The 144,179-nt window shown below is 33.1% G+C and overlaps 5 protein-coding genes across 5 annotated transcripts; 2 read left to right on the top strand and 3 right to left on the bottom strand.

Annotated features, from left to right (window-relative positions):
- The first annotated feature begins 35,800 nt into the window (after positions 1-35,800).
- Positions 35,801-37,378, top strand: LOC120171985 (AAA-ATPase ASD, mitochondrial-like). The gene has a single exon (XM_039179574.1). The coding sequence runs from the start codon at positions 35,836-35,838 to the stop codon at positions 37,303-37,305; it is 1,470 nt and encodes a 489-aa protein (XP_039035505.1). The 5' UTR covers positions 35,801-35,835; the 3' UTR covers positions 37,306-37,378.
- Positions 37,379-38,801: 1,423 nt separating this feature from the next.
- On the bottom strand, positions 38,802-42,649 carry LOC120172000 (beta-glucuronosyltransferase GlcAT14B-like). The gene is made up of 4 exons (XM_039179585.1): positions 41,895-42,649; positions 41,650-41,725; positions 41,410-41,525; positions 38,802-39,489 (listed from the first exon to the last, which is right to left on the bottom strand). Exons 1-4 carry the CDS (start codon positions 42,484-42,486, stop codon positions 38,975-38,977), a joined length of 1,299 nt encoding a protein of 432 aa, XP_039035516.1. The 5' UTR covers positions 42,487-42,649; the 3' UTR covers positions 38,802-38,974.
- A 31,853-nt stretch (positions 42,650-74,502) lies between these two features.
- LOC120172005 (translation factor GUF1 homolog, mitochondrial-like) lies at positions 74,503-78,498 on the top strand. The gene is made up of 12 exons (XM_039179590.1): positions 74,503-74,850; positions 75,102-75,837; positions 75,915-76,071; positions 76,207-76,261; positions 76,353-76,420; positions 76,522-76,623; positions 76,705-76,776; positions 77,157-77,270; positions 77,636-77,776; positions 77,853-77,912; positions 78,008-78,200; positions 78,387-78,498. Exons 1-11 carry the CDS (start codon positions 74,548-74,550, stop codon positions 78,171-78,173), a joined length of 1,974 nt encoding a protein of 657 aa, XP_039035521.1. The 5' UTR covers positions 74,503-74,547; the 3' UTR covers positions 78,174-78,200; positions 78,387-78,498.
- Positions 78,499-79,383: 885 nt separating this feature from the next.
- On the bottom strand, positions 79,384-104,280 carry LOC120172054 (probable WRKY transcription factor 72). Its single transcript, XM_039179630.1, has 7 exons — positions 104,275-104,280; positions 103,914-104,015; positions 98,394-98,793; positions 89,406-89,623; positions 89,014-89,300; positions 88,797-88,983; positions 79,384-80,115 (listed from the first exon to the last, which is right to left on the bottom strand). Exons 1-7 carry the CDS (start codon positions 104,278-104,280, stop codon positions 79,384-79,386), a joined length of 1,932 nt encoding a protein of 643 aa, XP_039035561.1.
- A 34,506-nt stretch (positions 104,281-138,786) lies between these two features.
- Positions 138,787-141,103, bottom strand: LOC120172047. Its single transcript, XM_039179621.1, has one exon. It carries the CDS (start codon positions 141,019-141,021, stop codon positions 138,970-138,972), a length of 2,052 nt encoding a protein of 683 aa, XP_039035552.1. The 5' UTR covers positions 141,022-141,103; the 3' UTR covers positions 138,787-138,969.
- Between the last annotated feature and the right edge of the window lie 3,076 nt (positions 141,104-144,179).

Raw genomic sequence — 144,179 nt, 5'->3', positions numbered from 1 at the left:
GAGTCCTAAGAAATCATCCTTAATTCAAGTGGTAACAAGGTTTAATTTCATGCAATTTTGTGCTTTATATGATTTTATTTGTTTATATGCATGATTGAGTGTCCCCACTAGTGCTTAATTGCAATTAGTTAGGGGGAGTTATTATTACATGATTTATAATTTTATGGTCTTATATGCTTATGATGATGATTTTGGCCTTAAATTTGTAATATTTGATTGTTGATGTGAAATCGTGTTCTCCATGCTTTGTATTAATCATATATGTTGATTTTGAGAATATATGTTTAAATGAAGCAAAGATTGAAATTATTCATGTTTAGGATCTTTAGAGCCATTGTATATTTGTGTGACTTGATTTGGACTTGTTTTGTGCAAATTATGGACTAAATTGACCAATAATAAAAATTTACATAATTTGATATTTCAATTTGACATTCATGCACATTTAATATCATCTAAGTCATTAAAATTAATTTCCTATCAATGATATGACTTAGGTTGTATCAAATTTGAGTATTATGTCATCCAATGGATCGATCCCTTGTATTTTCTAGAAAAAATATCAATCCTTTTTTGTGAAGGATCGATCCCTTTAGACCAAATTCGTCCATGAGCCCTTTCAAGCCATATTTTGAATCGAAACACCAAAAATCATCCCAAACTTTGATTTTCACCAAGTTTGTTCATCTTAAATCAATTGTATCTGGGTTTTGTGCATAAATCAACCTTCTTTCATCATTTCAATGAATCATTGCATCAATTTGAAGGCATCATCATATTCGAGTAAGAATTTTTCTAAACTCTAACTTTTTAAATTTTTTAAATTCGAACAAGTTGGGTTGAAATAGGTGGTTAGAGAATAAATTTTAAATTGTTTAACACTTGTTTTGTTGCAGAGAGCATTACCCATAACTTTGTTTTTCAAAAATCTCAAATTTTATCCTACACCAATAAGGTGTTCAATGATTTAGGAGGAATTAAAAGTCCATAACCAAAACCACCACCAAAACCATTTGACCATACCATTATTTTAAGCTCAAAATTGGTTTTTAATTCCTCCTAAATTATTTTTGAGTATCCCTTAAACTTTCTTTTTGGTTCAAAAACTTTTTCTCTCCTTAATGCTTCAAAATGCCAAAAATGAAAAACAATGACGTCAAAGGGACAATCCACAAGCAACACGTAAATTGATTCTTGGATTGACCAATATTTTTGAAACTCTAAAGCCCGTAAGCGATATGATTCTTTCTTTGCATATTGTTCGATTAAGGAAACTCAAAAAATTGATTTTGAAATTTTAAAAAATTTGGGTTTTCCTTACGAAGAAAATTTAAAGGATATGAAACTTTTCACTTTTCTTAACTTTTATGGACCTACTTATAATTCTTTGGTTTTGAGATTTTTACTGGAATGCTCATGTGTCATCCATTTCTCGTGATAACACCACTTATCGGACCATTACTTCTTACCTTATGGGTCACACCGTCAGTATTACTGTCGACTTCATCGCCCAATCTTTTAACCTTTCTCTTACCAACAATGACAATGAAAAGGCCCTTTTCCTCCCAATATGTGCCTTATAAATAATAGAGCCACCCTTTTCTCCCTTAACGATTGTTTACTCCATCTCATTGTCTCCCACTGCATCCGTACTTGTGGCACAAAATTTTATACAGTTTGTGAGAGCGACTATTGGTGGATGTTTTGCATTCAACATAGTCACAAACTTTAATTTGATAATATGAACTTCAATGATATCTTGAATATTATCAAATCGATGGCTATACAAAACCTTGTCTATGAGATGTATCTTATTCATCTATTTGAGCTTCTCGACGTCGAGACTTCACATGAGCCCGACACATACCCTTCTAATGAGAGGACCATTGGTCGTGAAACCATAGCGAAGATCACTACACGGAGGAGCTTGAGGGATCCATGCGTTGGGCTGTAGTACCCACGAAGAGCATATGGATGATAACCACGATAGAGACGAGCATATGGATAATGCAAATGGTGACAATGTTGGTGAGGAGCCCAAGAAAGTGGCACATATAGACCCGACAACTCTTTCGGATTTCTTTCGAGGTTTTGAGGATATGATGTTTCATTCTTTTGATTCTCTTTGATCCCAGGTCGACTCTCACTTTGATGCAATCAAGTGGCATTAGGATATTATTGAGGCTTGTATGATCGAGGAGGTTCGAGTGATACAGCGTTAGCTTGACAGATTTGTATTCCCTCCTTCATCACCATCTTGGTTTATGCATGCATGTCATATCATTTTCATTATCGGATTTTTAGACTTTGTAACAATTGGATATTTAACTTTTGATTTTTGGTATTATACACCTATGTTGATTTAATATTTGGATGATTTTCATGTTGGATATTTGAACTTATATGCATTTGAAATTTTGGGATATTCATGCTTTTGGTACCTTAATATGCTTATTCTTGATTCTAGCTTGTTTTAATTATTGTATCTTGTTGGGATTTTTTGGAAACTCGAATTGGCAACTGAAGGGGTTCACCAAGAGGGGTCGATCGGTTTTTATGTTTAGGGAGTAAGGAGATTGAAAGATAGAAAATTGCACAGTGATTTATAATGGTTCGACTTCTCAACCAAGTCTACATCCACTACCTTATCTCCTCACCAAGGATTTTCCAACAAATTCACTAATTTGTTCTTTATTTTTCAAGGACAAAGAGATAACATTTACAAACTCCCTAGTTTTTCACAGGTTAAACTAGAACCTTTCCCTAGCTTTTAGCAGGCTTAGCTAGAGCCAAAAGCCCTTTACAATGAAAGGAAATATAAACAAGAAAACCTCTCTAAGGTAGGTGTTTACAAAAATTAATCTCACAAGAACAAAAATATTTACAAGAGAAAGATGAAATAAGAATGAAAAACTCTTCTCTTGTGTTTGATTGCTTGGATAATTGTTCTCTTTATTATTCAAGTGTCCCCAGCTTGTATTTATAGCTTGAAATGAGTTTGAAGTCGTATATAGCCGTTGGGGATGAATTGGAGCCGTTTGGGGATGATTTTTCTGCAAAACAAGGTTATCCATAACAGGGGGTATCGGTACCCCTTCAAGGGGTATCGGTACTACCTTTGTTAAATTCAAATTTAACTAGTTGGGGATGAATTGGAGCCGTTTGGGGATGATTTTTCTGCAAAACAAGGTTATCCATAACAGGGGGTATCGGTACCCCTTCAAGGGGTATCGGTACTACCTTTGTTAAATTCAAATTTAACTAGTTGTTGCTAGTCGTTAGAGCAAGGGGTATTGATACCCAAACAGGGGTATCGGTACCAGGGTATGGATACCCATAGCGATATCGGTACCCTTTTTGCATTCGATATTTGAGCAGTCATAGGGGTAATGATACCCAGTCTAGGGGTATCGGTACCCAGGGTATTGATACCCATTCATAGGGGTATCGGTACCCATTCATAGGGGTATCGGTACCCATTCATAGGGGTATCGATACCCATTAGCATTTTTTCTCAAATATGAATTTAATGGACTTTGAATTATATTTGAAAACTTTGAAAAATTCAATTCAATACAAAAATATTTTGCCTTAAATTTGTTATATCGAAACATAGTTCAACAATCTCCCCCTTTTTGATATAACAAAACATTTGAAAAATTGATTTTGGCAAAACTCCCCCTTAATAAAATGTTCAATGAAAAATATACCAATTGTTTACAAAAGGATGCCAATTGTTAAAAAGATACCAATTGTTATCAATTGTTGGAAAATATATGAAAATGTTAATTCTCCCTTTTTCATTAAGAAATTGAATTTTTCAAACCAAACTTCTCCCCATTTTTGTTATATAAAAAATAATTCAATCTTTAAAGTTATAAAATAACATTGGAGAGTAAGTGATAAATTTGACATTTAAAAATCATTTGAAAAATTAAAACTCCCCCTCAATAAATGCATTCCAAACAAAATTAAGCTTTTAACATCTTGACACTTAAAATTGAATTTCAACAAAGAATAACAAACATGTTAGTAGCACATGAAATTCAATATATCCAAGTCTAAAATTCTTTATGCAATATCAATTGTTGAAATTTAGTGCATATACATAAAGTTTTCTAAAAATGTTAACCAAAATTAAAAAAATTAACCTTAAAGGTTACCCATTCCTTTTCATGTGTGGCTAGAGAATCTTGAATATCATCACTTTCATCACCATTGCTCCCACACACCAACAAGAGACATTTAAGTAGATTTTGGTATCCAAATTACTTTGGATCCTTGAACGTTAGTTCCAATGCCCATTGTTCCTTTCGAAACCCATACTTGCCTAATTTTAAAACGTTTTCCTTTCTTCAAAGGACAAGTATGTTCCTTATTACCATGATAATGGCAATGTGAGCATTTTGTCATTTTTAAACATAATAGGTCATTTTTAGAAATTAATTCTTTTCTTTTGTTAAGCTTTCAATCTTAACTTTTAAATCAAACTTTTCTTTTTCTAAATCATTTATTTTAATTTTTGAAAGCTCTAAATCATTTTTCAAAATTTCATTTTGATTTTCAAAATCGACTTTTACTTTCAAAATCAATTCATCTTTAATTTTGAGTTTTGAAATTAATTTTGTATATTTGGAATTCATGGTCTCAAATCCCAAATACAACATATTATAAGCATCTTGTAACTCATCAAAAGTAAATGAATTAAATTCATTTAAGTTAGAAGATACCTCGAATTCTTCTTGAGTGGCCATGAGGCATAGATTGACTACTTCATCTTCATCATTGGAATCATCTTCATCACTCCAAGATGCAACAAATGCCTTCTTCTTGCTTGACCCCTTTTTCTTTAGAAGAGGACATTCATACTTGACATGCCCCTTTCTTTGACAATTGAAGCACACCGGAGGACTCTTTTTCTTGGTTGATTCATGTTTCACTTCCTTGGAAATCATGAATCTCTTGAGTTCCTTGGTCATCTCTTCTTCTTGTTCATCATCGTCTTCATCCACCTCATCACTTATATCTTGATAGCTTTCATTGGTGGATTATAAGGCAATGCCTACCTCGTTATTCTTCTTGTTTTTCTTCTCTTCATTTTCTTCTTCTTCCTTCATCATCATCTCATGAGTGAGAAGAGAACCAATCAATTCATCGAGAGTAAGAGACTTTAGGTCTCTAGCTTCAATAATGGTGGTCTTCTTCGATTGTCACGAACTTGGAAGAGAGTAGATAATCTTTCTTACAAGCTTCTCATTAGGGATTACTTCTCCAAATCCCCTGAGACCGTTGACAATCACGGAAAATCTATCTGTCATATCTTTGATGTCTTTATCAGGTTTCATCTTGAAGTTCTCGTAGCTATAGCTGAGAAGATTTTTCTTTTATTCCCTCACTTCGTTGGTTCCTTCATGAGTGACTTGGAGCATAATTTGCTCCATTGAATAAGGGTGGCTTGTTGACCGGTTGTGAATCCATAATAGGTAAATCTTCAAAGTAAAAGGCACTGGAGGTTAAAGCCATCTTTTTATCGGTTGCGTCGGGAATTCGTAGAGCTTCTTCGAGGATCATCTCAAGGATGTTAAGCCTTCTAACGAGTCAAGCTCTGATACCAATTATTGGGATTTTACTAAAGCTCGAATCGCCAATCGAAGGGGTTCGTCAAGAGGGGTCGGTCGATTTTTATGTTTAGGGAGTAAGGAGATTGAAAGATAGAAAATTGCACAGCAGTTTATAGTGGTTTAACTTCTCAACCAAGTCTACATCCACTACCTTAGCTCCTCACCAAGGATTTTCCAATAAATTCACTAATTTGTTCTTTCTTTTTCAAGGAAAAAAAGATAATAAGTTAAATTATTAATCAATCATTACACTAAATTAAAAATTAAAAATATTTATATTTAAAATCATTTTATGTAATATAATTTTTAATCTAATAAAATTAATAATTAATAAATGAATTATCTAATAAAATTAATTTAATGATTATAAGTAAATTTTTTAATCTAATGATCATAATTAAAATAGAAATCAAGTTTATTAATTAATAATTATAACTAAATTTATTAATATAGTGATCATAATTAATAATTTATTTTAAATTATGAATAATTATTTTCTATTAAATTTATCAATAATTTTTTTAATTTAATATAACTCTATAATATATTTATAGACTGCAATTTATAAATATAAAAAATAAACATATTAATTTAACGATCATAGTTAATTATGTACCTTAAATAATAAAAAGGTATTTTGTCACACTATAATATCATAAATTCATAATCTCGCAACTTTATCAATTGTAACTTACAAGTTAGGTAAATATGAGGCCAGTTAAATAATAAGTCAAATCACTTAAAGATTGAGTCAGTTACAGGTCAAGTTTATAACATGTATGATAATATCAATGATTTATCAGGTTAATCTCGGATTTATATCAGGTCAGATGCAAGTCAAGTTCAATTATCACATTATCAGGTTCAATTCAGGTCTAAGTTATTCTCAGGTCAGGTTTAGATAAAAAAATTATGAGGTTCATCTCGAGTTTAGGTCAACACAAATTTAGATCATGACCACCTCGAGTCATAGACAGCTTTGACTCAAATTAATTTTAGTCAATTTTATAGGTCGTATCAAGTTTTTACATCCCTAGCTATATGAAAATGATAAAAAGTCTATCAAATATGAGATGGAGAAAAATTGTAATTAAATATTATAAGAAACTAATATTTAGTAAATATGGGAAATAAAAATAATAATAATTTATATTAACTAAATATATTTTTAATTTACTTTTATTAATTATATACGATTATAGTTTGGGTAAAGTACATAAATAGTTCCTTGACCATAGGGTAATGGATTATAAAGTCCCCTAACTAATACAAATTATAAAATGATCCTCTGATTATAGGGAGCTACTTTGTTGAGTCCCTTGACTATTAAAAGTTAAAGATGGTCATCAAACTATTCATTATATTCCAAACTCGTCATTTTTCTTTAAAATTTGACGATTGTCTGAGCTTTATGTTAACTTACTAACTAATATGTGATAAAATCTGATATCAAAATCTCAAACGACTATCATATCTTAGTCAACATGTTTCAACTCAGATGAACTTTAAATCTTTAATGGAAAATGACTAGTTTGGAACATAATGAATAGTCAAGTGATCATTCTGTAACTTTTAACAATTCAAGGACTCAACAAAGCAACCCCCTATAGTTGAGGGACAATTTTTAACTTTTAATCGTCAAAGAACTCAATAAAACAATATCCTATAGTCGATGGGCCATTTATATATTTTACCCATAAAGTTAAAACTATCACAAACATATAATGATGTGAAATTCGATAATCGTTCAGGTTTCAGATCTAATCATGCCAGGTCAAGTCAAATCAGATACAATTTATGTCAGGTCAATTTAATGGTTCGAGTTGAATTAGCTCAAGTCTGAGTTGAATCAGTTCATGTCATTTTCAGGTTGATTTGAAATTAGATTTCGTTCAGATTTGAGACGGGTTCAGATGGATTTTAGGTTGGGTCTCGTTCAAATCGGGTCACATCATTGACAAATAAAATTCAAGTAAGATCTTACCATGTATGGATGGACTTCGGGTCAAGTCATTTTTTGGTTAATTATTTTTTGCCTTTCATGAACGTCAAATTGTAACTTGTAATTGTATAAGATTTGGAGTAAATTAAAAAATAGAAATAATTATGGGCTAATTTAGGATAAAAATATACTTCTAATGACTAAATTAAACAAACATGAAATTATAAATTGAAATTTAAATAAAATAAACAACACATAGGGATCAAATTAAAATAATAGTAAAATATAAAGATGAAATTAATATCAAATTGGATTAAATTACTTTCATTTTAAAAGTTGGCGAACAAAAGTTTAACGTCTTAATCAAATTGTATGTATGATGTATGTTATGTATGACACACATTATATACATACATACATATTTATATGGGCCAATTACGGATAAAAATAGAATTTGAAGATTAAGATATAATTTATAGGGTTTGGAGTTTATAATATAATTTATAAGGTTTGGACTAAATTACAAAACAATAGAAAAAATTATGGGGGTGTGGATAAAAATATAATTTTAAGGACTAAGATGAATACATTTTCTCTTCTTTATTCCATCCCTAATTTTTAAAATTTTAAAATAAAAGCATTCCCTCTTCTCTATTCCCTCTCTAATTTTTAAAATTCTAATGAAATTTTAAAACGGAAATATTCTCTTATCTCTTCCCTCCCTACAACATTAATAATGGTTTACGTTTATTGATATTTTAAAATCTTTTTATATAATCTAATAAAAATAGTAAGCAACAAATGAATTATTTAACAAAAATAATTTAAAAAAAATAATTAATAATTTAAAGTTATTATTATTAGTGGTATAAAAATATAATCGATTTATTTATTAAAATTTACACATATGGAAAATATTTTTTAATGTAATGATCATAATTAAACTCATTATTCTGATAATCATAATTATTTATTTGCCATAAATGGTAAATTATTATTATTATTAATATATTTATCAATCATAAATTATTAATTTAATTAAACTTTTGAATATATTTATACATTACATTATAAAAAAATAAATTTATTAATCTAATTATCATAATTAATCAAGTACTTTAAATGATGAAAAATTATTTTGTTGGTTGTCATATTATGATATCAGTTGTCAATTAAAATTTTATAACTTACAAGTCAAGTAAATATCAAGTTGGATCAATTATTACATTGTAATAATAATTTAAACTTATTAATATTTGAAATCATCTTATATATAATTTATAATCTAATAAAATTAATAATCACTAAATGAATCATTTAATAAAATTAATTTAATGGTTATAATTATAATATTTAACCTAATGTTCCTAATTAATATAAAAAATCATCAATATAATGATCATAGTTAATATAAAAACAAATTTATTAATTCAATGATCATAATTAATTGGGTAAAGTATATTAATGGTCACTGAACATTTTTAAAGCTTTCATTTAGGTCCCCCAACTTGTAAAACTTATAATACAGTCCCCCAACATTTGTAATATGGTCCCCCACAATTTAGTATGTTTGCAATATGGTCCCCCGACCATTTGACGTTGTTAAACTATCGTTAGTACGTTTGTAATATGGTCACTAAACTTTTCAGGCAGTTGCATTTAGGTCCCCCAACTTTTAAAACTTGCAACACAATCTTAAATTTCATTCTAAACCCCAAATTCCTTTTTCGATCTCAAATTTTCTTTTTCGCTTCTCTCTTCTCATTTCAGCGTAACTTTTCAGTCGGGGATGCACGGGAAATTCTAATATAACTTTGAATTATGTGGAGGTGTTGACTTGAATAAGGGTGCATTGAGAGAAGACCCGACCAAGGGACTATCGGGACCATCAATGATTCAAGGTGTAATGTTAGATACAAGTCATCTTAGGTGAAGCATAGATGTTCGATGATATGCTTGTGAGAAAAAAATGGGGTTAGAAATGCAGAGTTGACAAATACTACTGAGATGAAATAAGTATCATTGTTGAAAGTCACAAACAAAGCTAGAATTATTTTTGTATAAATGGAATATAATAATTTCTTCGTTTAATCCTTGTGCTGAAAGATTTTACAACAGATGATCAAATATAATGAAATCTCAAATAGCGCATTCTCCTCTCAGTATCTTTCACAACTCGAAAGGCATCATGATAGGGTCAAGTAGCTGCTCCAAATATACTACGCTGTCATGATTCCTTTCGAGTTGTATGCATGCAGAATTATCTTCTAAAGCTATAATTCAATGCAATTTGGCGATTTCACTATGTCGATACTTACAACTAATTCCCTAATTTAAAGAAAAACCAAACAAGAAGATAAAAAAAAATTAGCCTAGGACCTTATTTCACTTCTATTATGTGGAATGAATATCTTTCATAAGGATTACTAAAAGTTTTGATTAAGAAGAAAGAAAGAAAATTAGATGGTTTTGGTTCAAAACTAGCACTGAATATCCATATCATTAACATGCAGTTCCAAAAACATAAAAAATTCAACAAAAAACACACAATGCGAGCTGAAAATGGGAAAGTGTGAAAGAGGAAAAGCTTACTTCCAGATAACCCAAAAGAGGAAATAAATACCTTCTTGCAAGTGAGGGGAAAGGATAAGAAATAAACGCAATCGGTGTTGCGTTCAAGCAATTCTTCCTCTATTTTTTCTTTGTAAATAAAAACTGAAAGACATAACACGACTTGGGTTTATAATTTTACATGGCAGAAAATTGAAGAACAAAAACCAAACGAGAGGTGAATGCACTGTTTGGGATTTCATTATATTTGATCATCTGTTGGAAAATATTTAAGTACAAGGATTAAACGAATAAATTATTATATGTCATTTATACAAAATAATTTCATCTTTGTTGGTGACTTTCAACAATGATACTTAGTTCATCTTAGTAGTATTTGTCAACTCTGTATTTCTAACCCCATTTTTTTCTCACAAGAATTTCATCGAATGTCTATGCTTCTCCTGAGATGACATGTATCTAACATTACACCTTGAATCGTTGATGGTCCCGATAGTCCCTTGGTCGGGTCTTCTCTCAATGGATCCTTATTCAAGTCAACACCTCCACATAATTCAAAGTTAAATTAGAATTTCACATGCATCCTCGAGTGAAAAGTTATGCTGGAAATGAGAAGAGAGAAGCGAAAATGGAAATTTGAGATTGAAAAGGAATTTAGGGTTTAGAATGAAATTTAGGACTGTGTTGCAAGTTTAAAAGTTAGAGGACCTAAATTCAAGTGCCTGAAAAGTTCAGTGACCATATTGCAAACGTACTAACGGCAGTGTAACAGCGTCAAACGGTCGGGGACCATATTGCAAACGAACTAAATGTTGAGGGACTGTATTGTAAGTGTTAAAAGTTGGGGGATCTAAATGAAAGCTTTAGAAAAATTCAGTGACCATTACTATACTTTACACTTAATTTTATTAATCTAATGATTATAATTAATAATTTTTTTTAAATTGTGTATAACTATTTTTATTAACTTTATCGATCATAAGTTATTAGCTTGGAGACTCCGCTGGGGACTATCGAAATCGTCTTTCGGTTAGGCTCGGAATTGAGCTTCGACTTGGAAAATGTGGATTGGAGTCGCCACCGATCATTTATTTTATAGCAAATGGGTTGATCGGATACCTTATTTATTATCTGATTTGCGTCTTACCAAAGATATTTCGAATTCGGGAGTTGGTTACAATCAAGGAAGGGTTAGCACCCTTGAACTGCCCTTTCGGTACTATATAATTTCAAGTTGTCTTAAAAAATTATAAGTTTAAATTAAAAGGTAAAATAACGATCCCAACCACTTACCTCTGATCGATTTGAAAGTATACCCCAAAAAATCGAGAAACCTATTAACGGAAAAATGTAAAAAAATAAAAATAAAAATAGAGGAAAATAAATAAAAAAAATAGATAAAAAAATAAAAAAGGAAAGTAATAATAATGATAATATATACATAATAACAACAAGAAGAAAATAAAAATAAGTAAATAAATAAATAAATAAAATATAAGAAAATTAAAATAATAAAAATAATATATATATACAAAATAAAAGATATGAAAAAAAGATCAAAACATATAAAGATGACGTTATATAAAACAAAATATACCAATAATATAATAATAATAATAATAATAATATATAAAAAAAAAATCACCTAACACCATAATACACCTAACGGGAAGAAATTGGAAAAGTGGGCCCTATAAAATAGTATATATATACATATAATCTTTAATAATAATAAAAAATAAAGTAATAAAAAAAAAACAAAATAAATATAAAATATATGATAGATATAAAAAAATAAAAAATAAAAGATTAAATAAAATAGAAATAATATATATATATATATAATAACGTATAAAAATTAATAGTAATAGGAAATAAGAAAAGAACAAAATGAACAAATAAAAATAATAAAAGGACTAAATTAAAGGGAAAACAAAATTGGGGGTAAATATAAAAAGAAATTCAATGTACAAATTCGATTTAGGGGGCAAAGTAAAAGGATTTAAACTCAAAAGGACTAAAAATGGGATTTCCCCTTTTTAAACAGAAACACGCGGGTCACATGGTATTGGATCGAGTCGTGGGTCAGTTAAATGGGTACTATAAGTACCACTTATATGCCAAAATCCCTCATTTCCTTTCCTTCCAAACGAATGCTCCCCCTCTTTGTTCATATTTCCTTTGCAATGTTCATGGGGTGTTCTTCATTTTGAAGAACACCCGCCGTATAAACCCAGAAGTGGCCACCGCGCCGCCTCGCCACCGCCGTTCATCGGCGGAAAATAAAATTTTTGAAAGCTTTTCAAAACCACTTTTTTTAAAAGCAAAACATATTTTTTTAAAATATAAACCTCGGGGGCTATATCTAAAAATGAATATCTTGAAAACGCCCCTCCGTTCATCGGTTTTTTGAAGCAAAAACGGAAAAAGGGAGAGAAACAAGCCACGTCAAGTAAGAACCGAAGCAATATAGGTAAAAAAAATACCTCTTTTATTTCTCTTTGAACCGTACACACGCTTTGATTTGCTCATATTTCCTTTGCCTTTCTCGTGTGTATTGTGTGTGTGACTTGTTTGATTTACGAGCTTATTTATACACAAAAAATGCTATGTTTAAACTAATTTGAGTCTTATCAAACTCTACTATGTTGGTTGTTGGTGTCCCATACATGCACGCCGGTTGGAGGCCGAAAAGGTGGGATTGTTGCGTGAAATTCGGACACGGGTGAGAAGAATCCACAGAGGAAATTGCGTTGTGGGGGAGATGGGGTTAGGGTTCCACGTGGGCTGCTACTAGGCTTGTAGTTCCTTGGGCCAGCTGGTAACATGGGTCCTGAAAATATAAATAAAAGATTAATATATGCTTATATAATATAGTATGAACGTGTGACATAGTACATATATTACATACTATAATAAAATATTATGGATGAAGAATAATGTGTGTCTACAGCTGCCCCTCTTTGCCCATAGTCGTGTAACGGGTGTAGGGCAAAGATTAGAAGACACACTTTTCATTTAACATGAATGTATCCAAATTTAACACCACCCATTCATCTCTGTCAAATATCCTCTGTCGTAGAGTTGAAACCCAATGCTGAGACAGGTTTGTCAATTTGAATTGAATCCTGAAATGACTCCCTCGTCGTGAGGTTGGGTTGTGAATGGCTCCTTAGTTACGAAGTCGGGTCCATCTTGAAATGGAATCGAAGCAACAATTTAGAAATTGAATCAGAATATGGCTTATCGTTGCCAAATTGTAGTCAACTCCGGTCTTCTTCTCGGTTTAAAGACCTTGGTTTGAAAATTCGACTGGAAAATAATTCTTTAACTTTACCAAGTGGTTGATAGGCACTCGAGCTGAATGTGATCGAACTCGAAAGGTCTTCCTTGACAAATAGCTTTTCTCGACTTAAATTATGCTGCAACTGATGTGCGTTTGAGCTGAGCGTAACTGAACTCGAAGGTTTTGTGTTTCAAGAGAAACATTTTCAAAGATTTTTTTTGTGTTTCAATAGAAACTGTCTCAAAAGAAACTGTCTTGAGTGAGAGTAAATTTGTTTAATGAAAAACAGATTCAAAGATTTTGTTTCAAGGGAAACTATCTCAAGAGAGACAAAATTTAGTTCCAAAAGAAACTGTCTCAAGGGAGACGAAATTTGTTTCAAGGAAAACATATTCAGAGATTTTGTTTCAAGAGAAACTGTCTCAAGAGAGACAAAATTTGTTTTACGAGAAAATGTCTCAAGAGAGACAAAATTTAGTTCTAAAAGAAATTGTCTCAAGAGAGACGAAATTTGTTTAAAGGAAAACAGATTCAAAGATTTTGTTTCAAGGGAAACTTTCTCAAGAGAGACAAAATTTGTTTTACGAGAAAATGTCTCAAGAGTGACAAAATTTAGTTCTAAAAGAAACTATCTCAAGAGAGACAAAACTTTGTTTCAAGGAAAACAAATTCAAAGTTTTTGTTTTAAGGGAAACCGTTTCAAGAGAGACAAAATTTGTTTTAAGAGAAAATGTCTCAAGAGAGACAAAATTTTTTTAAGAGAAACTGTCTCAAGAGAGACAAAACTTTGTTTTGAGTACATTAATCTTGAGCGAGGTGACCCCTTGTTTTGAGAGAAATAATCTCAAAGGTGATCGATAATCTGCTTGTTCATGCATGTTAAAGAAATCTTTTCAGAAGCTTTAATCATTGACTTAAGGAAGTCAAATATGTGGATGGCATGTTTGTTGTGATACTAGATCACTTCATCGGGCATGATATCCTTCTTCGTGAATTTGAAATCGTGGATGGCTGTGAAATTGAGCTTTTAATTAGATGTTCTTCGTTATGAAGTTCAGATCCACACTTGTAAATTGCACTTCTTTTGAGTTCAATATCTTTCGCTTAGAAGTTGAAATTGACTCTAGCATGAATCTGTAAAATTATGCACATATACGATGCTCTTATGTATGCCTAAAATGTATATGCAAAACATGTTATTTTAGGGTTTGGATAGAAATCTCAATCCCTGGTTGCCAGTCTTAATGACTCTTGATGCTGGAATCTTGAATTTGTGATTCTTGATATTGGATTCTTCAATATGCTTAAAACAGAATGTTGATCTGTGAAGGGAATAATTGCGTGAGCAGTCTTCATTCTCTCAGTTTGTCTTCATTTCTACCAGGGTGTATTCTTGCAAACCTTGACCTAAGACAATTTATTTTCCTTGCTCCAACAAATTTTTCCCCAAAAATTTGGCCTCTCCTGCCCCAGTTTAAATCTTGAGCATTGGAGAGATATTCGTTGATTTCTAAGACATGCTTCCAGAGAACTTATCTTGTTTGAAAATGCTTTTTTCTTTGATTTTTCAAAATTTTAAAAAATATCAAAAGGAGTTTTGAAAAAAATTGCCTCCTTCTAGGTTTCACAATTGAAGCAAATTATAAAACAAGAGTTTATTGGATGTCAAAAGAATCAAATTCTCTTTTAAGCTTTGATAGCTGCAAATCTTTGACAAATATCAAGACCGAAAAGTTTGTTTAGAGGTGAGTTATTAAGGTTTGTTTCATCGATTTGATCATCGCGAAAACCATGGCATGCCCCTCTTTCTTGATTTGGCATCTTGATCGGAGGCGAAAAAAAACACAACTAACAAAATCAATGGCTAGACCTTTCAGAACACTTATGTTTCAGTTCTCTGAAATCTTCCATTTGTTCCAGTTTTGTAAGCTCCTCTAACAAAGGTAGTGCAGAAATATCGATCTAAAAATGAGATTCTTGAGTGCTCATGTGTATTCGACTATAACAGGTGTTCCTTAACTCACTTAGTCCATTTTTACCAAAACTCCTTATTTGAATTTGCCATTAAATGGCTAGCTAGATCCATAAAGCTGGGCGTTTTACCAATTGCTCTAGAGGGACAGCTCAATATGTAAATACCTTTATCAGGTTAACTGAATCTTATCCATAAAGCCGGGCGTTTAACTAATTGCCTTAGAGGGACAACTCAAGATTTATTGTATAGTATAATCACCTTTATCAGGCTAGCTGAATATTATCCATAAAGTCGGGGCGTTTAACCAATTGCTCTAGAGGGACAACTCAAGGTTTATTGTATATATATAATATTATAATGTGGGTATACTGGTCCAAATTTCTTAAGTTTGTTAAGAAGAACCTGTTATAGTCTAGGTGTTTTTGAAGGTTAGAGAATCTCATCGTTAGAGTTCAATTTCCAAGCAATTGACCTAAACTAGATTCACCTACTTGACCATTCCATCTGAGAAGATCATGATCATCACTGAACGTCTTAAAAAAAAGTATAAACCAATTAGTTTTGCAATCTCATGTGCTAGTTACCCCATTCTGTTCTCTCCTAACACATACCTGAATACCAAACCTTTGATGGACTCTTCATGAGAAGAGAAAACTAGCTCGGTCTCCGTAAGAGAAGAGTATGTAATCTGGTGTATCTTTTAAATTAGGATCAAGGGGTCTTTGTTTTGCAGGGTTCAATATTATCATTTATCAAATATTTACAACCTCAATTAAACAAGCTTTTAATTAAGGTGATATTCAAGGAATTCAAGATTAAAATTTGCTCATTTCCTCAGAAGGAAGCATTTTATTTAAAATGTTTGAACATCGAGTGACTCAAAAACATTTACACATAAGAAGTTCAAAAGAAAAACAATTTCAAACAAGATGATATGCTTGATAATGCAAAAAAAATTCTTGATGGATGTCCCTAATCAACTCGATCAGAATGCCCCATTACACATTGAAAGTAAATGCCCCAGAATCGATCAGATCTTAGACCTTACGTTTCAATGCCCCACATTTCTCAATGGTGTGTCTTGAGCTCCCAATATGACAGATGCATATGGCGTTAACATCATGACCTTCAGGATATGGGGTTTCTCTAGGTTTAGATTGAACCGGAGTCATAAGATTCTTCTCAACTAGCATTGGGAGCAACTCCTCATATGTCATTGGGATTGGACTGATGCGAGTCTTTTTATGGAAGACATTATGAGGTCTAATCCCCATATTAGTCAGGTAAGATTCCCTTTCATTCATTGGTTCTCTCTGAGTTCGTTTAGAAGTACCGGATGGTACAACTGCAGTGGTTGAGATCGTAACACCTTTGTTAGCGTTGTAGGTGTTGACATTGTTGATCTCTCGCTCTTTGTTCTTAATGGGAGGCTTCTCACTGGAGTCCCCTCCTTTGATTTTCCCTTGTTTTATGGCTAGCTCGATCATCTCACCAGCCATAAGTATATCTGAGAAAGTTCCCGATGTAATTGCCACCAGGTGCCCGAAGTAAGGCATCTTCAAGGTTTGTACAAACAACTTTCTAGTTTCCTTTTCATCCAAAGGTGGATGAACTTGTACAGACAGATCCCTCTATCGTTGTACGTATTATCGAAAACTTTCATTGTGTTTTTTCTCCAGGTCTTGTAGCATAACCCGGTCTGGTCTCATATCGTTAATATGTTTGAATTGCTCCAAGAAAGACTTGGATAAGTCTTTCCATGTCTTAATATCAGTTCGATTGAGCTGGTTGTACCACCGAATAGCTGAACCGGACAGGCTCTCCTGGAAGCAGTGGATCAGGAGTTGGTCATTTCCTACATACCCTGTCATTTTTCGACAGAACATAATGATGTGGGCTGATGGACAACTGTTCCCGTCGAACTTCTCGAACTCAGGGACCTTGAATTTCGGAGGAAGAACCAAGTCCGAGACTAGACTGAGCTCCGTGGCATCGACTCCAAGGTAATCATCGTCTCTTTTAACTACATTCATTTGGTCCTCCAATTGCTTGATTTTCTCCTCAATCTTCTTTGATTTGTCCTCTTCGTCTGAATCCGGTATATGGTAACTCAAGGCTAGAAGGGTTATCTGCCGACCAAAGACCTTCGAGTTCGATTCCGTTTAGCTCTAAGGAACATCATTTGTGGCATAGCTTAAGTCGAGAAGGGCTATCTGCCAACCGAAGACCCTTCGAGTTCACTCAGCTTAGAGGCAAACCAAATTTACAGCATATCTCAAGACAAGAAGGGTTATCTGTCAATAAATTATCGAGTTCGATTCCATTCAGCTTGATGACACCTGAATCACACTACTTTCCTGCTGTAATCGAGGTTTTCAAGCCAAGAGGAAGATCTGGGTTAGCCGTGCCTCAGTGATAAAAAAAAATTGTTTTCCGGCAACATAGCTTAAGTCGAGAAAAGTTATCTGTCAACGAAGACCTTTCGAGTTCGATCCCATTTAGTTCGAGGGCTTATCAACCACATGGTCGAGTCAAAGAGATACTTTCCAGTCGAATTTTAACCAAGGTCTTTAAACAGAGAAGAAGACCGAGGTTGATTACAATTTGGCGACAAAAAGCCACGTTTCGATTCAAATTCTGAATTGCGACTTCAATTCCATATCATTTCAAGATGGACTCGACTTCGCGATGAATGAGCCATCTGCAACTCAATACGACAGGGAGTTATTCTTAATTGAAACATCACAATCAATTTTCAACTCCACCGAACAAAATTTGTGTCTTTTTTTCTTTGTCCTATTTTTTATTCCATAAAAAAAATACAAAGAGGGACAGCTGTAGACACCAAATTTCGACCAATTAACATTATTATATTGTATAATTTCAAATTATATTATATAATAATGTTTATGTTTATGTTGTTTTTTACTACAAATTATGTTATATAGTTTTATTAATATAATATAATTTACATTCATTTTACAGGCTTAAACAAGTGGCCCAGAACTAATACTACATGAGCCCAGCAGACCCAGAAGACACAACCCATGTCTGCTAAAGCCCAAACACATAGGCAACCCTAATCTCATCTCCCATCTCAGCGCCGCATGAAGCCAACAAAGCCGAATCGTTCGCCGGTTCCCTCGCTCCATGCAACCGATTTCCTTGACAATGAACAACAAACCAATCAAGAGTCATTCAAGCACTAAAAGACCGAAGTAGTTGAGTCCAAATCGGACTCTAAAAATATATGTTCCTAGACTATAAATAGTGTGTAATCCCCATTGTATTTTTCACGATTGATATACTATAACACACGATTCTACGCACAAAATCAATCAAGAATTTACACAAAAAGCAAAGGTAATATCTTGTTAGTGTACGACTCAAAGAGAAACAAAAGAGGTATCTGTTTTACCTATATCGCTTCGGTTCATGCTTGCATGTTGGTGGCTTTCGTGCTTTTGGTTTAAAACCACTCGAAGGAGTGCTCGGCCGAGGACCGGGTAGGGGTGTCTTCGAAACTATTTTCCTAGATCTACCCCTCTCTAGGCTGTTTTTTGAAAAACCATCCAAATATTTAAAGCGGGGAGGGAAAAAGCTTTTGAAAAATGAATTTTTTTGGGGGGTTTTGCTGCTGATGACCGGCGGCCGGCGCCGATCAACGATGGCGGTAAGGAGGTGCACGGTGGTCGGATTCTGGGATTTTATTCAAGGCCCGTCGTGTTCATCAAATCCTGAAGAACAGGGGAGAGAACAAGGAAAAGGGGAAGGGGTTTTTTATCTGAGAAGAAGAGGAAATGAAGTTTAAAAAAAATGGTCTTTATACGTGGCCCATACAACCCGCGCGAGACCCGACCCGGTTGCTAAGGATCTGAGCGTTTTTGAAGATTTGGTCCCTTGTTTTTGAAGATTTGGTCCCTTGTTCTTTATAAGGGGTAAATGTCGTTTTGGTCCCTTGTTTTTTAAAAGGCCTCATTTCGAGCCAAAATTCGACTTCCACATCAAATTTCCTCTTAATTTGGCCCTCATATTTAATTTTTATTATAATTTGATCATTTTATTATTTTTATTATTTTTTATTTGCTCATTTTATTTTTTTCTTATTTCCTATTACTATTAATTTTTTATTTTTTTATACATTATTATTTATACTTTTTATTTCTATTTTATTTTAATCCTTTTATTTTTATTTTATTTTATTATTTTTTATTTTTTTATATATCTTATTATATGTATTTTATTTATTTATTTATTTATTTTTATCTTGTTTTTATTACGTATATATTATCATTATTATTACTTTCCTTTATTTTATTTATTTTATCTATTTTATTTATTTTTTTCTTCTCTTTATTTTTATTACATTTTTCCTTTAACACGTTTCTCGGTTTTTTTTAAAGGTACACTTTCGAATCCTTCAAGGTAAGTAATTTGGATCATATTTTTACCTTTTAATTTAAACTTACAAATTTTTTTAATTAAAGACAACTGGAAACTACATAGTACCAAAAGGGCAGTTCAAGGGTGCTAACCCTTCCTTGACTGTAACCGACTCCCGAATCCGACACATCTTTGGTAAGGCACAGATCAGGTAAGAAATAGGGTATCCGATCAACCCATTTGTTTTAAAATAAAATATCGATGGCGACTCCAATCTATTTTCCTTTGTCGAAGCCCGATTTCGGGCCAACCGAAAGACGGTTCTGACACTTGTGTTATAGAAAACATGGTTTAAAACAATTTTGATATAATATAACAAGCCAGCAAAGAACCAGCTTGTCCCCTTCATTCCAAACTACTAATCGTAACAGCAGCTTGCCCCCTTCATGGCTTTTGAAAACCCTTGACTGATGTCTTTGGGTATGAAAATCGAAATGCCTTGTTCAATGTTGTTGGCTTAGTTTTGGAAGATGCCAATGAGTTTAGTTTATTCAAGGTGATTAATGAATGTGTGAAACGGACAAGCCACTGACATGGAGAGCACATAAGTGATGTTTACATATTTCGGTGTTGGAGACGCTGCTAGTGTCAAATTTGGAGTCGCTACAAGATTGTGACTGTATGTATGTGTGTATGTTAAAAAAAAGATTTTTGGTGTTCTTATTTTCTAAAGAAATACTAATAATAAATTTATTATTATGATTTAAGGTTAAAGAAATTTGAAGGGTTCTGAAATAGATTTGTTGAGTTCGGGGTATTTTTGGTGAAAGTGACTATATTCACATTCAAGAGAACAAAAAGGAGTGAACTAATCATTTTGGGATATAACATTCAATAGTGACAACAATCAATAGTGAATGACGGTAATGGTAAGTGACAGTCAGTGACGAGAGATTTTTATTGAATTTAAGAGTTAAATTGATATCTTATCTAAAGTTTAGAGAGTCAAAGTGATATTTTATCTAAAGTTCAATATCAAATTAGTATTTCATCCAGAGTTAAGAGATCAATTAAAAATTAACTACTTTTAACTCATGTGTCACATCATTAAATCAATAGGAGTTAAATAGCTTAGTGAACAAAATATAATAATCAATAGTGTAAGTTATCAAAATTTAATAAATCAATAATATAAATGGTTGACATGTAATATTTTTAAACTTGACAGGTAAAAAATACAAAAATAAAAGAAAATGATCAATCTAATATTTTACCATTAAAAAATTTGAAAATCAATTTAATTGACCGACTTCAAAGTTTAATTGATTAATAGATCAATTTAGGTTATCAACCAAACCAAACTTTTTTCTTAAATGATTTTGTTCGGTTTTATTAGCAAAATACCGTATAAAACGACCACATAATCATGAACCTCTTTAAAAAATCTTTCCTAAATGTAACTGGAAAAAGAGTGCTTCATGGTTGCTGAAGAAATACAATTTGTCTTTTACAGTAAACGCAATTCTATCAACAGTTTACATCCTGAATTCAAAACCATATAAAACCCTTTGAACCCATCACTAAAGGATACACCAGAAGTGCCAGAAAACCACCTCCAGCAGACCTTCAACTATCGACTCCAAGCACACGCTACTTGTATAGACACCTAGCATCAAATTAGCATATGGTGCATCACTAAAACCAAATTGTTCCAGGCTTCCAGCTTATGCCTGAATACAGTCACATTCTTGTAGACCGAAAGCAAAGGGCAACAAACAGACTAGCAACCACAATTATTACTTAGCTTAAAACACTAGCACAAAATCAGCACTTCAAACTATACAGTATGAGAGCAATCAAACAGTCTACATTATACTACCAGAGTAGAAAGTAAAGATACCAATCGCCGGAAAAGATTGAGGCCAATTACTTTTGCTCCAGTATCCAACCCTTAGTGTTGCCAAATCAAAAAGCAGATACACACAGCATTGCTTTTTGATAAATATTACTTCATTACGGAGCAACCATACTGACCAGATAAAACCAAAAAATGACATATTCCACAGCGGTTTATTCTCCTTTCTGATTGACTGGGAGGAAGCTTCTAACATTTCCTGGTATGAAAAAATGAATATTCCATAAAGCACACCATCTAGCTCATACACTCTACACCACCTTGCAGTAGCAAAATAAATGATCGAGGGTTTCAAGCTCTTCTCGGCACAACACACAAAAATAAGAATCAGTAATCGAAACACCCCTTTTAGCTAACTCCATTAAAGTGGGAATTCTATGCATGATAAGTTTCCAAACGAACGCCTCTACTTTCAGAGGGGCAAGGTTCTCCCAAATTAGTTTCTAAACATGGTATTTTTTTTTTTGTCCGGATGCCCACAACAATTTCACAACAATTTTTTTTGGTGAAAACAGTCCCGTAGAGGCCCATCCCAGCACTATATATCTTCTCTTCGGTTACTATGCACATCTCTATTTAATGTGTTTAGAAATACTTCCCATAATGAGTATTCCTATTCAAAAGTGATTCTCCTCATCTCAATTCTCCAGACCCAATGACCATTAGATTTAGACCTATAAGCACCATATTTAACCCTAAACCCAAATAAAAAATCATACCCAACTAAGAAACCCAAATAAAAAATCATACCCAACTAAGAAACCCAAAACCCCTTTTACATAACCAAACCCTAAATCAGGCCCAAACCCCAAACCAACCTCGAACTGGACCATACTCGACCCTCAACCAGATCCGACCCGACCCAGGTCTACCCTAACCCAGCTAGGTACCCGCCCAAACGCCCCCAATCATCTCCTTCTGAGCCTTTGCTCAAATCCCTACCAGAGCCACTCCTCCACGCCACCTAGCCTCTAGCTGCTCCACTCCACGCAACTCCTGCAATAACAGAAAGGAAGAGAACAACTTGTAATGATTTTTCTTTGTAAAAAATGGGCATATAACCCATAACTAAACAATGTGCCAGGGGGTTCTTTTTTGTTTTTTTTGGGTATTTTCATTTTTCTCAGAGCAATGCAATAAGATCTTTCCCTGTTTTTTAGAACGCAATGCAAAAAATTTCTTCCCATTTAAAACAGAGAAAACACTTCCAAAGATAATATTCATTTTCTGCTTTACCTCTAGGCTGGAGTTCTGTTGGCGTTTGGAGTCTCCATCGCCAAATCTGAACCGTGGGGAGAAGCGCAAGAAAAAGGCGAACAACATATCATAAAACCGCCTTGATCTGACAGTGGGTGGCAGAGATCGGCGCGCTTGAAGCCGAAGGGTATCGTCTTTGTTTCAGGGGGTTGAGGACCCTTTCTCTCAAAACAGAACCTCGATTCGAGTTCACAATGCCAAAATGAGTAGACTGGTGAAATTTGGTGGCCAACGGCCACCGGAGACGGCAGTGGCAGCCGGGGCGACGGCTGGGACGGCAATGGCGAAGGCAGACGTCAGACGGCCGTGTTTAGAGAGAAAAGAGAGCTCCTCTCTCTACCCGAAACCAAAATAAAAAAATAAAAATGAAATTTGAGAAATAAAAGGGAGATTTCACCTATTTATAGGCACGCCGAAACGATCGATCCCTTTTCCAACTTATTTGAACATTTTCAAAAGAGAATATTTTTCAAAAAAAAAAAAATTAAAGAGTTTTGTTATATAAAAAAGGGAGAGATTGTTAAATTAAGATTTTAATATAATAATAAATTATAAAATTGATTTTGGACTAAATCGAATTTATAAAATAATTATAAAAAAATAATTCAAAGTCTAAATTAACTTGAAAAATATGTTTTAAATGTTTTCCAACTTACTTGAACCTTTTCAAAAACATATTTGATTGTTTTCGCATTTTAAAATTGAGTTTCCAAGTATTTTTTGCTTAAAGGATCGATCCATAGCAAAATGATCGATCCCCTTGAAAATAGATCGATCTCTTTTCAAGGGGATCGATCCATTGGATTCTAGAAACTCTTGGATCCTAGAAACTCTTGGATCGACCCTTTATAGAAAATGATTGATCCCTTGAGGAAAAAGATCAATCTCTTCACCAAAAGGATTGATCCCTCGATGAAAATAAACGATCCCTTTCTAACAACGGTCGAATTATTTGAAAATGATCAATCCCTTGTGTATTAAATGTTGTTTTTTTATTGTAGGTAACGACTATAATGATCCCCAACGGCTCCAAACGACTATAATTAATTGAGAATGTATAAATGGAAGGTCAAAGCTTCACAAGGTAAACAAGAATCATATTAAACCAACCTACAAACATTAAAGTTTTGTGTTGGGCTTAATTTGTCAAATTCTTTGTTGTAAACGCACTTGTGAGATACATTGTTTATTTTGCTCAAGTGTGTATTGGGTGAGTGCTTAATTTATGCATACATATTTGTCTTGTGAGGTTTTCTCTTTTGTTTGCTAAATTTTTATTTACACTTTGAGAGAGTGTGCCTTCAAGGATTTGAGGTATAAACCTTAAAATATTTGTAAGGTTACACATTGTCCTTAAAGGTAAGCAAATCTAGTGGATTTGATAAATCCTTAGTGTGGATGCTAAGGTAGTAGATGTAGACTTTGGTTTAGAAAATCGAACCACTCTTAATCGTTGTGCAAAAAGTTTTATTTTCGATTACTTCCACAAAATCTTTAAAAGACCAATTCACCCCCTCTTGGCATTTTTTTGTTTGTTCATAAGAGCTAACAGATTTAGGAAGATTAGAAGTGTTTACCTAATCTTTTTCGAGCTTGTTTTCTTTTTTTTTTTGTTGTTGATTTCTTCCAATCAAAGTCCTCAAGATCTCCTCCATATATCCCTTGTTCGTTGTTATCCTAACTCCAAACTGCTTATACTATTATCTTGTGTCTCTCACAACTAAGGAGGATTGATTTCATCAGTTGTTTCCTTCACCAACTTCATTAAATCCTCAACCTGCTTTTGTATTGCAGAAAGATCAGTGGAATATACCATGGCTTGGTTCTTTTTTGGCATAAATAGTAGGCAATTGTCAAGAATTGAGGTTCCGGTGTCAAATTGTTATAACCTTATATTGTTTAGAGAATAAAATAAAAGATAGAAGATAAAAAGTAGATTTGATGAAGAGAAACTCCACTCATCAAATGCATAAAAAACATTCCATGGTAGTATATTGTTTTATTTGTTTACGGGGTACCAAATCTATGAAAATTCCGGTTTTGTCTTTTTTCTAACAACCTCAACGTCTCTATAAAGGTATATTGGGCTCGTGATCCTGGGCTTGCTTTAAGTTAGCAGAACCGTTCTTTTTTTTTTAACTCTTCGTACTCCTCATGTGCATAGTAAGTCAAAATTCCCAATTCTCAGTAGACAATCCCCAACCTGTTTTTTTATTCTTAATTTCTTCTCGTCAAATCTCCCTTATTTTTCTGTCTGTGGCAAATTGCCATATTCTAGACATGGAAATACACACACTAACACTGAAATGATTAACATCAAGCACAAATTTTTTAGATGAAACAATATAAGGGCATACACCGAGTTATTTACACTAATGATTAATCAATATTTGTTTGTTGGTACAGTCAAATATATTCATATATATCTTTTGTTCGAGTTATTTAGTTGAGTTTTTAACCTTTTCCTTATTTAATCCTTATATGATCTCAAGTTAATAGTTTCTTATGTTAATGATTATAGGGAAATGCCCTAATTAAGTATTTAGGTTACTATTATGATTATAAACATTTATTGTAATTATGGATATTTTCTCTATTTAATAAAACTAACTACTTTTAGTTAAAAAATCTTGTTTAAATATATATATTAAAATTTTAAGTTATTAATCAATCATTACATTAAAATGACGAATTAAATTTATTGATATTTAAAATCATTTATGTAATATAATTTTTAATCTAATAAAATTAATAATTAAAAATGAATTATATAATAAACTTAATTTAATGATTATAATTAATTTTTTTAATCTAATGATCATAATTAAAATAGAAATCAAGTTTATTAATTAATAATTATAACTAAATTTATTAATATAATGATCATAATTAATAATTTATTTTAAATTATGCAGAATTATTTTTCTATTAATGTTATCAATAAAATATTTTTAATTTAATAATAACTCTATAATATATTTATAAACTACAATTTATAAATATAAAAAGTAAACATATTAATTTAATGATCATAGTTAATCATGTACCTTAAATAATAAAAAAGTATTTTGTCACACTATAATATCATAAATTCATAATCTCATAACTTTATCAATTGTAACTTACTAGTTAGGTAAATTCGAGATCAATTTAGGAAAAATTGAAAAGTTCAGGGATTTAAAGCGGAATATTATGGTTTTGGATTAAATAACAAGGAAGAAAAGAATGAAGGGTAATGTGGTCTTTTCATTTAAAGGATATTTATCTATTTATTAAGAGATAAGCATGTGGGGTGAGAGAGTTATCTGGAAGCTTGCCTTTTTGTCTCCTCATTCTTCTTCTTCTTCCTGTTAGTCTCATTTAAAAGGTAAGTTGAATTACAACTGTTGAATTCTTGAATTTCTAAGTTGGTTTTGATTCTTTGGGTGTTATATAAGCTTAAGGAAAGCTTATATAAGCTTAAAACATCAAGAAGATAGAATTTGAAAGGAAATTATAATAAGGGTGTAGAAATGAATTGCTTTATGAAGAGGTTTTTGAAGTTCTATTGGTGAATTTGACTTGTCATTAGAAGTATTAAGAAGTTTAAAGCATTAGAAATGAATTTAGAACACATGAAAAGTTTAGTAAAATTCTTAAATTCAAGAATTATAGTGAGTTATGAAAGATGATGAGGTGTTATAGTGATATATGATGGTTTAAGTATGTATAGATGAGTTTAAAAGCATGAAGAGAACTAAATAAGTAGAGTTTGGGGTAAAGTGTTTAAATTTTCGGGTTTAAGGAACTATATTCTAGGTAGTAGTATCGGTACTGGTTGAGTTAGTACCGATACTACAAGGTAATTTATGAGAAAATTATGTGTAGGGTATCAATACTGCATGAACAGTATCGATACCATAAGGAAGAAGAGTGATAGATCTTCATGAGGTATTGGTACTGAAGTGATAGTATCGATACTAGCGGTATCGATACCAATGGGGAGGTATCGGTACCATAGTATAGTAGTATCGATACCATGTTAAGGGTATCGATACCAGGTAACATCAAATCTAATATTGGTATCGATACCGGAGGGGGGTATCAGTACCATAGAAAGAAGTATCGGTACTGTGCTTGTAGTATCGATACTACTTAAGTTGGAAAGTTGATATTTGTATTTTATTTAGTTTACATTGGTATGAATCTTTTCGAGTAATTCAAATCCCAATATTCATTGGATTATATTCGTGTAAATATCGATCGGAAGCAAAGTTCAGATAGGTCGTCAAAGTAAGAATTACGAGATGGAAACAAGAGATTGGTATTGGCAAGTAAACCAAGGTGAGTACATGATATTAAGTGTAAGTTAGGTTAGAGAATTAAGACTTGCGATAAGTCTAATTCTGATATTAGATTATATGAGTACAAGGATAAAATTATGTAGTGATATGATGTTTATGTGTATATAAGTATATATATGTCTAGAGTTTAAGTGCATCTTTGTATGTGATCTATGTGAATGCATGTATGTGTGATAAATTAAGTAACTATGAGCCATGTGATAATAAATTGTATGACTATATGATTGTAACATCCTCAATACCGGGTTAGTGATCAAATTGTAAAATTTCAGAATTTGGTGATTAAAGTAGAATAGTTGAATAGTTCAATGATTTATTTAGGAATATTTCCTGAAAGTTGTTAGTAATTATCCAAGGAATTAAAGAGCAAAATGGTCATTTGACAAGAAAGATATTTCCCCCCTTTATATGAATGATTCACGTGGGGGGGGGAAGAGAGTTATCTTCTTCTTCTTGCTTTCTTCTTCAAATTGTAAAATTTTAGAATTTGGTGATTAAAGTAGAATAGTTGAATAGTTCAATGATTTATTTAGGAATATTTCCTGAAAGTTGTTAGTAATTATCCAAGGAATTAAAGAGCAAAATGGTCATTTGACAAGAAAGATATTTCCCCCCTTTATATGAATGATTCACGTGGGGGGGGGGAAGAGAGTTATCTTCTTCTTCTTGCTTTCTTCTTCCTCCCGTATCTCCAAGCTCAAAGGTAAGTTTTCTATTTAGTTAATTTCTGGTTGAATTTAAGGTTGGGTTGTGATCATTAGATGATAACTATGCTTAAGGAAAACTTAAGTTATCTTAAAATCAAAAGATAAATGAGTTAAGGAAGATTAAAGATTTGGAGTTCTTGAGTGAAATCTTGAAATAGAGTTGATGAGTTGAATTTGAAGTTAAATTTGACTTGTCATCAGCTTAATTAAGAAGTATTAAGTGTTAGCATTGGATTTGAAACATGTTGAAAATTTGGTATGATTATTGATTTCTATGTGGAGAATAAAATTTTGAGTTTTGAGATGTGATAAATGAGTAGAAATTGGTTTAAGTATGTATATTTGAGTTAAGAACATGAAAGGGAATAAAACATGAAGAATTGAAGCTGGAAATAGTGAATTTTCGAGCATGAATAGTGATTTATGGGCAAAATTTACAGATTTTTATAAGGGTACCGATACCCAAGGGGAGGTACCGATACCCCCTAAAGAAAAAATGAAAGTTTGGTTCATTAAACTAGATTAAGTTATTAACATCAAGTTATAAGGTTTAGGCTTCTGATAATTGTCTTAAAAATTATGTTTATGTAGATATTGAGCCTAAACAAGTTCCGGAACAATCAAAAAATTAAGATCAAGTCAAAGGAAGCAAGGCTTAGGTGAGTGCAATTTAATTTGTACTTAGGTTATTGAACAAACATTGGCTTGTGATGAGCCAGTGACGGAGTTACTATGGTAAGAAGTGACTCCTAAAATGTTATTCGATTTGTGATTGATATGATGTTTATGTGGCATGAGTGTATGTGATATATATATATGTTATTGCTTATGTTACATGAATGGTGTGAATACATGTTAGTGTGATAAGCTATGTGAACTAGTATAAATAGTGTATGTGAATACATAAGTTATATGATATAAATATGTGATATAACATAAGCTAACAAATTATACGATATGAGATAAGAAAAACATATGTGGTTATATGTTACATGATATGACATGCGAGTTTACATGAACAAATGAGAAATGATATAAATCATATGAACTATCTACGTGAATACATGCATTTGTGATACATGTGATATGATATGAGATATACGGTTACACATACATGTGGTATGTGACAGAAGAGAAAGAATAAGTGATATGAAATGTATAAATGAAAATGCCCATGTTATATGAAACGAGAGCTATAGGTATAGTTGGCATGCTAAGAGTCGAGGTGTCTACGCGGTCCTTTGGAACATAGTGGTCATTCGGGACATATACAGTGGTTCTTCGGGATATAGTGGTCATTGGGGAGAAATATTCAGTGCCCCTAATGGGAATTTATACGAGCTGTGATGACAGCATATGTGCACAACCTCAATGTACTCGAATACCTTAAGTTCTCAGCAATGTACATGGGCCTATAAAAGATATCAAAAGTATTTATAAGATTTATATATGATACTGTGTGTATTCCTAAGTAAAATGAATTTGTTATATGAGATTGAAATTGTTTATGCATTCGTGTGATTTAGAGTGTATATAATATGTTGATATGCTATAAAAAGAAATTAATGATGATAAAATGAGAAATGATAAGCATGTTAATGATTTTATGTTACATGATATGTGCATGTATGTATATGTTACAGAGAAGAAAATATATGCTTTGGTATTATAAGATAGTATCAAATCTTCATGCATTATAGAAGTTACAGTTAGCATATAATTATGTTTTATATGTCTCACTAAGTCTATGACTTAGCGTGTGATTGTTTCACACGTAGGTTTCGAGAAGAGGAAGATTGATAAAAGTTATGCAAGACAGGTCAGTTCCTCCTTTCCAAGATCAGATCAGAAAAGATTAAATAGTATGTATTTTGTAATAATGATAGTGGTTGGCATGTAATAAAGATTTGGATTCGATATGTTTTTGTTGGTTTGTAAAATCATATGATTGAGTTTTATAATATTTTAAATGTGTATATGTAAATAGAAATTTTATACGAATGGAAACTTAAATTTTTATGAATTTATATTGTTCACAGTATTGTTTATACCATATAGTACTGTTCATAAATACGTTTTTGACTTAAATTTTTATACTAAAACATAATTTAATATAATATTGTGGTATTTTCTTAAAATTAGTTCAAATGTTTTGATATTTTGTAAGAATATTGTTTTTAAAAGTTAATGTGACATCTCGGACTCGTATCCGGGTCGGGGACGGGTTGGGGTGTTACAATGATCATAAGAGATAAGACATATGAAAAGAGATATGTGAAATTAATTTATGTGATTATATGTTTATACGGATACAAGAACATGTGATATGAGACATATGTTAAGAAGATATGAGAGTATTACAAGATATATGTGATAAGAAGGCATGAGTTTATATGCCTATGTGATATGAATATGTGAATGTGTGATAAACATAAATGATAATGTCAATGTTATGTATTATGAGAGCTAGGGTATAGTTGGCATGCCAAGAGTCGAGGGTTCTACGTGGTCCTTTGGGACATATATGTAATCCTTTGGAACATATATGCGGTACTTCGGTACACCTATTTGGTCCATTGAAATATGTATGTGGTTCTTATGGAGTGGTCATTCGGGACAGCTATGTGGTCCTTCGGGACATTTCTACTCGATCCTTCGGGACAAATTCTATGTGTCCCTAGTGGGAATTATATGAGCTGTGGTGACAGCATATGTGCACAACCTTTATGTACTCACATATCTTTAGTTATCAGAAGTATACATGGGCTTTAAAGAAAACAAATAAATAAACTTGGTATGATGCTATGTGTGCTCTTTTGTGAAATGATATACATGTTTTATGATGTGTATAGAAATGATAAGTACATGCTCATATGATAAAAAAAGGAATTAATGATAATAATATAAGTAATGATAAGCATGCTAATGATGATCTATGTGTGTATATAAGCATTGTGTTGCATGATATGTACATGCATTTGTTAAGTAGTTATAGTTTTATTAATTGTTTACATGTCTCACTAAGTCTATTACTTAGCGTGTGAGTGTTTCACACGTATGATCCGAGAAATTCTAAAGAGAAGATAGGCAGCGGAGACAACATAACTTCAGCAAAGATCAGATCAGAAAAATTTACAGTAGGTTTCCCTTTTATATTATGTAGTGTTGGCATGTATTTAAAAGAGTAAATTGTATAAGCTCTGAATAGTTTGTAAAAGTTTTTGAGTTAATATATGTAAATTATTTGGTATGTTTAAATTTTTCCTCTATTTTAAATAAGTATATGATTTAAAAGGGTAATGTGACATCTCGGACTCGTATTTGGGTCGAATAAGGGTTGAGGTGTTACAAGTTAAATAATAAGTCAAATCACTTAAAGATTGAGTCAGTTACAGGTCAGGTTGATAACATGTATAATAATATCAATTATTTATCAGGTTAATCTCAGGTTCATATCAGGTCAGATGCAAGTTTAGTTAAATTATCACATTATCAAGTTCAATTCTGGTTCAGGTTATTCTCATGTTGGGTTTAGATCCAAAATTATGAGGTTCATCTCGATTTTAGGTCAACACCAATTTAGATCATCACCACCTCGAATCATAAGCAACTTTGACTCAAATCAATTTTAGTCAATTTTGTAGGTCGTATCAATTTTTTACATCCCAAGCTATATGAAAATGATAAAAAGTCTATCTAATATGAGATGGAGAAAAAATTGTATATAAATATTAAAAGAAACTAATATTCAGTAAATATGAGATATCAAACAATAATATTTTATATTAAATAAATATATTTTTTAATTTACTTTGATGAATTATATACGATTAAAGTTTGGGTAAAGTGCATAAATGGTTCCCTGACTATAGGGTATTGAATTATAAAGTCCCCTAACTATTACAAATTATAAAATGATCCTCTAATTATAGGGAGTTACTTTGTTGAGTCCATTGACTATTAAAAGTTAAAAATGGTCACCAAACTATTTATTATATTCCAAACTCGTCATTTTTCATTAAAATTTGACGATTGTCTCAACTTTATATTAACTTACTGACTAAGATGTGATAAAATCTGATATCATAATCTTAAACGGATACTATATCTTAGTCAACATGCTATTTTCAACTCAGATGACCATTAAATCTTTAATGGAAAATGACTAGTTTAGAACATAATGAATAAAAGAGTGATCATTTTGTAAGTTAGTTTAGAACATAATGAATAGAAGAGTGATAATTTTGTAAGTTAGTTTGGAACATAATGAATAGTCAAGTGATCATTTTGTAACTTTTAACAGTTGAGGGACTCAACAAATCAACCCCCTGTAGTTGAGGGACCATTTTCAACTTTTAATAGTCAAGGAACTCAATAAAAACAATATTCTATAGTTGATGGACCATTTGTATACTTTACCCATAAAGTTAAAACTATCACATACATATAGTGATGTGAAATTCGATAATCGTTCAAGTTTCAGATCTAATCATGCTAGGTTAAGTTAAATCAGATACAATTTATGTCAGGTCAATTTAATGGTTCGAGTTAGATTAGCTCAAGTCTGGGTTGAATCAGTTCAGGTCATTTTCAGGTTGATTTGAAATCAGATTCAATTCGGGTTTGAGACGGGTTGATTTCAGCTCCGATCAATATTAATTCAGGTTCGAGACGGGTTAATTTCAGCTCCAATCGATATCAGTTCAGGTCAAAACGATTTGGGTTCAAACCAGTTAATTCAGGTTCAAATGGATTTTAGGTGGGATCTCGTTCAAATCAGGTCACATAATTGACAAATAAAATTAAAGTTGGATCTTACCATGTATGGATGGACTTCGGGTCAAGTCATTTTTTTGTTAATTATTTTTTTCCTTTCATGAATGTCAAATTGTAACTTGTAATTTTATAATATTTGGAGTAAATTAAAAAATAGAAATAATTATAGGCTAATTTAAGATAACAATATACTTCTAAGGACTAAATTAAACAAACATGAAATTATAAATTTAAATTTAAATAAAATAAACAACACATAAGGATCAAATTAAAACAATTGTAAAATGTAAAGCTGAAATTAATATCAAATTAGATTAAATTGCAATCATTTTAAAAGTTTGTGGAAAAAAGTTTAATGTCTTAATCAATATTTTTATTTAGAAAATATTATAAAGACATATTGATGCATGAATGCATGTATGTTATGTAGTTATGTATGTATGATGTATGTACTATGTAGAACATGCATGTATGTATGATGCATGCATGCATGTATGTATAATGTATGCATTTATTACATACATGTATGCATACATATTCACATAGAACATGCATGTATAACGCACACATTATATACATGTGTGTATGAATGTATGTGTGTATATTTGTATATATGTTGACACACACACATACATACATCAATATCATACATATATACATACCTATTTATATGGGCCAATTACGGATAAAAAATAGAATTTGAAGATTAAGATATAATTTATAGGGTTTAGAGTTTATAATATAATTTATCAGGTTTGGACTAAATTACAAAACAATAGAAATAAATATGGGCCAATTGTACATAAAAATATAATTTTAAGGACTAAAATGAATAAATTTATCAATATATTAAAATTACTAGACTAGATTATTAAAATAAAAAGTAAATAAAGATCAATCTCAATTAAAAGCTTCAGTTTACTTATAAACTTTGATTAAATGTTAAGTATAATATAACCTATAAATTATAAAATTTTATTTAATATAATTATACACATAAAATTTTAGTAAAACTTAAAATGGAAACATTTTTTCTTCTCTCTTCACCTTTACTTTTTAAAACTTTAGTGAACTTTTAAAATGAAAACATTCTCTCTTCTCTATTTCATCCCAGGTTTTTAAAATTTTAAAATAAAAACATTCTCTCTTCTCTATTCCCCCCTAATTTTTAAAATTCTAGTAAAATTTTAAAATGGAAATATTCTCTTATCTCTTCCCTCCCGACATCATTAATAATGCTTTACGTTTATTGATATTTTAAAATCATTTTATATAATCTAATAAAATTAATAATCTTATATAATCTAATAAAATTAATAATCAACGAATGAATTATTTAAAAAATAATAATTTAAATAAAAAATTAATAATTTAAAGTTATTATTATTAGTGGTATAAAAATATAATCGATTTATTTATTAAAATTTACACATATAGAGAATAATTTTTTTAAATATAATGATCATAATTAAACTCATTATTCTGATAATCATAATTATTTGTTTGCCTTAAATGGTAAAGGATTATTATTTTTAATAAATTTATCAATCATAAATTATTAATTTAATTAAACTTTTGAATGAATTTATATATTATATTATAAAAAATAAATTTATTAATCTAATTATCATAATTAATCAAGTACTTTAATTGATGAAAAATTATTTTGTTGGTTGTCATATTATGATATCAGTTGTCAATTAAAATTTTATAACTTATAAGTCAAGTAAATATCAAGTTTGATCAATTATTACATTGTAATTATAATTTAAACTTATTAATATTTGAAATCATCTTATATATAATTTATAATCTAATAAATTAATAATCACTAAATGAATCATTTAATAAAATTAATTTAATGGTTATAATTATAATTTTTAACATAATGTTCCTAATTAATATAAAAAAATCATCAATATAATGATCACAGTTAATATAAAAAAAAATTTATTAATTCAATGATCATAATTAATTTTATTAATCTAATGATTATAATTAATAATTTGTTTTAAATTGTGTATAACTTTTTTTATTAACTTTATCGATCATAAGTTATTAATTTAATTGAACTTTTGAGTATATTTAATAGAATTATAATATCATAAATTTAAAATCTCACAACTTCGTCAATTTTAACTTCTAAATAAGGTAAATCAATTCAGGTAAATATTATATCAATTTAGTAACAAGTCAGATCATTTACAATTGAGTCAATTCCAAGTCAGTTTCATAATATGTTGTGTAATATCAGTTATTTACCAAATTGATATTGAGTTCGGGTTCATATCAGGTCAGATGTAGGTCGGGTTCAGTTTTTATATTATTGGTTCAATTCAAGTTTAGATCTAGTGCAGGTTGATTGTAGATCCAAAATTTTCAGATCCAACTCGAATTCAAATCAACACCATTTTAGATTCGAATTGATTTCAAATCAAGTTTAGATATGGTCTTAGAATATTCTTTTTAGTATCATAATTTTTTATCCCCTCAATATTACTGGCGGACGCGTCTATATTTTTAGAGTGAACACGTGTCTACACTAAAATGTAAATTTTTTAATTTTTGTTGTTTATTTTATTGATGTGTTTATCTTAAAATTTTTATTAATATTTATTTTTACAAAAAAGAATTCACTATTAATACATATGTGATCGCCTTAAAAAAAATCAGAATCACTGCTCAAGATGTTGCATATTCTTCACATAAATAACAAAATTTGACGTTAATCTTTGACCTAGTGGCGTGTTTCACTATTAATACGTATGTGATCGCCAGAGGGTGCTCTTTCCTGTTAGTTTCCGCCATTTCTTTTAATCTGATAAGACAGTGTACTGTGGTCGTTAATGGCGGCCTCATAAACAGACAAATGACTTTACTTGCAACTTCTAAAAGAACAAAAACTAGTGGATTACTTTGGAAACTGTATAGAAACTTTCTGCATGAATCTTGTGCAAAAATTACTATCTTGAACAAGTCATGAACAGTCCTCCATCAGTCTCTATAAATAGGGAAGATGACACAGTTATGAAACACTTCAAATAAAGAGTTACATAAAAATGGTGATGATGGGGAAAATGTTGAATCTAGGCTCCACAATGGGTACTTTGATGCTTCTTTGTACCGGTTTTAAGAACTTCTTCCCTCGTCATCTTCAATTCTATTTCGAGAAGTATTTCAATAAAATTGTGAGGTTTGCTTATCCTTATGTCGAAATCATCTTCGACGAGTTCACCGGGGAACGCATGAAGCGAAGCGAAGCCTATTCCACCATCAAAACTTATCTCGGCGACAAGTCGTCGGCGTCGGCGAAGCGTCTCAAGGCATCTACGGTGAAAGATAGCCAATCCGTAGTCCTTGCCATGGATTATAACGAAGAAGTAACTGATGAATTTCAAGGGGTTAAAGTTTGGTGGTCTGCAAACAGGACTCTTCCCAGAACACAACGGATTTCATTGTATCCGGATGATGATGAAAAGAGATATTTCAAGCTGACAGTCCATAAACGTTATAGGGAATTAATCACTCAGTCATATATTAGCCATGTTTTGAAGGAAGGCAAGGAGATCACGACGAAAAACCGGCAACGGAAGCTTTATTCGAACAATTCGAGCGACAACTGGTACCGCTATCGAAGGAGCAAGTGGAGCAATATACCTTTTGAACACCCTGCAACGTTTGATACATTGGCAATGGATGAGAAACTGAAACAGGAAATCAAGAACGATTTGATCAAGTTTAGCACGGCCAAGGATTACTATGCTAGAATTGGCAAGGTTTGGAAACGTGGATATCTTCTTTATGGTCCGCCGGGGACTGGGAAATCTTCGATGATTGCGGCGATGGCGAACCTATTGAACTTTGATGTTTACGATCTCGAACTCACCGCGGTGAAGGAGAACGCCGAGTTGAGACGGCTATTGCTTGATACATCCGACAAGTCGATCGTGGTGATCGAGGACATCGATTGCTCTCTCGACCTTACAGGGCAAAGGGAGAAGAAGAAGAAGACGGAGAAAGACGCGAACGATGACGAGCAGTCCGGTGATCCGATCACGAAAAAGGTAAAGGAAGACAATAAAAAGGAAAGCAAGGTTACATTATCAGGGCTTTTGAATTGTATCGATGGACTTTGGTCGTCCTGTGGGGGCGAAAGAATCATTGTTTTCACCACAAACTACGTGGAGAAGCTTGATCCCGCACTGATAAGGAAGGGAAGAATGGACAAACACATTGAACTGTCTTACTGCTGCTTCGACGCATTCAAGGTGTTTGCCAAGAACTATTTGGAGATTGATTGCCATTCATTGTTCGGAGAAATCGAGACATTGCTGGGCGAAACGAAGATGACTCCGGCTGATGTTGCGGAGAATTTGATGCCCAAATCGGACTACGACCAAGTGGAAACTTGTTTGAACAGCTTGATCGAAGCTCTTAGAGCTGCAAAGGAGGAAGCAAAGAAGAAGGCTGAGGATGAAGCTCGTTTAATGGCGGGGAAAAAATTAAGAAAAACAGAAGCATACATCTGAGGAAGAAGTGAAAGAAAACGGCGTGGCGATGGCTGCTGAAAAAAATGAAAGAAAATGGTGTCACAGTCGGCCATTAATCTATGAATTAATCACTGTTCATGTTGCTATTTGCGTTGTTTGTGTTTAGTTGTAGATTTGTTTAAAATAATAAATCACAATCCTCGTAGTGATGTATAGTGTATTGAAATTGATTGTAAAATTAGAATTATAAAGTTGATATTTTTATACGTACGGCATCATCAATTTTAATCATCTTTATGAAAACTTTTTCTTCACTTTGGAAAATGTGATCAGAATGAATTCAATTTTATTCAGATAAGAAGGAAAGGAAGACTGAGGTGGAAAAATTCGATGATATAGCATAAAATAATTGAATATAATAATTTCTCTGTTAATAGGGATGTGAGAGTAACCAGTGGAATTGATCAATTCAATTAAAAAATATAATTACCGGATTGATGACTTTCCTTTCACGTTTATATATTTTTACTCACCAAATTTAAAAAAGGTTGCGCTTCAGTCACTTATATTATCAATTTATTAAAAATTTTAATATTTATAAATATAAAAAAGTGACCAATTTTAATATTATATATATTTTTATGTGTGTAGATTTTATATAATTGTGTAATATTTATATTTTATTATCTATGTAAAAAATATAGTTATTAATTAAAAGTAAAATAAAATTATTATGATTTTAAAAATTTTATAAAATTATTATTTAAGATTTGATTTTAGGCTTAATATAAAAATAAATGTCTAAATTATACCTTTTTTTTAAATAGGTGTCTGAATTTTTTCTCGGTTAGTCCAGGTGTCTAACGTTCCGTTGTCTCAGCCATAACAACCATTAAAAATTTTCTTAAGTGACCCATCTCTAATTTATTTATTTTTAAAAATTTAAATTTTAGAAAAACGTGAACTTAATATTTAAAAGAATTGAAAATCTGAAAATAACTCCAAATTCTTATAAAAATTTATTCTACCTCCTTTTACTCTAATCGTCAGTCGTCTCCTACCATCAATACATCGGTGAACAGTCACTCATACATTGTTGTCCACTTATTGATTGATTATAACCCTTAAAATCCAAAATTTTTAAACGCCTATACTTCAATCCCTAATTCTTAAAATCCAAAATATTCAATCCCTTAAATCTCTTTGATCGATTGTGGTAATCGATCATTTAGTCGACTGTGGCAGCCGATTATTTGGGTAATTATGTAATATTTTTACTAAATATTACCCAGTGGATCTTTTATTTAGTCTTTTTTTTTTGGTGATTTTAACTCTTAAACGTTGGTTGTATCTCTTTTGATTATCATTTTTTTTATCAAACTGACTCAACGTGACAAAATAACAGCATATTGTTAAGCTAACACTGGTTATTTTGTTCTTATTAAAATATTAGTGTCAGTTATTTTATCATTTTCTGTCATGTCATAAAATATTAAAAAAATATACACATTAGGGATACTTTAATGGGGTAAAAGTGTAAAACTAAAACTTTTCTTCAGCATTTAATAGTTACACAAAACATTACCAAAAAAGGCAAAAATATCAGTGGGACAAACCTCCATTTCCATTTTCTGATACATGAATGATAAACCTACCTCAATCACCATTAGTGACTCCCATAGCTGGTGTCGTTCCGTGTAATTTCGTGTTATTTGCATTGTCGCGGTCTAAAATTGTCGTTGGATAGAAGAGAACTGATCAAAATTTCCAACCTTTTTGCTCCGGGGCCGGGCCTGATGACCGTTGTATTACCAATAACAGAGCACGGATCAGTCCCATTCTTCCCACTTCCTACACACCAACCACCAGGAGTAAACATATCTGGGCCCCGAGACAAGAGCTCAGAGTCGATTTTATCGAGTACGGGATCATCCCTGGGGAACTTTCTAGCAAAAGGGGCGTTGCTATCAATCATACGTTGCATGTCAGCAAGCCTGAGGTGATGAGGATGCTGCTTCGGAGGGTTATCCCACGATATAAAATGGAGATCACTGTTTACCGTAGTGTTTTGGAATTCTTGTGCATTGCAAACGACTGTGTGGAAGTAACCTTCTGGAGAAGATAAAAAGTTTGCATAGTACATAAGGACAGTTCGAGGTAGGTTGTCCCATCCCCAAATGCAGTAGTCGATAAAAGGGCGAGAAAGTGCCATCCAAGCAGAACCTGTGACAGAAATGATATGCTTAATCAAGATAATTGTGGACATTTATGGGCTGTCTAACAGATCCTGCCAACAATTTAGATGGAAAAACATTTTTCCAGAATAATGAATATATTTCCAGATCAAAGTAGCATGCATATGATCATACAGAAGCCGATTCATGATGTAATCCACTACTTCATGAGAATTTTTCGACATTTATACTGCATTCTAGTGTATCTTACCGCTAAAGGATACTAAATCAGAATATATTTTTCACTACTGCCAAAAAGTTTCTATACAACCATATGATTGATCAAAGTTATTGGAAACATCATGATGAACATTATGCAAAAGAATCAGAAGTCCGCAATTATATACATCATAAAAGTTCAATGAAATTACAAGTCAAACATAACATACATGCATTGTTTAGTCATTTACGTATCTGAAGCTAATTGGAACAACAAATCTATACAGTTTTGAAAAGGAAATCAAATGATATAGTGTCTAGCTTTAAAGCAATGCAGAATCAGAAAAAAGCATTTGGAAAGGCCACAAATGATCAAAAAGTAAGAAGAAATAAAGAATTTTAGTCAGCTGAACCAGGAAGCCAAAACTAAATGATCACATTAGTGCAAGCAACACGAAACAGAACAAGAATAATGCAATATTCGGTTATGAGAATACTATTTTAGGCTAAGCAGTTTTGGTTTTTAGTTTCTCATCAAAGAAATGACAAACTTCAAGGATTTGCTAGCATTCAGTGTCCACTATTAGCCATCCAATATGAAACTTAAATTTAAAATAAATAAATAAAAAATCCACACTCAGAATGTAATAAAACCTCTAGGTAAAATAAAAAAGAAATGAGGTCGGGTTCAAAGTAAACTTGACTGAACTTGCTGCTTTTACTTTCCATTCCAGAAAAGAGTGAACACTAGATAAATAAATAATGATGAATACACCTAAATTATCTTTTTGTGCATCCAAGTTTCAATAATGGATTTGGAAATATTAGTAAAATCAATGTTAAATGCATAGGAAAATGTACAATATGGACTCCAATTTCTATGTTTTAAGGGGAAGCGAGAGAGTTGACAGGTAACCATGGGTTTCACCATCTAATTGACAGGAGTGACATCAAGGGCATTCCGATCAAACATGTTTTATGGCTATTAGGAAACAGATAAAAAAATAAGTAAAAATAATTTAGTATCCTGACAGAAACTTCAGCTTATTACACCGGTTTTCCTGAACATTTCTCACCAACAATCCCCCGAGCCAAGCAGCAAAGCTTTTTTCACCTGAATCCATTCCTTATACTGCAACTAGCTACTTAAACAAGGGAAGCAGTGTAGGCATGTCGTTCTACTATACATATATGACACTTTCTTCGGATCATGAATTTCAAAATATCTTGTCATAATATGATAAACATTAAAAGCAAAACAATCACATCAATAAGATGCTTATACACAATCAGAAAGCTGAGAGAACATGATATGGGAAGTTATTTGTTCTCCACAGTCCAACCAGTCGACCTCAATTCAAATCAAAGCTCAGTCAAATATAATGTTCCTGGAAATCCTGGATTTATGAAGTCTTTAACTTTGGCATCTGACTTGATCACAAAAGAATCAAGTGAAAACTATATTCCAGTTTCAACCTCAATAACAGTACTCTTTAACAAATAAAGCAAAATCACCCAGCAAAATATTATCGAAAACAATCAATCAAATCTCGAAGAAATCATTATATCTAACAACTATCCTCACAAGAATGAAACACAGTTGGACCAATGCATAGAAAAGGGTAAACAGAGTGTCTATCTAAACACAATTTATCTAAAAATGGCAAATAAACAACATCACCGAACTGCCTAAACTATATACCATAGCTAAACACAACACTAAACAATTTGAAATTTTCAGCATATTTACCTGTAAAGAGCTTGAATGCAGTGGGCACGCTCCTCTTCTGTGTAACCCAAAACACGTCAGCTTTTCTCATACTATACAATCCTGGATCTATAATGATTGGCTTAGCCCTCTGAAACCTGCCATTACAACAACAACAAAATACCAACAATCAATCGGTATCTTGAAATAAAAGGTGAGCAAAAAAGGAAAGTTTGAGGGAAAAGTAAAATTTAAAAGCTCTAATAAAGGAAACGAACTCACTCTTTCCACCCAATATCGCTTGTATGATCAATGAAGTTCAGATCCCTTGGCAAGTATGAAAATGTGTGCAACAAATCTGAAAGATACCCAAAACCTCAAAGCCAATATCAAATAGCAATGCTAAAAAAACACAAACACAGAGGAATGTAGGGAAATAAGACAATTTGTACTAAAAATGAGGGGAAAGCCGTTGTTTCAATACCCAACTTGGAAAACTAATTAATTATTTGGAAGATTGAACTCACCATCTTGGGTAACAAGGGGATAATCGGTAGCGCTAAGATTAATAAACCAATCCCAATCTCCACCTTCTTTCAACAAAATCGCAGCAGCGTGAAGCGTATTAGCAACCATAGTAGGGCCTCTGTAAGTAACCAAATTAGCTTTCACAATCATCCTAACGTTCCCGGCTTCGTTAAACACTTGATTATCTTTCACAAACTTCTCCAGATCAAGCCTCTCTTCAGAGCCAGCTTCCCGATCAAGATGAACAACGTATAGATTAGACGGGTGGTAAAGGGCTAAAAGGGTCCTTTTCAGCATCCGACCGTCGCCAGCGGAGCCGGAAATGAGGTAGGCGAAGCGGGGAGGCGGAGGGAGAGTGGAGATTGGGATGGGTTTCAGTCGGTTCTCAACGAAAGGGGAGGAACCACCGGTTACGGCGGAGGAACGGTAGAAGAAAAGAAATGGGGAGCCATCGAAAGAGGTTAAGGTTGTTAAGAAGAGCAAAAATAAGGAAACGATGGAGCCAATAGCTAATGGGAAGATCCATCTACGCTCCATCGCTTGATTGTTGTTGCGACGAAACTGCATGTAATAGCTTCTTAATCTCTTCATTTTCTTTCCAGTTGTTTGGATTGAAGGAAAGAATTAAAGGGGAAATTGAGATTGTTAGATTGGCTGCTTTTGGACTTTGGAGTGAAATTTAAGAGAAGTTTTCTTCTTCTTTGGTACATGTTAGATACGGGGAGGAAAGCATTTCACCATGAAAATAGGGGAATTTAGGACAGATTAATCAGGGGTTCATTTTCTTGATTCAAATGTTAATTTAATTTTAGGGTAAGTTACATAAATAGTCTCCCACACCTTTAGATGGTTGCATTTTTGTCATTCAACTTTTAAACCTTATAATATAGTCATCAAATTTTTAGTTCACTTTCAGTGCGGTGTCTAATATTACTTTCTGTTAGTTTTATCTGACGTAGTAGGTTACCTACCGTTAATCCTCCTCCTCCTTCTCCTTGTTCTTGATGATCCCACTAACATTTGGAACCTCCAGCTTGCAACAAATAAGATCGGTGATTTTGCATGAATCTAGAATTTCTTCTCTTTTTTTTTCATTTCTGTTTCACTTACTATGAGACGAGTTAGGTAAATTCCTGTGCTTTCCAAATTAAATATTTATTTCATAATGATGCTACTGAAAAGATTGGGATCTAACTTTTGGTGAACTGTGTCATACATGGATATCAGTTACCATATTATTGTACATATATGGGTTGGTTTGCCGTTTGTGGGAGGTTTTTCAGCAAGTTCGTCGAGCTGGTAACTAAGTTGTTGACATTTTGCCAAAGAAGGCAAGACTTGAACAAGTTGAAACTCGATTCTTTACGTTTGATGAAACTATTTCCCTTTTGCATGAGGATGTTAGCCTAATTTATGTAGTAGATTTGATTTTATTACTACTCATTAAAAAATAATTTTAGGGAAAATAAATCACTTAATGTAATTTAATTTATTGTACTTGTGTAAAACATTTTTAAGTTTATTATAATTTTTATTTATTTAATAAAACTAGTAGGTGTTAATTTTTTACAAATCTTAAATCTAATCGTAATCATATTTAGAGAAGAACAAGAAAGAGGGACTTTAAGAGAATGAATGTACCGTGCTCTAATAAGTTTAGAATTCACTTAAAGTTGGTGTGTGATTCAATGAAATAGATTCAAATTCAAAAAATTAAATAGGAAATTTTGGTTTTTTATTAGGTAATTTATTTATTTTTCTAGTTTAAATAGTATGAACACTATTACTAATTTTATAAACTTGTAAGAATATAAGTTTAACTTATGTACGTAATGTGAGAGACAAAGTTCATACGCTAAATATCAACGACCGATTTGTTTAGTTGGTTTAATGAGATGGGCATTAGATTCTTTTAGTAATGTCAGATATTTGAATCCTAGTATTTGTGAATAGAGCAAATTAGGTTGGGAGGGTCATTATCGCCTCTACAGTGTTTAATCTAGATTAAATAGATCAAATACAAATGATTAATTAGAAAAAAGTTCATATGCTAAATAAATTTACATTCTTTACACTAACCAAGATTTCATCTTTCATTAGAAATAATATGTAGCAACACATCCTAATATTTAGCTTGATATTTGAAGGATATTTCTTGCTCCAAGAATTGGTTACAATCCCACATGTCTCTATACTTATAATACTTTTACTTGATTAAGCCAAACTTCAAACAACAAATTCCATTGTTAGAAGGGTAATTTTTGGCTAATTGGACCATTTAATGTGACATATATATATATATATATATATAATTTACAAGCACAATAAAATGTGAGGTTTTCCTCTTTTTATAATCGTCATCAAACATAATTAGTTTAGAGGTGTTAGAAGCCTTTAACTTTAAAAATATTAAGTATTTAATTTTTTCATCAATTTATCCTTTTTGACTAATATAATATTTTATTTTATATTCAATTAATGCTGATGTCGTGTCACAATATTTTCATATTGCATTTCCAAAATTTATTATTTTCTTATAAATTTTCTTTAAAAAAATTATAAATGTCATATAGTAGTATGTCACATGATAATAATTCCTCAAAAAATAAGTATTAGGATATAACAACCAAAGCTATTAAATGAATAAGGATGATCACGGGATAGGTTTTTGGTCCACTCATCACCCGAGACTCGAGAATACGACTCCTTCATCATTCAATTTGGATTTAGAGAAGTTTCACTCGATCTAGAACCTAACTCGATATTTTTGGATGAAATCTCAAGTATATTATAGTATTTGTCTCTAAATATATAAAAGGTCAATGATATTACTATTTTAGGGAGAGCATTTTTTAATTCTATAAAATTAAATTAAATAATAAACCATCAAATTTAAGCTCAATGCTCACCCCATATAAATGAATGATGATTTAGTGCCTAATATAAGTTCATCATATTTTTTTCTAATAAAAAAGTTCATATGTTTTTTCAGATTAATTCATGGGAAAATCCAAATAAAAGATTTGTATGTTGTTGCGAACATTAATGATTTTAGTTTGAATTTAAAGCAAAATCAATGCAAAAGTATAGCAAAAGTATAATTGTTTTTAACTGTACCAAGTCTAGCTGAGTTAATTGCACTACAAGAAAGATAATTATTCTATTAATTACATAATTGATAATTTATATCTTTGTTTGTCAATTTTTTCATTAATTTCAAAAAAATAATATATAGTCACTTTCGTGTTTTATTTAATTAAGATGTAGTCACCACATGTTAACTATCGTTAACAGATAACATATTAGGTGACGTGATATTTTATTACAATTATACATTTGGTATAAATTATTTACATATTCTCTCAATTTAGTCATACTTTTAATAAATTAAAATAAATTTAATCCTCCAATCGAATGATGCCACGTGTTGTGCCTTGTGTCACCATTAAGTTGGAGAACTAACTTTATTTTAATTTATTTACATTTAATATGTAAATTGGGACTAAACAGATTCAAACATGAATGTCTCGAGAGACTAAGCATATACCCAACCATTGAGTCAAGATCAACATTTGATCTAAAATCGACAACATGATATATATATTTTTGTATATTAGTGTATAAAAATACTTAAATTCATAATATTTTATATATATTAACTTCAAGAAATATTTTTATATTAACTTATTAAACATGTTTTATTATTAATTTAATTTAAAAATAAATTTTTTAATTTAAAAATATATAATTTAATCTTATCTAAACTTTTAAAAATATATTTTATTACTATTTTAATCTTTTCAAAGTATATATTATTGAATTAAAAATCCATAATTATGAGCACATATTTATAATGTATATTGCTATCTTAAAATATTAATTAATTAAGTGAACAATTATGTTATAAAGTCATAAGATATTAGAAATATTATGGAAATAAAAGTATAGATACTACTAAAGTTGTATTTATAATTTGGTGAGAGATAAAGTTATAAGTACAAACAATAATTGATTCAATCAGCTATATAAAGGGTTATGGTCCCCAAAAAATAGATATCTTATATTTTTTCTTGTCTCTGTCAGAGAGTTTATATTAAAGAGAATTATGTCTTCTTGGAAGATCAGAACTAAAGGGCAATCTTCAAGATCTCAACTTTCTAGGTGATCTCTAACAATTAATTCAGGTACACTTTCGCAAATCTAATATTTATTTTGTTCTTTATGATTCGACATGATTAAATCATGGTTAAGTTTTTCATATTTATTTATGATTCTGTTCTAACACGTGATATCAGAGCATGTCATGTTGAATCATTAAGAATAAATTAATTTTAAGGTTTATAATTTTATGTGATAAGACTCTCTTTACGATGAACGCTGTTATAATTACTTTGCGTTAAAGTCTCTCAACTTGCTTTAATTTATGTCGAATCTGGAAAACAATTGAAAGTTAAAAGCATGGATATTCTTTTTCCCATTAACTAATTGCGTGACAATACGTTTATATTGTTTGAAAATAATGCATCATGATTGCTTGGTTGAGATTTACTATTAGTAAATTGTTTATATATGTTTTTTAATGGATTAAAATTCATTGAATGCCTCCATGTCAATTACTTGTTCTTAATGCAATTATTATATGAATTAGAACCCAAATTGCTTCTGTAATTGATTTGAATTTTGCGCATTGCTTTAGTAAATTTTTTCCCTTTTGCGCATGAAAAATTAAAATTTGCTTAATTCTTGATTTTCTTCGATTTGTTCTAAGGTGAATATATATATTTAATTTAAAATATATATTAAATTTGGTTTGCTTAAAATTTCGCTTTTAATAGTTGGTTATTAAGGAAATTATTCATGAATAAATAAATTCGTATTTTGGTTATGTATGATATTTTAGTGAATTCGTTGAAACAAAATGTTGCCAAAGTAACATCTTTTGCGTAGATTAATTTATTTGAAATATCAAGATGATTATGTAATCTTGTAATTCATGCGTTTATTATGGCTCAAAGGAAAGTTAATATTTGGTCGGATTTCAAGTGACACATGTGGTAATAAATATGTAACAATTATAAGGTAATTTTTATGTGAGCATTACATTAGTTCAAATATTAGTCTTTTGTTAGATTAAAATATATAATTATGGGCACACAGTTATAATGTATATTGTTATCCTAAAATATTAATTAATTAAGTGACTAATTATGTATAATATCATAAAGTATTAAAAGTATCATGGAAATAAAAGTGTAGATATTATTAAAGTTGTATTTATAATTTGATGAGGGACAGAGTTATAAGTATAGACAATAACTGATTCAATCAGCTATATAAAGGGTTATGGTCCCCAAGAAATAAATATCTTGTATTTTCTCTTATCCTTGTCAAAGAGTTTATACTAAAGGGAATTCTATCTTATTGGAAGATCACAACCAAAGGGCAATCTTCAAGATCTCAACCTTCTAGGTGATATCCAACAATGGATTCAGGTACACTTATGCAAATCTAGTATTTATTTTGTTCTTGATGGTTTGACATGATTATATCCTGATTAGGTTTTTCATGTTTATTTATGATTTTGTTCTAACTTATATTTTATCTTAATTTGCTAAATATATTATATTATTACTTTAAATTATTAAATATATTTTATTCTTATCTTAACTTCAAAATATTTTAACGTAATATATATACTCAAATAAAAATAAAATATTTTTAAATTGAATTAATAATAAAATATATTTAATAAGTTAATATAAAAAATATTTTTTAAGTTAATATATAAAATATTATGAATTTAAGTTAAATATTTATATACTAAGATACAAAATATATACGTCATGTTGTCTATTTTAAACCAAACATTGGTCTCGGCTCAATAGTTGGGTACATGCTTGGTTTCTCAAGTGACCCAGGTTTGAATTGTTTTGGCACGAATTTGAGTTACTTTGTTTTCTTTCAACCATATGGTGACACATGTCACCCTTTAATTGGTGAAAAATAAATATATTAAAAAAATAAATTAAAATAAAATTAGTCATCCAACCGAATAGTGACATGTGACATCATTCGATTTAATGATTGAATTTATTTTAATTTATTAAAAATATGACTAAATTGAGAGAATATGTAAATAATATATCTCAAATATGTGATTATACCAAAATGTTTAATACAATTAATTCACGGTAACCATATTTTAATTAAATAAAACCAAAAATTACTATATATTATATACTTTTAAAATTAATAAAGTTACTATATATATTTTTAAATCATATAATTAACCCAATTTGTTATTATATTATTATCCCTTGAATTGTGTGTTTGTTGACTTTTTTTCTTCTCCTTTTTAATACTAAAAAGTAGAGAAAAACACTAAATTAGAAATATACTTCCAGCCAGCTTACCACTCAAGCATGCATTCATCGACGAACAGGGAGGACACCTCCTCTGACGTTTGTTGACTTTAATTGCTGATTTTTATCCCTTACTATCATAATACAAAAGTCTAGGTCAAACTACTAAACATTGATATTGAAAATTGATTGGACGAACGGGCTCTCTGGGTGCACATTAGCAGGTCTAAAGGAATCTAAGATTTCCGTCGATTCTCCGGTGATTTCATCAGACAATCATTTCGATTCCTCATCCTATCTTTTTCCTGTCTTCATAGCGTTCTCTTCTTCCTTTTAATGGAGTGGAGGAAATTGTTCGGGTGCTCATCAGGGTAGGTGTTAGAGTATTTTCCACCGAAATCGCGTGAAGGGTTCCCATCAGTTCAACCTCCTCCAGAGGTATTTGATGCCGGTATTGCTGAATGGAAACTCTCCTTGGTTGGGCAATTTCTTGGAGCTGCCCTTAATGGAGTGGAGGAAATTGTTCGGGTGCTCATCAGGGTAGGTGTTAGAGTATTTTCCACCGAAATCGCGTGAAGGGTTCCCATCAGTTCAACCTCCTCCAGAGGTATTTGATGCCGGTATTGCTGAATGGAAACTCTCCTTGGTTGGGCAATTTCTTGGAGCTGCCCTTAATTTTATTTCTATGCAAATGATTGTCGATAATCTTTGGAAAAAAACAATACAAGGAACTCATGTCAAGGTTAGTTTAGCTGGAAACAACCTCTATATTTTTTCTTTCAATTCCGAATCGGCTAGAGATTGAGTTCTAGAAAATAGTCCTTGGCACATCCTAAATAAACGTTTGATCCTCAGAAAATGGGAACCAAACTTACAAAGACTCGACTTTGACTTATCGATTATCCCAATCTGGGTTCATTTATATAACGTACCTCTAGAATTATTCTCGAGAACATGATTGAGTTACATTGCCAGTGCTATAGGAGTTCCACTATCCATGGATTCTATTACTGCCTCCAAATCAAGACTTCAATTTGCAAAAATTTGCATTGAAATTGGGGTGAATGAGGAAATCCTTAAGTTTATGGATGTCATTCTCAACAATGGAAAAGCAACATCAATTATAGTCGAAGTTCTCTGGTTACCACCTGGTTGTAGAAAATGCAAAATCTTCGGACATAGTGAGAAAAGATGCTTAGAAAAATATACTAATGCCCCAGAAACTTTGAAAGTTTGGAGGAAAAAAAGAGAAAATAATTCTTCCCTGTAAGCCGAATCTATTGGCGGTATTGATGCCCTACAGGAACCGGTTCTACAAGATCCAAATGGTGCACCGAAAGTCCAAGCTGCAGGAGGAGAACAATTAAATTCGACCCTACCTTTCACATTGGAGTGACACAATAATTTGAATTACCATGTGAATTCAACGAATAAACAAATGGGAAAAGCATTGGTCCCCACGACAACAAATGAAGCACCGATTGTCCAAGCTTCAGGACTTGAACAAATTAATTCGCCCCCACCTTCCACAATGGAGCAAGATAATCAATTGAATAGCTATGTGCATGCAACGAATAAACAAATTGAAAATGAATTGGTCCCCACGGCAATAAATGCAGCACCGAAAGTCCAAGTTACAGGAGGAGATCAATTAAATTTGACTGATCAATTAAATTTGACTAATCAATTAAATTCAACCCTACCTTTTATATTGGAGCGAGATAATCACGTAGACAAGCCATGTGCACTCAATGAATCAATAGTAGAACATGAGCTGCAAAGAACCGACTCTACTGGGTCAACCGAAGAAAATACCAACATTTCAATTCCAAAAAGGGGAAGAGGATGGCCACTAAAAGTCAAAGAAAAAGGCTCATTCACCGGATCACAAAACAGATTTGAATTGCTCAAACAAGTGGACGAAAATCCACCAATCAATGAAGACCAAGGGAGGAAAATTCAAACAACCTCTCAAGGTGTAGCAAGTTTGATTAATGATCTCAAATTCAAAAAGAAAGCTCACCTAGAAAATGCAAAAAGTCCAACATGTCGTGCTCATGGGGTTGCAACAGACCCTCCATCTCTATGATTATTAGTTTCTTGAATATTAAAGGATTAAATAATCCTTTAAAACAAGGAAAAGTCCTACAAAGGGCTTATCAAAATAATGTAGACACACTTTGTTTATTGGAGACTCGTGTTAAATTGGAGAAGTCAATGGAAATTTTTAATTCCAAATTTACGAAATAGAATACCTGTTCAAACAAAAAATTTACTTCAAATGGGATGATTTGGATTGTTTGGAAAAAGGCTTAGACATACCTCTTTTCCAAGCTTCAGTTTAGTCAATTACCATCAGATGCTCTTTTAAGGGTGTTCCTTTAATCATTACAGCTATTTATGCAAGCAATGATGGTATAATTAGAAGACAACTCTGGCAACATCTACGGGAATTGGAAACATATTTTGGATCCTTACCTTGGATCTTAGGGGGAGACTTCAACGTCATCTTGCAATCGAAGGAAAGCTCGGACTACGAGCTAATGGGTCCATCATTAACACCATACATGAAGGATTTTCAAGAAGTCACTAAAGATCTCCACCTGCAAGACCATCATTTCTTTGGTCCATCATTCACCTGGAGTAACAAACAACAACACATTTTTCTTTCAAATAAGCTTGATAGGTTGCTTATCAATCCAACATGGGCAAACACATTCCATAACTCATTTGTGGAATTCCTTGCACCTGGAGCATCCGATCATTGCATAGAACAAGTTTGGATCAGTAGAGAGGCCCAAGCTAACCGACCAAAACCTTTCAAAATTTTCAACTTCTGGACTCTTCATCCTAATTTCTTAAATACAGTCATGGAAACCATCCATTCAAGGAAATCCGATGAAGGTTCTCTTCTTAAAGCTTAAACGTCTAAAATCATGCCTCATAACCATAAACAAGGAATGTTATAGTGATATCTCTTCTCGGGTGCATTAGAAGAAAAAAAGAGCTTGAACAACTTCAAATATCAACTCTAAGTGGAGAAGACACAATAGGAAAAGAGTTGATTTTACAGAATGAGCTTCTATCCCTTGAAGAAGCAGAGAAAATGTTCTTAAAATAAAAAGCCAAAGTTCAATGGTTAAAGAAGGGTGGAAAATGCACAAAATTATTCCATTCAATCATCTCAGGCAAAAACAAAAGAGGCACCATCCGAATTCTGGTTGATGACCAAGATAGAAGGCTTGAAACCTTCGATGAAAAGGTTTCCGAGGTTACTGATTTTTTCTATGGTCTTTCAGGTACTGCAGATCCTAGGGTAAAAAACTGTGATCCTAATCTTCTGAAAGATCTAATGCAATTTAATTTTCCATTAGATTATTTTTCTAATCTAGTAAAGGAAGTTACGTGTGATGAGATCAAAGAATCAATTTTCAACCAGAGAAATGACAAAGCTCAATGTCTTGATGGATTGACTCCATACTTTTTCAAAACATCCTGGTATGTGGTCGGAGAAGACGTTATAAAAGCTATTAAATACTTCTTTCAAGAGACATTCATCCTCCTAGCGTTCAATGCTACTACTATTGTTTTGGTTCCAAAAGTCCCTAATCCTAACAAGTTTAGAGACTTTCGACCTATTTATTATTACTCTGTAATTTACAAGACAATCACAAAGATCTTAGTCAAAAGGTTGACTACATTACTATCAGGAATAATATCTCTCAACCAATCAGCTTTCGTCAAAGGAAGAAATATTTTTGACAACACATTCCTTGCTCAATAACTGGTGAGAGGATATAAAAGGAAAACCATCTCTCCAAGATGTGCCTTGAAAATAGACCTACGAAAGGCTTTTGACTCTCTTAACTAGGGTTTTATTTCTTCCATCCTTAAGGCTTTACAACTCCCTAATTTTTTCATTGGTTGAATTGAAACCTGCTATACTGAAGCAATATACTCCATTTCTTCCAATGGAAGTTTGATTGGCTTCTTCAAAGGTGCAAGGGGAATTAGGCAGAGTGACCCCCTTTCTATGATATTATTTGTTCTTGCAATAAATGTGCTTTCCAAAATCCTCAACATGGCTGCTGCTAAAGGTTGGTTTGGATACCATCCTAAAAGTAAGAAGATCGACCTCACTCACCTTTGTTTTGCAGATAACCTACTAATCTTCTGTAAAGGAAACATCGAATTTGTTGCGGGAGTCATTAGCGTCCTGGACCAATTTTATGAAATGTCTAGTCTAAAACTTAATGCTGCCAAATGTGAACTATATACTACTGGAATCTCAATCAGGAATCTCGACCATATTCTATAATCAACAGGATTCAAACATGGTCACTTGCCAGTCAGATACCTAGGAGTTCTTTTAGTCACAAGGAAACTCACTAAAAAGAATTGCGTAGTTCTTATCGGAAAGATCAAACTAAAGCTTCATCATTGGTCTGGAAAACACTTGAGTTATGCAGGCAGATTAGAAATAATCAGAGCTGTCCTTTTCAGTATAGTAAACTACTGGTGCAGACAATTAATCCTGCCGCAGACTATTATTTACAGGATTGAACAACTATGCTCTAGATTTTTCTGTAAAGCCACTGATAAGGCAGCCACTGGAGCAAGAGTCAGTTGGAAAAAATTTGCCAAGTCAAATATGAAGGAGGACTTGGATTAAAAGATATCAAACATGGAATAAAGTATATATGATTCAACTTATCAAGAATATCCTTGCTGGAGAAGGATCTTTGTGGGTAGCTTGGATTAAAAGCTACGTTATCAAGGATAAAGACTTTATGTCCATGGAAGATATTGCAAATTCTAGCTGGTGTATCATGCACTTATTGAAACTCAGGGCAAATGCAATCCCTATTTTAGCTACAGGTTCACAAAAGACAAATGACTTTTGGAAAGAACTTCGGGTAAAAGGAGCTAAAGTCTTATAGCACAAATTGATATGGTTTCCACTACACATTCCAAAACATAGCATGATTACATGGATGACGCTTCTTGACAGACTCCCAATTAAAGATAGGCTTTTTAGAATGGGAATCATTACTGACAACTCATGTATATTATGCAACGAGGCCACAGAGACTAGGGACCACCTGTTCAGCGAATGCCCTCATGCAGTTTCCTTGTGGAATGATATCCTAAACCTCTTCGGCTTATGCAATCCTCTTTTACGATGGGTTAGCATGTTAGACTGGGCCTGTAGTACTTGGAAAGGTAAGTCTCTCCTCACTATTATCTTGAAACTTGCTTGGTGCGCTTTAATCTATTCACTGTGGGAGGAAAGAAACAAAAGATTATTCCAAGGAAACAAAAGAAGTGTGAAAGAAATGTTGAACTCTATTAAGGAGATTGTACGTATCCAATTAAGAGGAATAAACATAAATAAATTAGATAATATTAATATTTATCTTTGTAATTGTTGGGATATTGACCATTAAATAATTTTGTAAGTAGGCAGTCCTTTATCCTTTATCCCAAAGTTGGGATAATATTTTGTATCATTTATCCCATTGTTGGGATTTTTTTGCAGAAGAATTCTACATCTTGGATAATAAAATTAAATTTATCAAAAAAAAAAAAAACAAAAGTCTAGGTCAAGATAAAATATTTGCGATTATAATTGGCTTAGACTTGATTTTTTTAAAACTACACCATTAGTTATTAAACTTTTATCTTTGTTTTGATTTGACTAATAAACTTTAAAATTATTCAATTAAGTCATTAACATTTGTATTTTGAGATTTTTTTATTCCTTTACAATTATATAGAATGATGTGATGGCATTGTAAATTTTCATGTTAGTATTATTTTCCTGAACAATTTTTACCTAGGGGAGGAAGAAGAATTTCACTCCTAGTGAGTATTGAACTCACAATCTAAGAGAGAGGTCAACTGAGAGATTTTAAACCTCATGTAGAGATTTTAACTGTTGATATTAAAATTTTTAATTGATATTCAAAAGAATTGTGAAAATTGATATAATATAAAAGTATGAATCAAGTGATCTTAGTTGTTAAAAAGATGATTATTTTTTCTAGAAGTCTCAGGTTCGAGCACCAGGGACTGTAAGATGTTTGAGCGTTCATTATCAAATGATTAAGAGTCTTTAAAATATGGGTGAACTCTAGAAATGGTCACTTTCGTTTGAGTTTAATAAATTTTTCTTCACTGAATTAAAAACATAAGATTCAATCACTTTTGTTTCATTTTAATTAAGATTTGGTCACTTTCTTTTCATTTTAATTAAGATGTGGTCATTGAAGGTTAATGGCCGTTAAACATTTAACGGTTTACTGATGTGACACAGTAAATATATAAAATTAAAATTATATCATTTCCATATAGATAATATGTGGATTAAATTTTAGTTACTTTCCTTTCATATTTGTACACTTTTGGTCACTTATGTTATTGTTTTATTAAGTTTTGGTCACTTACTTTATCATTTTATTAAGTTTTGGTCACTTGAACATTGAATACCATTAGTTTGATGATTTAACCCTTTAATAAAATGATTTAATTTTTATTTTTAACCCTAAACTTTAGACAAAATATTGATTATAAGTCTTTTTATAATTTCAAATTAGTTTAGGGACAACATTTCAATATACCCTTTTTAATATTTTTCTCCCCAACCCCTAATATTGTTCATCTTCTCTCGCTTCTTCTTGACACATTTATGTTCCATTGCAATAGCCTTCTTATTTGTAATTATTAGTTGTAATTATTTGAAGTTAAATTAGGTTAGTTCTTAGTTGTGAGAAAATGTATAAAAAAGTAATGAAAATCGTGAAAAATGCAGAGAATTCTCATCAAAACTCTAGAAAGATTTACCACTACTGTAACACCCTTGACCAGTACGACACACAATCGCCTGATCTGAATGCCACACGGAACCACCGAAGTGGCTAACCAACTTTAAACTTACTTTCTCATTCTTTAAAATGACCATAAAATAAACAGAAATATAATAAAAATCTTTTCACTAAGGAGCTCCAAAATAAAATATTTACACTTCAAAAATATTACAGAGCAACTTGACTGAATCTACAATTCAACTGGATAATAATGTTTACAAATATACATGCCCAATATAAAATCTGAGATGTACATCTGATTTACACTGGACTCATCTGGACCTTGGTTTTTCTACTTCTTCCCAGCTACTTGAACTACTAACCTGCCCACGAAAACATCCGATATACTAACGGCTAAAATATACTAATTGTAATTCACTGAAAGGCTTAAACATTCAAGTCTACTGGTATAAGGTCTATTGTTATCTGTTCTACTATCTGTTATGTTCTACTAGCCCACTCCTTGAGTGTTGGGCCTTGTTGTAACACCCCCAACCCGTACCCGACCCGGATACGAGTCCGATGTGCATATACTTTATAAAAGAAACCATAGAAAATTTAAAACTTCTATTCTATAAGAAATTCTTTTACATAAACATGTCAAAAACTTTAACAGACTCCATCAGAGCGTACATATTTAGTGACTCAGTTACATGCCAACATACTAAATTATATGACACGATGCACTTTACAAAAATATTTCTGATCTGAACTTTGCACGGAGATATGCTGCTTTACGGATCCCAAGCTTGATCTTCTGATTGATCCACACCTATGTGTAAGACACTTACACGCTAAGTCATAGACTTAGTGAGACATGTAAATATATAAGGTAAACTAACAATTGCATGAACATCTTATGTAATACACATTATACTTATACACCTATTGAACTCATCACTAACATGTTTATCGTTACTTATTTCCTTGTCATTAATTTCATTCCATTATATGAACATATATTGAACATAAACATATAATATAACTTCAACACACAACAATACATGAGTAAGTATTATGATCATACCATGCATAACCATATAACATCTCGTATCACCATTACACATTGCCTTGTTACCATTACTATCATATGGTCCTAACTTATTACTTATACATATCACATATCACATATCACATATCACATATACCTTTTCACGAGAAACACACATATCATTATATAAAATTATATTTCTTTTCAAAGCCCATGCCCACTATTGAGAACTTAAGGTATGTGAGTACATAGAGGTTGTGTACAATGTTGTCACCACAGCTCGTATAAATCCCACTAGGGGCGCGTAGAATTGGTTCCGTAGGACCACTATGTCCCGAAAGACCACGTAGACCCTCGACTCTTGGCATGCCAACTATACCTATAGATCTCTTATTATATAACATGAGCATTATTATTCATATTTTTACATATTCACGTAGGCACATAGTTCACTTTCACATAACATATTTCCATGTAATTCACATTCACTTATCACATAGCTTTCACTTTTTTGTATTCATTTCACATAGTTCATAGCCATGATTCTTATCTCACAACACATGTTCGCATATACATGTTATCATACAACCCCTTCATTCAATTATAACATCTAATCTATCTTATTATACTAACATGTATTTTATGTCATTCATTTCACATACATAACATATCATATAACCTTCTAATAGAGACACATATGAGTCATATTATTTTCACATATATTTTATCATATATCTCATGATCATATGACCTATTATCATACATACATGCATTTACATAGTTCACACATAAAGATACATTCAACAATTAGACATATTCATTTACTCATATACCATACATCTAACACCATATCACTATATTTTTATGCTTTAGTACTTATATCATATAATATCAGAATTAGACTCGTTGCAAGTCTTAATTCCTTAACATAACGTACACTTACTATCATGTACTCACCTGGTCTCAATGAACACTCTTAAGCTCTTGTTTTCTTTGCGTATCTTACTCTGCAAACCTATCCGAACTTTGCTTTCGATCGATGTCTACACAATCATATATTTATACTATCAGTATTCCATTGATATACTATAATCTATAATTTCTTAGACTGAAAGAAAGATTTATTTCATTTCCTATTGAAGTGCATCGGTACATTATACCATGCATCGATGCATCCCTTAACATGTGCATCGATGCACTACCCATGCATCGGTACACCAATCACCTTCGATGTTTTCATTTTTAAGGGGGTGCATCGATGCACTCCTTATGCATCGATGCACTAATGGCATTCGATGTTTATTTATTTGAGAGTGCACCGGTACACATTGAATGTGCATTGATGCACACAGCCCAGAAATTACATCTTGAGCACGAAAATGTCTTGTTTTGACCCCAAATTTTACTTATTAATCCCTCCTTGTACCTTAAAACTTATCTATACATATATAATAAACCTTCTTATATCACTATAACACTTTACCATCTCCCATAATCCACCATAATTCTTGAATCAAAGAATTTCATTAAATTTTCCATGTGTTCTAAATTCAAATATATCACCTCTAACTTCTTAATAAACCCTTTGACAAGTCAAATTCATTCTTGGAACTTCAAAAACCTTTTTATAACAAAAGTTCATTTCTTAACTCTTAATAGAAATTCATTTCTATTTCTTTCGTCTTGGTGTTTTAAGCTTATATAAGCTTTCCTTAAGCATATATAACACTCAAAGAATAAAACACAACTCAAATATTCAAGAATTAACCATCAAAATTAAAACTCACCTTTGAGGCTTAAGCATGAACACACGGGAAGAAGAAAGAAAAGAAAGAAGAGTTCCAGATAACTCTCCAAACCCACGTGTTTCATTCTTATAAAAGAAAGAAAATATCTTTTAAGCTAACATTACCATGCCCTTAAAATCCTTTCATATACCCTTTCATCCAATAATGAAATATCCCTATTAAAATTCTTGAACTTTCAATTTTTCCTAAATTGATCCCTAAATTTTAAAAATTCTCATTTTTATCGCTAACCCTGATTTCAGGATATTACACTTGCACCCAAGCTAGTCTGCTTTAAAACTGCTTTAGTGAGTATTCTTGAATACTCACTCTCTACGCTATGGTAGACATCATGGTACGATTAAGGGTTCTGCATTTCAGAGCTCACACACTGCTCTAGTCTACCCTGGATATGGCCCCATGAAATCTCTGCATCGGAAACCATACCCCTTCTAACCCACCATTTCTTCTAAAGAGTGTTAAGGCGTCGACAAACATAGTTAATTAGAAGGGCCTCAATCCTAACTAAGGATATCCGGACTGAATCTATACTATCAACTCTACTACCTTTTCTAAAAGAACTCGGGTGTCTTGGTCATTTTCCCGAGCATTCAAACAAGTCTAGTTTTATTTCTCCTAACTTTAACTTGTTTCTACGTTTGAAATTAACATTAACGTTCTCACTTGTAGTCTTATATGAAGAATTACTAATGTTTTGGGGGTACTTCGAGTCTAAAACACTCAAAATTGCCTTTACTACTTAAAACAAACTGAAAGTACCAATATTATCCCTTGAGTATCGATACTCTTGCTAAAGTTTCAATACTTTATATAAGTACCGATACTTTTAAACATTCTGTTCTGCCTAGTTTCGAAACTTTCTGAGAGTTTCGAAACTATAACCCAAAGTTTTGATACTCTTGAAAGAGTGTCGATACTCTTGCCCAGAAACTCACGAATCTGCCCAAAACGAAGAACAAGTATCGATACTCTACTTGTAACACCCATAACCTGTATACACAAACCAATACGAGTTAAGATGTCACATTAGAAATTTAAAATATATCTTTAATTGAATCGAGTAAAATTTTGTTTCATTCAAACATCACTAGTATCATAACTTGAACAATTATTATAGAATAATTATTCAAAGAAAAATTGTAATATAATATTTGTGGTTACCAAATCAAAACCAGTTTCAAGAGGTGATAGACAATTTTGTTTTGTTTCATAAAATAAATAAGATTGTCTAACACGTTTGATTTAAAACCCAAATTAATTTTTTAAGCATAGTTTAATATCATAATATTTGTTCATACTATTAATTATATTTAATACTAACTATATAAAGAAATTGCAGACATTTCATTCTCGTATACATCCCATCTAGAACTTTTAGAATGCAATAGGATGTCATCATTGTTACCTGTAAATATTTCCTTGGTGATTGATGTCAAGCTCAGCTTCTTACTCCTTTTATTCCTTTTCCTACGTGTAAAAATCATCACACACTAAGTATATACTTAGTGAGGCAATTATAGAAATATATTCAATGCAATGCAACACATAAATGTAAAAAAATAATAATATTCAATGCATGATGATCATTTTTTCAGTATTCCAACCATGTTACTATATATTAACATGATATAAACTAGATATAAAATTTCTTACCAATATACTTTCCATTTATCCCATAAGCTTGCAAGCTTATTTGCATGTTTTTCATTTATCAACCAATAAACCATAGCCCAAAATATAACTATATGTGGACCCCGATATATGAGTTAAATATTGCACCGTAGTGCTGAGGTCAAGCCTTGCTCACCTAATAATGCACCGTAGTTATGAGGTCGGGCTTTTCCCACCTTATACACCATAGTATTTTGTACCGTGTGTCTTCGCTAGACATTCTGATGTCTGCACTATGTGCCTTCGCTAGACACTCTATTGCTACCTAATATGCAACTACTAGACTCTATGGCATGCCATTAATACCACTGACCCTCATTAACATACTTGGACATATAGTCTATTTTTATTTGATCCATCCATGACAAAGTATATCATCACCATTTAACCTTTGGGCAGTTCATATCCGAAATAAAATTTATGATAAACATCATATGTATTCCTGATAACATCATATGTAATAAATAGTGATCAATTCATTCTATATTTACCTTTGACATATTTAGAATATATCAATTATGTGATAAATGCCATAAATATCATGACAATATATTTAAGGTAGACTTGTCACAATTCCTACCCAATGATGTATAAAACATCCATGTATAATGTTATACATGCATTGAACTCATTTTGAAATTATATAAAAGTCAAAATATAAACCTCACTAAACTTTAACTTGATCATTTGCTTCTAATTTGGTTAAATCCCAAAATTGGTCATAATTTCATATCCTGACAGTTTGCACTACCTTTAAAGAAATATTATTATGTATTAATATACACCTTTAAAAATTATTTAGTTTATACCAATGGAAACTAGACTCAAATATGAATCTATCCATATAAGGAAATCCTTCTATTTCAATTTTTACAATTTATGGTGAATTTTTAAAGTTGACCGACATAATCTATTTTGAGCAGAATCCGTCGCCCTGTTTTCTGACCTATCATCAGTTAAAAATTCATATCTTTTTGTATACACCTCGAAATCAGTTTCCGTTTGTTCTAAAATAAACTAGACTGGTATAGTAATTCAACGGTATAAAAATAATCTTCTAATTGTTTCTTTAGAATTTATGGAGATTTTCTAAACTTATTGTCCAAAACATAAATTCTAAGGAGATTTCACCAATTTGCATTTTCAACTTGTTCACTAATTCTATTAGGTCACTGAATGCACATATATGCATGCACCATGAGACACATAAAAATTAGGAGTCACTTCTTACCATGGTAACTCCTTCACTGGCTCATTTCAAGCCAATGTTTGTTCGATAACATAAGTACAAATTAAATTTGCACTCACCTGGTGTCCTTAGCTTGCAAACTTCCCTTAGGATTTCACATTCCATCCTTAAGCTTTTTCTTAGCGATTGCTTAATCTTGATTTCAAGCACTCAATCTAAATGGACATCATTACAAAACATATACAAATTCAAACCAAATGTTAGAATCTTACTAACATAGGCATACTTTGGAAAATAAATTCCTAACAATTTTTCCAATGCTTATTCGATAAAATTTCCATGTCACAACATAAATGTTGATCTTAATACATCTAATTGACCACTCAGGTTTCTTTTTATCTCAACTTCACAAAATATTTTCACTTAAGCTCCCAACCTTTTCACATTTGTGATTTAAACCTCAACTTTTTCAAGCTTTCCAAAATAATCCAATTTCACATCCTAACTTCAATTTCAACACTTAAACATTAATTTCCACCATAGTAGATAAACTATTGAACACTTACACAACAATCCACAACTTTTAAAAAATTGTTGATTTGGTCCCCTAACTTTTCAAAAATTACAAAATGGTTCCTAAAATTTTCTAAGGCTTGTAGAATACTTCCTACATCATTTCCAGCCCCTCCATAATTTTTCCATAATTTTTCTCACCCTCTATAGTCAAGACCTAATGCTTTGTATGTTCAAGATTAGGGTTTTCATGATTTTACTCGATTTTGATTCGATTCAAGCATTAAATCAACTTCGATTCAACCTTATAAAATCTCTACAATAATGATAGCGTTTTTCGAATAGAACAATTTTCTATTTCACGACATGATCCAAAATTCAAAGGAAATTGCTCAAAAATGAAAAATAAAAATTCTCTTACCTTGTCATGTGGAGCACGAAATGTTGGATGAAAATGGTTAAGTTTTCATGAAATTTCTAATGAATTTCATGTTAATTTAACCTTTATTTAAGCTTAAATGAATAAAATATTCATTTAATGAGAAATGTCCATTTTACCATTAATGAAACTTGATATTTACAATAATACCAAGTCGCATAACCTTATCATCTTTCCAAAGTCAAAGATCAACAAAATATTTTACCCTTTTTCCAATTTTACCAAGCAACTTTAAAAAAATTGCAATATTGCCATTTAAATCCAACGGTCCAAATTGAACATGGATATAAATTCTCAAATCCAATGCTCCATATTATTTTCCATCATTTTAAAACGTGGAAATAATATTTCTAAGCTTAATTTATCATCCTTCAAACTTTCCTAAATTTCTATTCGATCCTATTTACCAAATTTTTACTGGACTTTATCATTTTCTAGTTTTTACCACAATTTCCAGATCAAGAATCTTATTTGAACTCTCAAGAGTAAACTATCCATTTATGGAATAAAATGTTTTTGGGAAAATTACCACTTATGTCCCTAAACATTTCCAAATTTTCTACTTTGGCTACCAAACTTTCAAAATTTATATTTCAGTCGCTAACCAAAATTTTGGTGTAACATCCTCCATGCCGGGTTAGTGATTAATTTGCAAAGTTTCAACATTTGGTGATTAAAGTAGAACAATTATATAGTTTAAAAATAAAGGTTGGTAAATATGAGATTAAGGTGAGGACCAAATGGTCATTTGCAAGGGGAATTTTTAATTAAATAAAATGCTATGGGGTATATGAGAACACGTGTATTCCAGAACCTCCCATTTCTTCTCCCTTCTTCCTCATTTTCTTCTCTTCCTTCTCTCAACGTTGGGCTTGCATTTAAGGTAAGAATCTGAACTTGATAATTTCTTTGATGTTTTATGATTGGAAATGAAAGCTTGGATGTTATAAGCTAAAGGAAAGCTTATATGACATTAAAACAACAAGATTAGTGTTCTAGAGATAGATTTGGAAAATGAGTTTTTAGATGAGATTTTGATATGGATGAGGTTTTGATGTTTGAATCAGAATTTTGACTTGTCAATAAGCTAATTAAGAAGTATGAGGGGTTAGAATTCAAATTAGAACATATTGGAATTTGAGTTGGATTCTTAAATGCTACATGGAGAATTAGATTTCTAAGTTTTAGAGGTATTTAATGGATAATAATTAGTTTAAGTAAGTGTATGAGAGCTAAGAGTAGTAAAGGGATTGAAATATGTATGTTTGAGTTGAAATTAGATGATTTTCGGGCTAAAAATAGGATTTCTGGGTTAGGGGAATCGGTACCCATTCAAGGGGAACCGATACCCCTTCAACGAATATGATTTCCAGAATGCTAGAGGGGAATCGGTACCCCCAGGGGGGAACCGATACCCCCTCATCGTATATGAATTCCAGATTGCTTGAGGGGAATCGATACCCCAGGGGGGGGAACCGATTCCCCCATGAGAAAAAGAAGAAGAAAGAAAAGAAAACAAGACTAAGCTATTAATTCTTTTAATTAGTAAGCTATTAAAGCTTAATTTCACAGACGTCTGATGATCATCTTAAAAATTATGTTTATGTAGATACCGAGCCTACTCGAGTTCGGGAACAATCTACAAGTAGGATCGATCGAGGAAAAGGCAAAGAAGTATAGGTGAGTGCATATGCATAGCATGAATATAGTAGTATATTCAGTTCTAGACTTGTGATAAGTCTAGATTCCATATTTTGACACATGATTACCTTCCATATTATGATACATGACATGAAGTTGTATTAAATGTATCACATGACATGAATTCATCTTATATGTATTACATGACATGAATATGCAGAAAAGTTCTATGCACTATGTGATAAAAGTATGTAAATGATATGCCTATGTGTTAAAGGTATGGAAATACTATGTCTACGCGATATGAACTACGGGAAATGTATAAGCCCATGTTATGTAGATGAGAACTATAGGTATAGTTGGCATGCCAAGGGTAGAGGGTATACTCGGTTCTTTAGGACATATGTATATCCTTTGGAACCTGTATGAAGTCTTGAAAGACACATACTTGATCCATAGTATATGTATATGATTCTTAAAGGATTCTACGTGGTCCTTATGGACAAAATTCTACGGGCACTTCGGTGCAATTCTACGGGCACTTCGGTGCAATTCTACGGGCACTTCGGTGCATTTATACGAGCTGTGGTGACAGCATAGTGCACAACCTCACATTACTCAAATACCTTAGGTTCTCAATATGCTATCATGGGCCAATAAACTTATTAATACTGAATAATGAATGTTACAGTCATACGCTTACAGGTATGGATATTGTTAAAGTATACTACATTGATTAGTTACATGTTTGCATCTCATCTCATATGATCCTGACATATTCATTACAATACATTGCCTTATTATTGTTGCCTCACTAAGTCGATGACTTAGCGTGTGAGTGTTTCACACGTAGGATCCGAGGAAAATAGAAGAGACAGGTGAAGCCGCTTGACAGTATTACTCCTGCAACCATCAGATCAGAAGCAACTTATCAGTAGGTTATTTTATTATGTAAATAGCAGTTGGCATGTAATTAAAGAGTTAAGTTGTGTATGCTCTGAATATTTTTGTAAACTTATATTACAGTATGTATATTATTGTATTTTCTTAATACAAGTCCCAATATTTTACTATTATTTATTAAGAGTTGTGTTTTAAAATCAATGTAGTATCTCTGACTCATATCCGGGTCGGGTATGGGTTGGGGTGTTACATTTAATGGTATCAGAGCCATGGTTTAGCCGATTCTAGGCATAAACCAGAGTCTATGGAGTCTTTAAATGGAATACATGCCAACAAAGGGTGATAACTTCTGATCTGGTATAGTATGAGTATGCTGTTTTGCTAATAGAACAATGTGTATATTCTTATTAGATGTCCGGACATAATAGCTCCCGAAGTGAAGCGGGAGAAGATAGACATGCTGAAAGCAGTAATTCACCTGCCCTGGCCAGGCAAGGTGAAGAACAGGCATCTCAAGGAGTGCCTGTGCAAGATCAAGATACGTTCTTCAGAACGTTAGACGCTATTCTGACGCGTCTTCAACCTCCTGCTCCACTAACTCCACGAATTAATGTAGCAAAAGAATTGAGAAGTTTAGGAGCTCCCGAGTTTAAGGGAGAAGCTGATGAAGGTCCGGTGTCAGCGGATCTTTGGTTGAATGATTTGAAAATCATGTTAGATGGTCTCCACTGTTCCGAAGTGGAGAAATTAGATGGAGCTGTGTCTTTACTAAGGGGTCAGGCGAGGATATGGTGGACGAATGTCACCATGAGGATGTCAACCGACCAGTTGACTTGGTCTTTGTTTTTAGAAGAATTTAAAAGCAAGTACATTGGGGATCAGTTTATCCGCCAAATGAAGCAGGAATTTATGAGTTTGAAGCAGATGAGCCGCTCTGTGTATGAGTACGAATGTGAGTTTAATAAGCTGAGCAGGTTTGCAGCCGAGCTTGTGCCTACTGAGAAAGATGCTTGCGAATGGTTCGTGGAGGGCTTGCGCCCTAGGCTTAAGGAAATGTTGATAGTATTAAACTTGTCCTCGTTCCAGGAGGTGATCAATCGTGCAAAAGCTCTTGAAAGGGCTCAGAATGAAAGATTTGGGGACTCAAGGGTTCAGACATCAAAGAGGACGACTACTTATTCTGGTTCAACACCAACAAAAAGGGGAAGAGACTCGGGATTTCGATCACAAACTAGATCAGAATCAGTTGCATCGTCTGCTAGGGGAGCAAGTCAGGCAAGACCTAGACAGACGCAGTCAGTAGAATCTGGTGCTGGGAGATCTACTCCGGGTCAAAGGAAACATTGTGAGCACTGCGGGAAAAACCATTATGGGGAGTGTCGTATGGCAGCTGGGACTTGTTTTCGATGCGGGGATGCTGGACATTTTGTCCGGGACTGTCCCTTGATGGTTGGGGAGCCGGCACCATCTGGAAGAGCTGGTTCTTTTTCACAAAGAGGCCGAGGAAGAGGCAGAGGAAGGAACCCGTCTGAATTCTCTGCTCAACCTGAAGTTCGATCCACTGCTCGAGTATACAACCTAAAGACAAGTGAAGACCGTGATGACCCTGATATTATAGCAGGTACTTTTCAGTTGTATGATAAATTGGTATTGGTACTGATTGATCCGGGTTCTAATTATTCTTATATTACAAGTAAGTTAGTAAAGGAGTTGGGGATTCCCTTAGAAGCTACGAGTAATGAGAATATAGTAACAACTCCGTTAGGCCAGAGTGCCCGGGTGAATAAAGTTTGTAAGGGGTGTCCCATAAAGATTCAGGGAATTGAATTCCCTGCTAATCTGATGGAATTACCCTTTGACGAGTTGAAGTGATTCTGGGAATGGATTGGTTGTTTCGGTATTATGGAGATGTTAGTTGCAGATTGAAAAAGGTAACTCTGAAAAGTCCAGACGGAATAGAGATAAGTGTGAACAGTGAAAAGTTTAATCCGTTAGCAAATGTAATATCAATGATGTCTGCCAAGAAATTATTGCTACAAGGATGTCAGGGTTTTCTGGCAAATGTGATTGATTCAAGAGCTCAGAGAAAAAGTTAGAGGAAATTCCAATAGTTCGAGAGTTCCCTGATGTTTTTCCTGCTGAATTGCCAGGATTACCTCCGGATAGAGAGGTAGAATTCCAAATAGAATAATGCCGGGAACAGCTCCGATTGCAATGGCACCTTATCGAATGGCTCCGAAAGAATTGCAAGAGTTAAAGCATCAATTACAGAATTGCTAGAGAAGGGATTTATCCAACCAAGTGTATCGCCTTGGGGAGCTCCGGTGTTATTTGTTAAAAGAAGGATGGATCAATGCGTCTTTGCATTGACTATCGACAGCTCAATAAGGTGACCATCAAGAACAAGTATCCCCTTCCGCGCATTGATGATTTGTTTGATCAACTAAAAGGAGCTTCGGTATTTTCAAAGATCGATCTACGTTCGGGTTATCATCAATTGAAGATCCAGGAGAAAGATACTCCGAAGACAGCTTTCAGAACGAGATATGGTCATTATGAATTCATAGTAATGCCATTCGGAGTAACGAATGCACCTGCTGCTTTCATGGATCTTATGAACAGAATTTTTCAGCCCTACTTGGACCAGTTTGTTGTTGTCTTTATTGATGACATACTGGTGTACTCGAAATCCCATGAAGAGCATAGCACACATCTGAGGATCGTCTTGCAAATTTTAAAAGATAAAAAGTTGTATGCCAAATTGTCCAAATGTGAGTTCTGGTTAAGGGAAGTAATTTTCCTGGGGCATGTGATCTCGGCAGTTGGGATTAGAGTAGACCCTCAGAAAGTTAAAGCTATAATGGATTGGGAAGTTCCTAAGAATGTGTCTGAAGTTCGGAGTTTTCTGGGACTTGCCGGTTACTATCGAAGATTCGTTAAGAATTTTCGATGATTGTGCTGCCTCTAACAAAGCTAATGAGAAAGAACGTACCATTTGTTTGGACTTCCGAATGTCAAGAAAGTTTCGAAGCTTTAAAGAGAATTCTGACGGAAACTCCGATATTGGTTCAACCGGAATCTGGCAAGAATTTTGTAGTATACAGTGACGCATCCCATAACGGGTTGGGGTGTGTACTAATGCAAGAAGGAAAAGTGGTAGCGTACGCATCGAGACAGTTGAAAACACATGAAAGGAATTACCCCACACATGATTTAGAAATGGCTGCGGTAGTATTCGCTCTCAGGATTTGGCGTCATTATCTTTATGGGGAACGTTGTTACTTATATACGGATCATAAGAGCCTGAAGTACCTGATGACTCAAAAAGAATTGAATTTGAGGCAACGTAGATGGGTAGAGTTCTTAAAGGACTACGATGTGATAATTGACTATCATCCCGGAAAGGCTAATGTGGTCGCAGATGCTCTGAGTAGAAAGACGTTTGCAGCTTTACGAGCTATGGATGCAAGATTATCTTTAACGGGAGACGGTGGTCTTTGTGCAGAATTAACCCTTAAACCAGCATGGTTGGAACGAATAGGAGAATTGCAAGGTAAAGATGAAATGTGTTTGAAAAGAATTGAGCAAGTAAAGAATCAAGAGATTAAAGACTTTGAGATTAAGTCAGATGGAAATATATATTGTAAAGGAAGAATTGTAATACCTGACAATGAAGACTTGAAGAAAGAAATATTAACAGAGGCTCATTGCAGTCCGTTAACGATGCACCCGGGTGGAACCAAGATGTATATGGATTTGAAGGATCGATTTTGGTGGTCAGGGATGAAGCGAAGCATCACAGAATTTGTGTCTAAATGTTAGAACGGATTTCTCTATGGAAAAGTATGCAGAGCTGTATATTAGAGAAGTTATTAGATTGCATGGAGTACCTGTTTCCATAGTCTCTGATCGGGACCCTCGATTCACTTCTAGATTCTGGAAATCTTTGCATGGAGCGTTGGGGACTCGTTTAAACTTTAGTACGGCTTTTCATCCTCAGACTGATGGGCAATCAGAGAGAACTATTCAGATATTGGAAGACATGTTGAGAGCGTGCGTAATGGAATTTAAAGGATCATGGGAAAAGTATTTACCGCTGGCAGAGTTCGCTTACAACAATAGTTATCATTCGAGTATCAAGATGGCTCCCTATGAAGCATTATATGGAAGAAAATGTCGTACTCCATTAAATTGGTATGAACTCAAAGACCGAAGTGTTCTTGGTCCGGATTTAATTCAAGATGTAGAACAGAAAGTTCGAGAAATTCAGCATAACCTCAAAGTGGCCTCTGATCGGCAAAAGTCCTATTCTGATCTTAAAAGGAAAGAAATTGAATTTCAAGTTGGAGATAAGGTGTTTTTAAAAGTGTCTCCATGGAAGAAGGTGTTGAGATTTGGTCGGAAAGGAAAATTGAGTCCTCGGTTTATTGGACCATATGAGATTGTAAAGAGAGTAGGACCTGTAGCATATCAGCTAGTTTTACCCCCCTGAGATGGAAAAGATACATGATGTTTTTCACGTTTCAATGCTTCGAAGATATAGATCTGACCCTTCTCATATCGTGACACCAGAAGAGATTGAGGTTCGTCCTGACTTGACTTATGAGGAAGAACCGATTCAAATTTAGCCCATGAAGTTAAGCAATTGAGGAACAAGACCATTCCTTTGGTCAAAGTGTTGTGGAGGAATCACAGAGTAGAAGAAGCAACGTGGGAGCGTGAAGAGGATATGCGACATCAATACCCTCATTTGTTCGTGCAATGAAAATTCGAGGACGAATTTTCTTAAGGGGGAGAGATTTGTAACATCCTCCATGCCGGGTTAGTGATTAATTTGCAAAGTTTCAACATTTGGTGATTAAAGTAGAACAATTATATAGTTTAAAAATAAAGGTTGGTAAATATGAGATTAAGGTGAGGACCAAATGGTCATTTGCAAGGGGAATTTTAATTAAATAAAATGCTATGGGGTATATGAGAACACGTGTATTCCAGAACCTCCCATTTCTTCTCCCTTCTTCCTCATTTTCTTCTCTTCCTTCTCTCAACGTTGGGCTTGCATTTAAGGTAAGAATCTGAACTTGATAATTTCTTTGATGTTTTATGATTGGAAATGAAAGCTTGGATGTTATAAGCTAAAGGAAAGCTTATATGACATTAAAACAACAAGATTAGTGTTCTAGAGATAGATTTGGAAAATGAGTTTTTAGATGAGATTTTGATATGGATGAGGTTTTGATGTTTGAATCAGAATTTTGACTTGTCAATAAGCTAATTAAGAAGTATGAGGGGTTAGAATTCAAATTAGAACATATTGGAATTTGAGTTGGATTCTTAAATGCTACATGGAGAATTAGATTTCTAAGTTTTAGAGGTATTTAATGGATAATAATTAGTTTAAGTAAGTGTATGAGAGCTAAGAGTAGTAAAGGGATTGAAATATGTATGTTTGAGTTGAAATTAGATGATTTTCGGGCTAAAAATAGGATTTCTGGGTTAGGGGAATCGGTACCCATTCAAGGGGGAACCGATACCCCTTCAACGAATATGATTTCCAGAATGCTAGAGGGGAATCGGTACCCCCAGGGGGGGAACCGATACCCCCTCATCGTATATGAATTCCAGATTGCTTGAGGGGAATCGATACCCCAGGGGGGGAACCGATTCCCCCATGAGAAAAAGAAGAAAGAAAGAAAAGAAAACAAGACTAAGCTATTAATTCTTTTAATTAGTAAGCTATTAAAGCTTAATTTCAAGACACAGACGTCTGATGATCATCTTAAAAATTATGTTTATGTAGATACCGAGCCTACTCGAGTTCGGGAACAATCTACAAGTAGGATCGATCGAGGAAAAGGCAAAGAAGTATAGGTGAGTGCATATGCATAGCATGAATATAGTAGTATATTCAGTTCTAGACTTGTGATAAGTCTAGATTCCATATTTTGACACATGATTACCTTCCATATTATGATACATGACATGAAGTTGTATTAAATGTATTACATGACATGAATTCATCTTATATGTATTACATGACATGAATATGCAGAAAAGTTCTATGCACTATGTGATAAAAGTATGTAAATGATATGCCTATGTGTTAAAGGTATGGAAATACTATGTCTACGCGATATGAACTACGGGAAATGTATAAGCCCATGTTATGTAGATGAGAACTATAGGTATAGTTGGCATGCCAAGGGTAGAGGGTATACTCGGTTCTTTAGGACATATGTATATCCTTTGGAACCTGTGTGAAGTCTTGAAAGACACATACTTGATCCATAGTATATGTATATGATTCTTAAAGGATTCTACGTGGTCCTTATGGACAAAATTCTACGGGCACTTCGGTGCAATTCTACGGGCACTTCGGTGCAATTCTACGGGCACTTCGGTGCATTTATACGAGCTGTGGTGACAGCATAGTGCACAACCTCACATTACTCAAATACCTTAGGTTCTCAATATGCTATCATGGGCCAATAAACTTATTAATACTGAATAATGAATGTTACAGTCATACGCTTACAGGTATGGATATTGTTAAAGTATACTACATTGATTAGTTACATGTTTGCATCTCATCTCATATGATCCTGACATATTCATTACAATACATTGCCTTATTATTGTTGCCTCACTAAGTCGATGACTTAGCGTGTGAGTGTTTCACACGTAGGATCCGAGGAAAATAGAAGAGACAGGTGAAGCCGCTTGACAGTATTACTCCTGCAACCATCAGATCAGAAGCAACTTATCAGTAGGTTATTTTATTATGTAAATAGCAGTTGGCATGTAATTAAAGAGTTAAGTTGTGTATGCTCTGAATATTTTTGTAAACTTATATTACAGTATGTATATTATTGTATTTTCTTAATACAAGTCCCAATATTTTACTATTATTTATTAAGAGTTGTGTTTTAAAATCAATGTAGTATCTCTGACTCATATCCGGGTCGGGTATGGGTTGGGGGTGTTACATTTGGGGTATTACACTACATGCAGAAGTCATAAAACAAGTACTAAAAACTCTATTTCTCAATCCCAAAGACCTTAGTGAGGTCCCCAAACATGCTTAAAGTTTTATGTGAATACAAAGAGTGTAAATAAGGTTTATACCATGCTTATAACATCAAATGAACAATCTACCATGGAAATTGCTAAACACGCTTTAAACTTAACTTTCTAACACATCTTAACTTTCCATGATCTACACTTGGAATGAGAAAGGTATAAGTGTGTTACCTTATTGCATTGGCTGCTAAAACATCTCTTGAATCAACTAGAATTCACCCTACCTTTAAGAAAAACCCATTTTGAAAACAAATTCTAAAACTTACAAAATAGAGCTTAAAACAAAGCTTGAATGGTGGAGAGAAACATTCTTACCTTGGCTACAACAAACTAAGCTTGAATCCTTAAAGCTTTACACTAAAAAAATGAAGAAGAAAAGAGAAAATGAAGAAGAAGAAGATATGAGTGTTTGGTGAGAAAATGGCGGGGTGGTTCAAGTAAACATGATATCAAAAAGGGTTTTCAGTTTTAAAACAATAAGGGAAAAATTGCACTATTAGCCCCTCCACTTTCTCTTATATAAAACACTAATCACCTATCACCTAAACTTTTGGGCCCAACACAAGCCCACTAACATAAAACTGATTTAGCTATTTTATAAGGTCCTTTATGCTCAACTTTGGCTCTCGTGTTGAACCGAACTACTAACCTGAGATTCGAGGTGTTACAACCACCACGACGCCACCGCCTCGAGTTGAGAAAACTAGATCTTCTTCAATGGCGGCGCTTTTGATGACATAATACCAAGTTTCCATCTTCGATGCATTGTTGACCAAGAAAATCTCTATGATGTGAAAGATCATCGAGAACGTTCGTCGCATCCAAACATGAATCATGTTACATGATCGACCTCTATGGGACCAGGGCATTTACAAAGATCAAACTGACGTTCACTTAATATTGGTATGACCAAACTAGTCACATCCAAAAGTTTAGGGTTAAAATAAAAATTAAACCATTTTACTAACATGTCACGTCATCAAAATAAAGACATTCAAGTTCAAGTGATCAAAACTTAATAAATTGATAACATAAGTGACCAAAACTTAGTAAAACAATAACATAAGTGACCAAAAGTGTTCAAATATGAAAAGAAAATGACCAAAACTAAATCCACATATTATCTACGTGGAAATGATGTAATTTTAATTTTATATATTTATCGAGTCACATCAACAAACCGTTAAAGGTTTAATGATCGTTAACCTTCAGTTACCACATCTTAATTAAAACAAAACGAAAGTGACCAAATCTTATGATTTTTGAATTCAATGACGAGAAGTTTATAAAACTCAAACAAAAGTGACAATTTATATAGTTTACCCTTAAAATATATACTACCACTTTGATTTCTAGATTAATAAAAAGTATGTAATCATATGAACCAAAGAGGTGATAGACACCGTACCAAAAGTGTGTACAAACAACAAAATCTATAAATTATATCAAATGAAAACTAGCTAATATATCCACATAACACATATTTGATTAAATTGCTTAAATGGTCTTGAACACCTCACTGTTTTCTTAAATTCCTCCTTTGCCGTACCCATATAGATGCACACATTCCATGCTAGTTTAAGAACTCTAGCAATACTATTATGATTATGTAAAGTTATGGGTTAATAATCTCATATCAATTAAATTGAAATTTTAAAATATTAAGTCAAGAAAAGATGCTGAGAGACATCAACACCTATAGATAAACTCGGATCGCTTACATCAAATCTTTAGAATTAACTAAAAATTCCTTTTTTCAGATCAAATTCTAATCCACATATCAACTTAAGATTGGAGAGGCACCAATTGAGGCAGAGGAATGTTTTTCATAAGAGCTCATTTTGAATTAAAAAAAATTAAACTAGTTTTTTCCCTCTAAACTATGTACTTTATTTTAGGTCTTTAAATTATTTTTTGTCAAAATAAATCTTTTATTATATAATCACTTAGAATTCTGTCATTTTTTAATTGCTTTTTTTTTCTTCAACTAAATAATGATTACATATCATATAAAACTATATATTTGTTTTGATAAAAAACAATTTAGGTATTTAAAGAAAAAATACATAGTTTAGATACTTATTTTGACAAAAAGTAATATATATATATACACAAATGGTTATTATAATAGTTTAAGATTTTATTTTTAGAGTAAAGTACTCAAAATGATCCCTGATTATATGTCATTGCTTATTGAGCACACCGACTATTAAAAGTTATAAAATGGTCCTCTAACTTAGGACATTGTTTTATTGAGTCCGTCGACTATTAAAAGTTACGAAATGGTCACCCGACTATTCATATGTTCTAAACTCATCATTTTAGTTAAAAATTGATGACAATCTAAGTTGGATGTTAACCTGTAGACTGAGATATGATAGTCGTTTGAGATTTTGGGATCACATTTTTTCATATCACAGTCAACATGTTAACGTCCAGCTTAAGTTGTTCTCAATTTTTTAACAGAAAAGGGAAAGTTTGGAACACATGAATAATTAAATGATCATTTTGTAATGACTTAATACAAAAATAAGTGCCTAAATTATACATCGAAATACGATTTGGTGCTTAAAGATTTTTTTTGTTAAAAGTAGGTACTTAATATTTTCTACGTTACACTTTTAGATACCTACCATTATATTTGTAATTTTTTAATAAAATTATTTTTTAAAAGAAAAAAAATTTGAACCCCTTCCCCTCATCGTCCATCTCCCTCCAATCTCTCCACTTCCGACGGTGAACGGTCATCATCGTTCGAGTTTTGTTTGAAGTACGACGAGGAACACAACTGTGGCGACCGCGTAACCTATGGATGGCTATTGTCGTCGAAAAGCATAAACGAAAAATCTAAAAATCCATTAACCCTTTGTAACATTTTTTACGATGATTAACGTAATTTTACGATGGATGAGAATATTTTTAGAGTTTTATAGTCGAGAGACTATTTATATAATTTACTCTTATTTTTAACAGAAAATAATTAGATTTAAAGCAAAAATGACAAAGTTTAGGGATTTTTTTTGTTTAAGTAAAAAAAAAAAAAAGAAGAAGCAAGGCTAAATTGGTATTTGGACTAAAATAAGAAACATAAAACGACGGAGTTTTAGTACAGTGAATCGAGTTTTTCTTCATAATGTTGCAGCGCAGCCTTGACTCTCTTCTTCTCAAAAGGCTCCCTAAAACCCTGAAATGGGTTCCTTATTCAGAGCTTCAAAAACCCTTAAAACCCGAAAGTACTTATCTTCGTTATCTTTAATCAACAACCCATTCGATGCTTTTGGATTATGTCAAAGATACTGCTCCCATTCTCTTCAAAACAGCAATGAATCTGCTCCGATAGATTTGAGTCGATACCCCGTTGAAAAAATAAGAAACTTTTCAATTATTGCCCATGTTGATCATGGAAAGTCTACTTTAGCTGATAGGCTTTTGGAGCTTACTGGGACAATTAAGAGAGGCCATGGTCAGCCTCAGTACCTTGACAAGTTGCAGGTAATGTTCCTTGTAAATTCGTGGATTTTTTGTTTGGATTAAAGCCTGCATTGGTAATGTATCTTACGAATTGATGAAAAAGCAAGGTATTGACATTGCAGTAGTTGGTTTAAAGAGAAACTAGAATTGGGTATTTGTTATGTTTTCCTGTAAACGTTAAATTTGGTTTAAAACGAGAGAAAACATTTATTGATGTTGAGTTTAGATTTGGTTAAAAAGTGCATACATCATGATGTTTTTGATGTTATTAGGTAGAGAGGGAGAGGGGAATAACTGTTAAAGCTCAAACAGCGACTATGTTCCACAAACACAAGTCCCATGGATGCGATGAGCCTTCCACATTTTTGCTAAATCTGATCGACACACCGGGTCATGTAGACTTCAGTTATGAGGTGTCTAGATCTCTGGCAGCTTGCCAAGGTGCTCTTTTGGTTGTTGATGCTGCCCAAGGTGTTCAAGCGCAAACTGTTGCAAACTTTTATCTTGCTTTTGAATCTAACTTAACTATAATACCTGTCATAAACAAGATTGACCAGCCAACTGCCGACCCTGATCGTGTCAAAGCTCAGTTGAAATCGATGTTTGATCTTGAGCCTAGCGATGCCCTTTTAACGTCTGCTAAGACAGGGCAGGGACTCGAGCATGTCCTTCCAGCAGTCATAGAGAGGATTCCTCACCCTCCTGGAAGCAGCGGTTCACCTTTGCGTATGCTTCTGTTGGATTCCTATTACGATGAGTATAAAGGTGTAATTTGCCATGTTGCCATTGTTGATGGTGCATTGTGTAAAGGTGATAAGATTTCATCTGCAGCGACCGGTCAAGCTTATGAAATTTTGGATGTTGGGATCATGCATCCTGAGCTTACTCCCACTGGAGTTATTCTAAGTGGACAAGTTGGATATGTGGTGACTGGCATGCGTTCCACAAAAGAGGCACGTATTGGGGATACACTATATCACACTCGGACTACTGTAGAACCCCTTCCTGGTATACATGAGGCTTTATTTAATCTTTTTAGGATCTTTTTACACCCTTCTTTTATTTGCTATGCTTCTAAATTGCAGGTTTCAAACCCGCAAAACATATGGTGTTTTCTGGTCTCTACCCTGCAGATGGATCTGACTTCGAGGCACTCAACCATGCTATAGAGAGGTTAACATGCAATGATGCCAGTGTCTCTATTACTAAGGAGAGTAGCACTGCACTTGGACTAGGTTTTAGGTGTGTTTTCTTATGTTTTATGACTTAATCTCAAAGTACCAATAGTGTAGTAGTTTTCTTCTTTTTTATTATGGGCACTTGCGTTGTTATAATGGGATAATCTGATCTCTAGTGTGTCCTGTATTCCTTCTGCAGGTGTGGATTCTTGGGTTTGCTTCACATGGATGTTTTTCATCAAAGACTTGAACAGGTGATTGATTTTTCCATTTTTTCCATTTTGTCCATTTACCCAATTTTCTTTCTTTTTTTACAAGTCATAACAGTTTTTATCACGGATGTAGGAGCATGGAGCTCATGTCATTTCCACTGTTCCAACTGTTCCATATATTTTTGAGTATTCTGATGGAAGGTACATGTAACAATGATCTTTTATGATCACTCTTTATTTGGAGAAATGTAAGCTTTGCAAAGTTTCTTTTGACATGTTTTATATATCTTGATCTTATGTAGTAAAGTAGTTCAGAATCCTGCTGCATTGCCCTCAAATCCCAAGAAACGAGTTACAGCTTGTTGGGAACCTACTGTAATAGCAACTATTATTATTCCTAGTGAGTAAGCTCCCATAACCCTTTGCTATCTATTTTCTACAGCATTCAAAGGTTTCATTCTTTAGAACTTTTTGCTTACTTGTAGGTATGTGGGGCCTGTAATTACCGTCTGCTCAGAGCGGAGAGGCCAGCAGCTGGAGTACTCATTTATAGACAGGTGATTTATACCATTATGGTCTCTTTAACCTGTAATTTTTGACTCATCAATGGTAATATTCAGTGAAATAGTTTCTATATCTCTTGTCCTGATGTAGAACAATCTGTTGCCTTGTCTCGTAGTTGAGTAAAAGAAATACTAAAGTATCTGATGTGTAAATTTAGGTTCTTTTTAGCAGTAGATGTGCTTTCAACCAATGAAACCTTCATTTGTTTTTGTTCTCTATCTTCCATCAATTTAGCAAGTTAGATTAATTCATATATTGTTACTCTGACATCCACTTGGACCTTTTTGCTTATTAGAAAAATTGTATTTTTTATATACAAAAAATAACTGTTTTAATGTTTTTGTACTTATGCCCAGTCATTCTTTTTATGCAGCCAACGGGTTTTTATGAAGTATCGGCTACCTTTGAGGGAAATTGTTGTTGACTTTTACAATGAGCTGAAGAGTATAACATCTGGATGTGCTTCCTTCGATTATGAGGATTCAGAGTAGGCTTCTCTCTCTCTCTTACTCACTCACATACACGAGTACACTCATGCATGAGGACAGGGCCCAACATCATAGGGGCTGGTGCTGTAAAAGGCTGCAATATGCTGTTTAATGTTCTATAATAATGAATTGGGGAGCAAGTGGTGAAACAAATTAAGACAACTGGTTTCAGTTAGATAAATTTCCTCATTCCCTGGGATTGCTACCAATGAATAATGCTACTTGATCTGCCCTAATTTTCTGTGACATACAACGTCGAAGGACATTTGATGTCATGAAACCTTCACTGAAGTTGTTTTCCTTTGCATCCAAAAATTGGAGCCTCTTATTCCTATTATTGACACGTTATTGGTTTTGTTTACAGATACCAACAATCTGATTTGGTGAAACTTGATATCCTCTTAAATGGACAGCCAGTTGATTCCATGGCTACAATCGTTCACAATTTGAAGGCACAACGAGTTGGTCGTGAACTGGTGGACAAGCTTAAGAAATTCATCGACAGGTCTGTTGGTTTAAAGTCAATATGAGCTTTGTATGAATTAAATTATAGTTAATACAGATGGTCCAATTCTAATCAGGCAAATGTTTGAGATAACCATACAAGCTGCAATTGGATCAAAGGTTATTGCAAGGGAGACGTAAGTAATGTGTCTTTTATTCCTCAAGGTTACTTAAAAGTTAACTACCCGTTTAGTATTCATTGGTTAGCTAAGCCTTTATATTCTGGATTCAGAATCTCGGCAATGAGAAAGAATGTCCTTGCAAAGTGTTATGGTGGGGATATTACACGGAAGAGGAAGCTTCTAGAGAAGCAAAAGGAAGGAAAGAAGCGAATGAAGCGAGTTGGTTACATTGACATACCTCAAGAAGCTTTTCATCAACTGCTGAAGGTTTCATAGTGTAGGACTACATCAGCGATGATGGTGGTAAGTTCCAAATTCCAATGTGTGTTTAGTTAATGGTTAAGTTCAGTCCAAACTTTTTCGTGCATGTATTCTCTTGTGCCAATGGCAGCAAAGCTCTTTCTTTCTGCACTTTTCAGAGTCTACTACAATAAATGATTTGTCATACATATTGATCAAAGTGAATTTTCCTTTCAATCTCGTGTCTAGACAACCGATATGGGATTCATGGCTCAGAATTTGTTGCGCATGCATGTATAACTGAAGATGACGATAGTTGAGGGGTTTTAAAGGAATATCAACAAGCTTCTGCGACTGTTGGGGCTAGTTTAAAGAGAGGGTTGGTTGAGAAGACGGGTTTTTTAATTAAAATATTTTTTTTATTTTAAATGTAAATTGTTAATTATTTAAAAACATGTCACATATCGTACATTTATTGTTCCAATAATTTTTTAACAAACGTAATAAATCGACTTTAAAATGCTGATAAAATGAAATATTGGAAATCTATTTCAACTTAAATTTTTTCTAAGCATATGTATGAATCAAACTATATAAGTTATTAGAAGAATGATTGTTACTCTTAGAAGTTTTAGTTTCGAGCACCTGAGATTAGAAGAGTGTTTAATATTTCATTGTCAAATGATTGTTATCTTTAATCTTCTTAAATTAATAAAAAATTTAAGCACTTAAAACAAAATCAAATAGTTTGAACTTTTTTATTTATTTTATTAATTTAGGGTGCTTACAAGTAGTATTTGTTCTAAAGACTTTTAATTATTTGGTAATGAATTCTCAAATACTAAGAGTTTTTCGGCGACCGAATTTGACAATTTGTTAATACCCTCTTGTAAAGAGCGACAAAAAATTTCATTAACTATTGTTGACATTTTTATTTTATTAATAGAGTGACATTTTTTTTGTAACGCGTTGTGTATTAAATATGAGTGAAAATCGCACAAATCAAATGACTTCAATGATTGAAGATTTTTTGTTATCTTTGATATTATAGATTTAAACATCGTGTATGTCAGGAATATGAGCGTTTTTAACAACCTTGTATTCTTCAGATTTATTTAAAAACTTAGCAGCGAACATCTATGATCAATAGATTAAACTTTGAGCGGATTAAATAGGAGTAAATGTCTATTATCAATAGACTAAACGTTGAGTTTAAAAGATAGATACATGCATACATGCCCATCCATTATTTTTTTGGTTCTTTATTATCCGAACCAAGTGCAGAGGCACTATTGAAAACCGAAAAGGACAAGGAAGATGATTGAGGCGAACTTCCTATACGAGAGCTTGAAGATGCTAGTCCTTTAAAGTAGCCAGATTCACATAATGATGGATCCTTCAAACTTTGTGAAACGGTCGCCTGCATCGGATTGTGACCAAAACTCTCGGCCCTTTGATCCACCATTGAAATGGCAGCAGATATTATTGATCTGAAGCTGGGGTCCGATGTGATTGCCTTTGTTAACGTCTGGTAAAACTGGTCTTGTTGGGAAGAAAAGTTGAGATTCGTCCACGGAAATCTGGATGTTGTAGGGAAGTTGGTGAGGAACGACGACGGAGAGCCGACGAGGTCTAGAGTGATCGTCGGGAACGAAGGTGATCTCGAGTTATCATGTATGCTGCTGAAACTGAGTCCATTGAGTTCAGTTGAGAGTGGTTGAGATGCTGAAGAGCCCGATAACAGCATGGAAGCGGCCGCCGAAGTGGTGGAAGCCATGGCGGTGGCTGATTCCGAAATCGGGTGGTTGTGGTTCCCTTCATAAGTTGTGATTAAGATGGACATATCGTCGACACTTCTTTGCACCTGTTTTCTTACAGGACACCCTGGTGCAACTGTGCAACGATAGAAAGCTCTGGGACATGGATTTCCTTTCGATATTTTCTGTCCATATTTCCTCCATTGACACCCATCATACATCTATAAGGATTCAAATGAAATAAAATTCCGCCGTAACCAAAAGCTTGAAAGCTTAATTTATATCCGTCATAATAACAAAATTATTCCCCATGACAAATAATTATTTTATCTTTTATTTTCTTTTTTCTTTTATTGAGTGTTTTCTCCTCTAACATCTCAATTTTAATTAAAACAAATCTTGTTAAATGAAAGTCATTAATTAACTAACGATCAACACATATTACTAACGTTATATTTTTATATGTATTCAATTAATGATATGATATATGTCACATCATATGACATATGTCACATTATCAAATTTGATGACATAACATATGTCATAACACCTAAAATGATGATTTGACATGACATATAATCAATTAAACATGTGTGAAAAAGTCATGTGTTGACCGCTAGTTAACTAATGATTTTCATCTAACAAGATATGTTTTAACTAAAATTAAAAATATTAGAGTTAAAATGTTAAAAAAAAACAAAAAGGACTATTTATGCAACTATTAGGGATAATTGTATCATTATGCCTTTTTACTAACCGTCAGTGGGCAAAATCTCGTTGATAGTGCGTTGAAATTTTTTTTTTCGTGAAATAGTGGGATCGCCAGATTAATTGCTAAAGTAGTGTCCTCTACAGTACCGGGGGTAGGTCGCCATGCACGCCCGGCGACCTACCAGGTCGCCATGCACGCCCAGCGACCTGGTAGGTCGCCATGCATGCCCTGCGACCTACCAGCCAACGACCTCCATGCCCATGCACGCCCATGCACGCCCATATCGCCAAAGGTCACCATGCAATGCACGTCCAGCTCGCCAAAGGTCACCATGCAGTCCATGCTTGGACTGAACAATGTTGGTGGTTTAGGGTTGGCCCTGGGCGAGGTTGGAGTCTCTGCAGGGCAACGTGGCATGCGTCTGGACGACCTATGACTTTGCCCCACTTTGCTGCCTCTGCGTCTCTGGTCCCATGCAGCGTGAAATCAGCTGCATTATTGCAGCAACATGGGTGTGAAATCAACTGCATTATTGCAGCACTTATTGCTGCATTATTGCAGCCCGTGAACGTGAATCGGCCACCTATAATTGAAGCAATACCGGTTGTTGTATTATATATTGGATGGATGGCAATTAAGAGAGAAAGAAAGGGAGAAAATAGCAAAGGAGAAGATAGCAGAGAAAAGAGGAGGAAGAAGAAAGGGAGAGCACAACATCGAGGTAAGTTTTTTTTTTAATTATTTTAATAAGTTTATTATTTTAAATTATTAGTTTGTTAGTTTATGGTTTAAGTTAAAACAAAATTTTAGTTAATTATTTAATTTGTTTATTTGATGGTTATATATTAAAAAAATAATTAATTAGTGTGTTAGTTAGTCTAATATTTAATTAGTTTGTAGTTAGTTAAATAGTTAAGTTATATTTTGGTTGTTGAATTTATATTATATAAAAAATTAGTTTATTAGTAGTTTAAGTTTTATTATAATAAAAAATAGTTTATTAGTTTAAGTTATATAAAAGAATAATTATTTAAATTAGTTTATTGTTATAAATTATTAGTTAATTAGTTTATTATTATAAATTAGGGTAAAACAAAAAATTAGTTAATTAGTTTGTTAGTTTAAGTTATATTATTGTTAGTTTAAGTTATATCATATAGAAATAAAAAATTATGTAATTAGCATGTTTGATAGTTACATATTAATAAAAATATTTAGTTAGTTTGTTAGTCGTTAGTTATATATAAAAATATGTAATTAGTTTGTGTTAGTTAAATAGTTAAGTTATATTTGTTTGTTGAATTTATATTATATAAAAAAATGAGTTAATTAGTTTTTAGTAGTAAATTATAATTAAAAATCATTTATTAGTTTAATTTATATTAAAGAATAGTTTATTAGTTGTTTAAGGGAAAATTTACGTTTAATTTATATTTTAAAAGTTTAGTTTGTTAGTTTATTAGTTTAATATTATAAGTTATTATATTAAATTTTTTTGTTGTGTTGTAAAATAGTTAGTTAGTTAGATTATATTAGTTACATTAAATGAATTTTTAAATATTGTTGTTTACTTTTGTACAGATTCATTCCAATGGCTGACCAAATTCCACTGTTGAGACTTGAAAATGAACATATTTCAAGTCATTTGGGAATAATGGTGAATAAAATATTTGTTTAATGAATTATAATTAATAAATATTTGAATATTATTTTGTGATTGTGATAAATCTTTTGAAATATTTAATTGCAGGAGGACGAGCAACGAGTCCTTCGTCATCGGCTACATAAAGTGCCCAAGCCACATAGATTGATAGAAGAAAACTTGCAGGAGGCTGGATTTTGGTATGTAACATTTGTGCGAGATTACAAGTTGGTCCCAGGTTTGATCAGTGCCTTGATTGAGCGTTGGAGACCAGAAACGCACACGTTTCATTTGCCGTGTGGCGAATGTACCATAACTCTGGAGGATGTGGCATTACAGCTCGGGGTCCAAACAAATGGGATGCCAGTGGTAACGTCACATGAGTTTAATAATGTGGCACAACTTTGTAGCTTGTTTCTTGGGAAAACGCCCGTACCACCAGAGTGTAAAGGGTGGCGTGTGAGGTTGTCATGGTTGAAGAATGAATTTCAGCTTCAACCAAATAGTACGGAGCACGAAATTATATATGCAACACGAGCATATATATTACAGTTGATTGGGGGTATTTTAATGCCGGATAAATCCGGTAGTTATGTTCACACTCAATATCTTCTTTTTTAAGAAATTTTGAGAATAGTAGGCAATATAGCTGGGGATCGGCGATATTGGCGTTCTTGTATCGTGAGATGTGCAAGGCGTCATTAGTCGTGAATGATAATAATACAGCAGAAATCGGTGGATGTCTGTTGCTGCTACAGTCATGGGCTTGGCATAGACTTCCGTTTTTGACACCGATTAGTCGGACTGCGGTTGACTTTCCGCTTGCCGGAAGGTAATATGAATTCTCTATTTTAATATAAAATATTAATTATAAAATAAAAATGACCATATTTTTATATTGATTGATATACAGATGGAGGCATAAAATTGAAGGCACGAGGTTGGTGCACAACAACATTAAAGAGTTCAGGCTGAAGATCGACATTAAGGCAAAAAAGGAGGTATGTATAATCTGTTATTTTTAATTATTATTTAAATTAACTATATTATTTGATTTAAATAAATTTTATTGTTTTTGTAATTTTACAGTTTAATTGGAGACCATACATGAATGGAGAAATACTTGTGTTAATACCGCACGATATTTTAGATGGGTGTCAATATTGGTGTGCTGTTACACCATTGATCAATTTTGCGTTTGTTGAGATCCAATTTGGGGATAGAGTGTTGAGGCAATTCCACTTCCACCAACCTATTCCGCGGAGTCCATGGGATCATGACCTCCTCCAAATCTTAGATGGTCGTCGTCAGGTGAATTGGGTTGAGACGCATGACCAGCTGCACAGATTTGATGGTCGTCGTAAAGAAAATGTTAATTGGGTTGAGAATCATGCAATCTACATTAATGCTTGGAACAATAGGGCTTTATTCATGCCAATTCTTGACGACATTCAAGACGACGACTTTAATTTTGAGACTTCGGCTTACCTTGCTTATTTTTTGGATAATGGAAAGCCATTCTTGACAACAATTGTAGAGAGGCAACAATTTTTGAGGTTTAAGAAAAGATTTGGTAAAGCTGAATACTCTATACCAAGTGGGAGTGGGGGTTCATCTCAACAACCTGAAGCGGAAATGACCGATGTGGATAATAGCGCACCACAACCGTTCGGCGATGCATACATACCAGAGTTTGTGCAGCCTGATGCATCCATCTACTCTCCCATGTTTTCGTCGACGTATGACTTTGAACACATGTCAGTTCAAATGCCCCCAACGAATGAGGAGGATGGGTACCATACTCCTGAGCAACCGCAACGGCCACAACGCATCAGACGTCCGCCCCAACATTATCATTCAACAACACCCCGACATCGGCAACAATTGTAAACTAGTTTGTTATTTGTTACAAATTTAATATTGACATTAGACTAGTTTTTTCAAACATTAACAAATTCTACATATTTATAATGATTTTTAGTATCAAATCATTATTATAATTTCATTACTAGTTATGTAACGAAAATATGGTTAATTGAACCAAACATTGTTCATTGTTCAAGTCGTAAATCATTACTATCAAATCATTACAAAATCATTAATATCAAATCATTAAATATTAATAATAAATTATTACTAATCATTACTAAATCATTACGATCAAATCATTAAAAATTAATAATAATTTCATTATTACTAATCATTACTAAGTCATTACTATCAAATCATACATAATTAATAATAATTTCATTATTACTAATCATTACTAAATCATTACTATCAAATCATTAAAAATTAATAATAATTTCATTATTACTAATCATTACTAAATCATTACTATCAAATCATACATAATTAATAATAATTTCATTATTACTAATCATTACTATCAAATTACTATTAAATCATTAAATATTAATAATAATTTCATCATTACTAATCATTACTAAATCTTATAAATACATAGAAATTCATAGAAATACATATATCATTACTAATGATGAGGCCTATATCTTGGTAAATTAGGACAATTGTTTTTTGAATGGCCTTCACCCCTACATAATCCGCATCTCTTTGTTTGACCTCTCTCTCTAGCATGGAAATCCATACTGGTATGAATACGAGTGGACTCAGGTCGACCCTTTGGACTTCTGCGAAGCATTGGATTTGGCAGCCATTCGTCATGATCTTTTCTGAGCCAATATGATTCATTTGGTATCTGTCTGAACTCATAGCTGTAGACATTTAATATCCTACGTAAGTGAAAACACTCATCAACATAAGTGTATGCGCTTACACCAGCATACATACATGCTGCGACTGCATGAGCACATGGATATTTCCATGCCTGAAAACGACCACAATCACACCATTTATGTCGTAAATCAACTCTAAATGTTTGGTCTTCTCCTCCGACGTTACGGCGTATGCACGACACGACAAAAGTATGACCAACTCGGTCGAAATTATGAACAACCATTGATGTTGCCAATCGCTCATTTGCTTCCATTGATTCCACCACTGTAGGAGCCCAAGTTTTACCTCTATTTATAAGACTCTCTATTTCTTTGCCTTTGTCCGACCAAACTTTACCCAATCTAAAGTATGTCTCTTTCATCACACTCGCAATTGGGAGATGGCGTGTACCTTTTAGTATCGAATTAATGGCCTCAGCAAGGTTTGTGGTCATATGTCCGTATCTCCGACCTTCGTCATATGCTTGTGACCATTTTTCCCGCGGTATTTTTGAAGCCCACTTCCAAACACGCTGATCATCGTAAAATACCTTCAAATTCTCCAATCTCTTATCAAAATTTGGTCGACGTAGTTCGTATCCTGTTTCATAATATATTGTGTTAAACCGCAATTAAAAAAACCATGTAAAAAATGCACAAATATTGAAAATAAAACTTACCCATGCTGACTATCTCGCTACGAATGTGTGCGTTATGAAATTGGTCGATACTATTCTTGCCAATATGACGGATACAATATGTCGGATATGCATACGGAGGTATCCAACGACTTCCTGGTCGTTCAATTGCCGCCAAAATACCCGTTCCTCTATCGGATATCAAGCAAACTCCATCTTCACGAACGACATATTGACGTAGATTGGTCAGAAAGAAATCCCAAGCCTCTGTTGTCTCTCCCTCAACAATGGCGAATGCAATTGGGAAGATATTTCGCTCACCATCTTGAGCAACTGCCATCAAAAGTACATGCCTATATTGACCATACAGCCACGTACCATCTACTTGGATCATACGTTTACAAAATGGAAATCCTTCAATACATGCCTTGAATGCCCAAAATAGTCTATGAAATATTTTCTTCCCTGGCAGAAGTTGACCTTCTTCGTCATATGCGGGCATGGTTTGAGACTTCACTATGGTTCCTGGGATAAATCGCTTCATTGCTTGTAGCAAATGTGGTAGCTCATTGTACGATGTATCCCAATCTCCATACGTCAGCTTCATTGCCTTCATCTTCGCATTCCACACCTTGCCATATTTTACTTGATATCCAAATTGGCTTCGAATAGATGCAGCTAACACTGAACAAGATATCCTTGGATCCTTTTCAACCATCGCCTTCACGTATTCACATATTACATCGGAGTCCAATAGTCGGTGGTCTTGTTCGATGAAGTTTCGCAAACACGTGTGCGGACCATTGTACCTCGTGATGACCCAAACATCGTGCCTTTGATTTTTCGACACTCTGATCTTCCACTTGCACTCTAGGCCATTTTACACACTTCGCGTATAGGGTTTTCTGGTTGGACTCTGCAACATGGATATCAACATGGCATTTTATGCAGTACTCTTTAATCGCTAGGGTAGCTTCATTTTTTCCTCTGAATTGCACCCCAACTGAAAATTCACCAGAATTATCGAATGATGCAGTCATTTGGTATGGAGGTAAATGTGGCATGTCTGGGAATTCAGGTGCCCTCATCGCATCATAGTCTATCTCGTACATGTGAGGAGTAGCTTCATACGGTGCCGGAACTTCATCAATTGCACCTCCACCAAAAATATTTTCGTCGCCGCCCAAAACGGGTTCTTCGGTTTCTTCATCTTCGCTTGAATCATCATGAATTTCTCCCCATCGATTTTCAGCGTCAATATCAACAACCAATTCCGGTATGTTTCTCGTCTCACACTCTTCTGTTGCAGATGTCCCCCCGACTTCATTTACACTTTCCAATAGTGCCATAAAACTGTTTGGGAACCTGTATGTCGGCTCCTCAAACTGACTATATAAAGTCATTTCAGATGGATTTTGAGCCACACCTCTTGATGACCCAGGAACATCACATATGTTATGCACATCAACAAATAACTCAATAACTGCTATATTGGTTAACTCATGTAATCGAACCATGGTTCCAATATCATCATCTTCTTCAAGTGGAACTGCAGCATATTTGACTGGGTTGGGGCATATCATAAACCTATACCTCAAACCATCAACTGCAACTCAAATTTTTCTTTCTATCTTATGCTTCATTTCTATAAATGTGATGTCTTTTTTGAACATCATATTTATTGGTTTTTCAGACTGAAAAACTACTCCGATCTCATTTTCCATAATCTGTCCATTATAATGGACAATCGTGAAAAAGTTGTTGCTCATTTCCTTTCCTTTCCTTTCCTTTATTGTTTCTTTCTTCGAATCAATATGTACGTGGAAAAATGTTGTGGAATAATGCTCTGTACGTGTAAAAAAATTATTTCTTTAAACAACAATAAATTAAAAAAATTAAATTTATATAATCTAATATATTATAATATAACTTAAACTAATAAACTATTTCTTTATTATAATATAATTTAGTTAAAATAACAAACTAACAAACTAATTAAGCACTAATTAACTTTTTTAATATTTTAACTTAAACTTCAACAAACAACTTAATATACGTTTAAACACACTAACAAATTAATTAAATATTTTTTACATTTAATAACTTAAACTAAGAAACTAATTAACTAATTTTTTATATAATCTAATATATAACTTAAACTAACAAATTAATATAATATAACTTAAACTAACAAACTAATAATTTATACTAACAAACTAATTAACTAAATTTATGTTTTATCCTAAACCCTAAACTAACAAACTAATTATTTCATAATTTCATATTAATAAACTAAATTAAACAATTAAAAATTACCTCACAAACGATATTTGAGCCTTTATCTCCATTTCCTCTTCTTCTTATTTTCCTTTCATTTCCTTTCTCTCGCCAAATTTTCTTTCTTTCTTATGATTCTACCCTAAACCCCTCATATCCAATATATAATGATATTTCAACGGTTGGTAGGTAAGTTGCAATCAATTTGAGCTGTATAATTCACGTTGAAAGCTGTAAATTTTTCAACCGTTGAACGCTGCAATAATACAACACAACTGATTTTATGCTGCACCAATACAGCTATGATAACAAGAGTGAACAGTCTCGAAGCTATGGCATGAGGGACAAGCTATGGCTAGAAGCTAGGGCACGAATCTATGACACTTTGCAGCTCAAATCATGCTGCAATAATACAGCTATTACAGCTGCATGCATGAGTCTCCTGAGCAGATGTAAGAGGAATCACGCGAGGAGCAGGAGGAATAGGTTCTCCTGAGCAGCTGCAAGTGGAGAGGATTGTATGGCTACCTATCCTGCATGGCCCAACGTTGTTCAGTCCAAGCATGGACTGCATGGTGACCTTTGGCGAGCTGGGCGTGCATGGAGGTCGTTGGGCGTGCATGGCCGTGCATGGAGGTCGTTGGACGTGCCTGGGCATGCATGGAGGTCGTTGGGCGTTCATGGGCGTGCATGGAGGTCGTTGGGCGTGCATGGGCGTTGCTGGTAGGTCGCAGGGCATGCATGGCGACCTACCAGGTCGCTGGGCGTGCATGGCGACCTGGTAGGTCGCCGGGCGTGCATGGCGACCTACCCCCGGTACTGTAGAGGACACTACTTTAGCAATTAATCTGGCGATCCCACTATTTCACGAAAAAAAAAATTTCAACGCACTATCAACGAGATTTTGCCCCGTCAGTGCTTCACATTTAGTTCTCACAGAAACCCTAGCTCTCTTTACTTGGCTTTTATGTCCTACTTCCTCTTCATGATGATCCCCACTTGTGTTCTTCTGAACTTTGCTCGCTGGCTGCCATGTTTCTCCTGCATCATCATCTTCTTCCTTTGGCAACTCTGAATTATTTTCAGTAGACAATAGAAATTTAGGGTCTAACTCTAATCCCAGAGTTAGACCGCCATTGATGTTATGATCATCATCATCTGCTTCAGTTTTTCTGTTGGTCGTTGTTGTCGTCCTCTTCTGATCATCTCTTTTCGAACCAGTTGGACTTCTTCCAAGGGAAAGTGAAACGAGTTCTGGTTCTTCTTCTGCACCTTCAATGGCGGATCCTTGTTGAAGCATTTCTAAGAAACGCAGTTGAAGAGATTTGTAATTCTCCTGGATTTGCTTTATCATCGTCTTCAACCTCTCGTTTTCTTCCAATGCTGATTCAAGTCCTTCCTCCTAATTAATCAACACACAGTTATATTACATATTTTGACTTATAAATTCATGTATATATATATATACATACATATACCTTGTTTAAGTAATGTTTTCTACATATACCTGGCTAGATTTTGGACAGAAACCATCTTCATGGCAGGCAGTTTGAGTAATGTATTCTTCTTGTTTAACAGCACCATCTTCCCTTGACATTTTCATCAATAAAACCTCCATTGATGTATGAGAAATGAGGGTTTTCTTATACAGTTTCAAGGCACAGAAATGTACACCCCCAACAACAGTTGAAAGATCAATTTCATTATCATAAAAGAATGAGTAAACTATTTGAGAAGAATTCAACTTCAACGTTTCACAGTTTAGACATAAAATGATTAAGGGTAATATACTCCCCTAGTCAATCAGTTATTAGTTCGATTACAAACGAGCTATATTGTTTCTAAAAGCTATAATTTAGTCACTTAATTAAAATATAATAATAATTTTAGTCTCTAAAATTTATACATTCTATCAATTTGGTCATAACTTAAAACAATTCAATAAATTTAACTCTTGATACTTAATTTTTTTTCAATTTAGTCTTTATTATTCTACTAAATTATTTTTCCTTCTCCCATGAATGTTATAGTATTCCCATGTTTCTTTGTAAAAATAATAATATTTTAACATTAATTTATTGTTTTATGATAAAATGTGGTTATCCAACTGTTGCTTTGATATGATGGATTCACTTGACTTAAGAGTTTCACATAATAAAAAAAAGTTACATTGATATGATTTTAAATATGAAGGGTTAAATTTATTGAATTATTTTGAATTAAGACTAAATTGATATAATGCATAAGTTTTGAAGACTAAAACTATTATTATACCATATCATATTAGACATTTATTTAATTTTAACGACACAGTGACCAATGTGTAATGTTATTTTAATTAACTGGATGAATCATAACGTTTAGAGAAAAAATGATCTTTTCATAATCGAACTAATAATTAAGTGACCCGAGATGTATTTTATCCCAGATTAATGATTGTGAAAAAATTAAGGAAAGAGAGCTAAAATTGCGGCCAATAACCTAATATTATATATGAAGACTAAGATACTGAAAGGACGTCAGATGGGGATAAGAGTGAAAGGAACAGCCATTGATTTGAGCGATAAGTTTCAAGGAATGGTCAGCTTCAGGTTTTCAACGACTTGCAGGCTGCCTATTGGCCCCTTGTTTTCCATTGTCAAGCAGCAGGGCCGGTCAATGTATACGCTTGCTCCACACGGATTCAGACTGCTGTAATTTTAATCTTAATTACAATCATATTTTCAGTTACATTATATTTATCGTGATTATAATTATTAAATATTATCATGATATCGTAATCATATAATAATAATATCAGACAACACTACTTTTAATATACTTTTAATATATAGCGGATGCTATTCAGTTGTAAACTATTATTTAAATTCGAGATCTGTAATGTGATTTCCAGGGATTGAGAATTCAATCTCAGGATGATTGGGGCACGTTCCAAATATTTCAACAGGTTGAATAAGATCACATGATTATGCATGTGTTGACTATATATTGCACACATCCCTACAATGTGGTATAAGTCAAGCCTGCTAACTGTGGTCTTGTGGTACATGTGTCGACTACCCGTATGGATTATTTGTAGTTCTATTTCTTTAATAAAAGCAAAGAAAATTACAAAATATTACTTCAATCAATTATAAACAATAAATCTAAGATGTTATATTGGACCTATGAGCGGTTCAAACATTCATACCTTAAAAATTACGATAAATATATCATAATTTGTCATCAATGATATATGTTCCATAAAATACAAAAAATAAAATAGAGCTCTGACTCAAAATATGTTTAAGAAAAAAATTACCCAAAAGACTTACAAATTCAAAGTTTTTTTTTTATTAATTTAGGATAAATACAAGATAAAATATGTTCAAAGACTCTTAATCATTTAACATTGAAAGTTTACACCTTTGGTTTTTGGCGCTCTTTGTATTTGAGCAAGGGACCTTAAGGAATAATAATAATTCTTTTACCACCAAAGTCGTTTGGTTAATGCACGAAGTCAGAGTTAAAATTAAAATACAAGCAAAGTCTATATGATACGAATGCATGCCTTCTAAAAGATCAGTGTTGTAATATGAATAGACATTGTTGGAGATTTTTTTACCGATGGTGCTCCTTTGGATCAAGCAAAATCTACTAACTAGCGCATGAGAAACAATCGTACATTAAACTTTACAAACTGTTGGAAAATTTGTGATAAATAGGAAACTTTGAGGCATATTTTCTAAGGGTAAAGATTAAAAATCGAATAATGAATTTATTGATTCATATTATACTTCATGAGATATTTACAACGATATCTCATATGCTCAAAACGCTTGAGAGATGAATGAGAAATTGATGTTCAAAGTAAGGTACATGTGAATTGTGTTGTGTAAGGAAAATGAGAAAACTCATATCCCACATTGGTGAGAAAACAAGCAAGGAAATGGTTTATATACACAAATCCAGTTACTAGTTATTGAATTATTAGAGGTGAAATTGTGGCTTGTGTGCAAGGTAAGTGGTAGGTGGGGGTGTAAATTGAAGCTTATTGAATCTATTAGGGTTAAGTAAGTGCACTCATAAAATGTGGGCTACGTAAATGTTTGAAGCAGACTAGTCCTTCAAGGGTCTTTAGATATTTTAATCACACTACGAATTAAATATTTTTCTTAATTGATTATTTATGATTTTATTTGGATACTAATTAATAGCCTTACTTTTCAGAATACATTGTTTCCAATTTTTCTCCTATGTGAAATACTATAAATATCGTGTAAACCTACTAGGTTTTACACAACTCAAAAATCTCTTTGCTTCTTCTTTATTTTTAGCCTATAGCAAGATATAGTTTTTGATCTCGCAAGTTGTGCTACTATGCGCTGATTATATCGTTGATGTATCTTGGGAGACAAATGGCCAAAAGATCTCGAGTACCAATGAGTGGCCGAAAAGTTGTCTTAAGGAAATTGTGTAGCTACGGGTCTCAACTAGTTTCTAGCTTGTTATTCGAGTTCTTTACTCTAAACTATATCTTTTCCTTTATTAATAAAATTTTATTTTACTTTTCTTTTCGTCTCGGATTGTTATATTACAACAATCTTAAGAAAAATTCTTTGAAAACAAATCTGAGACTATTCGGAAAACTTATGTGGGCTACGCAAATATTTGAAGTGGACTAGTCCTTCAAGGGCATATAGATATTTTACTCACACTACAAATTAAATATTTTTCTTAATTGATTATTTCTGATTTTATTCGGATACTAATTAATAGCCTTACTTTTCAGAATATATTGTTTCCAATTTTTCTCCTATGTGAAATAATATAAATATCATGTAAACCTACTAGGTTTTACACAACTCAAAAATCTCTTTGCTTCTTCTTTATTTTTAGCCTCTAGCAAGATATAGTTTTTGATCTCGCAAGTTGTGCTACTATGCACTGATTATATCGTTGTTGTATCTTGGGAGAAAAATGGCCAAAAGATCACGAGTACCAATGAGTGGCCGAAAAGCTGTCTTAAGGAAATTGTGTAGCTACAGGTCTCAACTAGTTTCTAGCTTGTTATTTGGGTTCTTTACTCTAAACTATATCTTTTCCTTTATTAATATTTTTTTTTGCTTTTCTTTTTCTCGGATTGTTATATTCCTTTATTAATATTCGGAAAACTTATGGGTTCAGGATCTATCCTGCCCTTTTAACGAGTTTGCTTAGAGTGGAAAAATTTGTTTTAATAGAAATTCTCAGTATAGTAACATTGGTTACTGATTATGGTTCATTTCTTTTACAGAATAATGGAAGTAACAAATTCCAACGAGTTGCCTAGCTTGGATTCTAGAATGATGATTCTGATTCAGAATCAAAATCTAAATATGAATCAAATGACAGTGGTTGTTAACAACATCAAGAGTCCATCAAAAATTTATGGAGAAGATTCAAGATATGACAACAAAATATGTGGTTCTATCTCACCATGGTGAACTATGCTAAGTTCTTAAAGGGAGAACCTTATGCGTTTAAAGAGGGAGAAAGAGAATGAGAGGTTGATAATATCATCTCCTTCAATATTCTTGATGCTTGGAAGCATTCTGACTTCATATGCTGAAACTATATCTTGAACTGTTTACATGATTCAATGTATATAGTGTATTCCACTTATGAAACGACAAAAAAATCGTGAGAGGCATTGGAGCACAAATATCAAATTGAAGATGATAGAGCTAAAAATATTTTAGTTGCTAAATTCTTGAAGTATGTTATGGTTGATTCCAAACTAGGAGTTTCAACTGATTATTAATAGAATTCTGGATGAAAAGATGGTTATCAGTGAATCATTTTAGGTGGAAGCTATTATTGAAAAGCTACCGCCCAGGTGGAATGACTTCAAGAATTACCCGAAGCATAAGAGGAATGAAATGACCATGAAGAACTTATTGTCAGACTTCACATTGAAGAAGACAAAAGAATTAATGCCAAAAAACTCAACAAAGATTCCTTCAAATAGGCTAAGGCAAACGTGGTAGGAGTCAAAGACTTCAAGAAGGGAAAATACCCTAGTAATAGGTCAAAGTTGGGAACTAAATGTGGAATTTCCAAGAGGGAAAAGTTATATGGAAAGTGATATAACTATTTAAAAATGGGACACAAGTCTAATGAATGCATACAACCAAAGAAAATCAAAGCTCACGAGGCAAAGTGGAAGGAATTTCCAAGAATGTGGATTACTTGGATTTGTGTGTTCTAATGAAGTCAACATGGTTGATTCTAACCCAAAATAAAGATGGTTTGATACGAGAGCCACATATCATATTTATTGCAACGAGGATTTCTTTTCTGATTTGATATCCTACGACAATAAAGAGAAACTCTACATGGGTAATGCTACGATTTCCGAGAACAAGGGGAAGGGTAGTGTATAACACCATAATCCAGTCTAACCTAAAATCTAGAGGACTAGAATGTCACACAAAACCACCTAATTAGCTAATACTTTTATCTTTTTGCAAATGTTTAATACCTCTATACATTAAAAACATATTAAAATACCAAATATGAAACTTTCATAAAATATAAATTAATTTACAAAATGTGGGGATATCCTATGAGTATATATCAAAATACATAAATCCAAAAAGAGTTCACAACTCAAATAATTAACAAGGTTTTATTACGATACATGTCACTACAATATGCAAGATGCACTCTAATAGAAAATCGAGTATGAAACTCTTGAATCTAGTGACAAGCTCCTCAAATAGGACTTAAGAACCTGCACAAGAAAACACATTCCACACGCTGAGCTCACAAGCTCAGTGCCACACAAATCACCCTACTATACTATATGCATTCAACATATAAGCATGCGACTATTATGGTTATGAACATTGGAATACATTCATACAACAACAAAAGTAAGTATCACAGTGTAGCTTGGGGCCACATAGCATCACAGAAACCACACCATTATTTGCTTACTACAATACCCTTAGGCAAGATCTGGGTCACATAATATCAACATCTCCCTAATATCACATGCAAAGTCCAGGTCACTTAGCAGAGATACCTTGCCCAATTAGTCTAATCCTTTAAATTATTCAGGACATGTCTGGGTCACATAGTGTCGGCATAACATCCAACTAGAATTTAAAGTGCTCAAGCATTATATTGGATATATCCAGATAATCATTATTCTATCATACAATCATCATACCAAGTGACTCGGGTACCCTCGTCGTTTCCCGAGCATCATACAAAGACACTAAATTATGGAATCCTACTTCATTAAGATCTTATGTTATCAAGTAATTTATTAAGATTTTCACTTGTAAGCTTATTAAAATGTTTCCCTCATCAAACCCCCTGGTTTCATCTTTCTAACCTATACTAGCCTTATAGCCTAAGTATTCCCGATTGTACTAATACTCTTCCTTGGGTATTGGTACTCCCATCATATGGTATCGATACTTCTCCAAGTATCAGTACCAAAATTACATTTGATGCTTTGGAAAATACGTTAGTATCGATACTCCTTCTGAGAGTATTGATACCCTATCCTTAGTATTGATACTCTTACGAGTATCAATACCAAAATTGCATTCGATGTTTTGAAAAATACCTCAATATCAATACTCCTTCTTAGAGTATTAATACCTTACCCTAAGTATCGATACTCCTATGAGTACTTATACTAAAATTATATTTGATGGTTTAAAAAATACCTCGGTATCGATACCCTACTAGGAGTATCGATACTCTACCCTCGGTATAGATACTTTCACAAGTATCGATACTAGAATTGGCTACTAGAATCTAATTAAGTCATAGAGTATCGATACTAGGCCTCTAAGTATCGATACCACATTAGTAGTATCGATACTCCTTGAAGGGGTATCGATAATCTCCTCACAAACCATTTGAATTTTGCCTATTCATGACGAACATCATCAGTACTATTCAAATAATACTGATACCCTCAACCTAGAAAACTCTATTTCTCTCATCTAAAACCTTCCAAATCAGTTATAAGGTATCCCCAGAGTCCCCAAATAGTGTTTAAAGCTTATTTAGAGTTTAAGGGACATGGTAGGTCACTACTTTATGCATGAATAATATCAATACCCATTTTCATGCTATGAACCCCCAAATGCACCCAAATGACTCATACACTCATACTAGCATCAAACTTCACATGCTGATCTACAAGAACTAAGGAAGGGTTAGAAGTGTTTTACCTTACACCTAAAAGCTAAATAATCAACTCAAGGTTCACCCAAGCACCACTTTATCTTTTTCTTTGCCTTTGGAACCTTCAACCAATTCTCTCACTAGAATAAACAATGAATTGAGTTATTAACTCAACTACGAACTTAAAACTCCATCCAAAAATTTTTTTAAGGTTTAGGAATAATCTAGATTTACTTATAATCTCTAAACCCTAAACCCTCTATAAACCCAACTATAGAAAACTATAAGGTTGAGGGTTTAAAATAGAGGTTAGAATATGAAGATTTCAACCCTTGCCATAAGAATTTTGGACTAAGGATGAACACCAACAAAGTCTTCACCTTTGAATCAAAACACCAAGAAGAAAGACTGAGAGTAAGGCTAATCGATAGGCTATGGTTCTTACTCTTTCCAAAATATCATAAAGTCAAATTAAACGTAGAGTTAACTTCCATTTACACCCAAACCTATGCACTCTCTTCCAAGATGGAACCTTTAGGAAAACCTTGTCTCCCACTTCAAACTCTATGTCCTTTTGATTTAAGTTTACATATGATCTTTTTTGATCAAAAGCTTCCTTCAAACGACCCTAAATCAATCAAACTTTTTCCTCGACTTCTTTGATTAGGTCAGGACCAACTAACTTCCTTTCACTAAGCTTTGTCCAACACAAAGGCATCCTACATTTCCTCCTATACAAGGCTTCATAAGGAGTCATTTGAATGCTTGACTGGTAGATGTTGTTGTAGACAAACTCAACCAACGAAAGGTGATCTTCCCAACTACCCTTGAGGTCTATAATGTAACATCTAAGTATATATTCTAAAATCTTAATTACACCATCATATTGTCCATCAATCTGAGATGGAACGTGATACTAAAATGTAGTCGGGTACCTAAAGCCTCATGAAGTGCTTTCCAAAACCTCGATATGAGTTATATGTCTCAGTCAAAGATAATCGACGTTGGTACTCTATGCAATCTCAGTATCTCTTGAATGTACAATCTAACTAACCTCTTTAGAGTGAAATCCATGTGAACTGTTAGAAAATGAGCAGACTTGGTCAATCTTTCAACTACTACTCTTATTGCATCATGCTTCTTTCGCGTCATTAGTAACCCAGTCACAAAATCCATGGTCACTCTATCCTAATTCCATTACGAAATCTAGATAGGCTAAAGCAACCCTGATGGAACCTGATATTCCACTTTAACAACTCAGATATTTCTTTTTTATATATGACCACCAATACAACTGACAAAAGTCTTGATACATTTTATTTCCTCAAGGATGGACAGAAAATGAAATACAACGTGTCTCACTAGGAATCTTGATTTGAAACTCCTTGCTCGACGGAACACACAAATGTCATTGGAGATACAATACATCGTAATTCTTTAACTTAAGGTGCCTCACCACGACGAGGTTATTCAACCTTATCTAACAAACGATTATCAATCCTCTGAATTTCCCTCACCTCCTTAACCAACTCAGGTTCAACTTGGAACTCAGCTAACAATACACTATCGACGGTCAAACTCAGACACGCAAGCAAGGATCAAAGATCAGATACTATTTTTGACTCAAGGTGTCCACCACTACATTCATTTTACCCGAGTGATAATTGATCATATATTTAAAACCCTTAAGCAACTTCACCCAACGTCATTGCCTCAAATTTAACACTTTTTGTGTGAGCATATACTTCAAACTCTTGTAGATATAGAAATTTTCTCTGAAGAGATAGTGCCTCCAAATCTTCAAGGTAAAAACCACAAGTACTAGTTTCAAATCATGAGTGGGGTAGTTGTTTTTGTATGTTTTAAGCTTCCATGACACATACACAACAACGTAACCCTCTTGCAACAACACACAACCCAAACCATTCAATGAATCATCGCTAAACACCATAAAATCCTTACTAGACTCTGGTTGAGTCAACACTGGTCCCTGAGTCAAAATCTCCTTTAACCTATCGAAACTATGTTGACACTTATCATCCCGTACAAATGGTACTCCTTTTTACTGTAACCTAGTCATCGGAGTAGCAATAATAGAAAACCTTTTATGAAGTGGTGGTAGTTCTTGACAAGCCTTAGAAAACTATGTACCTCTTACACGTTCCGCGATGATTCTCACTCAATTACTTCTTGATATTTTGAGGATCAACTCGAATACCCTTGATAGACACCAATGACCAAAAAAATGATACCTCTTATAACCAGAACTCGTACTTACTGAAATTGGTGAATAATTGGCACTCCTTCAATGTTTAAAGTACAATACAGATGTGATAATCAATCTCCTCCTTTGAACGCGAGTATACAAAGATGACATCGATAAACACTTTGAATTGGTCTAGATACTGATGAAATATCCTATTCATCAAGTCCATGAACGTGCTTGGGGCATTGGTGAGACCGAAAGGCGTCATTAGAAACTCATAATGACCATATCGAGTCCTAAAAGTTATCTTTGCTATGTCGACTTCTTTAACCTTCAACTGGTAGTACCCTGACCTTAAGTCAATATTAGAGAACACTCTAGCTCCCTTAAGCTGGTCAAACAAGTCATCACTCCTCGAAAGCGGATATCGATTCTTCACGGTTAACTTGTTCAATTGACGATAGTTAATGCACAACCTCATTGACCCATATTTCTTCTTTACAAACAAAACTGGTACTCCCTACAATAAGATACTCAGTCATATGAATCCTCGCTCTAAAAGTTATTGAATTTTGGTCTTAAGTTCCTTTAACTTCGTCAGTTCCATACGGTAGGGAGTGATGAACACCGGAGTTGAACCTAACATAACCTCAAAGAAAAACTCTAGTTTTCTATTGGTGGTAATCCCAATAAATCTTCCAGAAATATATAAAAAAAGCCCCTCATTGTGTGAATCTCCTTCAGCTCTAGACTCAGAACAAAAGTCTCCACTACATTTTCTAATAATGACTCATAACATGTGCTTATCAACTTGTGGGCCTCTAAGGCAAAAAATATCCTCGGGTATAACTGAGCTCCTCCCTTGCCATCACGATCTTGGTTCCCTTTGACTTGCGAAGTTTGAGTTGCCTAGCTCTACACCTCAGATTCACATCATGATAAGATAACCAATCCATTCTTAGGATCACGTCAAACTTTCAAAACAATAGTTGCATTAAGTCAGCTGGAAATGTTTGCCCTTGAATTTCTATCGGGCACCGACGGTGGACCTCGTCCACTAATATATCTAATACTAGAGGACTTGAGACTCAAACCTTGACCCCTAACTCTTCGATTCAAATATCTCTTTCCTAAATAATATTTCAACAAATATATGAATAGGTTCTCAGATCCACTAAAGTGGTAACGAGAATAAAAAATTATAAAGATACCTAAGACGACATCAAGAGCATCACAGTTCTCCTGAGCTCTGACTACGTACTGAAAAGAGGCAACCCTAGCCTCAAGACCAACTACGAATCTGACAATATTTTTGCTATGTTATCCAGTGGTTGAATTATTTCCTCTCTAAAAGGATCATCGACCCCTCTTAACAGTTGGAGCTGACCTCTAAACAATCAATGACTCTACATTCTCTGCCTCAAGGTAGTCTTTGATGAGGTGCTCAAGGGATTCACACCCATTACACACTTTGGAAACTCTATGAAACTCCCTTGAGTGCCACCTGCCACAGTGCATGTATGTCGAGGGTTGCATGATCTTGGCTGAACCACTTATACTCACTATAGATACTGAAGCTAGAGGATTCTCTTATGACCATTCAAACCCTTCTTGTGGAATGGACCCTATCTCAACCTCTGGGATTATGAAAATGAAGGTATCCATTGTAACACCCCCAACCCGTACCCAACCCGGCTACGAGTCCGAGATGTCACATTGACTTTTCAAAACCTTTACTTGAACAAAATAGTGAATAATTTTAAAACTTTTACTAAATATATATGACTAATTTACATAAATTAGTAGCATATGGTTTTACAAAACCAATTCGAGTATATCGAATTCAAATTTTTATTTACATGCCAAATACATATATTTTCTGATCTGAACTTTGTAAAGGAGATATTGACATGTCTTGCTCCCCAATGCTCTCTATATTCTTCTCGAACCTACGTGTGAAACAATCACACGCTAAGTCGATGACTTAGTGAGGCAAATAAAACATATAATAGAAATCATAAAACATTCCATATAACAAACCACATGAACATTTAATACTAACTTATCATACAAAATCACACACCTTTTTATATAACAACTACACTCATGTACATATATCATATCTACTTTCTTAGCATTATCATATATATCATTATAACTATTTCTATCATTATCATCCAATTATTTATCACCTGATCTTGTACTTATCATTTATGTATATCATATGACACATATATCATTTCACCAAGAAACACCCATAAATCATAATTCCTATAACCAAAAGCACATACATTATATATATTGTATTCATGTTATCTCTTTGATTAGCCCATGGTACACTTGTGAGAACTATAGATATGTGAGTCTATAGAGGTTGTGCACTAATGCTGTCACCACAGCTCGTATAAATGCACCGAAGTGCACGTAGAAATGCACTGTAGTGCCACATAGAATTGCACCGAAGTGCCACGTAGAAATGCACCGTAGTGCCATATAATGTCCATAAGGACCACAAAAATTCTTTAAGAATCATATACATATACCAAGGACCAAGTATGTGTCTCAAAGACCTCATAAATGTTCCAAAGAATATACATATGTCCCGAAGAACCGCGTAGACCCTCGACTCTTGGCATGCCAACTATACCCCTAGCTCTCATGACACATAACATGGGCATTATCATTTATTTCATTTCAAATATTCACATAAACATGTAATTCACTTTCACATATCACGTATCACATAGCTTTTCACATAACTCATAGTCATATGTCTTATCTCATAACATATACATGTTTCCGCCTATATAATTCATATCATTTCTTATACCATCACATAATTCATTTAACATACATGCATATCATGTAACATTATAATAGAAATACCTATAAGTCATATCACTTAGATTTCATATACATCTAGTCACATAGATCACTTTTGCATAGCTTATATCCACATATATTATCTACATGTATACCCAAGAATCAAATGGCATATACCAAATCATATAAATATATATATAGTTTATGCAATCACATTACTTATACTCACATGGATCCATATCATAGAGCTTAGTTCCCTTGTACATGTTATCACACCGGCATATAATCTTATATCAATCCTATAGGTAAAAGCTATTTATCTTTATCTCATTTTCCCTTTGTATCAGCTTACATGATTTATTATTCTAACATGTACAATAACATATAACCCTTATCACTTATCTCACTTTATTTAATTATGAATTATTCTATCCATTTAATTTAGTTCTATATAGCTCCTATAACCTTCTCATCAGGTTTTATAGTTCTTCATTTTATAACTTTTATATCATAGTTTTCTTTTAAGCATGTCACTTTTTCCTATAGTGTTTATCCTATAGGTTCGTATCATCGTTATGCTCATGTCCCCTAATTTATATATATACCATTTTCATAAAGTCTCTTAATTTATTATCTTCTGATTTATATATTATTCTCTTAAATATTCTCATATTACTCTATAGTCTGGTCTTATTTAACTCATCACACATCTCATGTAGTCATAAATATATTATACTGATTCTCATAATTAATCACCTATACCCTGTAACATGTATGGTCATCCATCATATAACTTATTTCACTTCCCATGCAATCATATAGATCATTCATATTAGATCCTATAACTAATCACATTACATGTATTCACACAAATCATTTAACACCTACTGTAATTTATATCATATATACTCAAATCAAACATATACATATGATCATAAATTCATACATTCTAATATAGGAAATAGACTCGTCGCAAGTCTTATTTCCATTAAACATCATAAACTAACTTGTATACACTCACCTGGGCCTCATTTGCTTCGAATCAATCCTAATCCTTAGTTTGTTCCGGAACAAGCTTTCATTCTATATCTACATAATAATACATTTATACTTATCAGTATACTAATTGATATATTTGAAACTATCACTCCTTAGGCTAAGAGAAAAGCCAATTTCATCTTTTAATGAAGGTATGCATCGATGCACTGCACAGTGTATCGATGCATTCCCTAACGATGCATCGATGCACTACTTGTGCATTGGTGCATAAAATACATTCAATGTTTATTTATTTGAGAGTGCATCGATGCACATTGAATATGCATCGATGAACACAACCCAGAAATTCCATTTTAAGTACGAAATTATTCAACTCTTCATTCAATTCTTCTATTTTAAGCCTCTATCATGTCCTTAAACTCAACTACCATTACTTAAACCAACTTATATCCATATAAACCATATTTATTTTCCATATCTCATCATGATTCTTAAAATTAAGAATCTTACTAAATTTTCAACTTTGTTATAAATCCTTTCTAACTTCATAAATCTCTTTTTTTTTATAACAAGTCAAATTCCTTCTCAAAAATCTCTTATTAACTCTTTTCCAACATTTCCTTTAAAAACTCATTTTCTTTAATCTTTCATAACTTCTTCATCTTTTGATTTTAGGACAACCTAAGCTTTCCATAAGCTTAAATATTACATAAGGATCAAAACCCACTCTTAAAATTAACAAATAATCAGCTACAAGGAATCTTACCTTTACCTTGGAGCTTTCACGGGAGGAAGAAGAAGATGAAGAACAAAAAGAGAGAAGAGATTTCTGGAAAAATCTCTCATCCTTGTCCATATATATATCATTATTTTATTCATCTCTTGTTAAAATGACCCTTTTGCCCTTTAATACCTTTTATAATTACTAGCATCTTCAAGGTAATATTTTCAAATAAATCACTAAACTTTTCAACTATTCAACTTTAATCACCAAATTCTGAAATATTACAATTTGGTCACTAACCCGGTATTAAGGATGTTACATCCATGACCCTTGGGAATCTCTAGCCCTCTTAGTTGAAGTATGAGATGATCCAAATGTATCTAGGGATCTACGACTGTATCCCACAATGCCACTAAATAGACGGGCTCTCATACTCTAGACTCGCTCAATATCTTTTCCCTAACAGGTCAGCTCAGAGAATACTTTAGGCGAGTCGACTGTTAAGTTAATAAGAATGTCTAAGTGGAAGCCCTCCCTAAACCTCTTACAACGGTGCTCCTCAGTCACCACTAGCTCTCACGTATAACAGATCAAGCGTAATAACTCATTCTCATACTTATACATAGAGTGGTCACCTTGGATCAGATGCAGGAATTGGTCCCTCAGATCGTCTGTATTGGCCTCACCGATGTATTTTTTCTTGAACTTTGATAGAAATAGCTCTTAAGTTGGTTGCTCTAGCTCTAACGCCAACTCCATGTCTCCAACCATTCTATCACATCACTCTTTAACAGGGCGGTGGTGTACTCTAACTTACCCTCAAGGATTAGATGAAGCTGTCGTAAGGTATGAAGGGTCTCACGAAGCCACTAGTCGACAGATACAAAATCATCATCTCTCAAACCCAGGAAATCATTAGTTTTATAAAGACAGGGTGTCTCTTTCGAGGACTCTTGAGGGGTGACTAGAAGTGGGGTAGATGGAGCGGGTACAATGGGTGTCATAGGGATAGCCGTAACAATGTTCTTCAATATCTGCATGAGGTCCCTAAAGAATGTTACCTTGTCTATCCTTACTTATTTCAGGATACCCACATCCTCAGAGTCAGGAATGAACTGGTCCCTCTTGTCTCTAGCTAGAGAAGTACGACTCTTCTCAGGACCCTTCTCACTATAGGCAACATCGTCTTCTATATCCTACAAATTTCCAAGAAATGAGAAGAGACATCATTGCCATTTTCAATCATTTAAGTACCGATTGACAATCTAGAGGCATGAACATCATTGACACCTAACGACTCTAATCCATGGGTCCTAAGAAAAACTGAACCTAATGCTTTGATACCATTAAATGTAACACCCTAATCTGGTCTAACCAGAAATCCAGAGGACTAGAATCTCACATGGAACCACCTAAGTGGCTAACCCTTTTTTTCTTTTTGAAAACTTTTAATACCTCCATACATTCAAAACATACTAAATACCAAATATGAAACTTTCACAAAATATAAATTAATTTTACAAACTGTGTGGAGCTCCCATGAGTACAAATCAAAATATATAAATCCAAAAAGAGTTTACGACTCAAATAATTAACAAGAGTCTATGACGGTACATGCATACTACAATAATCAAGATATACTTTGATAGAAAATAAAGTATGGAAGTCCTGAATCTGGCACCTAAGAACCTACGCACATAAACACATTCCACACGCTGAGCTCACAAGTTCAGTGTAAAAAATATCCATACTATACTATATGCATTCAACATATAAGCATGCAAATAGTATGTTTATAAACATTGGAATACATTCATACAACAATAAAAGTAAGCATTAGGGTGTAACTCGGGGTCACATAGCATCACGGAAATCACACCCCTATTTTCCACTAGAATACCCTAATGCGAGATATGGGTCACATAGTATCAACATCTCCCCAATACCTCAGGCTAGGTCTAGGTCACTTAGTATCAGTACCTTGCCCGACTATTATATTCCTCTACAGTACTCGGGATGTGTCCAGGTTACATACCGTCAGTACAACATCCAACTAGCATTTAAAATGAATAAGCACTAGATTGGATATATTTGGATAATCCTTATTCCATCACACAATTGTCATACCAAGTAACTCGGGTGTCCTTGTCATTTCTCGAGTATCATACAAAGGCATAAGTCTTATAGAATCTTACATTATTAATATCTTATGTTATCATGCAATTTATTAAAGTTTTTACTTGTAAGCTTATTAAAATGTTTCTCTCATCAAACCCCTTGGATTCATCTTTTTAACCCACACTAGGCTTATAGCCTAAGTATTCACGATGGTACTGATACTCCTCATTGGATATTGGTACTCCCCTCATATGGTATCGATACATCACCTAGTATCAATACCAAAATTACATTTAATGTTTTGGAAAATACCTCAGTATCGATACTCCTTCTAAGAGTATCGATACCCTACCCTTAGTATTGATACTCTTGCGAGTATCGTACCAAAATTACATTTGATGTTTTGAAAAATAACTCTATATCGATACTCATTCTAGGGAGTATTTATATTGAGGGTTTAGAGTAGAGTATCGATACTCCCATGAATGTCGATACCAAAATTGGTTACTGGAATCTTATCAAGTCCACGTGTATAGATACTAGGCCTCTGAGTATCGATACCATATAAAAAGTATCAATACTCTTTGAAGATTTTGAAATTTTCACATTCACGACAAGTAGTATCGATACCGCCAACCCAGAAAACTATGTTTCTCTCGTCTAAAACCTTCCAAATCACTCTGAATGTGCCTTTAAAGTCCCCAAATAGTGTTTAAAGCTTATTTAGATTTTATGGGACATGAATGGTTATTACTTTATACATGAATAACATAAATACTAATTATATTATATGAACCCCAAAATGCACCCAAATGACTCATACACTCATACAAGTATCAAAACTTCACATGATGTTCTACAAGTATCAAGGAAGGGTTAGAAGTGTGTTACATTACACCTAGAAGCTGAAGAATTAAGTCAGGGCTCACCCAAGCACTATTTTTTCCTTTTTTTTTTCCTTTGGAACCTTCAACCACTTCTCTCACTAGAATAAACAATGGATTGAGTTATTAACTCAACTAGGAACTTTAAAAAGAATAAGAAAAAAATTTCAAAGGTTTAGAGATGGTCTAGAACCACTACAAGCTCTAAACCTTAAAACCCTCCATAAACCTAACTATGGCCAAACTCTAAGGTTGGGGGCTTCAAGTAGAGCTTAGAATATGGATATTTCAACCCCTGCTACAAGAATTTCAGTCTAAGGATAGACACCAACAAAGTATTCACCTTTGAATCGGAACACCAATAAGAAAGAACGAGAGTTTGATTGGGGAATGAGAAAAACGATGAGGAAAAAGAGATATGAGAGAGTCACATTTCTTTTGTTTTTCCATGATGTGACCTTACCCTCTCATAAAAGAAATCAACCTTTATAACATTTAAGGGGGAATTTATAGCTTTGGTCTTTCTTAGTTTAATCCAAATTAAAAATACTCTTTTTAATCCATAATGGGCTCAATCTAAGCCCAAGTCGCCCCCTAATTGAACAAAAGCTTCTTGTAGGCTTAATGGGTTTTTAACTTTTTCTTGGGTTAGCCCCAATCTACTAACTCAAGAATCGAGGTGTTACGTATTATGATCTTGAAGATGACTTATGGAAAAGAACTCAAGCTGTAGAATGTATTATATGTTCTTAACATACAAAAAAATCTTGTATCTGGGACACTCTTAAGTGTTCACGATTTTAGGATGGTGTTTGAAGTCCAAAAGTTGATTTTATCTAGGGGAACGTTTATAGGCAGAGGGTTTGTATCAAATGATATGTGAAAACTCAATGCAATCTCTATAAAAAGCCAAAAGCATGAACAAGAATATCATTTCTTTCGTTTATATGCTTGAGTCATTTAATTTATGGCATGGTAGGCTTAGACATGTTAATTATGATACCCAGCATAGGCTAATTAACTTGGAACACATCCCTTCATTTCACATCAATTATAATCATAAACGTGAAACTTGTGTTCAGTAAAAATTAATAATATCATCTTTTCAAACAATTGAAAAAAATACTAAACCGTTGGATCTAATACATAGCGACGCTTGTGACTTCAAATTTGTTTAAATGAGGGCAAATAATATATATTGTATTACCTTTTTTATGTTAGCACAAAGTACTAATATTTAATTAAGAGCAAAGATGAATTTGTAGAGAAATTTAAACTATATAAGCAGGAAGTTTAAACAAGCTTAAAAAAGGATTAATATCGTATGAAGTGATTGTGGTGGTGAATATGTTGAACCATTTGGTGAATTTTGTTCACAACATGGTATTGTTCACGAAGTAACACCACCATATTATCCTTAATCTAATGGAGTAGCCAAGCGAAAAAACCCTAACTTTAAAAGAAATGATGAATGCTTTGTTAGGAAGCTCTGGTTTATCACAGAAAAAGTAGGGGAAGTTGTTCTTTTAGTTAAATTACCTTTTAAATAAGGTACCCCGAAAGAAAAAGGACAAGACATCATATAAGTTATGGAAAGGCCAAAAACCTTAATACAAACATTTAAAAGGTGCGGGTGTCTTGCCAAGGTAATGGCACATTACCAAAGCAAATGAAAATAGGTCATAAAAATGTGGATTATATTTTCATTGGCTATGTAGAACATAGCAACACATATCGATTCCTTGTGTATGAATCAAATAACCCTGAGATTCATAAGAACATAATAATGGAATCAAAGAATGCATCATTGTTTGAAGATATATTCTTTTACAAAACCAGGAAGGTTGATCAAAGTTCAATACATTAGAGACTAACAATGAAGATAATCCAGATAATCAACAAAAAGCTAAAATAGAGCCAAGAAGGAGAAAACGAGGAAGAGTGGAAAGATCATTTGGATCAGATTTCCCTACTTTTATGTTGGAGGTTGAACCTTAAACATATAGGGATGATATACGATCTTTGAAAGGCACCTTATGGAAGGAAGCCAATAAAGGTGAAATCAAGTCCATCATGCAAAATCATACATGATAATTAATAGATCTTCCTTCGAGAATTAAGTCGTTAAGTTCAAAATAGATTTTCAAATGAAAAATGAAAGTAGATGGAACAATTGCTAAGTATAAGGCCATGTTAGTTATAAAAGGTTGTCGGAAAAAGGAAGACCTTGATTACTTTGATACATACTCTCATATATCAAGAATAACATTCATAAGAAAGATATTTACAATTGTTGCTTTGTGAAATCTAGAAGTACATCGATTAGATGTTAAAACTTCTTTTCTAAATGGAGATCTTGATGAAGAAATATACATGGAACAACCCAAGGGAGATATAGTTTTTGGTCAAGATAGGAAAGTATGTAGATTGGTGAAGTCTTTGTATGAACTTAAAAAAGAACCAAATTAATGACATGAGAAATTCGATAATGTCATGATGAAAAATGACTTCAAAATAAATGAGTGTGACAAATGTATATATGTCAAAACCACGAACATAGGATATGTGATTCTATACTTATATGTTGATGACGTACTTATTGTTGGACGTAACAATGAAATGGTAAAACGTACCAAAGATATATTAAATTCAATATTTGACATGAAAGACATGGGATTGGCCGGTACGATTTTGGGATTCCAAATTAAAACGTTATAACCCCTAGACCCGACCTAGAAGAAATTAGGTTGAATCTAGAGAGCTCAAATGAAATCATTTTCCCTCGAGTAAACCATGTGTGATTCAAAAATAAAAATAATTACATTATAATTAAAGAAACAATCCTTAAATTCAAACTTCATAATTATATTAAAACAAATGTCTGTGAAAAATCTGATAGAAATAATTATTATTTAGAAACATGCATAAGCAATTCCCAAAATTAAACATAATGTCTAAAGTCTCAAATTAAAAAATAATAATAATAATTCTGAAAATAAATAAAAAAGTCCATACTGAAAATAATAGTTCTTCGAAAAAATAATAATGAAACCCTCCAAGTATCGGTTCACCTAATGTTGAGTATCTTAGAGTAAAAACTATGAGAGTGTAAGCTATTAAGCTTAGTGTGTCTATAAAGTGAAAACAAACACAAGTCCTAACATGATTTGAATCAATAAATAATAATCATAGTCCAAATCAAACAGTGATAATCATAAATTTGAATATTATGCAAATGTTTATAGACCCGCTCGTACTCCTGTCACACAATCTGAAGAATGAGTTCCCCAGAGCCACATTATTGACAATCAAATCACACCATATGAAGTGGGGTATGCCACAAAGGCAGAGGCCATTGAATCCGAAAGTGATATTCACCTTGATGATTGAATGCATTAAACTTCCCCTATCAAAAATCGTCCCACTATGATAAGAAAATGACATACATATTTGATGTCCCGTATGATCCAAATAATAATATTTCATGAATAGATATTCCGAAACATATATTATGATTCTGATAATTCATCATATTCACGTCTTACATATGCACAAGAATATTTTGATTTCGACAGTTCAACATGTATCACATGACATTTTCACATTTATCTCAATCAATTTCACAATCAGACATGCTTTCAAACAATTTCCAAACAAACAAGTCATTAGTAATTCAAACAAAATAATGTAGCACCGAATAGTGAGACACACCTCGACAAATAGCTAAGGACGATAATAACCTTTTCTACGGTTAGCCCAAATAGTGGATTGACTCGAATCAAAACCTATGGAATAGTTTAAAAAATAAATTACTCTAAATTAACGACGAAGTCAAACGTAATAAAAATAACAACTATCACTTACGCTCAATACGAGAAATACGATTCAGTTTGAAGTTCGTGGGTAACGATGGAGGAGGCGGTAACTAAGTTCTTGGTTTGATTTCTCGTGCAAAATTAACAACGTCCGGTTCAAATCTCAATTCACTAATTTCACATTACCAAATAAGAATTTAATGGCGAATTAAAATTATTTTTGACTCGATCAGGGAATCGGTAGTGGGTTTGGTTTGAATATAATAAACTGTCGGTATATTTAAATGGGACTGTCGGTGACGAGACTTCACCGGCAGCAGTCCCACGAACTGGTGACCATCACAGCCAGTTTTTCCATGGCCCTAATTGGCTAGCCACCTCAAAGTAGCGATGACGGCAGAAGACAAATTCGATGAAGGAGCTTTACACGGTCGAACGATGCCACACGACTGTGCCCAAGCCACTTGGACTTTCCCTGGCAAAGACCCATCCTTACCACGACCACAAACAGCCGAGCACGATGGCAACAATGAAGCTTTTGTGAGCCAGAACTTGTGGGTCAGTCACAAACTCGTGCCCAACATCGATGAAAAAGGCTAGATATTACGCCGGGATTAACAAGCAACGGTCGATGACATACCTTGTGTGGTTAATGGCGGCGAGGTAAAGCTTGGAGAAAAACAACGTAGCTAGGTTTTTTTAGAGGAGAAGAATAGCACCGCTATTTGATATAATAGAAAATGGGAGAGTTTGTTTTAAACTAAAATGGGTTATTTACAAGGTTGGTCATCCAAATTTCTAGCGTTTATGAAAGTAGCTCAAAATTTTCCAATATTGCAATTAGGTCACTAAATTTGATTTAGGAGTTTGGGAAAATCCCCTAACTTAGGGTTTTGAAAGGATAAATTTGGGTGTTACAAGTCTCTCCTACTTCAAAAAAATTTTGACCTCAAATTTATCGAAATAAAATTAGAATGAATGAAGAAAAGACTCTCAATTTCTTCTGACTTATCTTGATCCTCATAACTCCGAGTATAATATACTAACTTCGATTGCCTCACTGATGATTTAGATAAACCTCTACTATTAGCTATTCTATCTGTACTAACTAAACCATAACTATTATTTTTCTCACTACCCTTTGTCGATGTCTGACCTTAATCTTTATCGATCGCTAATCGAAAACTCATATGGGGTGGCATAGCAAACTATCTATAAATGGCAAAATCCTAAGGTCGAAGTTGATACTTGGAGTTTCGAATCAAAATATTTAGCAACTCTTTTTTTAAAATAAGAAAATATTTTTACTCTAAAAATTCCCATTTACCCCGAAATTATTTACATGCATGCAAAAATAATTTTTAATTAAAATTTTTATTGTTAAACTCCACAGTCTGAGGGTTGAATCGGGCTTTGATACCACTTAAATGTAATTCCCTAGACCCGACCTAAAAGAAATTAGGTCGAATTTAGATAGCTTAATTGAAATCATTTTCCCTCGAGTAAACTATGTTCGATTCAAAACTAAAAAATTACATTATAATTAAAGAAACAATCCTCAAATTCAAACTTCATAATTTTATTAAAACAAATATTCTGAAAAATCTGATAGAAATAATAATTATTTAGAAACATGTATAAATAGTTCACAAATTAAACATAATGTCCAAAGTCTCAAATTACAAAAAAAAAATAATAATAATTCTAAAAACAAACAAATAAAGTTCATACTAAAAATAATAGTTCTTCAAAAAAATAATGACGAAACCCTCTAAGTATCTGTTCACCTAGTTTTAAGTATATGAAAATAATAACTCTGGGGTATAAGATATAAAACTTAGTGTGTTTTTAAAGTGCAAACAAACACAAGTCATAACATAGTACGAATCAATCAATAATAATCATAGTCCGAATCAAATAGTGATAATCATAAATTTGAATGTTATGAAAATGATTATGCACCCACCCGTACTCCTTTCACACCATCCGAAAAGTGGATTCCTCAAAACCACACTATCTACAATCAAATCACACAATAGGAAGTGGGATCCGCCACAAAGGTAGAGACCATTGAATCTGAAAATAATATTCACCCTAAACTTCCCCTATCAAAATTCATCTCAATATGATATGCAAATGACATATATATCTGATATCCAATCCGATCTGAATAAAAATATTCCATGAACAAATATTATGAAGCATATATTATGATTCCGATAATTCATCACATTCAAATATTACGTATGCCCAACATTATTCTGATTTTAAAAGCTCAACATGTATCACATTGCATTTTCACATTTATCTCAATTAATTTCACAGTCAAACATGCTTTCGAACAATTTCCAACCAAACAAGCCATTAAGCATTGAAATAAAATAATGTAGCACCGAATAGTAAGACACGCCTAGACAAACAGCTAAAGACGATAAATTACTCTAAACTAACGACGAAGCCAAACATACTAAAAACAATAGCTATCACTCAAGCTCAACACGAGAAATATGTTTCAGTTGAAAGCTCGCGGGTAATGACGGAGGAGGCAGTAACTCGTTTCTCAGTTCAATTTATCCTACAAAATTAACAATGATTGATTAAAATCCTAATTTAGTAATTTCATATTACCAAATAATAATTTAACATAAATTAAAATTATTTTTGACTTGATCGGGGAACCGACATCAGGTTTGGTTTGAATATAACGGACTGTCGGTATATTTAAATGAGACTATCGACGACGAGACTTCACTGGTAGCAGTCCCCCGGACCGACAACCATCACGACCAGTCTTGACATGGACCTAATTGGTCGACCACCTCAAAGCAGCGACGAAGAAACACGACGAAGAAGCTTTACACAATCGAATGATGCCACACAGTCGCAACCCAAGCCACCTGGACCTTCCCTGGTGAAGACTCGTCATTACCACAACAAAAAACGGCCAAGCATGACGAAAAAAATAAAGCTTTTACGAGCCAAAACTCATAGGTCAGCCACAAAAACACGCCCAACTTCAATGACAAAGGCTATATATCACGTCGAGATTAATAAGCAACAACCAACGACTTACCTTGGGTGGTTAACGGTGGTAAGGTGAAGCTTGGAGTAAGGTGGTGCAACTAGGGTTTTTTAGAGGAGAAAACGAGCACTGTGGGTTGATATAATCAAATAAGGGTTAGGGTTTGTTTTAAACTAAAATGGGTTAATTATGAGGTTGGTCATCCATCTTTCTAGGGTTTATGAAATTGGCTCCAAAGTTTCCAATCTTATAATTAGATCATTGAATTTGATTTAGAGATTTGGGAAAATCCCTAAATCATAGGGTTTCAAATTTTGGGGATAAATAGGGGTGTTACAAAGGTCATTTGAAGGCCTCATACTGACTCAATCACATTATGTGGATAAGATTATTGAGAAATTTAATAAGGATTATTCTAGTATAGCCATAACTCAAATAAATTATAACTCAAATAAATTCTTGTTCACACTTGTCTAAAAGCCATGGTGAACGTTTTCACCAAGTGGAATATACAAGGGTCATAGGCAATCTGATGTGTCTTATGAGTTGTAGTAGATCAGACATCGCTTTTACTGTGAGCAGTCTAAGTAGATTTACAAGCTATCCATGAAAAGACCATTGGAAAGCGATAACAAACATATTGAGATATCTAAGATATACTTGAGACTATAGATTGCATTATTCCAAAGAACTTGCCATTATAGAATGATACTCCGATTCTAGTGGGACATTTGATATTCAAGATACCAAAGGTATAAGTGGATATGTATTCACTTTGGGAGATGAGTCGTATCATGGAAATCCTCAAGACAAACTGTTATAACTAGAACTACTATGCAATCTGAGTTTGTAGCTTTAGATAAATCTAGAGATGAAGCATAGTGGCTTTGATATTTTATTAAGGATATACCTTAATGATTGAATCTTGTGCCCACAATATGCATATACTATGACAACTAACAACAATTGTTATAGCATAAAATTTCATGTATAAGAGTAAATCGAGACATATGCATCATCGATACAATACCATTAGACAATTGATCTCAAATGGAGTTATCTCTACTGATTTTGTAAGATCAAAGGATAACATCGTGGATCTATTAACGAAAGGGTTAAATCGAAATCAAGTTGAGAAAACATCTAAAGGAATGAGATTAAAGTCATGAAATTAAAGATGTTATGTGAAGGAAAACCCTACCTAATTGACTGAAGATCTTAATATTTAGGTTCAAAGGGACAACCTAATTGCATAAACTGTGTGCGATCATTGTAGGGGTTTCTTATCTCAAGTTCGTTCATATGATGTAAACATTAATCAAATTGGTATATGCCAAGAAAATCTTTTAATGACCATTTAGTACTTCGATGAGTCGAGCAACATAAGTCACTTATGTAAGAGTAAAGTAGGGCCACTTCAAGAAGACTATAGGGAATAATTCTTTCAAACTCTTGTAGAACCATGTGATGTTCACGACTATATGGACATACTAATTAGAACTGATATACTTTGTCAGAAATATAGTTGTGTGAAGTATATCATCGTTTACACAAAAAAAGGATAGTTCAAGGACATCACATCTACTGGTTAGCTAGTAAATTAAGTATACTATCACAAGGGAATGTTCAAAGGAGGACACTTACCTATCCTATGCAACAATCTTTCATAGGATTTATCACTACATCGAGTCAAAATGTTTTGATAAAATCATCAATTTCATTCATGTGGCCGATTGTTGAGAAATTTGTGATAAATTGGAAACTTTGAGGCATATTCTCTAAGGGTAAAGATAAAGAATCGAATAATGAATTTACTTATTGATATTCTACTTCATGAGATATATACAACGGTATTTCATATGCTCAAAACGGTTGAGTGATAAATGAGAAATTGATGCTCAAAGTATGGTACATATGAATTGTGTTGTGTAAGGAAAATGAGAAAACCTATACCCCACATTGGTGGGATAACAAGCAAGAAAATGGTTTATATACACAAACCCACTTCCTAGTCATTGAATGACTTGGGTTGAAATTGTGCCTCACGCACAAGCATAGGCACATGGGGTGCAAATTGAAGCTCGTCGAACCCATCGATGTTGGAGGAACATCCGCACGACGATGGAGATGTGAATGTTCGGACCGGTTAGGCCCTTCAGGGGCTTGTAGATATTTTACCCTCTACGAATTAAATATTTTCCTTAAATGTGGCATATCATTTTGAATATTTTGAATTAAAAAAGGATATTATATGATTTTCTTTCAATTCAAATATTAATATCGTATGACTTATCGTTCACAAATATATTCTAATTAAAGCGGTATTAATTGATTATTTATGATTTTATTCATATACTAATTAATAGCCTTAATTTTCAAAATATATTGTTTCCAATTCTTCTTTTATGTAAAACACTATAAATACCGTGTAAACCTACTAGGTTTTACACAACTCAAAAATCTCTTTTATTCTTCTCTTTTTTGAGTGATAACCTCTAGCAAGATATAGTTCGTGATCTCGTAAGTTGTGCTATTGTGCGTTGATTATATCGTTGTTGTATCTTAGGAGATAGACGACTAAAAGATCTTGAGCACCAAGGAATGGTCGAAAATCAGTCTTAAAGATATTGTGTTGCTATAGGCCTCAACTAGTTTTTAGTTTGTTATTCGGGTTCTTTACTATAAACTGTATATTTTCCTTTATTAATAAAAAATTTTATTTTACCTTTTTGTTCATCTCGGATTGTTATATTATAACACAAACTGAGTAAGACACAATTATTCTAGCATAGTTCATATAAATCATAAACATAAATAAGCAAGCAAACATTTACATAATGCATGACATTGTTATAAATGGGGGATGAATTTAAGGTTTCTAATATCAAACAGTTATAAAGGTTATTTCCTTTGTTAGTGAGGTAACTCGATTTCAACCATGTTCCTTTTTAAGGACCACTCTACCGAAAGATCAACAACGTGTGTTGTATATCGTATAAATACCACTAAGACTATATAACAAAAATTCCTTAGCATATTGATCAATAGAGGAACTTGGTGATATAGTTTAGGGGCCAACTTAAAACTTTAAAAAATTATATGTTTAAATTAAAATTTTAAAAAAATTTGAAAGGTTCAATTTATGTTTTTTTAAATGAGGTCTAATTAAAATTTTTGAAATTTTGAGAGGCATAATGAGAATTTTTAAAAATTATATAAGGGTTTAATTAAGAACATGAAAAAATTTTAAAGCTTAATATAAATTTCTAAAAAATATTGTAGGTATAAATTATTTTTTTAAAAAACTTTAAGGGTCTAAATTATAGTTTTTCAAATTTAGGGGATCATGGTCTCCACATGTATCTATTATGTTATACCCTTGAAACCGATGATAATAACCTATCAAACCCAAGAAACTACGACCTTGGAAACATTCTTAGGTATTTTTCAATTTATTATTATATGAATCTTTTACAGGTTTACCCAAATATCATCGATCAAGATTATGTGCCCTGAAATGTTAACATCAGACAACCAAAATTCACATTTGTTGATCTTAACATATGATTATCTCTTTTTAAGGGCCTGAAGCACAATGCTTGTAACACCCTAATCTGACCCGACCTGAGATCGTTGGACTAGAGTATCACAAGAGACCACCGAAGTGGCTAACCTGAAATTTTCCTTTTTAAAACGACATTTGAAAGAATCATTCAAAAATATATAATTACATAAACCATATGTGGAAAACATAAATATTTAAGTTCGCAAATGTGGTGATCTCTCAATACATCCCAAAATAATACATATCAAGTATTTCAAAAATATAGTTATGGCTCGAATACATGAAGGTCTATGAATATTACATGCCCTTTAAAAAGACTCACGATGTACTATGGTGCCTTAATAATCTGAATCACTGATCGACGATAAGATACTCAAGAGATCTCCTAAGAACCTATGCATAGAAATAAATTCTGAATGTTGAGCTCAAAAGATCAGTATTACACTAATAATTGTACTATACTATGTACATTCACTACATGGGCATGCTAGCAGGCAGAGCTATAAGCATACAACACCACTAACATGTATAGATGAGGCAGGCATTATGGTGTAGTCAGAGGATTATGCATTTTATGACACCTATCCCTTTAGCCTACATATGATACCCTTGGGTATTTAAGGTGAGCTCTAGAATTGCATCGAAAATATACACCAAACCATCTTATTCCCTAAAATATTGAGACATTTGTGCCCAGCCAACAACTGAAGTTCCTTGGAACTAGTTGAGATATATATAAATCATCTAATCATACAAGACGATTGTCACGTTGTTAGAGTAACTCGGGTGTCCTTACTGTTTCTCGAGTGCCACACAAGGGCTAGTTTTATGTCATCTTAATTCAATATCATTCTTACTTGTAGTTGTGTTCATTTGATGTTCTCACTTGTAAGTTCATTTAAGGTGTTTGGGTACTATTAGACCCCTTCCTAAACCCTTTGATTGAATTTGGTTCTTGTAAATTCATAATGAAGGTATTGATACTAAGCGTTTTAGTATCGATACTGACCCTTTAGTACAAGTACTCACCATTGGTATTGATACCAAAACTGGCTATTGGAATCTGAAAAAGCTGACATTATTGATACCCCTATTTGGAGTATCAGTACTTTTGTACTAGTGTATTAATAGTGTTGAGTTAATCGATTGACGGAATCGGCCAAGAGGGGGTGAATTGGAAATTAAAATTTTGGTGGAAGCTTTTGCAGAAAATTGAAAATAATTGCACAGCGATTTAGAGTGGTTCAACTTTCTCAACCAAAGTCTATGTCCACTACCTTAGCTATCCACACTAAGGATTTTCCAACAAATTCACTAATTTTTTCTTTCTTTTGAGGACAAAGAGTAACCTTACAACTCCATCAAGAATTATACTCAAATTCTTGAGCACACGTTTTTTCAAAGAGAAATACACAAATTTGCAAACTTACAAGGAAAACCTCACAAGGTAATATGTTTGCACAATTCTAGAACAAGATAAGAACACTCAAAGATAATTACAATTGTGCACAAATTGTGTTCTTGAAAGCAAAATGAATATTGAAAGGAAATTTGGCTTGAATTGCACAAACTTGATGTTTGATGCTTTATCTCTTGTTTCTCAATGATTTCTTCTTTCTTGTTATTGATCAATGGCTTCAGAACTTGTTTAAATACACCTTCAAATGATTCTGAACGTTGGGGATGCTTAGTAGAGTCAATAGAGCCGTTTAAGTGTGAAAACAATTAATAAATTCAATTGGGAGCGTCAGTGCATCGATGCATACCCATGGTGCATCTGTGCATTAGTGTAAAATTCAAATATTTTGATCGTTGGACCCTTAGTGCATCGGTGCACTAAGAATGCATCGATGCATCAAGTGCATTCGATGTTTCAAAATAGCCAGAGTGCATCGATGCATGAAATGCATTCAATGTTCAATTTAATTCATGGTGCATCGATGCATGGATTGGTGCATCGGTGCATCACTCTGAAAAATTGATTTTAGGCTTGATTTTGGTTCAAAATACTTTGTGAAAATTGTTTCAAAAATAGTTTAAGTATAAAACACAATTTTACACCATTTAGTAAGGTTTGAATTTGAACTTGAAAGACTTGGAGTAATAATTTGATATTCGATTAATTAAATCGAATATATTTAGAAAATCATTTGTAAAATCTTAAAATTCATTTAATCTTAATTTGTTATATCGAAACACAAAAATGATTTCAACAATCTCCCCCTTTTTGATATAACAAAACATTTGTGTTATTTTAAGATTTTCTAAAAATTTGATATCAATTTTGAAAAATTACTCCCCCTTACTATAACACTTATCCCTTTTAACACTTAATATTTCTCCCTCTTTTTGTTAAATCAAAAAGATTTAAAAACCGATTTAAACAAGGTTTTGAAAAACATAGCCAATTGAGTAAATATATATATATAGCTTAAGCTGCTAAGATCACAAACGAAAGAGAGATTAGCAATTTTTTCCATAATCAATATTCATAATCAAATGTGTAATGGTGTAATTGGTCATATATGTCTAATGATGCAAAAATAAGAAAATTCAATCAAACCAAATATATATATTAAGTTCAAAATCCAATCATCCAAATCATAACAAATTCAAACATTTAACAATTCAAAACAAACAATCCAGAAACATCAAAACAATCCAAGATTGAAATACTAAGAAAGCATGGAGGAGAAAATGTCTAATCCATCAGAGGATCGGGAGGAGGAGGATAATGAGCTCGAACTTCAAGAGTGAGTGCATCCATACGTTCACGCATCTCCCGCTGAAACTCAGTAATCTGAGACTCAATGGAAGCAAACCGCAGATCAAATGACTCCAAGAAAGATCGAAAATATGTTGGCATTTGATCTTCTTGCCGTGCTGGTTCCGATGCAGGCTCATCGTCTAGTACGTGATCGTCGATATCTTGCACAAGCTGTTGAAACTCAGGATCATCGTCAGCAGCCGGTGCTGGAGGAGAAGGAAGAGCACGAGAAGAGCTAGGAGCAGCTCGTGAAGAACTAGCTCCCAGGGTTTGCTTACCTGGTAGAAATACCCAAAGACTGGTTTCCTCGTCTTGTTTCCAATCCACTTTCTTCAAGGAAGTAAGATTGATTTGGTTTTGGAGTGGGATAGGATTGTCGAGAGAGACATCTAGACCAAGTTTGATAAAGAGGTTATTAAGAAGACATCCATAAACTAATGTTTCGACATGTTTTGAAGGAACAATGTTTATGACATCAACTAGTTGACTTAAGATAATGTGGGGTAGATTGATTTTGATTTTATTCTTGAGACATTGCATCCACCACAAATCCCTAATACGAAGAGTGGAGTACCTACCTTCGGATTGTCTAAACCACCATGAGATCATCAGATGAAGAAAACGATCGTAATGAGATCGTAAAGTACTAACACTAGCGTTTGGAACATAGGGATAATCTACAGTTTCATTCTCATTATATATTCCATCATCATCTAATCTAAAACGTGAAACTATAATCGCGGGGTCAATATTAATATATTGGCCTAAAAGATAAGATTTGATGGCTATAGTTCCACATTGAGTTTCGTTTTGAATACATACTGCATTGGAATAGAAAATGCGGACTAATTGTTGATAGACGATAGGTTTGAGCTTAAACAATTTATCAAACTTCCAAGCTTTAAGAATCGGAAGGTATTCAAAGTTAATTTCTATCATAGCTTGAAGAGAAGGAATAAGTTCTTCCCGGATTCTATAAGTTTGAAAATAATTTATATACCTAGATTACAATTCGTCTCTACGACTCTCAAGCATGTTAAAACAAGATCCTAATAGAGATGTAGGTGGAGGAGGAACAGGATTAGGAGGTTGGTTTGAACGAGAACGACTCGACGAAGTCCTAGGGCGTTTGGGAATAGACATGGTTTAGGAATCGGAAAAAGGAATATAACATGCAATTTGAAACACATGTATGCAATTTATCCCAAAACTCAATTGAGTCCTCAATAATTCAAGGTTCTCTAAACCGAATCCTAATGGGCAAGGTTTTGAAAACTATTTGAAAACAATTTTTGTAAAATCATAATATGTATAGTTTTTATGAAAACAAAATAATTAAATCAAAAACATCAAATTTAAAAATTAAATTCAAATTTTTAATTTTTTTTAATTTCAAAAATTAAAAAAAATCTTTGAAAATTTGTGAGTTTTTGATGAAATTGGTTGTAAAATCTAGTTTGTAATCATCAAACAATCAATGCCCGATAAAATGTTCATCCTAGAACTAATTAAAACTAGTCCTAAGATTAGAATATGATAAAATAGATGTTTTTAGAAAAATACCTTGAAAATTTCGGATTTGAGAAGAATGAGATGTTGTTTTGCACGATTTGATGATTAAAGCAGGATTAGGAGTTGAAAAGCTCGAAGATTCTGATAAAATTACGTTGATTTTGAGTAAAAGGAAAATTTAGAGATTGAGAGGGGCATATGGATGATGAGGATATAGTTTTAGGGTTTGAAACAAATGCACATTCAAGGCGTGCATCGGTGTATCAACATGATGAATCGATGTACATTCAAAGGGATGCATCGATGCACTGTTAAGTGTATCGATGCATGAAGCACAAAAATGTCAAAAATCTGTTTCAAACACTTAAAATGCTAAATTAATTAGCTCTAGTGGTATTGGCAACTCATATATTGAAAATTAATCACGTTCAATCAATCAAATTAATCCTTAAGCTTCATTTGAACATAAAATTATTTTTCTCTAAAGAACATAAACTCCCCCTAACTAATAGCAATGAATGCAATAAAAAATTATCATTATATGCATTTTTCATTTTTTTTAAATGCTAAAATCATTTTAAACACTAAGTGAAGATAGGTTAGTTAAACCTAATTCTCTCCTAAGTGTCCAAAATATTTCTTTGTCTAAAGGTTTTGTAAAGATATCCGCTAATTGGTGCAAAGTATTAACAAATTCTAGAACTACATCTTCCTTAGCGACGTGGTCTCTAATGAAGTTATGTTTAATTTCAATATACTTAGTTCTAGAGTGTTGGATGGGATTTTTAGAGAGACAAATAGCACTAGTATTGTCACACTTGATAGGAATGGTACCTACTTCAATTCCATAATCAAAAAGTTATTGTTTCATCCATAAAACTTGTGCACAACAACTACCGGCTGAAATATATTCCGCTTCAGTAGTAGATAATGCGACACAATTTTGTTTCTTTGAAAACCAAGAAATCAGTATATTTCCAAGGAATTGGCAAGTACCGGAGGTGCTTTTCTTATCTAATTTGCATCCTCCATAATCCACATCAGAGAAGGCATGCAAGCTAAAGATAGAGTCTCTAGGATACCAAAGTCCTAAACTAGGAGTGTCCTTAAGGTATCTAAAGATCCTCTTAACAGCTAGTAAATGTGATTCCTTAGGGCATGATTGAAATCTAGCACATAAGCAAACACTAAACATAATGTTCGGTCTACTTGCAGTTAGATAAAGCAAAGAACCACTCATTGACCTATATAATTTAACATCCACACATTTACCTCCTTCATCTAAGTCAAGCTTTGTTGATGAGCTCATTGGAGTGTTATATGGCTTCCCATTTTCCAGTCCAAACTTCTTGAGCATATCTTTAACGTATTTAGCTTGATTGATGAAGATGCCATCTTTTCTTTGCTTGATTTGGAGTCCCAAGAAAAATGAGAGCTCCCCCATCATGCTCATCTCGAATTCACTTTGCATTAGCTTAGAAAATTCTTGGCAAAGAACATCATTAGTAGAACCAAATATTATATCATCAACATAAATTTGAAATACTAATAAATCTTTACCTTTATGCTTTAAAAACAATGTAGTATCAACCTTCCTTTTTGAAAAACCTTTTTCAATTAAAAAGTTTGACAATCTTTCATACCAAGCTCTAGGAGCTTGTTTTAAACCATAAAGTGCTTTTGTCAATTTAAGAACATGATCCAGAAATTTTGAATCTTCAAAACCTGGAGGTTGTTCCACATACACTTCTTCTTTTATAAAACCATTTAAAAATGCACTTTTAACATCCATTTGATATAGTTTAAATTCATGAAAACATGCAAATGCTAATAACATTCTAATTGATTCCATCCTAGCTACGAGAGCATATGTTTCATCATAGTCTATGCCTTCTTCTTGAGTATACCCTTGAGAACAAGTCTAGCCTTGTTTCTCACTATATTACCACTCTCATCAAGCTTATTCCTAAATACCCATATAGTACCTACAGTAGATTTATTACTAGGCCTTTCAACTAATGTCCATACTTTACTTCTCTCAAATTGATTTAATTCTTCTTGCATAGCCATAATCTAATGTTCATCATTTAATGCTTCTTTAATATTCTTAGGCTCTATGCATGAAATAAATGCAACATAATTACAAATATTTCTAAGAGAAGATCGAGTTGTTACCCCTTTGGATGGATCACCTATAATCTCACCATCCTTGACATAGTTGTACTCTCTTGGATAAGATACTTCCCTTTCTTCAATGGTTGGATTCTCGAGAGGATCATGAGTTTCCTCATCTTTCGTTTCTTCCTTTGATGATGATTCATTGAGTTAATCGATTGACGAATATGGCCAAGAGGGGGGGTGAATTGGTAATTAAAATTTGGTGGAAGCTTTTGCAAAAAATTGAAATAAATTTGCACAACGATTTAGAGTGGTTCGACTTTCTCAACCAAAGTCTACGTCCATTACCTTAGCTATCCACACTAAGGATTTTCCACAAATTCACTAATTTGTCTTTCTTTTGAGGACAAAGAGTAACCTTACAAACCCTCAAGAATTATACCCCAAATTCTTGAGAACACTCTCTCCCAAAGAGAACAATACAAATTTGCAAACTTACAAGGAAATCCTCACAAGGTAGATTGTTTGCACAATTCTAGAACAAAGAAAAGAACACTCAAGAATGAATAAAATTGAGCACAATAAGTGTTCTTGAAAGAAAAATGAATAATGAATGAAAAATAGGCTTGAAATGCTCAAACTTGAGGTTTGATGCTTTCTCTTTTATTCTCTCTTGATTCTAGTTGCTTGTTGTTTCTTGTTACTGATAAATGGATTTTAAGCTTGCTTAAATAAACCTTGAATCACTTCTGAACGTTGGGGTTCATTAATGAAGTTTTTGGAGCCGTTTAAGTGTGAAACAATTAATATTTCTACTTGGAGCGTGGGGGGAATCGATACCCCTAATGGGGAATCGGTTCCCTAAGTATAAAATTCAAATATTTTGACCGTTGAAAAGTGGGGGGAATCGGTTCCCTCCGAGTATACTGGAATTCTCTGAGCCAAACCATTCAGGGGGGAATCGATACCCCCTTGGGGGGGAATCGGTTCCCTTTGAGCAATCTGGAATTTTTGGCTTTGAAATGGTTTGAAATATTTTGTAAAATCGTTTTAAAACTATTTTAAGATTAAAACTTAATTTTACACTTGAGTAAGGATTTAAAATGAACTTTGAAATACTCTAAGTAATATTTTGATATTCGATTTAATATATTGAATATGCTTAGAAAAAATCTTTTTCAAAATTAAAATTCTTTTAATTTAATTTGTTATATCGAAACATAAAAATGTTTTCAACAATCTCCCCCATTTTGATATAACAAAACATTTTAAGATTTTCTAATTTCAAAATGAATTTTGATTTTGAAAATACTACTCCCCCTTACTTTAACACTATTCCTCTTCAAAAACTCCTTTTTTAATTTAATAACATTTCTCCCCCTTTTTGTTAAATCAAAAAGATTCGTAAATGAATTTAAACAAGGTTTTGAAATCATTTGGCCAATTGATTATATATATAGTTTAAGCTGCTAAGATCACAATCAAGAGAAACGTTAGCCATTAGTTTCATAATCAATATTCATAAATAATGTGACATGGCAAAATTGGTCATATTGCTAAAATGATGTAAATGATGCAATAAATTTAACTAAACCAAATATTCAAACATCCAAACAAATCCAAAGTTTGATAATCCACAAAAATCAAACATTCCAAAATATTCAAAATGTTGAAACAATAAGCTTTAAGTTCAAAGTACTAAAGCAAAACAAAGAATCAAGCATCCGTAGGAGGATCGGGAGGAAGAAAACGAGCTCGCATAGCGGCCATCTCATGAGTGAGTTGATTAATACGAGTGTTGGTTGCTTCATTGTTTGCACGCATCTCCTGAAGAATTTCCAATTGTTCAGCTCCCATTGTGGATAAATGGGACTCTATAGAAGTAAAGCGCGAATCTATTGTAGCATATAGGAAATCGAATGTCTCCATAAAAGATTAAAAATATGGAGGCATTTGATTCGTTTGTTGTGCTTGCTCCTCAGGCTGCTCCTCGGGCTGCTCAGGCTCATCTTTGGCTTCATCGATGTCTCGCATTAATTGTTCAAGCTCGGGATCGTCGTCAGCTTCTGGTGTAGCTCGTGAAGAACTAGCTCACGGAGTATTTTCAGAAGATCAAACTCATTCACCGGTTTCCTTATCCTTTATCCATCTTGCTCTCGTTAAGGAAAGAAGATTAATTTGTTTCTTTAGAGGAAATATGGCATCTAGACCTACTCTAAGCCCGGCTTTAGAAAAAAGATTACTCAAAATGCAACCGTAAACTAGAGATGAACAGAGTTTCTTGTTAGGAACAAGATTTACGGTTTCAACGATTTCAGCAAAAATAATCTGAGGTAGGTTTATTTTAATACTGTTTTTGAAACAATGTAACCACCAAATATCTAAAGTACGAAGAGTAGAGTATCGACCTCCGGATGGTCGAAACCACCAAGAAAACATTAGATGAAGAAAATGATCATAAAAGTCTAAGACACTCGTACTATCTCTTCTTTTATAACGAGAACCTAAAACTTGTTTTTCATTTGATACACCATCATTATCTAATCCTAATACTTTGGCTATGTGCCGAGTTAATATGTAAGAATTGTCCTAGGAGGTAGGAACGAACTTCTATGGTCTCAGTTTGAGCTCGGTTTTTAACACAAACGGCATTAGAATAAAAGATGCGAACAAGTTGATGGTAAACTATAGGTTCAAGGTCACAAAGTTTATCAAATTTCCACTCTTGTAAAAGAGAAATATATCTAAAATTGATATCTAACATAGCTTGACGAGAAGGGATACGTTCTTCTCTAATTTTGTAAGATTCAAAATATTGATAATACCAAAAACGATGATTTCTAGGACCAGGATGATTAAAGCACGAGTTTTGGATAGTCATATTAGAATCAATAGGATTAGGATTAGGAATTGGAATTTCAGTAATAGGAGGAAGATTTGGAGGTGGATTTGGTTAACGGTGTGAGCGACTAGATGATGACCTAGCACGTTTAGGATTGGACATGGTTTAGGAAGTCGGAATAGAATGGATAACCTTGAAAGATGAGATTGAGTGCATTTTGATGTTTTTTTGTAAAATTTTAATGATGCTAGCAGGTTTAGAAGATGATATTTGAAGTGAATTCCGATTAAAAACGTTGATTTGAGGCAAGAATAGAGATAGGGAGAGTAGAGAGGGGAAATAGAGGCAAGGAAGAAGAAGAGGGTTTAGGATTTTTTAGTGTTCTGCCCGTGTTAAAATCCAGAACCCCAGGGGGTATCGATTCCCCTAGGGGGAATCGGTTCCCCTTCAAAGGGGAAATCGGTTCCCTCATGGGGGGATCGATTCCCTCTCCACCAAAATACTAAAATCCGATTTTAAACACACAAAATTCTAAATTAATTTTCTCTAGTGGTATTGGCAACTCATATATTGAAAATTAATCACGTTCAAACAACCAAATTAATCTTTAAACTATATTTGAACATAAGTTAATTTTCATCAAGAATCATAAACTCCCCCTAACTAATAGCAATGAATGCAATCAAAAATTACTATTCTAAGCATTTTTCATTTAGTCTTAAAATTGCTAAAATTATTTTAAACACTAAGTGAAGATAGGTTGGTTAAACCTAATTCTCTCTTAAGTGTCCAAAATCTTTCCTTGTCTAAAGGTTTTGTAAAGATATCCGCTAATTGGTGCAAAGTATCAACAAATTCTAGAACTGCATCTTCCTTAGTGACATGGTCTCTAATGAGGTGATGTCTTATTTCAATGTGCTTAGTTCTAGAGTGTTGGATGGGATTTTTAGTGAGACAAATAGCACTAGTATTGTCACACTTGATAGGAATGGTACCTACTTCAATTCCATAATCAAAAAGTTGTTGTTTCATCCATAAAACTAGTGCACAACAACTACCAGCTGAAATGTATTCGACTTCAGTGGTAGATAATGTAAAACAATTTTGTTTCTTTGAAAACCAAGAAATCAGCATATTTCCAAGGAATTGGCAAGTACCGGAGGTGCTTTTCCTATCTAATTTGCATCCTCCATAATCCGCATCAGAAAAGGCATGCAAGCTAAGGCTAGAGTCTCTAGGATACCAAAGTCCTAAACTAGGAGTGTCCTTAAGGTATCTAAAGATTCTCTTAACAGCTAGTAAATGTGATTCCTTAGGACATGATTAAAATCTAGCACATAAGCAAACACTAAACATAATGTTCGGTCTACTTGCAGTTAGATAAAGCAAAGAGCCAATCATTGACCTATATAATTTAACATCTACACATTTACCTCCTTCATCTAACTCGAACTTTGTTGAAGAGCTCATTGGAGTGTCATGAGGTTTTCCATTTTCCAGTCCAAACTTCTTGAGCATATCTTTGACGTACTTAGCTTGATTGATAAAGATGCCATCTTTTCTTTACTTGATTTGGAGTCCCAAGAAAAATGAGAGCTCTCCAATCATGCTCATTTCGAATTCGCTTTGCATTAGCTTAGAAAATTCTTGGTAAAGAACATCATTAGTAAAACCAAATATTATATCATCAACATAAATTTGAACTACTAATAAATCTTTACCTTTATGCTTTAAAAACAATGTAGTGTCATCCTTCCCTTTTGAAAAACCTTTTTCAATTAAAATATTTGACAGCATTTCATACCAAGCTCTAGGAGCTTGTTTTAAACCATAAAGCGCTTTTGTCAATTTAAGAACATGATTCGGAAATTTTGAATCTTCAAAACCTGGAGGTTGTTCCACATACACTTCTTCTTTTATAAAACCATTTAAAAATGCACTTTTAACATCCATTTGATATAGTTTAAATTCATGAAAACATGCAAATGCTATTAACATTCTAATTGCTTCCATCCTAGCTACGGGAGCATATGTTTCATCATTGTCTATGCCTTCTTCTTGAGTATACCCTTGAGCAACAAGTCTAGCCTTGTTTCTCACTATATTACCACTCTCATCAAGCTTATTCCTAAATACTCATCTAGTACCTACAGTAGATTTATTACTAGGCCTTTCAACTAATGTCCATACTTTACTTCTCTCAAATTGATTTAATTCTTCTTGCATAGCCATAATCCAATGTTCATCTTTTAATGCTTCTTTAATATTCTTAGGCTCTATGCATGAAATAAATGTAACATAATTACAAATATTTCTAAGAGAAGATCGAGTTGTTACCCCTTTGGATGGATCACCTATAATCTCACCATCCTTGACATAATTGTACTCTTTTGGATAAGATACTTCCCTTTCTTCAATGGTTGGATTTTCAAGAGGATCATGAGTTACCTCATCTTTTGTTTCTTCATTTGATGATGGTTATTCAACGTCATGTCTAACTTCATTTGTATTTATAATACCTAAATCATCATTCACACAAGAATCCTTCCTTGGAAGGGGATTATCATCGAAAATAACTTGTATAGACTCTTCTACAACTAAAGTTCTTTTATTAAATACCCGATAAGCTTTAGAATTTAAGGAATAACCCAGAAAACTTCCTTCATCACTTTTAGCATCAAATTTGCCAAGGTTTTCTTTACCGTTATTTAAAATAAAACATTTACATCTAAAAGGATGAAAATAGCTAATGTTAGGCTTTTTATTTTTGAAAATTTCATATGGAGTTTTCTTTAAAATTGGCCTAATCATTACTCGATTTACAACATAACAAGCGGTATTTGTGGCTTCCGCCCAAAAATATTTTGGCAAATTATTTTCACAAAGCATGGTTCTAGCCATTTATTCTAAAGTTCGATTTTCCTCTCAACAACTCTATTTTGTTGAGGGGTTCTAGGTGCTGAAAAATTATGGCTAATACCATTAGAATTACAAAACTCATTAAATCCAAGATTTTCAAATTCAGTGCCATGATCACTTCTAACACTAGTGATAGAGTATCCTTTTTCGTTTTGGATTACTTTTGAAAATGTGATGAAATTTTATAATGCTTCATCTTTAGTACTTAAGAATAGAACCCAAGTATATCTAGAATAGTCATCTACCAAGACAAATGCATATTGTTTTCCACCCAAGCTAGTAGTCCTAGTTGGCCCAAAAACATCCATATGGATCAATTGTAATACTCTTCTAGTTGATATGTCATTAATGGATTTAAAAGAAACTCGCTTTTTTTTCCTTTAGCACAAGCATCACAGATTTTATCATTATCAAATTTAATCTTAGGCAACCCTCGAACAAAATCACCTTGAATTAGCCGTTGCAAAACACTCATACTAGCATGTCCTAGTCTCCTATGCCATAACCAACTATCATGTTCATCTTTAGCAACTAGGCACAAATTAGTCATATCAATAGAATCTAAATGCACCATGTATATGTTTCCTATTCTATGACCAACAAGCATAATCTGATTAGATGCAATGTCAATGACTTTACAACCATTAATATCAAACATGACATTGAATCCCTTATCACAAAATTGACTAATACTCAATAGATTATGCTTTAATCCATTCACATATAAAACATTCTTAATTTGTATGGAAGAGGTATTACCAATAGTACCAATACCTTCAATGTGACCTTTTGAATCATCACCAAAAGTCATTTCTCCTCCATTTTTGGCGTTAAGCTCAATGAACCGGTTTTTGTCTTCGGTCATGTGACTTGAGCATCCACTATCAAGGTACCATGAATTTGGATTTGTTTCTCATGCTTTGTAGCAATGCTCCTTTTCCTACAAACATAGATTAATTTCTAATTTTTGGTACCCAAATTCTTTTGGATCCATATTCATTAGTTTCCAAAATCCTAGTCCCCTTAGGTATCCATTTGTGTAGGATATCCTTATCTTTAGTAGTAATGAGCTCTTTAGGAACCCATATACTTTTAATGATTTTTCTATTAGAGGTTCTTTGGGGACTCTATGATTATAGTTTTTAAAACTTTTTCTAACAAAGTTAGATTTTGAATTTTCTCCATTTTCAAAACGTTTTGTTCCAACTTTATCAAAAGAGGCTTTAAGATCATCAATTTTCTTTTGATGATCATCATTGACCTTTGAAAGTAAATTTTGCAAATCCAAATTTTTCTTTTCAAACTCTTCTAGTTTGATTTGCAAATCTTTGATTTTACTTTCAAGATCGTTGTTGGTTTTGGATATGAGTTTATTTTCATTTTTCAATTTTAAAACATCATTTTTATATTTTAAAAACAATTTCTCATAATCCGAAGCCAACCCATTATATTCCTCTAATAAATCATCATAGAATAAATCATCAAAATCAGATGAGTTAGAGGTTACCTTAGAATCTTCCCCGAATGTCATCAAGCCCAAGTTTGCTACTTCTTATTCCTCTTCATCGGAACCTTCTTCATCGCTCCATGTAGCCACATGAGCCTTGTGCTTATTCTTTGATTGATCATTTCTCTTCAATTGTGGGCAATCACATGAACCTTCTCTTTTGGTTCATTTTTAGGCCTTCATTTCGTTTGAATTTTCTTCCTCGGTAAGGTCTCATCATTTTTCTGAACCGTTTGGAAAACAATTTCATTTCCTCGTCATCGTCATCTTCATCCGAATCACTCTCATATTTTGTGGATTTGAGAGCAACTCTAATGTTTTTCTTCTTCTCCTTCTCCTTTGGTGTCTCTTCAATCTTATCGAGGTCCACCTCATCTTCAAGCATCATTTCATGAGTGAGGAGTGAACTAATTAGCTCTTCAAGAGTTAAAGACGTTAGATCCTTAGACTTGATGATTGCCGTCTTCTTTGATTGCCACGATTTTAGAAGGTAGTAAAATAGCTTCCTCACAAGCTTTTCATTTGAAATGATCTCTCCATATGATTTGAGACCATTGACAATCGTTGAGAATCTATCCGTCATAGCTTTGATATCTTCATTTGGTTTCATCTTGAAATTTTCATAGTTATGCGATAGAATACTAATTTTAGATTTCTTTACCTCATCGGTACCTTCATGAGTGACTTGAAGTTTGCCCATATTTCTTTGGCGGTTGTACAAGATGAAACTCTTCCGTATTCATCTAGTCCAAGAGCACAAAATATAATATGGATGGCTTTGGAGTTGAGCTGGAACATTTTTGTCTCTCCTTCACTCCATAATCTTGGCTCAGTGAGAGGCTTGGAGTATCCTTCTTCTACGACATTCCATGCTCCCATGTCACTTTCTTGAATAAAGTACATCATTCTATTTTTCCAATAGGCATAGTTAGCCCCATTGAAGAAATGAGGCTTGTTGTCAGGCATCAAATCAAGACCGGAGTCGAAGTTTAAGGTAGAGGCCATTGATGACTTTGATTATCGATGTAACTCTTCCCGAATCGACTCAAGAGGCAATTAAACCTTCAAATGAGTTAGGCTCTGATACCAATTATTGAGCTAATCGATTGACGAATATGGCCAAGAGGGGGGTGAATTGGCAATTAAAATTTTGAAGGAAGCTTTTGCAGAAAATTGAAAGAAATTTGCAAAGCGATTTAGAGTGGTTCGACTTTCTCAACCAAAGTCTACGTCCACTACCTTAGCTATCCACACTAAGGATTTTCCATAAATTCACTAATTTATCTTTCTTTTGAGGACAAAGAGTAACTTTACAAACCCTCAAGAATTATACCCCAAATTCTTGAGAACACTCTCTCCCAAAGAGAACAATACAAATTTGCAAACTTACAAGGAAATCCTCACAAGGTAGATTGTTTGCACAATTTTAGAACAAAGAAAATAACACTAAAGAATGAATACAATTGAGCACAATAAGTTTTCTTGAAAGCAAAATGAATAATGAATGAAAAATAGGCTTGAAATGCTCAAACTTGAGGTTTGATGCTTTCTCTTTGATTCTCTCTTGATTCTAGTTGCTTTTGTTTCTTGTTAATGATCAATGGCTTCTAAGCTTGCTTAAATACACCTTGAATCACTTCTGAACGTTGGGGATCATTAATGAAGTTTTTTGAGCCGTTTAAGTGTGAAAACAATTAATATTTCTTCTTGGAGCGTGGGGGGAATCGATACCCCTAATGGGGAATCAGTTCCCTAAGTGTAAAATTTAAATATTTCGACCGTTGAATAGTGGGGGGAATCGGTACCCCCTAGGGGGAATCGGTTCCCTCCGAGCATACTGGAATTCTCGGAGCCAAACCATTCAGGGGGAATCGGTACCCCCTTGGGGGGGGAATCAGTTCCCTTTGAGCAATCTGGAATTTTTGGCTTTGAAATGGTTCGAAATATTTTGTAAAATCGTTTTGAAATTATTTTAAGATTAAAACTTAATTTTACACTTGAGTAAGGATTTAAAATGAACTTTGAAATACTTTGAGTAATATTTTGATATTCGATTTAATATATCGAATATGCTTAGAAAAAATTAAAATTCTTTTAATTTAATTTGTTATATTGAACATCAAAATGTTTTCAACATGATTCTCCAACGTCATGTCTAACGTCATTTGTATTTATAATTCCTATATCATCATTAACACAAGAATCCTTCCTCGGAAGGAGATTATCATCGAAAACAACATGTATAGACTCTTCTACAACAAATGTTCTTTTATTAAATACTCGATAAGCTTTAGAATTTAAGGAATAACCCAGAAAAATTCCTTCATCACTTTTAGCATCAAATTTGCCAAGGTTTTCTTTACCGTTGTTTAAAACAAAACATTTACATCCAAAAGGATGAAAATAGCTAATGTTAGGCTTTTTATTTTTGAAAATTTCATATGGAGTTTCCTTTAAAATTGGCCTAATTATTACTCGATTTACAACATAACAAGCGGTATTTGTGGCTTCCGCCCAAAAATATTTTGGAAAATTATTTTCACAAAGCATGGTTCTAGCCATTTCTTCTAAAGTTCAATTTTTCCTCTCAACAACTCCATTTTGTTGAGAGGTTTTAGGTGCTGAAAAATTATGGCTAATACCATTAGAATTACAAAACTCATTAAATCTAAGATTTTCAAATTCAGTGACATGATCACTTCTAACACTAGTGATAGAATAACATTTTTCGTTTTGGATTACTTTTGAAAATATGATGAAATTTTCTAATGCTTCATCTTTAGTACTTAAGAATAGAACCCAAGTATATCTAGAATAGTCATCTACCAAGACAAATGCATAATGTTTTCCACCCAAGCTAGTAGTCCTAGTTGGCCCAAAAAGATCTATATGGATCAATTGTAATACTCTACTAGTTGACACATCATTAATGGATTTAAAAGAAACTCGCTTTTGTTTTCCTTTAGCACAAGCATCACAGATTTTATCATTATCAAATTTTAGTTTAGGCAACCCTCGAACCAATTCTCCTTGAACTAACCGTTGCAAAACACTCATGCTAGCATGTCCTAGTCTCCTATGCCATTACCAACTATCATGCTCATCCTTAGCAACTAGGCACAAATTAGTCATATCAATAGAATCTAAATGCACCATGTATATGTTTCCTATTCTATGACCAACAAGCATAACCTGATTAGATGCAATGTCAATGACTTTACTACCATTAATTTCAAACATGACAATGAATCCCTTATCGCATAATTGACTAATACTCAATAGATTATGCTTTAATCCATTCACATATAATACATTTTTAATTTGTATGGAATAGGTATTACCTATTGTACCTATACCTTCAATGTGACCTTTTAAATTATCACCAAAAGTCACTTCTCCTCTATTTTTGGCGTTAAACTCTATGAATCGGTTTTTTTCCTTAGTCATGTATCTCGAGCATCCACTATCAAGCTACCATGAATTTAGATTTGTTTTCCGTGCCTTGTAGCAATGCTCATTTTTCTACAAACATAGATTAATTTCAAATTTTTGGTACCCAAATTCTTTTGGGTCCATATTTATTAGTTTCTAAAATCCTTGTCCCTTTTGTTATCCATTTATGAAGGACATCCTTATCTTTAGTAGTAATGAATTCTTTAGGAACCCATATATTCCTAACAATTTTACCATTCAATGTTCGTTGAGGACTTCTATGATTGTAGCTTCTAAAACTTTTCTTAACAAAGTTGGATTTTGAATTCTCACCTTTTTCAAAACTTTTTGTTCCAACCTTATTAAAAGAAGTTTTAAGATCATCAATCTTCTTTTGATGATCATCATGAACTTTTGAAAGTAAGTTATACAAATCAGTATTTTTCTTTTCAAAATCATTAATTTTGATTTGCAATTCTTTGATCTTACTTTTAAGCTCATTGTTGGTCCTGGATATAAGACTATTTTTGTTTTTCAATTTTGAAATATCATTTTTGTATTTTGAAAATAGAGTCTTATAATCCGAAGCCAGCCCACTATAATCCTCTAATAACTCATCATAAGATAATTCATCCAAATCAAATGAGTTAGAGGTTACCTTATAATCTTCCCCGATAGCCATCAAGCACAAGTTTGCAACTTCTTGTTCCTCTTCATCAGAACCTTCTTCATCGCTCCATGTAGCTACACGAGCCTTGTGCTTCTTTTTGGATTGACCCTTTTTCTTCAATTATGGGCAATCATATTTGACATGCCCCGGCTTTTTGCATTCATAACAAATGATCGGGTCTTTCTCCTTAGATTCAGTTTTGAAGCCTTCATGACGTTTGAATTTTCTTCCTCGGTTGGGCATCATCAACTTTCTGAATCGTTTGGAAAATAATTCCATTTCCTCGTCATCATTATCGTCATTCGAATTGCTCTCATCTTTTGTGGATTTGAGAGCAATTCCAATGTTTTTCTTCTTCTCCTTCTCCTTTGGTGTCTCGTCAATTTTATCGAGGTCCACTTCATCTTCAAGCATCATTTCATGAGTGAGAACGGAACCGATTAGTTCTTCAAGAGTTAAGGACGTTAGGTCCTTAGACTCGATGATTGTCGTCTTCTTTGATTGCCACGATTTTGGAATGGAGTAGACTAACTTCCTCACAAGCATTTCATTTGAAATGGTCTCTCCATATGATTTGAGACTATTGACAATCATTGAAAATCTATTTGTCATAGCTTTGATATCTTCATTTGGTTTCATCCTGAAATTTTTATAGATATGCATTAGAATACTAATTTTAGATTTCTTTACCTCATCGGTACCTTCATGAGTGACTTGAAGTTTTTCCCATATTTCTTTGGCGGTTGTACAAGATGAAACTCTTTCATATTCATCTGGTCCAAGAGCACAAAATATAATATGGATGGCTTTGGAGTTGAGCTGGAACATTCTTGTCTCTCCTTCACTCCACAATCTTGGATGAGTAAGAGGCTTGATGTATCCTTCTTCTACGACATTCCATGCTCCCATGTCACTTGCTTGAATAAAGTACATCATCCTATTTTTCCAATAGGCATAGTTAGCCCCATTGAAGAAAGGAGGCTTGTTGACGGGCATCGAATCGAGACCGGAGTCGAAGTTTGAAGTAGAGGCCATTGATGACTTTGATTATCGATGTAACTCTTCCCGAATCGACTCAAGAGGCGATTAAACCTTCAAATGAGTTAGGCTCTGATGTCAATTGTTGAGTTAATCGATTGACGGAATTGGCTAAGAGGGGGGTGAATTGGCAATTAAAAATTTGGTGGAAGCTTTTGCAGAAAATTGAAAGTAATTGCACAGCGATTTAGAGTGGTTCGACATTCTCAACCAAAGTCTACGTCCACTACCTTATCTATCCACACTAAGGATTTTCCACAAATTCACTAATTTATCTTTCTTTTGAGGACAAAGAGTAACCTTACAAACCCTCAAGAATTATACCCCAAATTCTTAAGAACACTCTCTCAAAGAGAACAATACAAATTTGCAAACTTACAAGGAAATCCTCACAAGGTAGATTGTTTGCACAATTCTAGAACAAAGAAAAGAACACTCAAGAATGAATACAATTGAGCACTCTAAGTGTTCTTGAAAGCAAAATGAATATTGAATGAAAAATAAGCTTGAAATGCTCAAACTTTAGGTTTGATGCTTTCTCTTTGATTCTCTCTTGATTCTAGTTGCTTGATGTTTCTTGTTGTTGACCAATGGCTTTTAAGCTTGTTTAAATACTCCTTGAATCAATTCTGAACGTTGGGGATCATTAATGAAGTTATTGGAGCCGTTTAAGTGTGAAAACAATTAATACAACAGCTTGGAGCGTGGGGGGAATCGGTATCCCCTCATAGGGAATCGGTTCCCTAAGTGTAAAATTCAAATATTTCGACCGTTAAATAGTGGGGGGAATCGATACCCCCTGGGGGGAATCGGTTCCCTCCGAGCATTCTGTTTTTCTCGGAGCAAAACCATTCATGGGGGAATCGGTACCCCCTTAGGGGGGAATCGGTTCCCTCTGAGCAATCTGGAATTTTTTACTTTGAAACGGTTCGAAATACTTTGTAAAATTGTTTTGAAATTATTTTAAGATTAAAACTTAATTTTACACTTTAGTAAGGATTTAAAATGAACTTTGAAATACTTTGAGTAATATTTTGATATTCGATTTAATATATCGAATATGCTTAGAAAAATCATTTTCAAAATTAAAATTCTTTTAATTTAATTTGTTATATCGAAACATCAAAATATTTTCAATATATACTAAAATAATCATTTTGAATATTGAACTTTTAAAAGTTTCATAATATCTCATTCGACTCTTCAATTGTATTATAAAATGAATATTGCATCTTTAATTATCATTAAATGAATAATGTAACATGTTAAATTAATAAAAAAATATTCCATTTGAACCCTTAATTGTAAACTAAATTTCATTTTAATATTTTTTAATATTTTGAAGTAATAATTCAAAAAATCAATTTATATATATATATATATATATATATATATAAATTCACGAGTCATTTTTAAAATAATAAAAGTACTTTTCAGAAAATAAAAATTTATAATTAATATTTTAATTCATAAAATTATAATTATTTTTTAAAAATATGAAATTTTTTAACTCTTAACTTTTTATATTTAATTTCGATTATATTTAAAAAAATTATAATTTTTGAATTCCAACAATTTTAATTATAAAAAATGAAATTTTAATTTTTTATGGTTTTAAATAAAATTTTAAAAATATATTTATAATTTCAAAAATAAATTTTAAAAATTGATATATTTAAAACTATTTTTTAAATTTTTTTAGAATTATTACTTAAAAATATTAAAAAATATATATCAAAAACAAAATTAAAGTCACAATTGATTGAGCACATGAGATAGTTTTATCAATTTAATATGTCACATTAGTCCTTAACGATAGTTAAGTGTCAATACTTCCTTTTAATGAAATTCAAAATTTAATATTTATTTAATATTTTTTAAAAATTAAATGACCAATAAAAATCATTTTATCATAGTTTAATGATTATTTATAAATTTAATCAGTGTATATCAGTGCATAACGTGCGCTGTAGACTCATCATATTTTAAGTAATAACTGATTTCAATCCATTTAACCTTATATTAACATGTTTTTAAACTTCCCATAATAATCACCTGCTCAACTATTCTCTTTCGTGTCCGGCGTGCTCCTTCCACCAAAACATACGTGTTTTCATAATGTTATCAAGCTTTTTTTTATTTGTTTATTTAATAGTAAATATAATTAATTTTAAAATAATAAAAAATTAAATAATATCTACTTAGTAAATTTTATTAAATATTCAATAACAATTTAGAGTTATGCAGAAATTTAAAATTTATTATAAAATAACATGTATTATTTAGAAATAAATAAAATAGTGATTGTAAATATTACAATCATCAAATATATTGGCGAATTTTTATGAAAGGGACAGAGAACGAGGTATTGAAGTGAGGCAAGCAATTTTTATCCCGGGATAAGTGTCTTTCATCGTTCGTTTGTCAGAAGGTAAATTATGCCGATAGTTTTTTTATGGGTTTGATGAACTTTGATAATCGATTTTTAATTAAATGTGTTTGATCTTTAACGTTATCGGTCTGGCCGGTTCAAATCATTCCGGTTCAAATCATTCGACCGTTTAAATTCCGTTAATCCATTAAAAAATGTATTGAAGTGAGGCAAGTAATTTTTATCCAGGGATAAGTGTCCTTCATCGTTCTTTATGTGTGGATAAGTTATTATTCTACGTGGCGACCATTTATAGTTGTCCTATATCCATGTGTCCTTATCAAAATTAAGGTAACCTAACTCCACGTTAAAATGCTTTGGAAACTAAGGTTTCATGGATTGGAAACTAAGGTTTCATGGATGGTAGAAATAGGTCTTTACCCGAGTGGACAAACAATGGTGAAGAAACATAACGTGGGTAGGAAATTAAGTGCTGATTCGGGAGTGAAGCAATTCAATAACGGATGTGGATATGTTTCAGAATCTCAGAACTGATTTATAAACTTTTGGCATAAAAGGTGTACCTCGCCTAGGCTCCAAAGATCCTTTGCATCTTACGCCTCTTAAAATTAAGATGGCGAGTTCAAACTAGTTCGAACATATAAAGCTACATCAAACTCGAGTTTAGACTGGTATTCAATCTAGGCAGAATCGAACTCAAACAGTTTGAATTTCTCTCAATTTTTTCGGGGGGAAAACAAACAGAGCATTAGATATTACAGCAAAACGAAGACCAACATAACTTATAAGCTACTCTGGGATAAATGTTATTAACCTAAACTATAGCTGGCATCAATGCACTGATACATAAAACCACAAAAGATTAATGCCAGAAAAGTACAGCTTTAATTGAATAGGCAGGTGCAAAGTTTTTGACATAGTGACAAATTGAGATATTGTGTATAGCTGCCCCTGGTCTCAATGATTGCTAGCTTACCTTTTTTCTAACACCATGGGGAAATAAAAGAGAATGGTGACAACCTCGTGTTAAATATAGAAAGAGCAAACTAATCCACCAAGTGCAAATGTGCCTTGAACTAAATAAAACAGCAGACTAGACGCCTAGTTCATATTCCATATAATTGATTCACAGGGATGTCTACACCATATGCCTTCATATCAGCAGTAAGTTATAAACTTCAGGTTGAAAAAGATGGCAGGATAAATAGTCATAATCTGGTTATAGAAGTGCACTGCAATTTAAGAGCAGATGCATGGTCTTTCAAATGGATGTATAGTTTGATGCCCAGAACGATTGGAAGCAGGCAGATGTCACAGATGACACAAACTGCGTCAAGATGATACGGTTCACATTCATCCAGCATGCAAGGAAAATATAGCATTTTGACAGGTTATGCAGCCATCAAAATATGAGAAACGAAACAGAATTCTCTTTAAAATTTCTGAAAGTCTTGAGTAAAGCTATGCTTCGATCTTGGGACTTACCATTCTCACAGGAATACATGTGCTTTATTAAGTTCAAATGATACAGAATTTGTTTCATTAACTTTCAAAATCGCTTCCTCTTGTTTCTGAAAAGTTTCTCTCTTTTTGCGTAAACATAAGAGAGGGCAAGGAAAACAACTGCAGAAAATGATAATGCAGCCCATGGGAATTGTGGGTCCTTGAAACAAACAAGTGATGCCTCAATCTCTTGTGATGCAATGTAAACAAGATCATGAATAGCATAGAGATCATGATCTGAGGACTTCAAGTAATAGAATGCCATCTCAAAGTCAAAATGTGACAAAGAGGAAACTGTTTTGTCCAGCTTGTACCTAAACAAGTTCCATCTCTGTATGAACTCAACATTCTGCTTCTGTTTAAGAAGATTTCTATCCCCACCTTGTGCATCAATAGATTCGAGAACATCAATAGCACTAGTTAAACTATAATTCAATGACGTCAAGATAAAATTTCTCCGAGCTGCATCCTTCTGCACAAAAGACAACGACGAAACCTCTGAAAATGGTCCAAAAGGTGTCTGACCAACACTCCATGTGTAATCCACCAGAGTACTATTATGCGTAGGGCTCCATATCAAATGAGTAGGCGACACTCCCCACATACTCTGTAAAATCGAACCAACAAGTGGCCTCTGCAGCTCCCTTGTACGAGTAAAAACATGACGACCGTTACAACTGTAATCACCAACTGTTTGTGCAATTTTTGTCCTAACAGCGATAACCATATCTCTAAATGCAATAGTCTGATGATACCGATCAAGCAACAAAGTGGTATGATAATCCAAGTCAAATACATAAACAGGAAGTACCCTACTACCAAAGTCCTCCTCGGGCAAGGCTGCAACCCTCCTAAACTCCTCTGCCGAATCAGACAATATCTGATGCAATCGTTTTGAATCCAAATACTCGTTCACAATCAAAGTATAGTTATCGAACAGAAACCTCGAAGTAAACGAGTTGGTCGACCTAGAAACCGCAAAAGAACAAATCGAACACTCCTCATACTTAACGCTATACTTTTTGAACTCTAAACTCTGACTTCCGAACAACAACTCACCATCATTTGCCTCATCACGAAACGATTTTTCAATCACATTCCACTCCAAACCACTTAAATCCTCACTTCCAGATCGGTGAATATGGATAAGCTGAACGGTTAAAGAATTCTCAAAATGAACAGGAATTCTCAGAGGAGGAACAACAAGTACCTGATAAGCACTGTATATCAAAGAAGCCAACTCCGAGAGGAAGGCTTTATCGGATTTGGGTCTTCCATGTAAAGCTGCTAAAGGGTGAAACTCACCTCTAGGTAGTACCCCATCACCAGATAAAGCCGGCCCGTAGTCAACCGGACCCGCCCCGAGATCAATCCAAAGATACCTTTTACTGCCGGTCCAAAGAGACCCCAAGCAATTAGTGTAGCCTGCGGAGGAATCGGCATGATAGTAAGAGTATGCATAAGGTTGCTTGGAGGTGACACCCAGATTGAGGATATAGATGTAAACGGAATTTTCAGTTTTCTCGGAGTCGAAATGGCCAGAAATGATGGAGTCGACGGTGGCATACGAGATGGAAAGGAGATGGGTACGGAGGGAGGAAGGAGAGGAGGAAAGGGCGGAGGAAATAGCGGCGGAAAGAGAAGATGAAAGAGAGGAAGAAGACAAAGAGACGTCAAAATGGAGGGAGTGGCTGATGGAAAGCGAGTGAGGAGGAGGAGGAGGAGGAGGAGAAGGAGAAGTAGAGATGAGGTGGAAGTGGGAGGAGGTGACGGAGGATTGGAGGAAGGAAGTGAGGAGGGAACTGGAGGAGGAAGAGAAATTGGGGCCAACGAGGCGGATATGGAGAGGGATTGGGACGGAAAGGGAAAGGAGAGAGGAGATCAAGGAAGGGATGTGGAGAGGGCCAGGGGAGGAAGAAGAAAGGGATTGTTTTAGGGAAGAAGGGAGGGATTGGAAAGGGTCATTTGTGGATTTGGGGTCGATGCGGGATTGTTGGGTTAAGAAGGAGTCGAGTCCGGGGATAGGGGCGGCGGAGCTGAGGAGAATTGTGGCGGCGGAGAAGAGGAGGAGGAGGAAGAAGACGGTGGTGGTGGGCATTTTCAAAGGTTGGTTTAAGTGCTTAAACTGGGAAGAGTGGCTAATATGTATACCATCTGGTTTAGATCTTTGGTAGTCTGGTTTGGATTTCGAGTTTTGATCTATTGACCTGACGATGTAATTAAGATTTTCGTATTTGCAAAGAGGTTTTTATGTTTAATTAATATTTAGGGTACACAAATTATTTAGTCACCAATTTATTCTCATTATTATGTTTTAGTCACATACTTATTCTAGTTATTCCATTTTGATCACATAACTATTTTTTTTCCAAAATTATACCTCTATATGTCTGGGGGAAAATATTTTATCGAAAATGTTTTCATAGTTGTCCTATGTTTAGTTAAAGGAAAACTAATTAGTCAAAAGAAAATTTTTTATTATCAAAGGAAAATGAATTCTTTTCTCCCATAAAACAACTTACCAATTGAAAAAGGGTAAGTCATTTTACAACCCCAATTTCAGCCGCTAAAAAAATATTAGCGATACTGACGTGTCACCATAAGGTAATATCAAGTCATCATTGAAAAATAAAAAAAATTATCACGTCAGTAATTTTGTTTATTTTGTAACGAGTGATCAAAACGACGTTGGTGACCAAATAAAACCACACGAATAGATGGGTGACTTAAATACATAATTTACCCTAAAATTATTATTAAATTAATATCAAATTTTAAATAATTCAATTTATTAAATAAAACTATATTTAAATATGTTTAAACTTATGTTAAATAAAATATTTTAAAATTTTACAATTATATTAAATTTTTCGATATATTATCTATTTGATCACTAATTTATTTAGATATTTTATTTTAGTAATTCAAATATTATTTTTTTTAAATTATATTTAATTCTCTATTTTATTTTTATCATTTATTATTAAAAATTATATCAATTTTGTCACCCTTATTAGTCGGATAAAAAAATTAACATATAGTGTTGGTAAGGATAGAACCCTAACTCTCTTAAAAAAAACGTACCTACTAGGTTATCATTTATATTAATTTCATCCAATTTTATGTTTAACTTATACTATATTACCATTGTAAAATAAATTATTTTTTTGTTGAATTTGGGACACTTTGAACAAGTGTCCAATGTTTGACCATTAAACTAAGTTAAGAATTTGTAATGTGTCACTAAAATTAATATTTAACTTATATAATTTTTAAATTAAAGATCAAATAATTTTGTTACTACATTTGAGCAAATATATTTGATCGGTTGGTCAAATTATTTATCTTTGTTCACTCATATTCTCTTAAGTCATGACTTCTAGATTGATTAGGAACAACTGCTTTTCTTCCCCTAGAGTCCTTATTCCCCTCCCTTATAGGTTGAATTAAGATTATATTTAGGCATGTAAATGAACCGAACGTTCGACGAATCATTCGTGAATCACTTGGTGGGAAGTTCGTTTATTTATTAAACGAATGGACATGAACAAGATTTCATGTCCGTTTAATTAAATGAATGAACACGAAAAAATGGAACATTCGTTCATTTATGTTCATGAACGTTAGATAATGTAACACCTTAATTCGATCCGACTTGAAGATGCCTAACCAAAGTATTATATAGGACCACCGAAGTGGCTAACTTGAAATTTCTTCTTTAAAAAAATGAAAAACATCATTTTAATTACTACAAATTGAAATCATAAAATAAAAACATAAGTGCTCAAGTTTACAAATGGGGAGCACCCAAAATATGTTCCAAAATAATATAATTCAAATATTCAAATAGGTTTACGACTCAAATACACGAAAATCTATGACTAGTACATGCCATCTAAATAATGACTCAAGACGTACTCTGTTGCTGCTCTGAAAGTCTTGAAAGTCAAATGTGCAATAAGCTCCTCTACGGTCCTCCTAAGAACCTGCGCACAGAAACAAATTTTGAACGTTGAGCCCACAAGCTCAATGCCAAGCTAATAACTAAACTATACTACATGCATTCACTATATGGCCGTGCTAGTAAGCAAAATATAAGCATACAAGTATGTTAAACACACATGCTAAGGTAGGCATCATGGTGTGGTTGGAGGATTCACTGCATCTCGGGACACACCTTTTTAGCCTACTTAAGGTGAGATTTGAAATTTCAACATCGGAAATGTACACCCAACTGACCTACTCCTTATGAGTACATGAGGCATCTACTCCCGACCAACGACTGAAGTGCTTTGGCATTGACTGAGATATGTTCGGACATTCTAAACATGTAAGAAGATCTTCATACTGCTAGAGTAACTCAAGTGTCCTAGTTGTTTCCCGAGCGTTACACAATGACACAGAAACTAAAATCATAGTAATATTTTGTCACAATTAACAAACATGTGTAACATATGGTGATGCAATATATTTTGTTACCATTTTTTATCACAAATCCATTTTTCTGGTGCAAAAAAAGACACATAATGACAAGTTTTGCGACTATAAATTTTAATAATTATGATAGGAAAAAAATTGTCACAGGAAATAATGAGATTCTAATTTTTCATGAAAATTTTTGTTTGTAGTCATATTTTAATTATAGTGAAAAAATGTATAGTCATAAATGTTTTCCTCTAGTTTTTAGCGCAAAAACGAAAGTTATATAGTGACATATTTTGTAACTATAACTTATAATTTTTGTTACAGAAAAACTATCACAACAAATAATGAGATTCAAATTTTTGGTGACAAATTTTGTTTGTAGTTATATATTTTAATTATAGTGAGAAATATATTGTCATAAATATTTTACTCCATTTTTTGGCACAAAAAATTATATAGTGGCAAATTTTGTAACTATAAATTTTACTTACAAATAAAATTATCACAACAAATTAAATTAAATTTTATTTTATAATTAATTTATTTTAATTAAATGAAAAAAATTCTATTTAAAACAATCAAAATAAACTTAACATAATATATGAAAAATCATTAATTATTTTTTTATTTAATTGAGATTAATTATTTAAAAATATTTATAAAAATTGAAAATTTCATCACGTAATATCAAAAAACATAAAGCAAAACTAATTTTTTTAAAATTTTAAAAAGTTAAAATTTAAAATCAAAATAAAAAAAATAAAATTAATCCAACTAAATTATAATAAACTATTCAAAATTTTATAAAGAATCAAATTTAGTTATAGATAA

This window comes from Hibiscus syriacus, unplaced genomic scaffold, assembly GCF_006381635.1.
Source record: "Hibiscus syriacus cultivar Baekdansim isolate YM2019G1 unplaced genomic scaffold, ASM638163v2 tig00111841_pilon, whole genome shotgun sequence".
Classification (NCBI taxonomy): domain Eukaryota; kingdom Viridiplantae; phylum Streptophyta; class Magnoliopsida; order Malvales; family Malvaceae; genus Hibiscus; species Hibiscus syriacus.
Note: the sequence above shows the minus strand (reverse complement) of the source record. Positions and strands in the feature narration are given on the sequence as shown.

Bases quoted from the DNA above. Each gene is read 5' to 3' on its own strand.
- LOC120172047 (XM_039179621.1), bottom strand. From the start codon at position 141,021: ATGCCCACCACCACCGTCTTCTTCCTCCTCCTCCTCTTCTCCGCCGCC.
- LOC120172005 (XM_039179590.1), top strand. From the start codon at position 74,548: ATGGGTTCCTTATTCAGAGCTTCAAAAACCCTTAAAACCCGAAAGTAC. The intron at 76,421-76,521 runs GTACATGTAACA...GATCTTATGTAG, and splicing joins TTTGAGTATTCTGATGGAAG to TAAAGTAGTTCAGAATCCTG. The intron at 76,624-76,704 runs GTAAGCTCCCAT...GCTTACTTGTAG, and splicing joins ACTATTATTATTCCTAGTGA to GTATGTGGGGCCTGTAATTA.
- LOC120171985 (XM_039179574.1), top strand. From the start codon at position 35,836: ATGGTGATGATGGGGAAAATGTTGAATCTAGGCTCCACAATGGGTACT.
- LOC120172000 (XM_039179585.1), bottom strand. From the start codon at position 42,486: ATGAAGAGATTAAGAAGCTATTACATGCAGTTTCGTCGCAACAACAAT. The intron at 41,726-41,894 runs GTGAGTTCAATC...GGTATCTTTCAG, and splicing joins TCCCCTTGTTACCCAAGATG to ATTTGTTGCACACATTTTCA. The intron at 39,490-41,409 runs GTAAATATGCTG...TTTCTGTCACAG, and splicing joins TGCATTCAAGCTCTTTACAG to GTTCTGCTTGGATGGCACTT.
- LOC120172054 (XM_039179630.1), bottom strand. The intron at 98,794-103,913 runs GTGGGTATCCTG...ATCTTATTGTAG, and splicing joins TCATTCCTGACTCTGAGGAT to GGAGTACCAGTTTTGTTTGT. The intron at 88,984-89,013 runs AGAGTTAGACCC...TCTATTGTCTAC, and splicing joins GGCGGTCTAACTCTGGGATT to TGAAAATAATTCAGAGTTGC.